The sequence below is a fragment of the Ctenopharyngodon idella genome, chromosome 8, assembly GCF_019924925.1.
Source record: "Ctenopharyngodon idella isolate HZGC_01 chromosome 8, HZGC01, whole genome shotgun sequence".
Lineage (NCBI taxonomy): Eukaryota > Metazoa > Chordata > Actinopteri > Cypriniformes > Xenocyprididae > Ctenopharyngodon > Ctenopharyngodon idella.
Window position 1 is genome coordinate 13,493,282 of NC_067227.1, and position 144,179 is coordinate 13,637,460.

Consider the following 144,179-nt stretch of genomic DNA (forward strand, 5'->3'; position numbering starts at 1 on the left):
TCAAACCTAATCAACATGGAGCTCAATGACTTCCACTGTATGGAAAAAAAAAAACAGCAACAAAACCGAAACAAAACACTGAGACATTTATCAAAATATCTACTTTTATGTTCCACAGTTGAAAGAAAAGCATATAGTTTTGGGACAGCATGAGGGTGAGTAAGTAAAGAATTTTAGGGTGGACTAGCCCTTTAAGTTTTATTACAGCATTCTCATAAAATATATTTTATCTAATACATGAAGGCAAGAGGTCTTTAGTGCCATTATTTGACTGACTAATTAGTAATGCTATTTTTCAACTTTTTTTTTTTTTAATATCTATATTTAATCATCTCATAAATCTATATTAAATATTTTCCTTGCATACATAAGAGAAATTATTAAGACAATAAGGTCCTGTACAGCAGATGAATAATAAATCCCATTTTAAATATACTCACAGGTGGGCAGACTCACACTCAGGACTACGAGAGACAGAAAGGTGTTCATGGTGAAGACCAGATGAACAGGTGTTTAAAGACAATTATTTATAGAATCTATATAACCTTGATGGGCGAGGCTCACTGATAAGCCAACTCATGTGAGATATGTTAATATACAGTATGTGCATACACACACGCACACAAAAGCACAAACATACAGTTTGTTGTTGAGATCTTTACAGCTTTGTGCAAGTTGAGTGTGTTTATGTACACTGGGTACACATATGTGTGTGTGTGCTCTTTGAGAACATGAGCATATGTTGTCAATTTGCACAGCTGGTACAAGAATTCAGTTTTCTCGAAAAAGGATGAGAATTTCATGAGATGGCCTGGAAAAGTTGCAAAACACTTGAGTACATGCAAAACAGCTGTCAGCACACAAAAGACTCCTTCACCATAATGACTACAAATAACAATAATTGTTCAGTGCATGCACATTTCACTGATTGCAGGGTATTTTGTTGCTATAAAGTACTGCGAGAGTGACCATGAATGCAACAAGAGTGGTGATAAAGCTGCTGATATCTCTGGATGTTGAACTGCAAACACTTGAGGGCAGATGATTATTGGAAGCGTTATAGGGGGATTGAGCAAAACACTCCGCTGCAGCCTTGTCACACTGGCAGACGAACATATCACAGTCATCATTACTGGCTGAAAGAGAGAAAGAGAGAGGTAACCCTTGTGAAAAAGAAGTGTGCTAAAAAAACTGTACTTGCAGATAATACAATAATGAAATAAAAGGTCACTTCAGAGAGTACACTTTCATGAATGTTTCTTACGCTTAATTACACGAAAAAAGTGCTCTTTGTAATAATGCGAAATGAAAAGTTTTAAATCATTATGTTTTAATGATCTTTTGTTGTGCTTCAAAGAAGTACACTTATTTTGATGTGTTGACTAAAATACTAAAGTAAAGTACTTGATTATAATTTAACTGTAGTGTGTTATTCAATATTACATTTAAAATTAATATATTTACTGCAATATATTATTATATTATATATTATATATGATTGTGGAGTGTGAGCAGGTGAGAGGGAGGAGGGATTCTGGGAAATGTAGATTGCTGAGGTGACTGGACAGGTGAATGGAGATCGTGTCAGTACTCCCTCTCTTCCGGAAAGTTCAACCTCTTGCAAAACAGAATCCAGCTAGGGTGGGAGGGCGAGCTTCCTGGAGCTGTGTCAGGTGACAGGCAGGTGAATAGGTATATACGGGCAGGTCAGGGAACCTTCAGGATGGCACCGGCAACCTAGGAAACCAGGGAGGTGCTGGCAGCTCAGTGGACCATAGTGGTGCAGGTAGCTCAGGGTGCCATGTAGGTGCAGGTAGCTCAGGGATCATGGTGGCCCCCATGGCCGTGTCTTGAAAACTTGGGACACAGGAGATCATGGCACCCTCAGTAGCCGCATCAAGGGAACTTTGAGCACAGGAGATTAGATCGGTCTCTGTGGCAGTGATGAAGGGATCTTAATCGGTCTCTGCAGCAATGGTAAGGTGACTTTGATCGGCCTCTGGCCATGATGAAGGTATCTTGATCAGCCAAGGGAATATAGATTGGTCTCAGTGGCTACAGTACATCAGGGCAAACTGAAAACTCAGGGACGACCTCTTTAGTCGTATCTGGGCAAACAAGAAACTTTGAAAAGACCTCTGTGGTCACATCTAAACAGACAGGAAACTCGGGAACGACCTCAATGGTCGCATCGGGGCAGACAGAAAATTTGGGGATGACCTTCTTGGTTGTATCTTGACAGACAGAAGACTTGGAAACGACCTTCATGGTCACATCTAGATAGACAGAAGACTTGGAAACGACCTTTATGGTTCCATCTGAACAGACTGAAACTTGGGAATGATGTCCGTGGTCATATCTGGGCAAACAGGGAACTCTGGAACAACCTCCGCTTCAATAAGAGTAGTAGAGCAGTGTGCGGCCTAAACGCACATTATGGCCACCACCATAACAGGAAGAGCAATCATTGGCAGAGGGGTCTCTGAATTCTCTGGGCTTGGAAATATCTGGCTGCGTTCTGGCATGATGGCCATATTGGCTGAGGATTCTGGTGGTAGAATGGGCACTGGGCTGAGCTCAGGGAGGACAGCAGGCACCGGGCTCTGGTCAGGGGCAGGAGCCCCTCACTGGACTCTGGTTAGGGGCTGGAGCCATCACTGGACTGTACTCTGAAACGGACTCTTGGTCTGGGAGGAATTCTCGTATGGACTCATGGACTGGAGGTAAATTTAGAGGTAACTCACAGGTACGAGTGGGCTCTGAGGCTGATTCAGTGGTTAGAGTGGGCTCCTATGTAGATTCAGGGGTTAGAGTGGACTCTGATGCAGATTTGATACAGAACTCTGAGACTGGAGCAGACTTATTACTGGATTCTGGGGCTGGAACGGACTAGTTACTGAATTTTGGGACTCGTGACTGAAATCTGTGATGAGGCTGAACTCAGGAACTGGAGCCATCTCTGTACTGCGCTCAGGGGCTGGAGCCAAAACCGGGCTGTGTTCAGGGGCTGGAGCAGACACTGGGTTGTGGTCAGGAACTGGAACAGACACTGGGCAGTGTGCAGGGGCTGTAGCAGACACTGGGCTGTGGTCAGGGGCTGGACTTGCAGAGGGCTGTTTCTTCTTCCTCTGCCTCCTACTTTGAGTTGAAGTTAAATGAGGCGCTGAGGCTTTAGTAGTCCTTGGACTTGGCTCCAACTCTGGAGCAGGCTCATGGTTTGGAGCAGATTCTGGGGCTGGAATGGATTTATAACTGAACATTGGGGCTGGAGCAGGCTCGGGACTGAACTCTGGGACTGGAACGGGCTTGTGACTGGACTCTGGGGCTGAAGCGGACTCAGGAGAGTATTCTGGAACTGGCTCTTGGCTGAATCCTGGAGCGGATGAGATGGTCCCGATGTTTTTGAAATATGGGTAGGATTTAGTTGCAGGTTCGGGGTGAGTTGGAGCCCAAACGCATTTGGGATGGGACTGATGAGGGTTGTAATTATCCTCTTTAACTTCTTCAACCAAGGTATCAGAACCATTTAGCCAGAGGTTGAAATTAATGGATCAATTACCTCATCATCCTGTCCCATTTGAAAGCGGGCACTGAGCGTAGTCTTGGGGGGGGGGTCTGGTCTTCTGTCAACTAGTTGCTTTTAATATAAATTTGAACTATAATAGATTTTTATTTCATATAACATGCAATTAATTGTCCAAAAACATTACATTTAGTTTATTCTGTACTTTTTTCACAAGGGAAAGATTATAATACATGCAAAACTAAAACTAAAACCATCAAAAATTATCTTCGTTAAAATAAACGTTAACTGGTATAAAATAAAAAACCTTAAACTTATTTTATTTCAGCTAGTTGGAAAGGCAGCATTTTTCATTTTCATTTAGTTTAACTTGATGTACTAAAATAACTGAAACTAAAACTGAAATAAAAATAAAAACCATATAGACATTAAAAAAAAAAAACAAAAAAAAAAACCTAAAGCATACAAAAATGACAAAAACAACCAAATGTTTAACTAAAATTAAAATGAAAACAGAAAATATAAACATAACATCTTACACAAAATTTTAATAAAAACTATATAATAGTATCTCAACAATACTAAATTAACACTGTTTCATACTTATCTATTGTCTACCATTAGTTAATGCTATCACACAACCTCAGCCTTATATTTTAGTCAGGTTGTAAATGTGAACATATACAACAGTTAGTTCTGGGATTTTCCAAAGTTTGTATCATCATTCGTTTGTCTGTGTTTGTTCCAGAGAGATTGATAGCCTGTGTATTAGTGGTGGGGATTTTCATTGAGTCTTTCTGCATTTATACGTTAGGCTAGTAGGTGTACTATTATTATGAGTGAGCCATTGAATCAACTGATTCGTTCAACAATGCTGATTCATTGAGGAACTTGTAAGTCATTGAATCATTCACTCAACCGATTTGCTCAACAACTTCATTCAGGAACTAAAATTAAAATGGACAATTCTTGTTTTTGTATGGAATATTGCAGTATTATTATAAATGATTTATCAGTGCATATCATTATTTTTAAATTTCACTTCTCCTCCCTCTTGCAGCTACATCTCTTCTCTTCTCTGATGACTTGTTCATCAGCTAAAGGGTGGGGCAACCTGTCACTCACATGTGATCACAGCAATAGCAACCCATAATGATTCAATCAGTTACTGATGGACAAAATCAAGTCCTGTCCTACATTTTTTTCTTGTTACAGAAGCCGTTTAATTTGGATACATGTCACAATAGAGAAGAAAACACTATAAATAGACCTACAAGTTTGTGCAATATAGATTATAATGATACATATTTATTGTGACCCTAAATAAGACAAGCAGGTTTGAAAATGGATGTCTCTTTTGGCCTTTTAGGAGTCATTGATATGGGATGGAATCCTGGGATTCATTTTCACTCACCCAGACATGTGATCGTTCTGGTAATCTTATCGCACTGGTAGTCATATGTGTTTGTGTAGGGACTGTCAAACAATGATGTGCAGGACTCAAGGGTCTTTGCCTTGGCATAGCAGTTATCATGGGTAAAACAACACCTACCAGGTCATTATAGAGGGAACATTATTATTACAAAAATAATTAAAAATAAGCACCTTTAAAATACTGTAACACATTCCCACAATAAAATCAACTCACTGGTCGAGCTGGTCAACTGGCGTCCCTTGACCACCCAAACCACAAAAGCAGCCATAGTCTGCAAAGTCCAGCAGTGGTGAACTGTTCGGTGTTGTGCACTCGATCATGTCCTCAAATTGCAACAAGTTTTTTATACTGTACAGATGCACTACAGAGAAGATAATACTGTTAGAGTCAAGTGCTAAACTCACAGTACAGGAAAACACATTAGATATGAAAAGAGTGACAAAAAAGGACAGTTTTATAGAACACACAAACTGTAATTATGCATAATGCTGAGCACAGTTGTATCTAATAATAGTCAAATTGTCATTTTGAAATCAAACTTTATTTTACTTTAGTTTCGGAATTCATCTGGCTTTCAAAATCCATACATTCGTTCATTTTCTGAACACAAATTAAGATCTTTTTGATGAAATCTGAGAGGTTTTTTTTTTTTTATCTCCCATAGAAAACAACGTAATTACCATCATTCAAGGTCCAGAAAAGTAGTAAAGACATGGTTAAAATAGTCAATGTGACTACAGTGGTTCAACTTTAATGTTATGAAGTGACGAGAATACTTTTTGTGTGCGAAAACAAAATAAAAATAACGACTTTAATCAACAAACGCTGTTTAGGTTCAGCACTTCCAGGTTCTACGTCAGAACGGCAGCTCATTATTGGCCGGCTCCTGCGTCACCATCACACGCATGCGTCGCGCTGCTCACATGAACAGCATCGGCCAATACTAAACCTAAACAGCGTAGGAGAATGACAGGGGAGAGACAAATTTGTTAAATAAAGTAATTATTTTTGTTTTGTTTTTGTGCACAAAAAGTATTCTCGTTGCTTCATTACATTAAGGTTGAACCACTGTAGTCACGTTGATTATTTTAACAATGTCTTTACTACTTTTCTGGACCTCGAATGACAATAATTACATTGCTTTCTATGGGAGATTAAAAAAAAACAAAACTCGGATTTCATCAAAAATATCTTAATTTGTGTTCCGAAGATGAACAAAGGTTTTACGGGTGTGGAACGACATGAGGGTGAGTAATTAATGACAGGAATTTAATTTTTGGGTGAACTAACCCTTTGGTGTCAGAGCTAATAAAATAATTAACAATACTTACATGTTGGTAGAGAGACAGTAAGGATCAGAAGTGTGAGAAGAACATCCATAACACTGCGAGACAGAAGCAAAGTGATGGAAAATTACATATGGTCAAATTCTGTCATTCTGTTGTTTCACATTGAATATTAGTTTACAGTATTATAAATTATATTGCACATAATATATTATTGTAAATCTATTGCTATTGTTTTCTCCTGAGATTTCACACCGATTATAATTTTGCAGCAGCTCTATGGAGCTCAAGATCAGGAGCTCAGTTAGCAGAAAGGTCATGGGGTAAATGTTACATGAAAGTCTCTTTTCAGAAGATTTCTTGCACTTATGAAACATTTTTCTGAACTCCACACCTCTTACAACCTTCTGTGTCATATGGCACTTTTGTGCTGTATGTTGTTTTTATTCCTCACTCTTCATTCTGTATAAATGTCCTCTGAATGAATAAAATGTTAATGAAGGCATGCAGGAGAATGGAGGCTGCTTGGGTGTGATGCCCTATGGCTTCACATGTAAACTAAAACACACCTTTCTCTTGAGGCCGTGAAAAAACACTATTACATGAACAATTCTCATGAGGCAAACTACTCAAGCTATATGATAAAAAAAAAAAAACACATTTAGACCACAGGAGCATGAATATTTAAACAAATAAATACTGCTACTCCATTTACTTTGCATTTTATCTACTTATGAACACTGTACATTCTTAAAAATAAAGGTTTTGAAAGGGTGTTTTCACATAAATGCCAAATGCCATAGAAGAAGCATTATGTAGAAGCATTTTTTTCTCAGTGTGAAGAACATTTTATTAATCTAAATATCCCTTTTCCAATTTATATATATATATACCATCAATGCCAAAAAAGGAACCTTCATTTTTAAGAGTGTAGAGTATATTTATCTGTTATATAATCAAAATGTAGCAAGGTGGTATAAATTCTGGAAAGGTTAAAATTCCTTTTTTAGTCACATAATACCAGAATTTTCTAATACCAGAACTTGTTTAATTTTAATTATTACAAATGACTGAAATGTGGGCTAATATTTATGATCCTAATCTACACAGAGTGCATGACTTTCAATAACAGCATAGATGCAAAAGACATATTTTATTTATGTGTCACACATACAATGCATGCTACCCTTCACTTTATCACTGTAATGTTAAAGTCAATATAAAACAATGATTATTTCATCTTACCTTAATAAAAACTATACAAGGGCTTCCTCTAAATGATTTAAGAAATAACCGCTGTAGTTTTCCAGTGTAGTGCAGTTTTACTAGTTAAAGCACTATGCCAAGCACAATGACTTGCACCAAATCACTGTCTCTTCTCTAATTAACAGCCTTCCTTTTGTAGACAGCCTTCCTTTTTTGTTTTTACTTTTTTACATGTGAGCAGCTTGTTATTACAACCAACCAGTCTGTCAACTAGTTTGGTGCAGTACATACTTTGCATTCTTCATTAAATCTGTCACATACTGTTATGCTTGAGAAAAATTACATTGACTGAACATCAGATCTCAAAGTAAGAAAGATTAAAAAAAGAACGGCTGCTAAATTTATCAGCAGATTTGGGGCAAGTCCTTTCAGTAACAGGTGGTATTTTTCTTTCTCTGCACATGTGTTCCACTTTTGATATAAAAAGAAGGTTACACTGAAGCACAGGGCAGCTCTTGTGTTAACTGTGTTACTATAGCAGCTGTTAAATTGAGTTTTTAAATGAATTCATAATGTACACTGTTAAAAATTATGGTAACACTTTATTTTAGGGTCTTTTAACTAGTTGCCTAGCATACATATTACTAGAATATTGGCTGTTTATTAGTACTTATTAAGCACATATTAATGCTTATTCTGCTTGACCTTATTCTACATTCTTAATCCTACCCAATACCTAAACTTAACAACTACCTTACTAACTATTAATAAGCAGTAAATTAAGAGTTTATTGAGGAAAAAGTCATAGTTAATAGTTTATGTGTTCCCTGCCCTATACTAAAGTGTTACCAAAATTATCGTAATTTTAACTGTAAAAGACTGTAAAAATGCTATGGTAAAAACCTGTTAATTGGTATATTACTATAGTAGTCAACATTTGAAGTGGATCAAAAAAGTTAATAAAAGTTGTCCAAAGAACTAAGTTGTCCTAAGAAGAAGGTTTTAGGACAACTTTGATGAAAGGTTTTGATCCACTTCAAATGTTGACTACTGTATATACGGTGAAAACTGTAATACAACCCGAATTCTGGAAATGTTAGGATGTTTTTTAAATTTAAATAAAATGAAAACTAAAAGACTTTCAAATCACATGAGCCAATATTTTATTCACAATAGAACATAGATAACATAAATGTTTAAACTGAGAAATTTTACACTTTTATCCGATAAATGAGCTCATTTCAAATTTGATGCCTGCTACAGGTCTCAAAAAAGTTGGCATGGGGGCAACAAATGGCTGAAAAAGCAAGACATTTTGAAAAGATTCAGCTGGGAGAACATCTAGCAACTCACCCAGCAAAAGGAAGCCATATGTGAACATGGTCCAGAAGCGCCATCGTGTCCTGTGGGCCAAGGCTCATTTAAAATGGACTGGAAAAGTGTTCTATGGTCAGACGAGTCCAAATTTGACATTCTTGTTGGAAATCATGGACACCGTGTCCTCCGGGCTAAAGAGGAGGGAGACCTTCCAGCGTGTTATCAGCGTTAAGTTCAAAAGCCAGCATCTCTGATGGTATGGGGGTGCATAAGTGCATACGGTATGGGCAGCTTGCATGTTTTGGAAGGCACTATGAATGCTGAAAGGTTTCCAGATGACGTCTATTTCAGGGAAGGCCTTGTGTATTTCAGCAGGACAATGCAAAACCACATACTGCAGCTATTACAACAGCATGGCTTCGTCGTAGAAGAGTCCGGGTGCTGAATTGGCCTGCCTGCAGTCCAGATCTTTCACCTATAGAGAAAAATACGTCAAAGACGACCACAAACTCTTCAGCAGCTGGAAACCTATATCAGGCAAGAATGGGACAAAATTCCAACACCAAAACTCCAGAAACTCATAACCTCGATGCCCAGACGTCTTCAAACTGTTTTGAAAAGAAGATGAGATGCTACACCATGGTAAACATTCCCCTGTCCCAAATATTTTGATACCTGTAGCAGGCATCAAATTTGAAATGAGCTCATTTTGTGCATAAAATTTTAAACATTTGTTATGTTATCTATGTTCTATTGTGAATAAAATATTGGCTCATGTGATTTGAAAGTCTTTTAGTTTTCATTTTATTTAAATTTAAAAAACGTCCCAACATTTCTGGAATTCGGGTTGTAGATCTAACAGGACATTTCATGTAATTTTACAGTAACATTTTAAAATTAAAATAAATTTTTTTGAAAGTGAAAAACAAGCCATCTTATAATTTACAGTAAAAAAAAGCAACGTAAATTGACATTCCCAGAGTTCCCTTTGTGACATTTCAATGAGGTTTTTTCATTTAAATAATCTTTTTCTTTTTGTTGTCCATTATGGTATGTACATTAGGGTTTAATGTTTCATCCTATATATTTAAATGAATGTTTATTGCATTATTTCAGTGTCATTTGAGTTACCATGATGGTGTTTTGTGTTTGTGTGTATGACACTGTTCATCTTTTAAATTTGAGTATTTAGCTCATCCTGTGGAAAAGCTACTTGTGGTGAACTTTGATTCATCATGTGGCGTTTTCATTACCACCTGTGTTTTGGTGGATACTAGTGTATTATATATTAGTTATGTATTATATATTAGTTACAGATTTTATTATTTCAGTAGGTTTGTATATTAACATTATAAGTTAATGTTTTTAACTGTAAACTTAAGTTTTATCCTTAAATCAGATTATCTGTAAATCACATATTTTCAGTGTAGCCCAAGTCTACATTTAGATTTAGAAAAAACAAAACACAATGAATAAAAATTCTATAAATTCCAAATTCTGATTATATAATAACGTGTTTTCAGCACTCTTAAATGGCTCATGCCAGGCTGCTGTATATGAGTGATACAAAAGTTGCAGATCAGTGCTTTCCTGCAAACTATCACACTTAACATACTACAAAAACATCACCAATTATTTAATTCAGTTTAGCAGGACTTTCAACATTGTCGCCTGGTAACATCACATCACACTCACAACACTCTCAGCGAGCAAACCCTAATCACGGTGTAGTGCTGACCAAAACTGTTGCCATGAAACTTGTGTTGTGATTAATCTGCAGGAGAACCTTCAATTTCCTCTAAGCAAAATGTGACAGAACAAAAACCTTACATTAAGAAAAACATGCACATAATGCATCATACTCTTACAGGCTATACGTAATTATCACATTAAAGCCCATTAAAACTGCAGTACAGTTAAAAGTATATAAAAAATATATATTTGACAAAAAAAAGCTGATCCCACACTTTCAAAGTTCAGTCTGTGATTGCTCCATGTAATTAAATGATACACAAATAATGCCTTAGTGTGCATTTTATTAGCACAATGGTCCACTCATCAACAATTATTTTATGGTTCATTTTTTTTGCAGATATATCTTAAGCAACGTGATGGGAATGTTCACATTAAATGTCAAAAACCTTTTAGTGACATCTAGATCTCAAAGAAAGATGACATCACAGATGTCCTTAAAATGGTCTAACAGTATTTAAAAAACCAAAAAGCCACACACAGAACAATTATACATATCTGCAAGTCTGATAAGAAATATCTTTACATTTGGCAAACGCATTACATTACGTGTGCAAACAGAAACACTGTAGATACGGGTTTATGGATCGGAAGCTGACATTCAGAAACACAAATATAAACTCACACAGACAAGGTTTTGTGATGTTTGATAGTTATGGTCCCTTTCTTTGATAGGTGAAATTATACAGTACAAGATTGTATCAGGCAGAAAGCAGAGAGAATAGTGTTGGTCCCACAGGTGGATTGAGATCAGATAGGCTTGTACAGCAGTGTGGTCACATACTTCTTTTTGTAGCGGTGTGTTGCACTAAGGACCATCACACCATCCTGTGTGAGGAAAGTAAACAGATTCACATGTCAAGTCACCTTTATTTATATAGCACTTTATAAAATACAGATTGTTTCAAACAGCTTTACGGTGATAAAGAGGAAAATAACGATTCAATGTTGCAAAGCAGCTCTAAAAAGACAACAAGTGAAAGATGCTGGTCATCTCTACAGTAGTAAAAATAAAAATGCTTAAAGAGTACACCCAAAAATAAAAACATATTTACTCATCATTTATTCACCCTCATGTTAAAATTCATAAATATGTAGTACACAAGTCACATCTATTAAAGTAATGATGCTTTTATGGTGCTTTTGTCAGCCTTTCATTGTATGGAAAACAGCAGCACTGTCATTCTGCTAAATATCTACTTTTCTGTTTCACTGAAGTCATACAGGTTGAGTGAAATGAGGGTGATTAAATGACAAAATGTTAATTTTTGGGTGAACTATCACTGAGGGTGTGAACATTATTAGATAATTTCCTTCTCTGAGTGTCCTAAAGTGTGTGTAGTCTGTTATCAAACCTTGATGGATAGGGCGTACAGGTGGTTGAGCATCACATGGTTTGGTTCAGGCAGCAGGGTTGGGTCACACTGTTCAAAGCAGACATGGGAATATGTTAGGGAAAGTCACTGCTTTGTAAAAGTGCACGGTCAGCAATTTCCAACCAGAGGCTCTTTATCTTTTCTTATCTCTTTAAGCCCAAAAAGAAAATGCTTTAACTGCAATAATGTATTTACAAAGAATCGGCCTCCTCTCAAGTCACTCGCTGGGTTTTCATCCACCTGTTTTTGTGTGCTTTAGAAAACCTTAATGAAAATGCTTTAATATCAATTTGTTTAAATAGTTGTGTTTAAGTAATAGTAATAGTTTAATGTTATATATGTATATATATATTTTAATTGCAAAAAAAAAATATGGTAACTCTTTCCAAAAAGGTTTCATTTGTTAACATTAGTTAACTACATAAGTTAACATGAACTAACAATGAAAATACATCTAAAGCATTTATCATAGTTAATGTGTAAGGGATTTTCTGTGATCTGTTTATGTTTGGGTGGGTTTTGTCTAGTATTTTAGTATTTAAATGACAACAATGTAAAAAAAAAAAAAAAAAAAAACAGAAAAGTTTTTTCTTTGTATAGATGACAACACTGTCAAAGCGATCCCCGTTCACACGGGTCCACGGAAACAACTAAAAACGCTGTATTATGCATGCCAGGCCAGTAGTTGGTGATGTTACTTTGTAAATAATAATAAAAAAAAAGACTACGCGCCTATGCACATACGCATTACTTTACAGAGCACTCACACCAAATGCGCATGCCTATAGACTAAACATGTACTAAGCATGTGCATGTCATCACTGTTTTTGTAGTTTACATGGAGATAATAACGGTATTGTTTTCAAAAACTTGCACTTTGAAACACGTTTTCAAAAGTTTGCATTTTCAGGCCCGTTGTCATGTGACTGTTGTGTAACCAGTCCCTTAGTTCTGTGACCTAGTTTTCAGTTGTTGCAAGGTTTTTCATTAGTTGATCATCTGTTACTGTTAACTGTTGTTAATTTCATTGATTGGTTTGTGTGTTTATTTAAACTCTGTGTTTTCTTCAGTTCTTTGTCATTTCTCATCATGTTATGTTTGGTTCTTGTTCTTTGTAAAATAAATGTAAAACTGCTACATTTAGATCCTTTACTCATCTTTATTTTCAACCCAACTGTGACAATGTTAATTTCAGCATTCAGTAATGCATTGTTGAAATCAAAAGCTCTATCTACTAATATTATTTAATGGACCTGAGCTAAGATGAACTAACATTGAACAGCTTAATTTTTATTAACTAACATTAACAAAGATTAAAAAAATACTGCAACAAATGTATTGCTCATTGTTAGTTAAAGCTACAATATGTCGATTTTTCGCCACTAGAGGTCGCCTATTCAAAACAAAGGCGTAGCTTGATGACGCCGAGTTTGAGCGCAGAATCTTGGGAGTTGTCGTCTTCACCTCACAGCCAGTGGAAAAGAATCGGAATGGGACTCGAGCAGAAATCATGTTTATTGGTGAGATTATTAACGTTACTGTAGTATGAGGCAGTGCAGGGCCGAGTGATGTGGGAGCTGAACGAAGCCGCTGGAGCGATTGCTAATGAGAGACGAACGCAACGCGCTTCGCGAGCAGCGGAACTTTTATTATGCCGCTGTCGCTGCTTCTGCTTCTTCCGGTCAAGAGTACGAGGTAACACAGTGCTGTTTATTATATTAGATACAGTGTGTTGAGTGTGTTGAAACCAGAAACCGAGGGTAACGCGGATATGACGCCACTGACAGGCGACTCCCGGACATGTCCTGTAACCTTGGTTAAAATCACAATTTTCTCACGATTTACAAATAGTTGGAAACATTTGGGATATTGTAAGTACTCAACTGAACAAAATATATAACACTGGCCTAGTGGTTTTTGGATATTTTACTGCAAAATTCTTACATATTGTGCCTTTAATGCATTAACTGACATTAAAGGCTATTGTAAAGTGTTACCTAAAAAAATATATACCATTGCCGATTTTCTATTTCTTATATGTACTATTAAAGTATTTATTTAATATTTTGAATCACTTCTATTTTTATATTTTTAGTTTTCATTTTAATTTCAGTTTAAGTTTTAGTAATTTTGTTATGTGCTTTTGTCATTTTTATTAGTTTTTGTTTCTTATAAATATTTCTGTATAGTTTTAACTAATTTTTTATTTTAATTTTAGCAAAGTTCAACTTTATTTTAGTTAGTTGCCAAGGCAACATTTATAATTTTCTTTTCCCCCTTTGTTATCTAATATTTATATTTTATTTTATTTCAGCTTTATTTAAAATTACTGAAAATGATATGTAATAGTTTAAGTTTTAGTTGCAGTTTAACAGCAACTGTTATTGAGGCTTTGTGGTACTGAGACTCAAACCCACGACCTTCGGGTTACAAGTCCAACTCTCTAACCATTAAGCCACAACAGCCCCCACAGCTGCTCTCATTAGATTGGGTGATCAAGGACGTTCAGGACGTAGAAGAGCAGCACTTACAGAGATTCCAGTGTCTTTGTTGAGGAGCACTTGCAACAGGTGTGGAGGGAGTATGGGTGGAGAGCGCAGTCGGTCTTCTGATTTGGTGGAGTAGGCATCCTGATGGTACGGGCCTGGTGGGGAGCTGGATAAGTCTGACAGAAGACGTTTAAGATCAGAACCTGTAGCATATTTTAATTGCGTAACAGTGAAGAGCTTTATATTGATCAAGAGTTACCTGAAACGTCGGCACATTTCTCAGAGTCTGTCTTCAGCGCATCGAAAACCTCAAAGTCTGTTTTCCTCACTTTAATGACATTATTCACCACGCCTGACTTATTAGTCACAACAGGCTAGAAAAAAATGATCATAATTAAACTTAATAAGAGAACAGTTTTCAAAACATGTTGCTATGTTCACACTGCCAGTCCAATTCTGAATATTTGTGTATCTGACTGGAATCTGATTGACTGTCAATCAGACTGTCATTTTCTGCTCGTCCGGCACTTTGTAACAACACAACCTTGTTTCTGCAGAGAATTTCAGCATGTTTCCTATAACAATGTCAGCGTCTGACGTTTACGTTTTACGTTTCGCATGCTTTATGGGAAAGTAGAATAAAGCATGTAAAATCCGATCAGAGCAGTCAGACTGAAATGAATTTTTAGAAATGCGATTTAAATAGGATTTCAAACCACAAGAATGTAGCTCGGAACATTTTTGTAAAAATTGCATTTCATGTGATATTTTGCCGTTCACACTTGCTAAATCTGTTCGGATTTGGACTGACAGTCTGAACGAAGCTGTTGTGGTAAATGAGAATTGTCAGATAATTGCAAACTTTAAGAGGCTCTCTCCCACCTCTTTGGGGTCTAATATCCAGTGTCCATCCACATAGAACTTATATTGGTGTTCTCCTTCAGGCAGGTCAATTATTGCCACAAAATTATTATGACTGTTAAAAGAGAAAGAGAACAAAACAATAAGCGAAAGCAAGTGGAAGGTTCTTTCCTTTTCCTGTTCATGATGATGGTAGTGAAATGAAGGCACATGCATGAAGATGCCCTTTTGTGTTCTGCATGAGGTCACATGAGTTTACTGTCGTTTTTTTGAAGTTGTTTGTTAGCACATACTGACCCCTAGTGTTGAACATGTAAAAGTACAGCAAGTGCTGTCTTTAAATTAGCAGTTTTTACTGACAAAAAATGGCCAAAATTACAAAATCAGAAAGACTAAGTATGTAAACGCTATTTAACATATGATAAGTTGTGAAGCTATCCTAACTATGTATGTTAATAAGTAATATACCTGGTTCAATGCAAGTTGAGCTCAATCAACAGCTTTTGTGGCATAATGTTGATTACCACAAAATATAATTTGGATTGGTCCCTCACTTAAAAATAAATAAATAAATAAATAAAGCTACACAAAATCAAGGTTACAGTGAGACACTTATAATGGAAGTGCTCCAATATTTGGAGTATTTAAAAGCAGAAATGTGAAACTTTTATAAAGGCACCTACAGTACTGTTCAAAAGTTTGGGATCATTAAGTTTATTTAATGTTTTTGAAAGAAGCTTCTTATACTCATCAAGGCAACATTTATTACACCAGAAATCATTCTAATATGCTGATTTGCTGCTCAAGAAACATTTCCTATTATCAATGTTGAAAACAGCTGTGCTGTTTAATACTTTTTTGGAAATACAGTGGGGAAAATAATTATTTGAACCCCTGCTGATTTTGTAAGTTTGACCACTTACAAAGAAATGAAGGGTCTATAATATTTATGGTATTTTTATTTTAACGTATAGAGACAGAATATCAACCAAAAATCCAGAAAAACACATTATATAAATGTTTTAAATTTATTTGCATTTCAGTGAGTGAAATAAGTATCTGAAATAAGTATCTGCATAAGAATCTGTATCTTCCATTCCAACCTCTCCACCACCATGGGCAAGGCCAAAGAGCTGTTAAAGGATGTCAGGGACAAGATTGTAGACCTTCACAAGGCTGGAATGGGCTACAAGACCATCAGCAAGAAGCTTGGTGAGAAAGAGACAACTGTTGGTGCGATTATTCGGAAATGGAAGAAATACAAAATAACCATCAATCTCCCTCTGTCTGGTGTTCCATGCAAGATCTCGCCTTATGAGGAAAGGATAGTCATTAGAAAGGTGAGAGATCAGCCCAGAAACGATTTCAAGGCAGTTGGGACCACAGTCACCACGCAAACCATTGGTAACACACTACGCTGCAATGGATTGAAATCCTGCAGTGCCCGCAAGGTCCCCCTGCTCAAGAAGGCACATGGACAAGCCCGTCTGAACATCTAAATGATTCAGAGAAGGCTTGGGAGAAAGTGCTGTGGTCACATGAGACCAAAATTGAGCTCTTTGACATCAACTTGACTCGCTGTGTTTGCAGGGAGAGAAATGCTGACTATTACCCCAAAAACATCATCACTACAGTCAAGCATGGAGGTGGAAACATTATGCTTTGGGGCTGTTTCTCTGCTAAGCATACAGAATGACTTCACCGCATTGAGGGGCCGATGAACGGGGCAATGTACCATAAAATTCTGGTTGAGAACCTCCTTCCCTCAGCCAGAACACTGAAGATGGGTCATGGATGGGTCTTCCAGCATAACAATGACCCAAAATATACCACTAAAGCAACAAAGGAGTGGCTCAAGAAGAAGCACATTAAGGACATGCAGTGGCCTAGCCGGTCTCCAGACCTTAATTCTATAGAAAATCTGTGGAGGGGAGCTGAAACTTCAAGTTGCCAAGTGACAGCCAAGAAATCTTAAGGATTTAGAGAGGATCTGTTGCAAAGAGGAGTGGACCAAAATCCCTCCTGAGATGTGTGCAAACCTGGTGACCAACTACAAGAAATGTCTTACCTCTGTGCTTGCCAACAAGAGTTTCTCCACCAAGTTTTGCTTGGGGATCAAATACTTATTTCACTCACTGAAATGCAAATCAATTTATAACATTTGTACAGTGTTTTTTTTTTTTTTTTATGGATTTTTTGCTTGATATTCTGTCTATCCGTTAAAATAAACCTACCATAAATATTATAGACCTTTCATTTCTTTGTAAGTGGTCAAACTTACAAAATCAACAGGGGATCAAATAATTATTTTCCCCACTGTAGCGATACGTTTTCAGGATTCCAGGAAGAACAGTTAAAAAACATGATTTGAATGTTGATGCTGAATAAAAAAATTCATTTCATGAAAAGAAAAATCTTACAGACCCCAAACTCATTAATTCTTCTTATAAAACTTGTGCTTTATTTTATCTTGTAATTTTTACAGTTGTTTTAGTGTTTTAGGCGTTACATTGTCATGGCATATAACATAAGAAAAGGTTAGTACATGATTTTTTGTTTTACAAAAAAAAAAAAAAAATTATATATATATATATATATATATATATATATATATATTTATATATATTTTACATACTTTTGAAACAGTGAGTATTTTAAAGTTTACAGTCTGGCCCGCATTTACTTCCACTGTAAATGCCTCACTGTAAATCAGCTTTTTGACATTTTTGTCAGCTTAACTTGTATTGAACATGGAATATTCCTTTAAATGTATTTTAATATTTGCATTTAGCTTTTAATTTCCCTCTGAATCTCTGAACAGACCTATTATTGAGGTCTAGCTGGCTTAGAGCACCTTGTAGAACATTCAGCTCTATGATTTCCATGATGATGTAGATACCTCCTGCTGTGTTTCTTGTGTTAGCACAGTCTACATGTCATTCTAATGATCTATTGGTCTGTCAGCACTCACCTCTTAGTCAAGGGAATTTTGCTGGCCCAGTTGTTGAAGGAGCCAGACAAGTAGATCTCTTTCCCTGGACCATTCCAGCGGAACACAGTGGGCCTTTCCTCTGGCGGGGCTTTAGTATCTGATTCCTGATCATGTCGCCAGGCGAGAAACTCCTAGGAAGACAGGGCGAAAGATTGATGAGGTGTCTACAGGAAATAGAGGTAGATATTGCAGCAATAAACAAGTTAAGGGACATGTTTTTACAATTAATAATTCACTGTAACCACACTACCTTGGCATCATCTGCTTGGAAGATGTCTCCGTCCTCCGTGCTGTCCATCAGGATTTTGGGTCGAGCTCCATCTTTACCACCTCGGCTCTCTCGTCTGTTCGCCTTCTCCGCTCCGCTTCTCTCACTGCTGGTGTTGCCCATGCTGCTCCTTATTTTTATGAATGTTAAAGTTACCATGAAATCAAAATTGACAATACTTGTTTTTATGGACTATTGCAGTATTTATAATAAATTATTTTATTTATCCGTACACATCATTGATTTAAAATTCAATACTTGCGATTAGTACCTGATGATTTACTCACCCTCAAGCCATCCTAGGTGTATATGACTTTCTTCTTTCTCATTAACACAACTGGAGATATTTTAATAAATATCCTTACACATCCGTGCTTTATAATGGCAGTGAACATCCACTGCCATGTCTCCATCCACATCCATCCATCGTAAACATGTACTCCAAATGGCCCCGGGGGGGTTAATAAAGGCCTTCTGAAGCAAAGTGATCCATATTTAACAAGTTATGAAGTAAAATATTTAGCTTCCACCAGACCGCCTTCCGTATTCAACGTACGAAGAAAATGGAAAACTCTTGCAGTTAAAAAGCTTACGCTACATCCTATGCCTTCCCTATTCAACTTATGGAAATAGTGTAACTGATGTGACGCCAGTTTACACTGAATACGGAACATTTATGATGGATGGATGTGGATGGAAGCACTTTCTTCAGCTCATACTCGTGACCCCTGTTCACTGCCATTATAAAGCACAGATGCGTCAGGATATTTATTAATACTTCTCAGATTGTGTTCATCAGAAAGAAGAAAGTCATATACACCTAGGATGGCTTGAGGGTGAGTAAAGCTTTGGCTAATTTTCATTTGAAAATGAATTAATCCTTTAAATTCATGTGCCCTCATAATCTTTAATCAAAATAACTTCCTCTCCCTCTTGCAGCATCTTCTCTGATGACATGTTTACTGGCAAGAGGGCGGGGCCACATGTCAATCACTTGATATCACAGCAATAGACTTGTTAGGCGCATGACATACAAAGTATATAGAGAACATGATTAAGTATTTATGAGAAGTCATTATTTATGAATTTAAGATAGATTTCCATGTCACATACGACAAATATATATCCAAAACTTAAGTATTTTGCTTAATTGAAGTTTAGCTAAAAGTACCTTTGCGTCTCACTAGTCAAACTGAAACGGACTCTGCAACCGAAGCTACCGTTGTATTTACATTAAATAATTCAACATGGGTTCAAAATCCATTACAACAGGTCTGCAACACTGAAAGTCGTTGTTATAAATCGCACACTGACTGTTCACAAACAGTGCAATACACGCGATTAATGAAGTAACCTAACCTTTGGTCGCTGTTTACAATTGTTTGGCGATCATCTAATATACCTAAACGACATTTTTATACTTAAACTACGTTTTTGTTTTGTTTTATCAGTCTGGAGTTACATAGCCGATTCTACAGTTGAGGGACCTATAAGTACAAAGGAAGTAAAGACTGGGATGTTGTTTCTTTGGTCGTATTTTTCGACTTTGTTGTTCCTGTTCTTGCGTGTAGGTCTCGCCTACATAAACGACCGCGGTCTATCGTCTTTTCATCTTGGACTGTGGTAATTTCCCTTATGATCAACTTACCTCTGAAAACTTTATTTGCCCGTAGCCCGCGACTATGTTTTTTTTTTCATAACGCCATTTTCACATTGCCTCACAAAAAGGTTAAATGTTAAGCACACCTCTTCCGCCTGCTGTTGCTGTCCGGGACCATCGAGCTCTGTGTAATTAAACCATTGGGAGTCGGGAAGTGTTGTAACAGTTTGCTGCAACTCCTGTTACTTGGCGTTTTTGTGCTTTGTGTATCTCAAACGTTGATATAATTTATACCTGTCTGCTACAGATTAGCGTAGAAATCTACAACTTGTTCATAAACTACATAAAAGACTACTTACATTCGGATTGTTACACCAATAGAAAGCATTTTAAATGCTATATATGACTTATGAATTATGTACTATTATTATGGAAATCAAATATAGCCTACTTCAAAAATAATTATTTAATATCCAATCAGCTTCATTTAAATTGACAAAATTAAATTAAAAATGGTTTAATTAAAAAGCATACAGGAAATATTGTAGTTCAAAACAACGTAAAATGTTGCTTATTTTAATATTTCATATATTTCATTTTTTTAAATATTTTTTAATAATTTTATATATATATATATATATATATATATATATATATATATATATATATATATATATATGACATTTTTGTTGTAATTCTATTTTAAAAATATTTATTTATTTATTTATTTTTAGGGATTGTGCCAGGTTGGGTGTGTACTGTGATGGAGTGAGCCAGCTGTAAGAGTCCACATGTGTTCATCAGAATCTTTCAACATTCTCACGGCTGTCCAGTTTCGCAGTGTCATGACATGACGGGCAATGTGAGGTACTGAGAGAAGTGGAACTGGATCCGTGAAGTACACTTCAATAAAAACAGACATGGGTGGCAACAGTAGAGAGATGGACCACCAGTACTTCTTGGAAAAACATTAGTTAGTAGCTCAAGTGAGATTGATGGTAGAGACACATGATTAGTATTACTATAATATTACTATAACTGAAAACTTATCAATGAAACACTTGCAAATACTACCACTAGTATTCTATCACATGTGTAGCTAGTAGTTGTTTGCTTTGATTGCCAAGACTGGAGACCAATTTAGCTATATTTAACCATAGCTGGCTATAATATTACATATCAAAATACAGGATACTCCAAACGCGGCAGATTACACTGGGCGTGAAGGAGGAGAGGGAGTGGCTAGTACCCGCTTTAATACATTATAAAACTGAGACAGACACTTGCACATTTAGTATATTGAGACATTGCGCATTTATTCATATTTTCCTTAAAAAATGATCATACTTTCTGTAATTTTACATTCACCTGTACAACATAACACTGGTTGTTTTTTTTCTGTAAAAGCATTGGTTAGCTATTTGGCTGCAAGCATCCTTTTAGTATGCCAAGTTTAGGACAAACACAATGTACACTTCTAAACTACACATATACAATATTTGAAGTGTCATCATACTTAGCAAATACAGACTGCCTGCAGGAATAAACATCACTCTGATATATTGAGATGATATGAATAGGTAGTGACTTTTAGTGTAAGATTTTCTGTAGTTTGGATACTTGGCCATGCTTTGAGCAAATCAGACCCACTTATACATTCCATTTGAAAATATATTGATTACTTATAAACCCGGGATGGTTCAAGCACGTGGTGCCACCACAGTGAAACCACGTTCTGGGTTTAGCTCACAGTGTCCTCTGGCGTTCACTGGAACTGGTCACCACCAATTTACAGTATAGTCTTCCTGCCATACCGGTTTCTCCACCATCAGATTGTATTCTGTTTAGTTGATATAAAAAGAGCAATAAAAGAAGGAAATATTTTCTTACTAAATGAGAACACAGTGCATAAATCATGTTACTTAATAACAGGCCATGCAAATGAGAATATAATTTAGAAAGTGATCATTTAAAGTAATAGTTCACCCAAAACTAAAAGAGCTTAATTTAATAATCCTCATGTTGTTTCAGACACTTATGATTTTATGTCAAGGAACAGAAAAGGAGAAAATCTGGTGATTAAATAGGAATGGGAGCTTTCAAGCCTAAAAAACAAATTCAAAAGCTCCATAAAAGTAGTCAATATGACTCTTGTGGTATATTATATTATCTTCTGAAGCCACATAACAGCTTTGTGTGATGAACAGACTGAAATTTAAAGTTGTAGCTGAGAAGATGCTGCACAGCAAAAACAAATCCACTTTACATGCACTTCCGAAGGATAAGGACTCAGGCTTGAATTGATACAGTGACATCAACGGCATTGCTATTGTTCATATAACTGTGCTGAGGAAGCCTCCGGAGCTGAGATTCAGATATGTTGATGGGCGTTTCGTTTCAGACGTGCGCTGTAAGCGGTAGACCAATCGCAACATACTGGGCCATCTGACCAATCAGAGCAGAGTAGGATCTTGGAAAGGAGGGGTTTAGAGAGACCGAATCCTTTATCGAGACGTTTCAGACCCTGAATTATACCATAATTAATTTTTTATACTGGATTAATTTTCAAATTGTTTGTTATAAATCAGCATCTCAGGAAAATGTAATGGGGTTTCAAATCAAAATATGACTTTCTGTTACGAAACAGGGCATTGATTTCACCACGACTTAAATCATGTTTGTCAGGCATTTTAGGAGACATCAACAAGTGAATAGGGAAAGAAATTATATATCAATATTCCTATTAATTATTAGATATTATTATGAAAATGTTGCCAATTATTACTCGCATTATTACCCTTCTTTTTTCATTGCATGTTGCTCCAAGAACACATTAATATGCAAATTAGATACAGTGTATAGATACATTGTATTGAATGGGAAAACCCATGTATGGCCATTTTACCCACATATTGCATAAAGTAAAACGGTATATCAATTAATTCCTTTATATCTTTCATAACATAGTTGAGATTCATCTTTATACAAAGTTTGGTTAAAAACAATCCTGAAACCTAAAAATTGATTGGTGATTAAAAAAAAAAAATCCCATTGTTTTTGCCTATACATATCATTTAATGCCATTTTATTTTTTAAACAACTTAGTCCTAGTGTCCACTACAGAGGACATAGCATAACATATGAATAAAATATAATTTTTCAAAAATGTTATTTTTTCATTTGTTTCTTATGCTCTAAACAATATAATGACGTGAAAAAATACTAAATTCAAAAAACTTTTTTTTTTCTGGCTCTCAGGAGGATATTATAAGAAAATGAAAGTGTCCTTTTTTATCTTTAATGCATGTAAGCATGTTGTAGGAGACCTCCAAAACAAAATTAGGAACCTTTTAAAATAGCATAAATGTGGCATTTTAAGTTCACTGGGAGACTCCAGTGGAATTTGAATTCACCAAGTGAATTTGAGAACTAGATCAATCGATTTGTGTGTCTATCTGGGATTCACATTCATTCACATTTATCTATCTGGGATTCACATTCATTCATTTTGTGAACAGAATCAGCTGATTCATATAAAAGATTCAACTTCAAAGAATAATTTGTTAACAAATTGGGTATTGATGCTTTGTTTAATTAATACTCCAAGGTGCATGTGTCAAGATTTTCAGATAAAGCTACCGTGTGACTTTAGAAGTCTTGAAATATAGTGCACAAGTCACATGAACCATTTTTATAATACTATAGGTGTTTTTTGTCATTTTGGAAGTTTTTTTTTTTTTTTTGCCAGACCTCATTCACTTTCATTATATTGAAAAGACTAACTAGAATATAGAGTTTGGAAAGACATGAGTAAATAATGACTCAGTTTTTTGAGTGAACTATTCCTTTAACAAGTCACATTTATAATGTTCTCGAAACACTGAGCTGCTTTGTGCAAATGAGTACCGTGGTGAAGTGTACAATACAGAAGATTGTTATGATCAGAAGGCCAATGACTAGAGAAGCGATTCCCATGTGAAGAGCCTTCCTCCCCAGCCGCTGAGCTCCTTCATAGTCTTCTGCATCATAACTGCTTTGAGACTGAATGAGAGAGAAATCATAATAGTGAAATTACCCAATTTGACAAAATAAATCATTTCAGGATGGAAAAACTCAAAGAGATTAATTTGATTGAGGTAATACAAAAAATAATGTAATGCTTAACATGAAATTTGTAGTATATTTCAGTAGTAGCATCAGTGGCAGTCTCCAAGTGAAAAACAGACTTCAGTATGTGGCCCATAAAGCAGCAATGAGGGGCATAGTGATAATGCTGGCTCTCTTAATAAGATCAGACAGCAAACTGAGACTTGACATACAGATTACTGGCACTAAATCACATTTACTGGGATGATCATATGATTTAACTCCACTAAGATGATTCACATATTAAAAATCTGAATTTTTTCAGGTTTGGATAACATTTGAGACAAAACAGGTGGTCTGAACTCTTTTATTAGACATAAAGATCGCTAAAGTTTAGATTTATGCCAAAAACATGAAAAAAAAAAAAAAAATTAATTATAGTATTTATTGTGGTTTCAATGTTTGTTTTAATACTACTGATGTTTTTGTCATGAATGAACACGAAGTTTAACTACATTTAAGTGAGACAAAAATAATATTTAAAAGTATTAAATCTCTGCTCTTGTAAAGATACACATCTTTGCGTTAACCACTTTTGACACTAGTACAGTGTGCATAAAACCTCCCAGTGTGTCAGAGGGCAGTTAGCTGGGTTGCGTGATTTGCGATGCTCATTTAGTTTCTCACAGGCCGTGTGGTGGCGGCTGCAGCTGCTGTAGTCACTGAGCCCTGATGTTTTACTGTGTAGCAGAGGCAGACTCAATCTGAAACTAGAGGTGTTGCTCTCCACAGCAAACCCCTGCACTTTACCCCATTCAGACCCCGCTGCCTCTAGTCTGCTAGTGACATTTGAAAAGCACAGATTGATTGCTGAATGCAGGGCAAAAGTATGACAGGAATGGGCAGGTGGTGAAAATGATTCATTTTTTTGCCCTGATGTGAATGGATCATATTTATGCTATGAATCACTGTACCTTACAAAAATATACAAATGAACATATCCTACGTTTATACCCACTCTGTCACGCACCCCATGATTAATTGTACCAAATTATGTATATTTTTTTATTATAGACTTGTTAATAAAGCATTAAGCCCATGAAGCCATGATTTACAGTGAATTTAAAACAGCTAAGGGACGTTGTTATAGACGTGGAGTGTTTAGCTATTCTAAATTCACTGTAAAACAGGGCTTCACTGGGCTTATTGCTTTTATAAAACAGTTATTTAGTAAAAATACTTTATTTTAATAAATAATAGGTGTATGTTTGTGGAGTAATTTACAACGGCTTCGAACTTGGCTCAACCCAGAGTCAGGGACCGGAACTATCCGTTTTATACTCAGACATTATTAATTAAAAATAGCAAGGACTAATCAAAAACTAAGCATGATTAATAATTAAAGTTTTTTTTCCTTTTAATTTTCTTTCTTTCACCCTCAGTAACGATTGTTATTGATTAAAAAACTCTAAATAATATTATTTAAAAAATATTTAAGTTTGTGTATAATTTCATAAAGTAATATATAACATTTAAATAAATTATTATTATTTTTTTTTATTTATTATTAACATTATATATATATATATAAATTTATACACAGATCAGGCATAACATAACGACCACCTCCATAATATTGTGTTGGTCCCACTTTTGCTGCCAAAACAGCCCTGATCCGTCGAGGCATGGACTCCACTAGACCCCTGAAGGTGTGCTGTGGTATCTGGCACCAAGATGTTAGCAGCAGATCCTTTAAGTCCTGTAAGTTGCGAGGTGGGGCGTCCATGGATCGGACTTGTTTGTTCAGCACATCCCACAGATGCTCGATTGGATTGTGATCCGGGGAATTTGGAGGCCAAGTCAACACCTCAAACTTGTTGTTGTGCTCCTCAAACCATTCCTGAACCATTTTTGCTTTGTGGCAGGGTGCATTATCCTGCTGAAAGAGGCCACAGCCACCAGGGAATACCGTTTTCATGAAAGGGTGTACATGGTCTGCAACAATGCTTAGGTAGGTGGTACGTGTCAAAGTAACATCCACATGGATGGCAGGACCCAAGGTTTCCCAGCAGAACATTGCCCAAAGCATCACACTGCCTCCGCTGGCTTGCCTTCTTCCCATAGTGTATCCTGGTGCAAGGTGTTCCCCAGGTAAGCGACGCACACGCACCCGGCCATCCACGTGATGTAAAAGAAAGCATGATTCATCAGACCAGGCCACCTTCTTTAATTGCTCCATTGCTTCTTCCATTGGCGCTTTCGGCAGAGGACAGGGGTCAGCATTGGCATCCTGACTGGTCTGCGGCTATGCAGCCCCATACAAAACAAATTGCAATGCACTGTGTATTCTGACACCTTTCTATCAGAACCAGCATTAACTTATTAAACAATTTGAGCTACAGTAGCTCGTCTGTTGGATCAGACCACACAGGCCAGCCTTTGCTCCCCACGTACGTCATCCTTTCTCAATGAGCCTTGTCTCCGGTTCACCACTGTTCCTTCCTTGGACCACTTTTGATAGATACTGACCACTGCAGACCGGGAACACCCCACAAGAGCTGCAGTTTTGGAGATGCTCTGACCCAGTCGTCTAGCCATCACAAATCACAAAGCATCAAAACTGGACCACGGAGCAATGGAAGTAGATGGCCTGGTCTGATGAATCACGTTTTCTTTTACATCATGTGGATGGCCGGGTGCGTGTGCGTCGCTTACCTGGGGAACACATGGCACCAGGATGCACTATAGAAAGAAGTTCTGCTGGGAAACCTTGGGACCTGTAAAATAAATGAACTATAGTGTCCTGCACCCACTAGTAAAAATATATCAAAAATATCTGAATCATTTTTATTTATTCAGATGGATGTTACTTTGACACGTACCACCTACCTAAGCATTGTTGCCGACCATGTACTGTACACCCTTTCATGGAAACGATATTCCCTGGTGGCTGTGGCCTCTTTCAGCAGGATAATGCACCCTGCCACAAAGCAAAAATGGTTCAGGAATGGTTTGAGGAGCACAACAACGAGTTTGAGGTGTTGACTTGGCCTCCAAATTCCCCAGATCTCAATTCACTCGAGCATCTGTGGGATTTGCTGAACAAACAAGTCCGATCCATGGAGGCCCCACCTCACAACTTACAGGACTTAAAGGATCTTCTGCTAACATCTTGGTGCCAGATACCACAGCACACCTTCAGGGGTCTGGTGGAGTCCATGCCTCGATGGGTCAGGGCTGTTTTGGCAGCAAAAGTGGGACTAAAACAATATTAGGAAGGTGGTCATAATGTTATGCCTGATCTGTTTATATATATACAGTCAAACCAAAAAATATTCAGACATGTTTGATATATTTTTATTAGTGGGTGCAGGACACTATAGTTCATTTATGTAAGTGAGGATAGCAAAATAAAGTAAACTGTGACATATTATACCCAAAAATTCTTCATACAGTGGACTACCAGTAAAATTGATAAAAATTTGGAACAAAAAATTCACTTTGACCTGATTATGTTTTGCTTAAGTGTTATCTGACATAATTAAGATTAATTTTTTTCTGACAGTTTAACTCTGAGATCTTGTCATATTTTATTACCATTTTTAAAACTGTATTAATGAATGAAATGTTCAAGGTGTCTGAATAAATTTTGGTTTGACTATATATATATATATATATATATATATATATATATATATAGTACTATTACATAATAAGTACTTTAATGAGAATGAAAAACAATGTTCTATATAATCAGTAAATTCATTGCAAAAATAACATGTATTGACATTAAAAAGAAAGTAAATTGTTGGGTGTACGTTAGTGGCCAGACTGTATAACCGTATCTCTCATTTTGAGGTCAAGGTGTGAAAAGTCAGGTAGAAAACCACTGAAAAAACTTTCCTGTTCATCTACAGTATAAGCATTGGCTGAGAACAATAGTCTGAGAAAGTTCATCATAATAATATCCCCTTCACGTGCCTTGTGCAAGTGAGCACATCTGCAGGCTGCCGTGTGAATGTTCGAGTAGGGGAAAGGGTGTGTGTGAGACGTGTGTGTGTGAGTCTATGCAGTCTTGCTTGCATGTGTGGGAGTGCTACAAAGTTAACTGCACAGATACTTGAGGCCTGTCTATTTATAACACTTATATGTCTATCTGGACCATAAGAACATTAGGTTTAGTCAGATTTCAAAGCCACACGTATAACACACTGCCAAGTAAACCCACAATAAATATACCTCTTAAGAAAAACACGCTGCAGCGTGTGACCAAAAATCTGTGAGGATCACTGTAGATACACTGTATGTTTTGATATATAACCTCAATTAAGAATTTGATTTAAAAAAGCAGCATATGAAGACACAACTCTCCAGTTAGATACTCAGAATACCAAAAATAATAATGTTTTCTACTCACCATCAGAGAAAAAACCAACGCCACAATGTTAATAGGCCATGCCGGACAGAAACAAGTGCAAATAGTCAAAAAAATGTAATTTTTAAGTGGCGGCGCCTCTTGAGCCTCAGCACTCCTTCCCAAACTGTGGTCAGAACTTCCATCGATAGAGCGGTTTGTCTTTCCATCTGACCGTTGAAGACCAGGACTCATGATGAAGTGGTTAAGAAGAAGCAGAAGATGGTGAGAACATTTACAAGAGCCGTGCTGAGAATATCAGGAAACTGAATGGAAGACTGGAGAAGAAACAAGAAGGCAAAAGCTCATGAAGACACTCATGGGGGATGTCAGATGATTGGGTAAGTGTGAAAGGCGATGGATGAGAAGTTGAGTGAGTCAGAGATGGCTTATGACCTAATTACCACCCGGGCTGAACACTATCCCACTTCAGAGAGGGAGAGAGAGAGAACGTGTGCAGGACATTGAAGCAATGTAAGATGTAAGAGGAGAGGCAAGAGGAAGAAAAAAAAAAGTCTGTCTACTTGCCCATATTACCATTATCTGTCAAAGCGAGAAGCGAGCGTTAAAGTTACAACTGATACAGCCATATGGATAATGGCCCCAAAATCACATTACTAGGCTGCCAAGAAATGCGCACTGGCAATTTTCCCACGGTTTCGCATAGTACTGTAAGCGAGGAGAGCGAAAACAGCGCAGCATAGAGGACAGAAACTGTATTACGCATTACAGATGCTCAATAGTGTACTGGATGATACAGTATAAATAAATGGGAAACTTTTATGTCCTTGTTACTCATCACATGTTACTAGTAATAACAGTAAATTATGCATAATTACATGCGACTATACACCATACACCAAACCATAATTCTTACCTGTTAGGTATATTACTCAGTACCTATAACAAGGATACATTAAAATAAATAAATGTACTCAACCATCTTTTTTTTTTTTTTTTTTTTAATAATTATTATGACTTAATATATGATTATGGAAAACTATAGGCTTTTTCTTGTTTTGTTTTTTTTTCTTTTTCTTTTTTCTTGATTATATTGTCAATTGTTTCACCCTGACATTTTTTTTTCTCTTTTTACTTTATCTTTTACCCCCCTAGGCCAAAACAACAACAACAAAAAACAAATCTTAAAAAAATTTTTAACAGATAAATTAAAATCCTGCTTATTATAGAAGAGGTGCATTGACGCATGCATTTAGAAATAAATTCATAGATTTGCTAATCATGTAATGTAGAGCTGACAAAAGTGAGCGTCACGTCATCGACTCCCCAGTTAAAAAGCTATAGCGCTTCAGCTCAAGTGGCTCGTCTGTGGGTGTCACCGGAGTGTGTGAGTTTACGCAGATAAGGTGATGCTTTCAGATGGCAGGATACACCACACAGGAAAAATGAAAAACACCTGCCTCTGCTTAACGTGAGAAACCCGCTGTCGCTGCAGTTTAGATAAAATGACTTGCACCAGTCTTACTGCTCTTTTCGCAACCATCTGGTTCACAGGTAATATCCTTTTTCCTCCTCGATAACTACTTATTATCAACATGATGTCAATAGCTTGATAAAATTATATTAATTACATACTTTGCTTTTTTGCTACTTTCTCACAGGTCTCGTCTCTGGAGGTTTAACTTTGCCAAATTCAGGCATATCTGTGTGGCAAAAACCTGAGATGATAAAATGGAAAGGCACAAGTGAGAGCATCACCTGTCACATTAAAGCTCAATCACAAGTTAAAAGAATCATGGTTAAGTGGTTGCAAGATAATAAAACTGAAATAAAGAGTGAAAAGATTGAAATGTCTGACAGTCGATCGTCTGTTTCTGGAGCTGTGTTTAACGCGTCGCTGGACCTGCTGTCAATACGTCTAAATCATAGTGGCATGTATTACTGTACAGCACATGTGAATTTACCTATACTTGGATTTGTTGAATATGGAAAAGGGACGCATGTATATGTGGGTGAGCTTTATTTTTTATTCTTTTAAAAATGTTCATTCTATTTAGTTTAAAGACTGATAATATCATGCACATATTTCATTTAACAGACTAAACACTCAACACAATTTTTAGTGCTTAAAAAGTCATAGCAATCCAAAAGTTAAACATGTATACTTGTCACTTATAGAATTTGCAGTGTCTAATTCAACAACTGTGACAGCACCTACTCCCACTCCTGTGACTGTGACAGCAAACTTCTACGATGACAAATTTATGGTGTCATTGACTTTAGGATTGGGCTGTGTCTTGCTAATCATCTGCATTGTCTGTGTTATTCACATACATTATAAAGGTAAGAAAAATCGTGAAATGTCTTTAAAAATTGGATGTGTATGGTTTATCGCAAATTGCTTCAGATTATTAACAATGGCATACTATCTACTATCAATTACTGATAGCATACAATCAGTTTTAAAATAAAATTCAAGTGACTGTAAAGTTTAACAGGCTATTTTTTTTTTTATAACTAGGACACTCCAGGATAGAACCTAAAGCAAAAGAAGCCGTAGTGAGTAATTATTTATTTTTCATTTGATTGTGAATATTGGCAGAACTGATGATTTTTAAATCTGATGATCTTTTAAAAGTAATACAGTACTTTTTTTAAAACAAGTTGTTATTTTCACTCTCAGGTTGATGTTACCCATGGATCACCCTGCCCTGAAACTCAAGAATCTGTTGTTTATGCAGCATTAAACATTCCTCGAGACAGTGTGAAATCAAGAAATGAGGTAAATAGTGCCCATCAAAAGCATTTGGTAGTCTGTAGTATTCAAGTTAATTGCTACAAATGGACAGTTTTAGAGTTTTAAGTTGCAAGTATCCAGATGCAATTATTATGTCATGTTATATCTTGTCTTTCAGAACAGTGCAGCTCTGGCACTCACTTCAGTGACCTGCACTGAGGACTCAGTGACATACTCTGAGGTCCACATAAAGAATGGACCAAAGGATGAAGGTTGAGCATCATTTTATTCGCACTATAATGCATATGGGACAGGGTGTTACTGACAGTCTTTTAATGGGACTTTAAGCTTCTAGTCCTGTTAGATTTTGTCAAGGTATTGCTGTAAATACTGTAAATGTTGATATAGTTCAATGGTTTGTGTTTCTTCACGAAGACTGAATTGTTAAGTGCCGTCGGCTCACATTTGAGTCTGTTTTAAGCAGTATTGCGCTCAAGGCAAATGTATATATTTAAGATATGATTATAAAAAAATTCTCTGATAAAAACTTCAGACTTTTTCTTGTCTTTTGAGTGATCAGCTTAGAGTTTAGGTAGTGATGCTTGGACATACAGTCAAACCAAAAATTATTCAGACATTTTTGATATATTTTTACTAGTGGATGCAGGACACTATAGTTCATTTATGTAAGTGAGGATAGCAAAATAAATTGTGACATATTATACCCAAAAATTCTTAATACATTGGACTACCGGTAAAATTTATAAAAATTTGGAACCAAAAATGATTGACACTTTGACCTGACCGTGTTTTGCTTAAGTGTTATCTGACATAATTAAGATTCATTTTTTCTGACACAGTTTAACTCTGAGATCTTGTCATATTTTATTACCATTTTTTTTAAACTATAGTGAATAAACTGAATTAATTAATGAAATGTTCAAGGTGTCCTGAATAAATTCAGGTTTGACTGTATTTTTATTGGATTCTATAAAAGGTGCCTGTCAAATTGATATGCAACCTCATGGAACGGCGAAATGATGTTTTGCAAGCGGTTTATTTGTCAGGGCTTTCGTTTTTAGACTAGCTTTAGGTGCACTGAAAAGAAACTGTTTCAAAATGATTTTATATAGGAATTAGCCTGCAAGCAAACAAAAGAGAAAGAGAGAAAATGTAGTGTGACAGCACAGTGGTATTCTAATATTTTGGTTTTCATATCAGTTAATAATATGCAAATTTTTTATAGCAATAAGCGTCATACAAGAAAATAAACTGTTAATTGACAGAACAGAGATGTTTATCAAAGAAGAAGTGATGTGTTACCGCCTACACAACCCCATTTAGAAGCTTAACGGTAAAAGCCCAAATTATATGACGTACTTCCACAATAAGATAATGCTGTTTCATCCTGACAGAAATCTTTAGTTTCGTTATATTTTCACAAGTGTCCCGTGAATATAAATTTCTATGAGGGGGTGTTCAGTGAGCGCTTTCAGAAGAGAGATTCAATAACAGACCGTGGGCGATTTGACATGCCCTGAAGCCACAGGTGAATAATAAAAGACTAACAACATTAACAGGCAACATGTGGCCTAAAGTGAGTCATGCGTGCCATTTTTCAATCCTGTAGGAGTTCTGAAATTTGAAATAATTTAATTGCCATTTCCAAATTTACTTTTTAATTTTTTTATTTCAGTTTTCAGAGAGGGTCAAGCTTCAAACGAGAAACATTAAAACTTTCAAATATTAACAGCCATCCTGTTTACTTCATAAAAAGTGTTATATTAGTGTTTTTTTTGTTTTTTTACCAGTACCAGAATCTTCAATTAATTGAAGTATATTCATATTCCAATTATTACAAGACTTTAAACCTCTAAAAGAGATTAATGGAATTGTGTTACGAATATAAACTTGGTAAAAGCAATGTAACAGCATGGAAATAGGGGTTACAATTCACATTTTAAATCATTTTACTGAAGATAATACATTAGATCATGACAGCATCAGACATGCATTCAATCTCTAACACACACAGACACACGCTCACTCACTCACTCAATAGTAGCATCATTCACATTGCCTTCTGTCAACAAAAAACACTGAACAAAAAAAAAAAAAAAAAAGTTCAAGTTCATCAAATCATGAAAAAAAACAAAACATTTTTGGACACAAAGAATTCATGCGTTTGCGTTCTTGAGTGTAAAAAACTCTCTTAATCACGCTGACAGATCTCACCAGATCAAAAAGACAGTATATACAATATTTTACACAAAGAAGGTCGAATCTAAGTCTGAGAAATATGTTCTCCTTATAATTACTGCTATTTTCATGATCAGTGTAATAAATCCAGTTGCAAAACTAACAAAATATACATTTTGATGTCCCATCACACTATATTCTTCAGTAGAAAATGTACCAAATGCATCTGAAAGTGATTTAGTCTTTTAAATACACTACAAAGATCCACATAGATTTGACACAGATTATTGCTCTTATACGACTGTTAAACTGAAGTCTTTTCTACAATTACAAGCCTACATGTACATAATGTCATCACAAAAAAAGACAACTGAGAGAGGAAAAAATGAAACGAAGACAAAAATACACGCAAGTTGTTAGCATTTTAAACCTAGAAATAAACTAATTATTTACAGGTTTAGCTCTATATAAGAGGAGCAGGAGGTTAGTTAGACTGATATGACAGTAATTCATAAAACAGGAAATATGTCACATCACGTTATTAGTGTTGCAGCCGTCATTCCATCAGATTAGGGCTGATTCATCTCATCCAAAACCATTCAAAGACAGAGAGCTCGATAAAATAACTATAAAACCCTGCTGCACGTAGAGTGCATCCATTATATTCGATTGAGATCATCACATACTTTAAAAATCCTTCCTTAAGATGTAGGGAAGACGTCAGAGTGATTAATACTATTGTACCTTTCACTCATTTCAATGGTAGCCGTTAGTAAATGCCGTAGCAATCAGAGGGCCCTGTGAAGGTGAAAATAAGGCATTAATTATAATGCAGCAAAACGGACACAGGAAAAACATTCAATCGTGCGCATCATGTTCTCGATCAATGATGTGACACTCATTTTTTAAATTCAAACACACACACACACACACACACACACACACAAAAATGCATTTCATACATACCACTTGAACACATATTCTATGATTATCATGTTTTTAATTCATTTGTAGTGAATTATTATTATTAAAAAATTTAATAGATAACAATGATTATTTCTTAGAAAAATATGACTGCTTACTGCTTATTAATATTTAGAAATATGCCCTGCAGACACTCCTGACTATGTGCCAGGGTCAATAATTTGACCTTTTTCACATGGCAAGGTTAGTTCAGTTTGTAATATTTGAGAATATCATGTATTTGACAACTTTTAACCTTGAAAAATATATTTTAAAACCTTGTTACTTTTTTTATGTTACTTGATAGATGTTGTAAGAGTCATTCAATTCTTCTTTTTTTTTTTTTAACTATATTAAACCATATGAAACCAATATGAATACAAAAAGAACATTTCTTCATTTTCCTTTTAACTTTGCCATCAGTGTTATTTTAATATTATTTGTTTATTTTTATTTGTTAATATTTTGAATTCATTTTTATTTTTATATTTTCTACATTTTAATTGTAGTTTAAGTTTTAGTAATTTTATGTGCTTTTGTCATTTTTATTATTTTTTAGATTTCTGTTTAGCTTTATTTTGATTTCAGTTTTAGTAAATTTAATACTTCAACTTATTTTATTTCAGTTAGTTACCAAAGCAACATTTCTAATTTTCACTTACATTTTTTTAGTTATTTAATTTTTTCATTTAATATTTGCATTTTATTTTATTTTAGCTTTATATCAATGACTTTTCTGGAAAAAAAATATCTTTTTAATAGTTTTAGTTAACATTAACAACACTGCATTTCCTTAACCCACTCAATCTGACTCACCCCAAGGCTGTGGCTGAATCCAGTGCTTGGAGCGGGACTTGCAGCGCTGATATAGCTACTGACAGTTGAGTCCTGATTGGCTGTTCCATACAGGTCTGCCATCGGCCCAGGGCTGCTGGTACCTAGAAACCCAGCTGAGCGAGAAGCATTTGAGCCTACAAAAGAATGAAATTCCACAATATCTCAATCACTTTTCATGAACAGGAAATCTTATAGATATATAGGTCAGACGGATAGTGAAAATGCACATTTGGGTGTGAGTGCTCGTTTCCTGAGAATAGGTCATGTGTAGGATGTAGAAAAAATGAAATTCTCGCACCTCTGACCACAGCTGCTGCTGCTGCGGCTGCTGCCATGGGGTTGTACGCCGTTAGAGGAATGGCTACAACAACATCCGCATACACGCAGAACAAGCAAACAAACAGGAAAGAGAACTCAATCAGTATCAACAAACAGTACGGCTTGTCTAAAACCAATGGGAAAAGTGCTTGCATCATAGAGAGTACAAAATGATGGTCTGATAATGTGTGGTAACGCTTGAGTAAGCTGTTAAGCAGGATTTCCTGGGTGGTGGAGTCACAGCGTAAACTTACAGTACTCAAATCACACTTTGTTGTGTGTTGGAATACGGTGAGCGGGCACCATGAACAGTAGCTGCTTGTAAAGCTCATAGAGGGACTAACCTGTGAGCTCAGGGGGGTGGGGTGATGTCAGAAGGGGGGTCCTCTCTAAGTGGAATTCTAGAATAGAGATAAACACAGAAAGCGTTTAAACATACACACAAGTGAGGTTCAGACTACACACATGGACAAGCGCTACAGGGCCTATAGCAGCAAAAATGAGTGACAAGACATGCAAGCATACAGGCCTCAAGTGCACACAGATAGAAAGACAGTCTTAGACCGCCTCCCTGAGATTTACAAGCAGCCATGATTCTCTATGAGTTTATTTAAATGACTGATTTAAATGCACTTGCAAAACTGTGATACATGACAATATACACTACTGTTTGGAGTCCGTATGATTTTTATTAATACTTTTATTCAGCAAAGATGCATCAAATTGATCAAAAGTGACAGTAAATACATTTATAATGTTTTAAATATTTAATAAAATATGGTTGAAATATTTCTGTCAATGAATCATGTTCTTTTGAACTTTCTATTCATCAAAGAAGCTTGAAAAAAATATTGTTTTCACAAAAATATTAAGCGGCACAACCATTTTTAACATTGATAATAATAAGAAATGTGTCTTGAGCATCAAATCAGCATATTAGAATGAAGGATCATGTGACAATGAAGACTGGAGTAATGATGCTGAAAACTCTGCTTTGCCATTACAGGAACAAACTACATTTTAAAATACATTCAAATTGAAAACAGTTATTTTAAATTGCAAAAATATTTCACAATATTACTATTTTTTTTTTTTTACTGTATTTTTGATCAAAGACTTGGTGAGTATAAGAGACTTCTTTTAAAAACAAAAAATCTGACCAACCACACTACCCTATTGAACGGTAGTGTATATATAATCTAATATATGTGGTGTTTTTACACATAAAATCTGATCACAAAATAGGAAATTTACATTTTTGATTACAATTAGTATATTATTTTGTGCATATGCAAATTGGGTGACATCAGATGCTTTACAAAGACTGCCAGATAATGTTCACCAGCATGTTGCTTAATGTTGGCGATTTGGATTTGACAACCTACCATTATATAACACTTACTGAATTGTGTATATGCAATTATAAACTGATAATCAATCATTTCCTGGTTCAAAACCCTAATATTTGATTATAGTGTCCAAAGATTAATTCCAGGAAACAGTTAATGCCCACAAACCAATGTGTGAAAAGCTGTACGGAGACACTGATACAGTATTACAGTATGAGCCAGACACTGAGTCTTACCAGGGAACTGATATGTGTATCCTGGTGTGAGACTAGTATAGCTGCGACCGGCATATGTTGCTGCCTGGAACCCTGGATAGCCTGTGGGAAAAAAATGTCACTCATTAAATCATATTAAATTAACATTAATCAATGTAGTAGAATGAAAGTATAGAATTTGTATATTCAGTATGAATTCTGTGGCCTGTACAGATTGCACTTTTCACTCTTAACAGCAGAGGGCAGAAGAGTCCACACTATGCTTTTCATTACTAATCATCCACAAAATCAGTACTACACTCTCACCCAGCATTCCTATGCCAAGCATAAAGGCGTCCATCCCATAGGGCATGACACGAGCACGACCTCTTGAAGATCCTGTGGGTGACATCACTTCCTTGGGTTGGGCTTTCTTACACTCCACCTGTGATTGGAAAATGAAGACATCAGTCAGTCAAACACAAGTTGTAGGCAGTGCGTCTGAAACAAAACAGTGTATCAGAATAAGAACTCTCACCATTTTGTTGTTGATCTCGTGGAAGTGAATTTCACAGACTTTCTCCACTACATCTTCATTCTCAAAGGTCACAAATCCAAACCCTGAGGAAAGAAAGAGTCCAGACACTCAGACCGCAGTTTACATTTGGATTTCCACTTCAGCCATCATTATAAACAATGTCTACAGTCCATATACTTCAGTTCAACTTCAGGTGAGAAGTTCAGATGAAACTGCCAATGAAATCTACTTCCTTTCTCATAGACCTTGTTCAATAAATATAATTATGACTTCACTAAAAAGTACCATGATACTACCATGTTTTTTGGACATGTACCAAGGGAGTACCATAGTATACATCAAAGTACCATCCGATACTTTTTAATTAGGGATAAAGTGGGGTCCAAAAATGTTTTGCTTTTTTAAAAATTTGATATAAAATGTGTCATTACAATTAAATTATCAGCATTACAATTTGAGGGACTACATAATTTCTGTAGTACACTGCGGTTCAAAAGTTTGGGGTAACATTATAAATGACTTTACTGTCACTTTCAATTTAATGCACCCTTACTGAATAAATGTATTAATTTCTTTAAAATCTTACAAACCCTTAACTGACTTTTGAAGTGTACATCAATTACAGAATTTCTAATTATTTGATATGTGACTAAAAAAGTTAAGTATCACGCAATCAGTGTCACTTTGTGTACCGCAGAATCTTAAATATTTTAATATATTAAAATGTCAAAAAGGAATTCCTCTTTATATTCACATTTAAATGATCCTAGGTTGTGTGTTCCAGATGTTTGGACTCAACCAAGTATTTGTAATAAGGAATTTCATGTGCTCTTTCCATATGCCTGTAACTTCTCCATTTCGAGTTTGAATGTTTGTGAATGTGAGTGTCCTTAAGGTTCACCCTTAATACTGTAATTATACAGATTTCCTGTGACCTGTATTCTATTTTAAACCTTTGTGGTCATACACAAGTCCACTTTGTCTCCGTAAACAGTGCGATTTTCTCAACAAAAAGATGTGCTGCAGGATTTTTTTCAGCAAAAACTTGCTTCTCTCTTCTTAAGTGCTGCTCTTGTCCCCTGTCTGTCTCTCCATGTGTCTCATCTCCTCCACCTCTCCGCTGGGTTGAAAGGCTGCGGTAAAGCCATGCAAGCTGTCATAATCGATGTGCTGTAGAACCGGCAGGGGGAGGGAAGGGCGCTTAACAAGGTTTTAGCCTAAACCCCGATTAACGAACACACTAATTACTCAATCTCTCTCCTCACCTACCGCTTATCCTACAGAGTACAGGATGGAGGGCCATGGAGAGGAGACGGAGACAGATTGGACTAGGTTTTGGAAAGGAAGGAGCAAACAGGAGAACGGCTGCCATTGACGTGCTTAGTTATTTAATGAAAGATAAAGGGAAATTTACCTCTGTGCCTGTTGGTGGTTTTGTCAAACATAAGCATGGCGTCATCCACCTGTAGGACAGGAAGAGAGAGAGATTTATACATTCATTTATTATTTGTTAATATGTACCAATAGTCAGTTTTCGATTCTGTGATGATGTATTTCCTGTTGTAACAGGAAGTTTGGGGGATTTTTTTGTAAATGTGCTTTAGTTACGTCATTGCCATGATAGTCAGTTTCAGCTGATATTAGGGGCATTTGATTGGACAAAAATAATATGCATACATCTAACTCCAATATCATAGGGTTTCTGTTAGAAGAGGTGCGAAAGTGTATTTTTCTTGTGTTTTAGTGTCTGTATGTGTGTGTGTGCAAATGTGCGTCACTGTGAGCCTACTGACAGACATCTCTCCAAACAGCTTAAGCCTAAATGTCAGAGGTGAAGGTCACTTAGAGGGCATAGTGTGAGAAAGAGAGAGAGAGAGAGGAAGAAAAAACTGTTTCATATTCAATCCAAATATGAAACACAAGTCGACAGCCTGACCAATCAACACTAAATGTGCACAAACGCTCACAGTCTCTTGGTGAAAACAAACTAAAAGACCAATAACACTCTCTGCGCTCTCTCCATTTCCTTTTACTCATCTTTTACTGTGTGTGCCTGGAAAAAGAAATCCACTTGCCTAGTAGTGTAATATGGCTTTCATTTAACTGAAAACTGGAACCAAAAATAAAGTTTCAAAGTTAATAATCAGCAATGAGCCGCCTCTCGAATTTTCAGCCAAATAAATTTTACATTTTGCTACTGTAGCATAATTTTTGGCCATGGTGAAGTGCGTTCACACTGCTGACATGTTTGCCTGTTGTAGCTTATCCATGTTTTCTGCACAAAGTAGATACTGACACAGTCAAAATGTGACCTGTTTCTGTCAATGATTTCGGTTCTCCAAAACTATTCTAGCCAAAGCTGGTTTTTTTTTGTTTGTTTTTTGCTGCTTCTGCTGAAAATTTTGAGTGAATATTATTTAAAATAAGAGTTCATTTAATATAATACATTTTATGCATATTTAATTTTCTGTCATTTGTGCTTGACAATATATGGACATAACAGCAAAAATTTTTTTTAACATTTTCCAATCTGTCAATATTTTCAAATAATAGACTTCATGAGCAAAATTCCTGAATGCACCTTTAAAGGCTCTGAAATCGAAGAGCGAACTGATATAACATCATTTCGAACAAAATCAGGCCAAAATGAAGTTTGATTGGAGTTTATTTCTGGAGTTAAAAACAGCTTGCCAAAGCGAACTTTACGGAAAAGTTAGCAGTGGTCGGTAAACACCTTCGAACTACCATTGCTTCGTGGCGATTACGCAGGCTTGGGAGGGTTACTTTAAAAATGTATTCCATTACAGTTACAAATTACTTCATAAAAAAAGTATTCAGTAACGTAATCCAAGTACCACAATATGAAAGTAATGTAATCTGATTACTTTTGGATTACTTCAAGGTCATATATATATATATATATATAGAAAGAAAGAAAGAAATTGGGGGGGGGAGAATCAACTTTACTATAAATAAATTGCATTTTTAAACTTAATTTTAATTATTTCTTCTCAATTTCTGCAAGTTTTTAAATGTTACACGTTCCATACTTTTGAATGGGTCTCAACAATAAAAATATTTTACAAATCTGATAAATTATCTATTGCAATATTATTATCGTTGTTGTACAGCACCACAGTAGAAAATGAAACCATAACGGTTAAAACAAACCACTTGGTCCGATGGAAAAGCGTCTCCACCAGTCTTGTAAGTTCTGTATCATTCTGTATCGTCTCGAGAAAGGCTCATACATTTTCGAACTGAAACCGAGTGCCATTTTCTGAAGTCCAAAATACAGCGCAAAACAACGTTGAGAATGAGTAATCTGTTAAACGTGCTCGCGCCTGATTTCTGTTGATATGCGCACTTCGTTGCTGTTCATACTGTTTAAATGTTACAGGACACTAATATAAGAAACTAGGTATGATAACTTGTGTAATGGTGTAGTAGTGGTGTCCCATTTCTTAGGGGAATATTTTCACCCCTACACCAAGGGGTAGGTGAAAGGGTATAAAATAGAATTGGGATTGGGCCATAGACACATTGCTATGATCAGATGCTTTCTTAACTGCTGTTTTCTCACTGCTGTCATTTCTGTTGTGTTTATTTTGTTATTGAGAGAAAAGCGCGCAGCACATATTTACATATTCATCTAAACTCTCAGCAACGTGAATGGCGTCGCAATGTTCGCTAACAGTATACCAGAAAAGGTATTGGCTGCAATTTTTGTTTTACCCCATAAGCAAAGAACAAGAAAGAATTTTGCTGTGAGTATATCAGAGCCTTAAAGGTCAGAAATCTGAGACCTGTTCTCACTTTTCGCCCTTTTGTATTTAATATCTTGAAATCCTTTCTATTTTCTAGTATCTTTTGTAATTGAGTTCCAAATTGAGTCCCTTCTTGTTCTGTGTGCTTCTTCTCATGGTGTCTGTTTTTCTCTCTCCATCGCTCCCTCTCTCCATCCCTTGTTCAAACCAGGCCAGAACACAAAGTGACCAGTGAGGCAAACTAATCTGCAACTTCCCCGGGTGGCTGCGACTATCATCTCTCTCTTTTTTCTCTCTCTGTCTGCATTCCACACTCAAGTATGGCTCAAGAATGATGAATTATTTTCTGTCAAAGGTTTGCACCCAAATCACTGACAATGTGTAACTGAAGTGTGATGCAAAGAAACATTAGAAGATCTATTACAGAAGCACATCAGTTTTGGGGGTGTATTGTTATGTTACTTCAGTTATGAACATTTGTCCTCCCCCTAAACACACAGTCTCTCCCTCATTTTCTCTCCTACACACACACACACCAAACACAAAACCTTTTGCCCGCTAAATTACTTGGGGACAATGGATGGGCAGGGTCACCGTGGTAACCGGGTAGGAGGGGGGGCTGAGGGCAGGAGCAGCTGTTCCATCAAATTAATTCAGATTCAAGTAATCTCCCCCACCTTCCCCTGCAAACAAAACTCACCCCTTCAAACTCTCAAACTCTACCCCAACTCTTTCTCTCAGTCTCTCTGCGCCTTTCTTGTTCGCTCTTTCACGCTTCCCCAACAAACTGGCTCAAATTTCACAAAGTACACCTCAGAAGAACCTCTAAATGGTTAGTTTCTGTTATTTTATTTAGCCTTTTTTAAAAGTTTTATTTAAAATGAATCATTCTGACTGTAAATTCTGACTGAATGATTCATGTTTGATACTATTTTCAATTGACAAGAAACAAACATGTGACTGTACATTCTACACTACTGTTCAAATGCTTGGGGTCAGTAAGATTTTTGGTTTTTTGAAAGAAAATAATACTTTTATAATACTTTTTGAGCTGCTTACATCAAAGAATCCTGAAAAAAGTGTATCACGGCTTTCACAAAGCATTTTTAACATTGGTAATAATAAGAAATGTTTTTTGAGCATCAAATCGGCATATTAGAATGATTTCTGAAGGATCATGTGACACTGAAGACTGGAGTAATGATGCTGAAAACTCAGCTTTGCCATTACAGGAATAAACTACATTTTAACATATATTAAAAAAAAAGAAAAGTTATTTTTAATAATATTTCACAATGATATTTTTGATCAAATAAATGCAGCCTAGATGAGCATAAGAGACTTTTTTCAAAAGATTTAAAAAATCTTAATGACCCCAAATGTACATTAATGAATTTGCGTTATTTGGCAACTATAAACTGCTTAATATTAGACCAATTAACTTTATCACTTATCGAAAGAATTGTTTATTCTGATTATTATCGTAAGTATTTTATCTTATTCCTTTTGCCAAGACTAAGTACATCACTTAACCATAGTAAAATCCCTGTAACATGCTGCCTCTCAAGGCTTATCTCTTATATTTTATCACCATGATATCCCATAAAGCCTTCAATTGTTTCACACAAAGGCGACTTACCTTTCCGAACTGGTCAAAGTACTGCTTTACATCTTCAATAGTAGTGTTCACCGACAGGCCTCCAACAAAGATTTTCTTTGTCCGAGTCACCAACTGAAAGAGAGCGTGAAGAGATGAAGATCTTCAGAAATCACAAAAATCTGGATATTATATAGCACAAGAGTCTGCGTTTTGACCATGTTGACCAGTCAGGCACATACCTTAGGCTGGGCTCGTCGCGGGAAGGCAACTTTCGGGTCAATCTAGAGGAGAGTTTGAGAGGAGAAGATCTAGTTTAGAAATTCTGGAGAAAGAGGAACACTGACACCAACACACCCGGGACTGTAAATGAGAACATCAGTGAGAAGCTCACATCCTCTGAGCTCTGGTTTCAGTTGGTGTCTCTTGGCCCTTGCAGGGACATCTGCCTGTGTGTTTTAAAGGCTATGCCTGCACCCTGCATTAACTTTACTCTCTGAGAATGATGGTACATTCATACATGCAAAGTTCAGGGAAGGATAAAAGTGATGAGAAATGTGAAAAATAAATGTAGATTCATCTAAAGAGAGAACAACAGTGACAGTGAGAAACTATTTAGAAGAGAGTAAAGCTCTGTTCACACTGACAGTGATTTTATTGCTGGATGTTGGCAGGTCGCTGTACTGTTGGTTACTTGTAGGCGTTTCTAATATTATTGTTGGGCTGCACAATTGGCCGTAAGTTTTGGACATCCAATCATAGATGAGATGTACTGCCGGTAAAATAAGTGTCACTTTATTTTTACAATGAATCATTCTGGAAGGAAATTGCTTGTCTATAAATCGTCCCCTTGGAATTATAAGGTTCTATCTGACATTTTTGTCAAAATTTAGTTATTCACATATTCTTATTCTGTGACAACTTATTTACATTATGTAATTTTTTTTTAATGTTGTGTACATTTTTGGGACTATTTAGAAAACAAAAAGGTCGAATGGAATCCAGAAACTTTGAAGCTAAATATCTCAAAACTGCTCAGAATGATAAAACCTTATAATTCCAAGGGGACGAAATGGCATCAGTGCATAATACATTATAATAACTGTTCCATATTCATAAAAATCATAATTTTGAAAATTATATACCTATATACACTACCGTTCAAAAGTTTGGGGTTAGTAAGATTTTCAATGTTTTTAAAATAAGTCTCTTATGCTCATCTAGGCTTGATTTACTTGATCAAATACAGTAAAAACAGTGATATCATTACAATTAAAAATAGCTGTTTTCTGTCTAAGTGTAATTTATTCCTGTGATGGTAAAGCATCATTACTCCAGTGTTCAGTGTCACATGATCCTCCAGAAATCATTCTAATATGCTGATTTGCTGCTCAAGAAACATTTCTTATTATTATCAGTGTTAATTAACAATATTATCAATGTTTATGTGGAAACTTAATATTTTTGTGGAATCCTTGATGCATTTTTTCAGGGTTCTTTGGTAAATAGAAAGTTCAAAAGAACAGCATTTATTTGAAACAGACGTCTTTTGTTACCTTATGAATGTCTTTACTGTCTCTTTTCGTCGATTTAATGTTTCCTTGCTCAAATAAAGTTTCTTTCAAAAAAAGATAACATGCTCCACTGTCTTCCCTCCAAATATCAGTCACCGCAATGTGACTTTTCTCAACGCCAGCGGTCACCTGCCGCTCATGGCAAACTGGGGGTCGGCTTGTCGCTGTCAGTGTGAAGTAACAAGAGTGTAGTAACGACACAAATGACAGAGAAACAGGGTGAAAAGTTTACAGGTTTCTATGAGAGGCGAGTGGAAATGGAGGAGTATGACTAGACAGAAGAGGCTGTCATGGCCACCTGTGACTGAGAGCACCGGACAAGAGAAGGGTCAGCTTTCCTGTAAACATCACTGGACGACATGAAAAACACTCAGGGAAACACCAAAACCATGTTTCTTTGGAAGAAGAGTGGTCAGAAAACAAAAGAAGGCACAGAAACTCAAGCAGAAAAGCATCCTTGACCCACACACTCTCCTGACAGCCAAACAAAAGTATTTTGTTTGTTTGTGTTTGTTTGTTTTTGCATGTCTTTCTTTCTATTTCTTTTCTTTCTTTCTACAGATTTGAATATTGTTTAAAGGTGTCTAAATCTGGAAAATAAGCTGTAAAATAGTGTCCAGCTCCTTGAAAACTGCTGTATATTTGTAATTAAATACATTAAAACAATGTTAAAGTAGCTAAAAAAGCTAGTAAATCTGTGTAGATGTAGCAACAACATTTGATGATGTTTTCTTTGTGAACCATGTGTAGAAAATTGATGTCGATCAGCACCCGTTGAAACAATAGACAAACTAGATTACAGATACTCAAGATACTCTATATTAGTCTATAGTCTAGTCCATCTATTTACCAAATGCTAGTCTACATCATGCTGTACTGAGGTTAAACTCTAGAAGACAGTGAAGGCAGTACAGCGCTAGCAGCAATAATGATTAGTCTGTCCGAGAGAGGGTTTGAATAGAGCTACGCTAAAGAGCTAGCACCTCTGAGGTAAACTACAGCAGTTTACCAGAGTTGCTCGTTTATTTTCATACACCAGACTACAAGTAACAGAGTTTCTTTGTGAATCTAGAGAGTAAAATGAAGAGGCTAAGCTAATCTGAACAGAAATCTGATGCAGAAGCTACGGTTTATGTCTATAGTTTCTAGACTACTCTGATAGTCACCTCCGGTCCACAACATTGCTGAGGCCACACCACTCCTGTGCACAATCAAAAACAAACAAACAGACACACACACAAACAAACAAAATCAACATACAGCCACCGACGCACATGAGAGGAAAGCTGAGGATAAAATGTATGGTCACATAAAACAGATTATTGTCATTAGTGTTGATTTTGACTATGTGGAGAGTGAAGAGACATTGAAAAGTAATGGAATCAGTAGAGGCTTATATGTTTAACCAACGTAGACATTCAATAAAATCAGATTATTAGTGGTCGATCTGTATAAGATCTTTGACACTTTTTCAGTCTATAATATTTGTTAATATCCTTCGCATTTTATCCAAATAGCTCTATTAATTATTAATCAAAATACATTAAAATGCAATTAATTTAATGAATACACATCTTCTATTCTGAGTATGTTTTTACAGTACATTTAATCACTACAGACATTCACAAAAAATCAGATTAGCGGTCGATCGATGAGTTTTTCAACTCTTCTACTTTTTCAGTCTCTAATATTTGATTTTCTTTGCATTTTATCAAAGTAAATGGTTAAAGGAAATGACATGAAATTTTAATTCTAATACAAAAATGCATTAAAATGCAATTCAAACTCACTATGAATGAATGAATTAGATTTCTATTGTAAACATGTTTTTTGTTTTTTTTTAAATTCTGAATTAAAATTTATTTTGATATTTTTGGGGGGCCATTAAATCAAAATTATTAAAAATATCAAGGTGGTACACCTGTCCTAAAAAAAAAAAAAAAAAAAAAAAACATAATTTAACTAATGCAATTCTTGAAATAGTCTTTTAATATTATTATTATTTAAATTATATTTTATAAAATTTGCTTCACTGCTTATAAAAACGTATATAAACGCATATATATGACCAAAATTCATTAAAAACAAACTAAAACAGGTAATGATATCATTAAGAAGAAATCCCTTGCAAACTGTCAAAAAGTCTCTTAAAATGTAAGATCATTTTATGAAAAAGCAAGGTTCGTTCAAGATGTAAAATGTCATGTGCTGCAACCCCCAAAGCCTTAAATGGCATTTATAAATCAATAATTCATTTGTAAGTAAGTAATAAATAAATAAATAAATAAAAATACTTTTTAACTTTTTTTTTGAAATATTAAAACGTTAAGATTTTAACTAGATGGTTACACCACAGGACATTTTTATTTTTATTTTTATAGTTTTTTAAAACCACGTGAAACCAACATGAATACAAAAATCTAATTTCTAAGAACTTGACATGTTTTATGGTAAGTTCACATAACAACGATGTTCTAAAAACGTTTTTCTTTGTGTTTTTCGCGATCAGGCGACAACTTTCTCAAAATTATCCTGTTCACACAGATCCATAAAAATGACTAAAAACGCTGTATTTTGCTGCCAGACCAGTAGTTGGCGATGTCACTTTGTAAAGAAACATGCACCTATAGACTGATACACATGCGCGTGACGTCACCGTTTTCACAAATTCACGTTTTTGTACTTAACACTAATAATAAACGATAACGGTATTGTTGTCAAAAACCCATTTTCAAAGCGCACTTTCAGTCCCCCAAAATGCTGTTGTCGTGTAAATGAACGGCCAAAATACATTCAAAGTTTTCAGTTTTTAGCTGAAAACAGTGCCATGTAAATGCCCCTTTAAACACATAAGTTTTTCCCTTTTCTTTATGTGGATACTCTTTATTTCCCATTGACTAAGAGGTCGATATTACAGTGAGAACATCTTTCCGAGTTTGACTACCAGAACTAGTATTGAAGTGTGCACTACAGCACTTTGTATGGAGATTGTGATTTGTGTGTTTACTTTGAGGGTGTTTCAATACTTCTGTGTGGCTCAGGGAATAACATTCCCCTTTGATTCATAACTTTTCCATTTTGAGGAAATATAAACACATATAGCTATATAGCTTTCTTTCTTTAACATAAAAAATATTCTAAACATGCATATATGATTTCTGAAATACAATAAAAATAATGTATTTTAACAGTATTTGACCACCATGTGTCCTTAAACGGTCAAAATTGCCATCCCTGTCAAAACTATTTCAAGTCAATAGACTTAACTAACCAGGTCAATCCTTTAGGGTCAGTCGCTGGAACCCTGTTAGCAGTGTGTATCAATCACATGCAGACAAACACACAAGCACACAACTTAACAGAATAATTGCATCGTCTACAAGAAAGTTCAACAGTGCGTCCCAAGACCGCTGACCAAAAAATGTGATTTTTATGAGTTGCGCCGTACACATTTCTCTCTTTCTTTCCTGGCCTCCCCTCCTCCACCGGCCCATCGCTGAGCTCGTTAAGCTAATCTCCAGTTTAAAGTCGGCCCAGGCGAGCAGCCATAAGGCACCTTCACAGGGGCACAGTCATAGAGGTAAAGCAGGACAAAGGCCTCCATGTTCCCCTGGCTCTGCCTGCCTCTCTCTCAGGGGGGAGGCACTTAGAAAACAGCACAAGCGACCACGCTGTGGAAGACTGGAGCTGAGAGACACTTTCTAAATGTTCTCTTTAGTTATTATGTTGGTTTTATTGAAGAGTCCGATGTGCTATTCCAGTCTTTGTCAGCTTCAGAAAACGTTTTGAATAGTATGGAAGCTTATTTCCGGCACAGAACAAAAATATAAAACTTTTATGCTTTCATATATAAAAGTATACATATGTACTTTTTTCACTTTATTTTACAGTGTCATTGTTACATATGTTACATGTAGTTACTATTGTAATAACTATAAATTATGCATAATTACATGTAACTAACCCTAAACCAAACCAAACCAGACCCTAATCCTAAACCTATAGTAAGTTCATGTAGTTACTTAATATTACTCAGTACTTAAATGTATAATTACACTGTAACAAAGAAACCTTAAAATAAAGTGTAACCCTTTTTTCTAGCAATTATGAGTTTATATCTCACCATTGTGACGTTTTTCAATGTGAGATTTAAATTCAGAATTCTGAGAAAAAAAATCAGAATTACGAGATATAAACTCAGAATTCTGAAAAAAAAAAAAAATCAGAATTGTGACATGTAAACTCAGAATTCTGAAAAAAGTCAGAATTGCGAGATGTTAACTCAGAATTCTGAGAAAAAAGTCGGAATTGCGAGATGTTGACTCAATTCTGAGAAAAAAGTCAGAATTGCGAGATGTAAACTCAGAATTCTGAGAAAAAGAAGTCAGAATTATGAGATATAAACACAGAATTCTAAAAAAAGTCAGAACTGCGAGATGTTAACTCAGAATTCTAAGAAAAAGAAGTCAGAATTACGAGATATAAACAGAATTCTGAAAAAAGTCAGAATTGCGAGATGTAAACTCATAATTCTGAGAAAAAGAAGTCAGAATTATGAGATGTAAACTCAATTTTGAGGAAAAAAAACACAATTTTGAGATGTAAACTAAGAATTTTGAGGGAAAAAGTCAGAATGGCAGATAAATAAACTGTGAGAAAAAAAGTCCTGAATTGTGAGATACAAAGTCGCAATTACCTATTTAATATTTTTATTCTGTGGTGTAAATAAGCTTCCACAAAACAACTCCGTAAAATCTACGATGACTCAATTTTGGGGTAATTCCAAACAAATCACCTGAAGCGTTCTGTAGTTTTGAAGTACAGAAACACACAGTTTCATTGTGGTTTGCCGTGTACTACCTGTTGCCATAGTGCAAGGCTGTTTTTCACTCAAATGAGGAACTAGTTCAGACTTTCAGAAGAGGGAGAGAAAGAGATGAGAAAGTTTTTTTCCTTCTCCTTCAAGCCTCACCCTCCCTCCCCAGTGACCCCCTGGGGGGTGACTCCACTGTCACCATGGCAACCAACGGGCACCATTGTCCCAGGACCCGCCTGCTCTGCACAGTGACAAAGACTCTCACAAATAGATGCACCACAACCTCTCATCAAAGTTTCCTATTTTTTAACACTCTTACACTTACTAGTAATCATTTTGCAAATTTAAACGCAAAATCACGTTCATTTTATTAATTACAATTGTTGTCATTCATAAACTAGGCCTTATATTAAATATATATATATCCTTTCTAATTAGAAAAACAGCATTGAAACATCACAAGACTCAAGGACTTGCCACAAGGGAAAAATCGGAATTCCGCATGAGTCTAATGTGTTTGGTGAGCACTCTTGAGACAAGGCACCACAAAGGCTTCCCAGCAACTCCCAGCATACCCTGTTCGGGTCCTCTAGTTACCATAGCGATTGACACAGAATAGGAATGCTTCCCTGACAACCTCATTGAGGAAAGGCTGAGATGGGAACTTTTTCTCGCTCTCTCTCCAAAATCTTCCCGAATTGTTTGACCAAAACCCAAAGTGAAAAGGCATGAAACCTCACATGCATACACAGCATCTGCGACTCTGAACGATTACGAATCGCCATTTCATGGCGTTACAGTCAGTCACAGATACTGCACTAATACTCATTAAAGAAAACGTGTACCTAAAGTATTTAGTTAATTGGCTAATTGACAAAATAATCCCAAGAATGGCAATGATGCACAGGAAACGGTTAGTTAAATGAGGTTAAAACTCACAGTTTTGGAGTCCAGCTCATGTCTGGTCTGGGCCAGAACTTTGTCCACGCCAGCTTGGTCAACAAATGTGACAAATCCAAAACCCCTAGGCGAAAGAGAGATCAAAATTACAACACCGTCCTCCACCCATTCTGTGTAAAACGGACAATACAGTCAATAATAAAAGCCTTTGTATGTTTGCTGTCGCTTCTCAGTCAGGTTGGTCGTTCCCTTACCTCGAGCGCTTTGTAACTGGATCTCTCATCACCATACTCTCTTTCACTTCACCAAACTTGCAGAAGTAGTCCTTCAAACCCTCTGAGAAAGCAGGAAAAGAAGACTCATTTGATCACATTATGGATGAGAAACTTAAACACTTTGGAAAAAACCAAGATTATTCGTGGATGACATCATGAATAGAGATGATCTAAGAAGCCTGATGTGAAATACAAGGTGAGGTCATCATCATCATGTAGTGAAATATACAAAACTTTTACATTATATTACATTACATTATCCACTCTTTAATCGTCTATTTTTGATGTCTACATCTAGAAAAAAAAAAAAATTCACGCCCATACTTTAGGCTAACATTTGATAGGAATAGTTATTAGGCCAAAATATGCTCCTTAGTTACCGACTTTGCTGTTAGGTAGGTGTCTGCCAAGTTTGATGAAAATGTTAATCTATTAAATGATCATAATAGCTGGCAGAATCAGATGACGGAGGCTATTAAGAGTTCTGTGGAGTGAACAATACCTCAGCGTAATTCAAAACAACAATGTGTCCTACATACTGAGGACAGCCTACAGCATGACAGCAGTTGGTGAAACTTTCTCCATTCACTCAGCTAAACCTGTTGTATAGCCTTTGTACAAAGGATCAAGCTAAATTACAGAGCAAACCAATGGACGTTTTTCGCCATCCAGGACTACTTGCTTATTAGTTGCATGAATGACATAACTGGATATGCATTATAAAAATGCTTTTATCACCATACCATCTTTGATTTACTGAAATTGTCACAGTAATTTCTTACATTTCTACTTGATTTCCTTGAAAAGTGGTTGAAAAGTGCATTGAACTTGCAGGTTTTAACTGATTTTACTGTATACTTTTTAGAAGGTTGAAAGGGTTACTAAATCTTTTCTAGATTTTATTCAGACCACAATTATGCAGTTATTCAGTGTATTATTTATCAGATCCGTCTCTTTGGCTGACATGTGCAGATAGCCTAGTACTTAGTAAAGTGTTACTCACCTTGCGTAGTCTGCCAGCTCAGACCACCGATGAACATTTTGCTGTGAAAACAACACAAACATGTGATCAACAAGTGTGGCGCGTTTGCGTGTAAATCAGAAAAGACAGAAGAGCCGCATCAAGATCTTCAAGAGATTCAAATAACAGCAGTGATTCTCAGTGAATCTCATCCGAGTGGATGTGAGGTGCGCTGGACACCGCCAAAACACGTTTCCCTCTTTGTTGAGTTACTTTTTAATTGATTTTGCCCTGACGCTCTTATATGTAGCTATGTAAGTAAGAGGAAGATTTGTTTTGTTTTTTTACCAGGGGTCGTGCGGAGAGTCCGAGGAGGACAGGTTACTTTGGCTGCCTTCCGACTCCATTGCGCGGCTGTGTATCCCGTCCGAGTATGGTGCGAGAAAGGAGGCAGAAAGTGTGGAGAGGGGGATTGGCATGGGGTGAGTTAGAGCTCAAAGCCCAAAGACTCCACCTCTCTCTTGGTCCAGTCCCGACGTGAAACACGGGGGCTCTCGGGAACTGACCGGGAGTCAGTGGATTACCTTCCTCCGTGACACGATGATGACATCAGAACTGAAACGATTTAGTATCACGTTAACTGTTAAAGCGGGCAATTTCTGTCTGTTTTACCAAGTAAAAGAGAATTCGTTTATTTAACAACATTATAAACATTTATGTATATTATTTATTTCAAATTACATTTCAGTTTTTTGCTTACCAAAGCATCAATACAAAAAATGTCAGAGAAAATTTACAATAATAAAATACAAATAGGGTTAATGTTAATAATAACGCGAATGAATGAATGAACGAACGTACAATAAGACGTTTGACCTATACATGACCTATACAAAAGACTACAGACAATAAAAAACGAATAACAATGAAACGTTACACTCCCTTAGAGTAGGCTACCTGCGTTTTATCAATTTCTGACAGTTTAGGAGTGACATTTTAGAGTTTTTCAAAGTATTTCTCTCTTATATCTCTAGCTTTATAGGTGGAAATGAATCTCAACATCACCAGTGACTCTTTCTTTTGGAAGCCATGTTTGTCTGAGTTTGGCTTTTCTTATGGGAATCTGTTTCTGACGTGTATTCAGAGCAGACTTTCTGTATAGGGTCGGGTAACTTTCCAGGTTACTCTGATTTTCACTTTCATTTTCCCAATGTTATGAGTAGGGTTTTTTGTGTGATTTAATTTTGTTCAGCAGTCCTGCTATGAGACTGATTCCACTCACTCTGCCATCTTTTTTTCCCTGACACTTGTTGATAAAACAGCTCTGGTGGAAGCCCAGTCCACTCTGACCTCTCTAGAGGCAATCCATATCAGGACAGCATATCAGCATCACTATAACAACAATTTCAGAAATAGAGATGCTGCTAAGCTGGAGTTTTCAACCTTTACAGACCTTGTGACCCCCTAAAAAGTTACTGACTTGAAACGCATTATTTCTACTTCCTGTTATTTGTAACCAGAACATGGTTTAAAAATACATTTGATTATAGTTCAGTCAGATTTCAGTTCTCCATGCAAGACACAGTAGTATAATCTTTTCAAATTATCCTTTGTGAAAAAGACATAAACGCTGACTGTGTGCAGTGTGAGCAGGTGGTACTGGAGGCCATCTTAAGATCAATACAGATTTATCTGCCCGTATGGCCTAATTTGACACATATGAGAGGTGGAAAAAGGCCACTGCACATTGCCAAGTGGCTCTCTACAACTAGCCAGATCTTCTGGAGATTTATATGTCATAATAGGATTGTGAGTAAGCGGTGCTTGGCCGTGTGAATTTATGTGCCTGATTTGTCTGTCCCACTCATAGCACTCATTCTATCTAATTCACACACTTAAGGGCTCGCAATGGAGAAATGTAATTAGAGCGGAACGTAAACATATGGTAGCAACAGTGAGTTTAAGACATTAATCCTTGCTGGTTACATACGGTTGGATCAGTTCTGTGCACAGTGAGTGTCCATGTTGTCTCCATTTGTGTTTTATCATAAAGAGACACCCCATAATGAATATTCTTCATCATTTCTCGCCTTCATGTCAGTCCAAAACCATTAAACTTGCATTCCACCTGGAAAAACAAAAGAGACGTTTAGCAGAGTGTTTGTGCTGCTCTTTTACAGGGCTGTCAAGCACCAAAAAGGACTAAAGCATCATAAAAAAATCATAAAAATGGCCTATTATCAACTATAAAACTACATTGCAGGTCATCCCAAAGTCAAACAATAGCTTTGTGTGAGGAACAGACTAAATTAAAGTTGTTATTCACTGAAAATTTTCCTTTGAAAAACTTAATAATGATGGTCCCCATTCACTTTCATTGTGGAGAAGAGCAGCTTGGACATTACGCTAAAAATCATTAAAAGGTTAGTTCACCCAAAAATGAAAATAATGTTATTTATTACTCACCCTCATGCCGTTCCACACCCGTAAGACCTTTGTTCATCTTCAGAACGCAAATTAAGATATTTTTGTTGAAATCCGATGGCTCAGTGAGGCCTGCATAACCAGCAATGACATTTCCTCTCTCAAGATCAATTAATTAATGTACTAAAAACATATTTAAATCAGTTCATGTGAATACAGTGGTTCAATATTAATATTATAAAGCGACGAGAATATTTTTGATACACCATAAAAACAAAATAACAGCTTATATAGTGATGGCCGATTTCAAAACACTGCTTCAGGAAGCTTCGGAGCATCAGCGGTTCAGAGCGCCAAAGTCACGTGATTTCAGCAGTTTGGTGGTTTGACACGCGATCTGAATCATGATTCGACACAAAAGATTCATAACGCTCAGAAGCTTCATGAAGCAGTGTTTTGAAATCGGCCATCACTATATAAGTCGTTATTTTGTTTTTTGGCGCACCAAAAATATTCTCGTCGCTTTATAATATTAATATTGAACAATTGTACTCACATGAACTGATTTAAATATGTTTTTAGTACATTAATGGATCTTGAGAGAGGAAATGTCATTGCTGGCTATGCAGGCCTCACTGAGCCATCGGATTTCAACAAAAATATTTTAATTTGTGTTCCGAAGATGAATGAAGGTCTTAAGGGTGTGGAACGGCATGAGGGTGAGTAATAAATGACATTATTTTCATTTTTGGGTGAACTAACCCTTTAATAATATTTATCCATGTGGTGAATTTTTAAGAGTAAGGTTTAATTTGTTTAAGGAATGTTTATACATTTTTGTCAAAAAGATACTGAATTTCAAGAACATCTTTTCTACAACTGAATTATTAAGCGCTTTGGTTATGCAGTGTTTGGTTATGAAGAATGTAATACCTGCTTTTGAATATCAGATTGTTTACTTTTGTGTTTTTATGCAAAACTTATGTTAAAACTTATATAAAATTTGTGTAATTATATTTTGATTATGTAAAGTTTTGTGACATTTAAAAATTTTATTTCAATCTTTGCAGCAGAAAAAAAAGGAATGCCTTAAAACTCTCTAAATATACATAATGCCTAAATATGTGATAATGCCTGTTTGTCACTGGAAGAGGTTTAATAAATTTAAACTATTTCTTTAAATGTAAAGATATACAGACATAACTTTATGTAAATTATTGTGCTCAATTTATGGAAATGCTTTGTTTGGAATTCTGTAATTCTCACACCAACAAAAATCTGCACAATATACAAATAATACAATGTTCATATTTGTATGGGATATGATTTTCAGCTATTGTGTTGCTGTTTTCTTCATGGAGTCTCAGAGTGTTGCTGAGGTTTTAGTCAGCATGTTCACTGATTATGGCTGAGTCTTAAGTATTTAATTAGTGCCAGCCATGGCTAATCTCTCTCTTCAGCACACACACATAAACACATACGCGCACACACACCTCAACATGTGACCCCATCACCGATCACTACAGGATTACCCAACCTCTCTAGCATGCTTAAACACATGGTGGCCTAGTGTACAGAGGAGGACTTGTATGAGTGGCAGCACTGACTTTAAATATTTCTCTGAACAGTGTTGTGCTCTGTGTGTCAAACATGTAAAAGATTTACCTGCAAACCACATAGCCTATTTATAATCCAGCTGTATATTTTTATGCATATAAATAAAATGTAACCTATGCAAATAAGGTCTTATGTATATATATATATATATATATATATATATATATATATATATATATATATATATATATATATATATTAGTCAATAAGAATGTTTGTTGAACTTGTTTTAAATCAGGGTTCTACACCAGAAGGTCTGTGGTTCCCATGGGGTCCTAATACTTAAAGCATGATTCTAAACTAAGTTTGAAGGGGGAAATAAAAAAATAAACTCAGTTCAATTTTTTTATTATTATTATTATTTACACGTCATTGGGGGTCCCTGCTCCGTCTCTATCATCTCTTCCACTAGAGGGCAGCCTTTACCCTAAGTAAACCTGCAACGAGATGCTGTTGTTGAAATTCAGAGTTCACATTTATACAATCATGAATTGCTTGTATATTCGTCAAAAGCCACACGTATACGACTATTTATGACATGCTTCTATAAAGGTTTGTTCTGCCAGTTGTATAGAGAGAGAGATAGAGAGTAGAGAGTAACTTGACTCACAGAGTTGTTCACAGTTAGAGATGGTGAATGGATTATTAAAAGTGCTCCCTCTAGAGGACAAACCGAAAATATTTTTCACCTCTGATACAAAAACACTTGTTTTAACATTGATAAATAGACAGTGCAGTGCAGACAGTATGGAACTAAGACACCAAACCTATAAATTTAAATAAATAAGACCTGTAATAATAATAATAATAATAATAATAATAATAATAATATGCGTTTCTTTTGAGCATTTTTCATTAATTTCTAATATTAGACGTAATGTGTTTTTTTCTTTTTTTTCAGTCGGTTTTCATAAAAGTCATAATATTACTCTTATTTTGATATTTTACAAAAACGGAAGCAATATTTGCATTAAAACTTCCTGTCTTTGATTTGGCGGGAGGTTTAGATTTCGCTTGACAGCTGAAGAGTGGGCAGTAAACATGACATCCACGTGGATCCAAATCAACGGTAAGCAAACATTTCAAAGAAGCCAATCATTTTTATTCAATTAATATGGTTTAATTGTGTAATAAGATAAATATTTTTGGCTTGGCTGGGCATTTTTTTCATCTTTGGTTGGCATGTGCTTGCTTCATCATATCTGACATCAGATTGGAATCAGATGGGATTGGAATCAGTCACACAAAGGACAATGCTTAGCAGCACTTTGGAGGAGATGGAGGTAAAAACAAACAAACAAAAAATATATTATACAATAAGATTGTCAGACTGGACCTGTGTAATAACAGAAGCTTGCCACAAGAGGGCGACTTTACAATATCAATGATTTATTTAAACATTCATAGTTGAGTCTGTCAGACTCAGTACTAGAGCACTGAGCAATATAACATTTTGCAATTCCTACATGAAGTATTTTCAGTGGTTTGATAAAGTTTGAAACCTTGTAGCATTAGCCTATAGGCATAAAATATCACCATCTTCATTTTACTGATACAATAAAATTGCTTATGTGTCAGTTAGGGTTGTTTTGCATTTATGTTGGTTTAAATCATTTCCTGTCATTAGTTCAGCTTTAAGTTTCAGTGGTCTTTTGTAATGCTATAGCAAAGGTTCTGGGCGTATGAAAACTCATTTACCTTACACTACTAAGAAAAGCACAATATATGTAGTGCTGTGTAGATTACTTACAATTTGTAGTCAGTTACTGATTCCAATTTACATGATAAAAATTGTAGTTAGTAATGTAATCATTACATTACACATTTAGTTTAATATTATCTGACTACATTTTGATTACTTTTAACTCGTTTATCACATTGATTTAAATAGGATAGGATGATCTTGTACCATACTGATATACATTAAAGGTGCAATATGTTTTCTGTCCGCTAGTGGTCGTTAGAGGCCTATTCAAAACAAAGGCATAGCTTGATGACGGCAAGTTTGAGCGTGGAATCTTGGGACATGTGGTCTTCACCTCACAGCCGGTGGAAACAATCGGGATAGGACTCAGGAAGAAATCAAGTTCATGGATGTTGTTATTATTAATGTTACTGTAGTATGAAGCAGAGCAGGACCGAGTGTTGTGGGAGCTGAACGAGGCCGCTGGAGCGTTTGCGCAACACACGCCTCACGAGCAGCGGAACTTTTATTATGCGTGCAATATAGTAAAGCGTCTTTGGTGTTTCCATGGTTTTTACAAAATAAAACCGGAAACCGAGGGTAACACGGGTATGACGCAATTGACAGGCGTCTCCTCACACGTCCCTGAGCCTTGGTTAAAATTGCACTTTTCTCACAATTTACAAATAGTTGGAAACATCTGGGATATTGTAAGTACTCAACTGAACAAAATATATAACACTGGCCTAGTGGTTTTTGGATATTTTACTGCAAAAATCTTACATATTGCACCTTTAAGAATACAAGAGAAAGAAATTATATTTCCATTCTTTGTTGTCAACAACATGAAGTGTATTAATGAAAATCTAGCAAGTAATTAAATCATAAAGATTTGAAATTAAAGTTACACTTACTAAAAAAGATAAAAAAAAATTGTTCACCTACATGTCATGTGACCATTAACTGACATCAGAGAACTGTGTGTGAACCTAGTTTTATTATAATTATTATTCACTTAATCAGATTAAAAAAATTAAGTATTTTTATTAGATTATATTACATTTTAAAATATTTGTAATCACACTGCAGTTACTTTTTTTATTGATTACATGTAATCATTAAAACCCCAGTCTGGGAAACCCTGCTGTAATGTAATATTTAGATAATATGCTACAAGATTATTCTATTCAAATAAATGTGATAAATGAGTTGGGCCAAAAATAATCTAAAAGTAATCAAAAAATTATATTACCTTAAATGTGTAATGTAATTGATTGTTACTAACTACATTTTTTGTCAAGTAAATTGGAATCAGTAATCAACGACTACAATTTGTCTAGGAAACTACTTTTCTCTTTATATTCTCTGGTAGCATGAGAATGCTATAATAAAGGATCAAATGCTGAAAATGACTACAAAGAAGATTATTTGTCTGGTCTGGCTTACTCACCTGTGTTGCAGATTGATGTCATCACCTGCTCTGGCAGTTGCGTTATCTTTTATCAGCTTTGGTTTTGATTATTGTTAAGGTACTGTCTCATATATTTGTCTCCTGATGATGAACTATAAAATAACTGATTGAAAACCAATTGAAACAGTATTCAGAAAACATCTTAATTTATTTAATCAAAATAAATAAGATATATACAACACATACATGCATTCAAATGCATCTAAAGACAGCCTTACACCCCACCACCACCCTGCACCATCAATAATATGATTATCAGTTTGTTCTTATCAAATAAAGACTGCTGGAAGCTCTAAATATGATAATTCGCAAGGCAGCTTTTGGGAAATTTTACATGATGAAACGCTGGGTAACAAATTTGTGCAATGAAAAATCGAAACCATCTTAGTGCTGGCCACCTCACTCTTTCTGTTTGCCATTTAAGGAACATTGCTAGGAAATGTTGTCCTGTGAACCGTTAAATATAGTATTGTATTACATCTGTTTTTTTTTTTTCTTTTCAGTTTAAGTGCTGCAAAGGAGGACACACTACTCTGTTATCACCATCTTGTTTCGTCACCTGTTTTTCTGCAGTAGTAAAAAACCTTGTTTCATCTCTGTATAGTGTACTCCACTATCAGGCTTCTTGTAGCTAGATGTTTTGTAGAAAACTCCCACCGAGTAAAATAGATCACTGTTGTCCATTCACTTTAAGACCCATTTTTACCTGGTCCAAAAATGAACATTTTGTTATCATGTACTTACTCTTATTGTTATAACCAAGTGTTATTTTCCTTCTTCCATTAAACATAAAATGAGAATTACTTTAGACAGAAGGTTAGACAGTGGATAGTGATAAAAAAACAAACAAAAACAAAAGTAGTCCACATGACTCATGAGCATATTATTGGTCTTCTGAAGTCATTGTTTGAGGAATAGACCAAAATTTAAGTCTTTATTCACTGATTATCTTCTCTTCCAAATCTTTTAAATCTCGTTCATGCTTGTTTTCAATTAGAAGAAAATGTCATCCTTTAGATGCATTGTGCTAGGTTTGACGTCATGAACAAACATGAGAGGGCAAGTTTGAGAAAAGCAACTTTGAGATTTGAGAGCTTTTACAGAAGGAATATTATCAGTGAGCAACTTTTGTTTAATATAGTAGTAAAATAGTATAGTCTACTTACATATTTTTGTTTCTTGAAAGAAAAGATAAAATGGGGATAACGTAATATTATGGTTCATAAGAGTGAGTAAATCATAACATTTTCATTTCAAAATCTATTCCTGCAGTACAAATATTTTGTTTTAATTAACCCCTGTTGTCTTGTACAAATCTGTTGTGTCTCCAAGTGAAAGTGGCAATACTTTGATCCTCAGACTTACAACTTCTTACAAAAACTGTCTAGGTTTTAAAGTTGCGAGTATAGTACTGGTAGCACAAGTTTTATATGTGCTATATATGATAAACTGTACAATAACAATGGAATATTTACCTGGACATTTGTTTACAGTGCATTTGCAGACAACATGACATCATCTCACGGTATGATACAGATTGTGTCTGTGAACCTGTCTGGCAAGACAGTGGTGATAAGGATTCTTGTCATATAAAACAGAAAGTGCAAAACTAGCAATTACAGCAATTAAAACATTCACACCACTTTGTCTCCTTGTTGTGAGACAATACAATTGCTTAAGGTTTAGGCAAGAAGCACTGGATTGATTGGGTAAGTAGGAGGTAAAGCATTTGGTTGAATGTGCACAGATTAAAGGTGCTGTAAGCAATGTTAGCCATTCTGGAACTTCTGCAGATTTAATGACTAAATTAGACATGCCCCCTCTTTCCATAACCCCACCCTAATGTTGTCCCATAGAGACCATTGTAATCTGAGATCAGAAAGGAGGACAGTAGCATATCTTATTGTTGCCAGAGTTGTTAAAAACTAAACAATAGCAAAATAATAGTTCTTATATGACAAACTAACAACTGTTAATTGCTTATGAAACCGAATATGGTGCTTAACTTGAATTAATCACTTCAACTACCACACTTCTAAACACCTGCTTCCCATTTATGGGCTGTCCTATGAATGCAGAAAATGAACGACATGAATGAAATGGCTAAACAAAGAATCTGTGGTCAGTTATTTGGATTTTACAGAATTTATGGCTGCCACAGAGACAGATGTGATAGTTTAGGAAACATGAATTCAGTGAGATCTGTCAAGTCAGAGGGATATTTTCTGAGTGCCATTCTAATAAACAAAATCGCTTACTGCATCTTTAATAGGAATACACATGGCTGACATCCTAATACTTTCAATTAAGTGATAGATCTAAAAGAAGAAAAGCTTTTGGTGATCTGTACAAGTGATGTTATACTCTTGAGTTTCGAGTATCTCCTGCCATCTTAGAATCTCCTGTGTTGTTTCTCTCTTTAAATTTTGCTTTGTGAATTCCGCCCACTAGTACATTCATCCTTTTAAGACCATTCGGTTAATTGTGAAAACATTCATCCTCTATGACCTCATATCTCTGTGGCTACAATTTTATCAAAGTTCAGGTCAGAGCTATGGCTGTCCATGTCCATCTCTGTCCGACTGTCCATCTCAGCCGTTAGCTCCCTCAGAATCTTCTCCAGATCCTTGTTCTTTCTGTACATCTGCAGATAATTGTACTGCAACTGCTTTTGGTATCTGATTACTTTGTCTTTCTCTTTATTCCATGTTTGTCTCTCTTGCTGGAAGCTATTCATCATCTTATGTTTCTTTTGCTTCTCTTCCTTCAGTTCCCCTCTCAGTCTTTCTACCTCCTTCTGTAGGGTATCCAAGTCAGCGGACCCTCCATTATGATGCAGTGTTTTACTGGCACCTGTTCCCTCCTGGGCTTTCGATTTGGCTTGACTAGCCCCAAAGGCCTCCATCCGAGCTTGGCTTATCTTCAGTTGCAGCTGTTGCTCCTCAACCTTGGCTCTCATGGTCATAAGCTGCTGTTGCTCCTCTTTGGCCATTGCTAGGTCCTGCTTCATGCCCTTGATGTCCGTTTCCAGCATGTTCACCTTCTCCCTGAGGAGGTCAGCCTCATTCTTCTTTCTTTGAAACTCATTCTTAGATACCTTTATAAAAACAGATATCGAAGTAAGTCATATGTAACAGTACAGGATGCAGTAGCAACTGCAAGTTAATCTAATATCAAAGAACACATACCTCGACTTCAGCGCACCGCTGGTGAAGAGCTTCCTCATACTCCTTGATCTTCTGTTCCAGTTCTTCCATCTTGCATCTGGACTCCTTTAGAGAAGCTTTGAGACTGACAATCTCACTGAGTTTGTTTCCAACATCGGCTTGGGAGTCCCTAAGTTGCTGCTTTAGCAGGGAAATTTCACCTGACTTCTGGCACACCTACAAATATAACATCGGGTGAAAAAAGTAATTTACAATTTAGCTCTTTGATTATCCCAATACTTGGGATAGTGCTCAATATTTACATTTATCAAACATAGAGTACATTCAGTGTATCCACATTTGTCATTAAACCACAATAAGATCTTATAGACTGACCTCCCACTGAGTCTCTTCTAGTGTAGGTACAAGATTTCTCTGGCTCTCATAGATTCGAAGTCTGCTTTCTGCAGTGTCCCTGTCACGATTAAGCTGGTCCACTTCCTCCTGCAGACGTTCCTTGTCCTGTTGAAGTTGTATCACTTGAAGTTGCAATAACTGTTGGGCTTTCAAAGCCCTCTGGGACACCTGCAGGTTACACAAATCATCATTAGGATCTATCTGGATAAAGGTGAATAGCGTTCTTGGTTGTCTATCAAGGTAAGATAAGGTACTCTCATACCCCTTTTCCACCAGCATGAACCAGGTGCAGAGTTCAGAGCTAGTGCTTTTGCCGGTTTGGAGTTGGTTTGGCTGGCGAGCTTTCTAAGAACTGGTTTGCCTTTCCACGGGCTAGAGAGCCACCGCAGAGCCAGGTCTTGCGTCACTGTATATGTCTCATCTTTCCCAGCAATGCTAGCATGGCAGTGCCAGACACAAAAATACCAGGCTTGTTCGAGATGCTTCGGCTTCTCGCAGACCAGTTGCCGTATGACATCAAAATACCGCGAGAGTGATTCAAAAGCATAAGGAGTTGTATGCTCTCCAAATGCTCTCGGGGTACTTTGATGTCATATGTCAGTGCATCTCGAACAAGCCATGAGCATCAACAATGGAAGACGTTGCGTTACTATTGATGCTCATGGCTTTGCCAACCTACATCGGCATCCAAACATGGTGAATCCAATGCGTTCGTGCGGCTTGCCTTAATTTGTATAGATGGACATTACAGTCGAGCAGCTATTAGCTTGATTAGCTGCTATTTCAAAAATGGTGGTCACAAGTTTCTGTTCGTCTTGTTGGTCACGTTAACCCAGCCCCTGATGCAAGCGGTTCTTACTTCTTGACCAGCAATGTTTTGGTGCTACTTACAAACCACATTTCCTGGTTCAGAGCTGGTGCTTTGGGTGTCGAAAGACAAAGAACTGATTTGAAACTAGGCTCAGGCTCTGAACCAGCACTCAAACTGCCTACTTGGTGGGGTATTATTGGTTTTGGATTAACGCCAGACTTTATACATATTCACATTCCCTTCAAATCTATGAAATATTGTAAACAACTTACTTGACGAAGTTTTGTAGAACAGCGTTGTTTCAACCCCTCCATCTCCTCAGCACAGTAGCGTTGCTTCTCCTCAAATAGCTGACATGTGTCTGACTCCTTCTCCTCAAGACTCGTCTGTAACTCTGCCAGCTCAGTTTCACGTTCCAGAAGTTTGTGCTCCAGCTGCTGTATCAATGATTCATTCATTGAAATTGGTGATCGGACACAGCCACCAGAAGCTGATGGTTTTGCTGGGCTTTGCTCTGAAATTGTAAATCTGTGTTCCAGAAACTGCTCTTGGTTTCCAGAGAAATCAGTCTTTGGCTCAGTGGACGAGACTGTCAGTGCTGCAGCAGTTATTTCTCTGTTCATACTTATAGCAGCTGCCACACTTTCACTGAGGACACCAACGGATCTTGTGTTGCCGTTTGTGGACTCGCTACTTCTGTTTGTTTCGCAAAATCCATCGGCCCAACTGTGTCCATTAGTCCCACTACACATCCAACTGGATGCAGAGTTTCCATTCGTTCCTGCTACACCCCCCTGTGGGATCTGAGATGTATCCATGTTTTGGCCTCCTTGGCGCACCATGTGGTTAGTTGAAGTGCTTAGGTTGTCCATCTGGCTGCTACCACTGGTGCTGTGGGTGGGCAGGCTGGACATAGAGTTCCTTCCAGAGTCAGAGAAGGTACCAGAATTTGTCTCCAGCTTGGGGTCCTGAAGATCTTTGAGCCTGTCTATAGGACTAATCGTCTTGCCCAGGATAGTGCTCAAGTTGTTATGAGTCTCCACCAAGGAACTGCTGCTTCGAGGAAGAACAGGTTTAAAGGCGGTCGGTCGAATCAAGGCGTTCTCTACACTCTAAATGAGAGAGGACAAAAAAAGACAGATGAGTGTTTTTTGAGATTTAAAGTGCACTACAACCAACTGATCATTCATGAAGCTCATGTTTAAGGCAGGACACTATCCATCTTAAAACCTATTGATCAGATGCTCTCAAGGTAATTACACTCATAACTCCCAGGAATTACAACAAAACATTTTGCGTAAATGATTGATCAACAAGGCAATCTCAAGAATCGCTTCCTCCTTTTTATTCTTCTCCTATTTTCCGCAGTCATTTTCTTTTCCCCTTGGCAGTATGTTTGCCCTGCTGGTTCAGCATTAACTTCCTGACCTAGTAATACTGGGTTCATTTTCCTAGCTAGATCCTTCATAAATGAGGCTATTCAGAGAAAGAGGAGCTTGCCTGCTTGCAAGTGCCACACTGCCATTGGACCGAATCTCTGGAGAGATCAAGGCATTCTTACCTCGTCAATCTGGGGGTTTAATTAAATGGAGCAGACACTGCTAAGCTCTTAGTGAAAGTGTCAGGGGCTGGTGGGGATTACTTAACATCAACTATATTTGACTGTTGTTTGATTTTGTGTGATAACAATGGCTGGGGGATGGGCCATCTTTTGGGTTTGGCTGCTTTAATGTGAACTGAACATGCTTCCTAAGCAGACATTTTGCTTTTTACTGCTTTATAAACGGAATTGCACTGAGTTTTTATATGATGGAAATACAATCTTAATACCCTACAATAAAGGCACTGAAGAAATAAGACTCTTGAGGATGTTGTTATTTTGGCAATATAAAATGAGCTTTGTAGCCCAAGCCTTGCTTAGTTTATTCTCTGGCTAACTCCAGTTCTGTTACCTTTTCTAGTTTTCCAGACTGCGGAACTAATTCTGGTGGCCCTCCTCTCCTGTCCACCACATTGTCCATTTCAGCTGTTCTTCCTTGACTGTCTTCAGCTGTATTAATGTTATGTTGAGCAGCTCTGGGCTTGTTGCTGACCTTGATGTAAAAGAAGTCGTCGTTTTTGCCTGAATGATAGCTGACTTTTGAGTTGTTGTTGGTGCTGCAATGGTCCTGAGAGAAGCCATACTTCAGAAGGCCATCCAAGCTACGGCCTGTTTTCTTAGACTGTGGCCCCTTTTTGAGTTTGTTTTCAGATGCTTTGCAGTGTTTGCTGTGGAGGCTATGGCCTGATATCAAACTGCTGACACTACCCATGTTTGCTGGGACATCTGGAGAAAGCAGGTGGTGGTCTTGGTGGTGGCAGGTGTGTAATTACAGAATTTTAATGATGGAGGAAGGTCTGATGGGCTCATTGCCTTGTGTGGAGATCCTTCTTATTCCCATTTGGGAAACCTGGTAAAACATGGATTTTAAGAATTTTTAGTGAGATGTCTCTTGTTGTCATTAGAGCAATATAGCACCAGGGTCTATGCAGAATTTGCCTTAATGTTTACTTTACTTAACGTTCACTTGGTGAGCAAACAGGTCCTATGAAAACAGGAATTACAGCATGTCTTGTTGGCTATTTGCCTGCATGGTATACAATAGTGGTAGACTATTGGCAGTTACCCTGAATATCCTGATTTACAAAATTTCGACAATACTGAATTCATGCTGTTAACAAGTACCCAGAACACCCTCCTCTTTGACAAACAAAGCTTGACAATGCTGCAGGCTTGAAATTAGTGTGACTAGGTCAAACATCTTTTAATTTTACTTGGTCAGTAGGTCAAAAGACCTGCCAATTACTTTTTTTTTTTTTTTTTTTTCCTGTCAGGCTACAAAAAGTTGAGTATGTTTACATGCACATTGAGTTTGACTTGGTTCGACTAAATCAATATCTTTTTAAAATATAATGTAAATGCTTTAGTCCAGTTCTATGTACCAGTCAGATTTTTGTAAAGTCAGGCTAACAAACCTAGATAATGAGATTGTAGCTTGGCTTCATCCAGAATGTACAGATTAATTGGACTACATTTGGCCTTGGTGTTGTGTAATGTGCATTTAATCCTTCAAATATTCGATTATGTATTTGTGTCATGTATAGTTAGACAGACTTTAACGTATGACTTTAAGTAGAGATGCACAGGTCAACCAGCCGTTATTTAGATTTATTTTGCCCGATCTCCATTCCGGACTTGAACACAAACTACATTGCAATCATTTAAATGTCATTTGTGTGGAAATATTATGAAGTCTGTAAACAGGATGTTAACACAGGCCAGATACGGAGCACGCTGAAGCGGAGAACAAAGATGTGCCAGCAGAGCTGTACCAGGCACAGCAAGCTCACTGTTCACAATGCTCGAAATATAGGAAGAAAAATATAGATATTGAATTGGTGTTGGGGTTTATATGAATGTATCTCTGAAGGGAACTGTGATCAGAAAAGTTTCGATGGCATTTTCTTTTCCTATTACCTCTGCATAAAGTAGTGTACCCAAAGAAACCACTGATGTTCCATAAGCGCCACCTACTGTCAGAGAGTAAATTTGCATTTTTATTCAGTCCGTCTGCTGTTTTTGTTTTGTGAAGGTCTCTTATGTAGCATAATTTCACAAATCTAAAGTCAGACCATTCTGTTTTTGCTTTAAATCTTAAAATTATACTAAAAAAAAATCTGAATCAGCCATGAAAAATCATGATCGGTGCATCGCTAGCTTAATGTTTTTGCATCTTTAATTACTTCAAACAAGCATTATTTAGGAAAAATCCAAATCATAAGTGCATTCTCACTTGCTTATGAGCTACCTTACTTATAAAAGGCTTCATATGTTGGAAATAATATTCCAATAATGGGAGCCCACTTGGGAGACTGGACCTGTCAATCACCTGACAACAGTTCAAGAGTACCAGAGGTCTGTCACCAGCTAATCAACCTTCTTTTATGATTCATATGTGCCTAAAGCATATATTACACATCCATAATCAACACATCATGCCTTCCATCTGTCTTTCAGAGCAGATAGCAAGGGGCTTTATGAACAAAAGACCTGCCATTATCGTCACACGTGGCTTTGTATAACTGGCCTAATTGTGATGGCTGATATGTTAAAGACTTATTAGCTAGAAAGAACAGAGCAAATATGCCAGCTGTTTCTTAATTATTAATATCACATTATGAATTCATGCATTACAAAGAAATTGTATCTTTTTATGTTATTTTACTTTGTGCTGCCTCGTAGCTGCTTTTAGACAAGAAAACCATATATGCAACCACATATTTGTGTTTGTTGTTTCTATATTCCATAAGTTTTCTTGTTGCATGCCGTTTCAAAATCGAATATAAAACAGTATAGGGGCATATATATTAATGACATCTTAAACACTGATTCAACTGTTTGTACTCCATTATCATTGCCAGAAGGATGATGTTCCAAACAACTCAATTATCATTCATGTGGCTTTATTCTGCATATGCAGTGATTTTAAAGAAGGTTATTTGATACTACTTTTGCATTAAACATCTGTTTCAGCAGAAGGACTTAATGGCTTCAGGCAGCCCTTTGGCAGTCCCCTCCAATGAAAAGCGACCTCATCAGAGTCTTTGTTTAAGAGAGTTACACATATTTTGTCCTTGAGTCATGCCAACCAATGATGTAATGCTAATAGTCTTTATACAGCACTGCAAATTAATCACAGTGAATGACATTATCATCAGTTCACACATTCTGTCACAACACATAATACATACTTTCCATAAGTTAAAAATGCAATGAAATCCATTTAAAACAACTCCCATAAATCAATGGACACAGAGGGGAGTATTTTTGTGTGTGTGTGTGTGTGAGTGATGAGTTTGCACTTTTCATTTATGAAGAGCAACATATTTAGCAATCTATACACACTGCATGTTGTTATTGTATTAATGATTTTTTTTTTTTTTCATTTAAAAGGTACAAAACAATCAGGAAAAGTCAAAGTCGGACATTGCATTGTGCTTTGACACATGCACATACATCACTTCCCACCATGTGCTACAGGTAAACAATCTCAGTTGGACCGTCTCAATGTCCGTCTGGCTTCTCTAACCCCAAATCACCTCTTTTTACTCTGCGATTATGTTCAAGTTCAAAGGCTTACCGGAATAGATGACAGAATGACACTTACTCTTCGAACAAATAAATCCACAGACACCGCGTTTGTCAAATCTGAATCAAATCTCCTTCGCATGCTCTCCGTGGCGAGTCAGAATGTGTTTGTCCTTGAGTGAACCGCTGAATACTATATAGACTGCCTGTAGACAAGAGTCTACCATGCAAAGGGGGCGGATCTTATCATCACTGGGAGTTTTTTTTTTTTTTTTTTTTTTTTTTTCTTTCCCCGTATCTTTTTTTGGAATAACCGACATGCAAATGTTGCTGGGAGACGGGACCCCAGTGTCCCCTGGGGTCCCCTGGGGCAAGGAGGGGGCAGAGACCATTACACCTCTTTACATAAGACGTGTGCCACTAAAGAGATTAACTCACTGCTGCTCACAATGAGCTCCAAGCCCCCCTCTGTCACATTCACTTTCACTCCCGCTCTTTCTCTGTCATACATATACACCAACACTAACATAAGCACAGTACACAAACAAATACACAAGTTTGAGTTGCTTTTATGACTCACAGTTTCAGTATTGGTTATCTTTCACAGTTTTTTTGTACAAACACACACACTTCTCCCAGTTGGCTCTCTTTGCCGCCCTCCCCTCCTCTCCACACTGCCCTGCACCCACTCTGAACAAACACCCCTCCAGGAAAAGAAAGAGGAGCTTGATGTTCCCTCCCTCCGTCTGTCTTTGTCCACTGAAGTGTGCCTGTTTTGTGTAAGGTTCAGTGAGCCCGAACATTTATTTAGGCTTGAGTGCTACATTTACACCATAAAATAAATGACTCTCTAACTACCTCTCAAAAAGAAGCGTGTTGCCGTAATGTGCAGAAGGTATGCGGATGTTTATGTGTACAAAATTAACTTCTGTTACCAAAGTAACTGAATATTTTAATAACCTACAAAAGCAGTTGAACATATGTTTAAATGACCCTCTTGATACTTTCATATTGGAGTAGTAAAACACAAGTGGCCCTTTTACTGGCAAGCAGTCATAATTAGTATTTTGTTTTGTTTTCCAGAAAGAAATATAATATAAATTACTTTAAAACAAGATACTTTTATTATTTACTTCAGCAAATGTTTATAAGTTAATACAAAAGTTAATTTTTGTTTTTGTTTTGAGTAAAAAAGAACTGTTGGATTTACTAAAAAAAGTTACCTGGTTGCTTTAATTTTGAGTTCATTGAAATTAAAAATTTGAGTTAATACAATGAAGGCGATTGGTTTAATCAACAGAAACTCAAAATATTATGTTATCTGAACCACATTAATTATCTAAGTTGATTTGACAAAAGAAAAAATGTTATAAATCATGCAGTGTATAGTATCTAATCTACCTAAAAAAAATTCTTATTACAAGAAAAGTAAACAATTTAAGAATATTCTCTGAAGAAAGGTCTTAATATTTTTGCAGTCATGCTTCTCATTTAAATCAATCATGTTTTAAGGATGTTTCACTTGAAAACTAACAAAAGACTTTTAACTAAACAAAAGACTTTTATAGGAAAATTCACTTCTACATGTTATTTATAGATTTCTTGTACAAAAATAAATTCAATTCAGCACATTTGTTTTTAAGTCCTTTTGCTAGGTCTGCATCTGGATTTTATTTTTGTGACTTTTTAAGAAATTATCATAAGCATTTTCCCCAACAATTGTTCTGAAGTCGTCACATAACTGTTTTTGAAAATGATAAAAATATCTAAGAGTAAACTCAAAATGTCATAAAAACCACTACACAGCTTTTGCTCTTCAAGTTTTTGCATCTGTGTACATTCATCTGAAGCGCAAATTCAGCACCACGGGGACCAGAACAAAGAAGGCAGACTTTCAGATAATCAATCTGGCTGTGAAACTCTATCCCAACTCTGCGGATGCATCCCTTTGTCCAAAACACCAAGGTTGGAGGAGTTGTGTTGTTTGGAGGGAATGTTAGATTCAGAGTTTTAACAGTGCTAAACTTGAGGAAAATAAGACGTTTTTGAAAGCATTAGCACGGATTTGTCGCCCCAAGTCCCTTCCAAGTATTAATTACATTGCACCCGACAAGATATTGTTTTGGGGGTGAAGTTTGATTTGGCAAGATGACAGCAGAAGGCATGATATTGATTCTTCAGATGCTCTTTGCTAGTGCTTAGTGGAGGGATCAATGTAATCAATATGTAAAAACAGGCCATAGTCATGGACAATGGGACTGGCACATTTGCAAGTGTGCGAGGAATCAAAGGTCGGCCAGTCTACGGCTGTGGCCCCTTGGGACAGGGGGCACAGACAGCACATTGAATACGTTTCTTTAAATTATGAATGTGGATTTAAGTGTCTAGGAGTTCCCAGAGGAGTTGTTGTTTAATTCAGTACCTTGCTATGAAAGTGAGAGGGCAGCAGTTTAATAATGAGATATGCTTATATGCATAATGTCACAGGCCCTCATTGGTCAGTTCAAAGTAGGGCCAATTTTGATTTATGACATCTTCAGTTGGGTGCAGTTCTGAGTCTCATTCGGGAGACAACTGATGTCATATGTGGCCATGTGCCAGATGACTGTTTTGGACAAAAAAGGAAAGCTCTAACTGACTAAAATAGTATGTTTTAAACTATTTTTTATCTATCATCTAATTATATCTAAAATATCTAGCGATGGCTGATTTCAAAACACTGCTTCAGAGCTTTACAAACCTTTTGTGTCGAATCAGTGATTCGGATCGCGTATCAAACCGCCAAACTGCTGAAATCACGTGACTTTGGTGCTCTGAACCACTGATTTTATTCGTAAAGCTCCGAAGCTTCATGAAGCAGTGTTTTGAAATCTGCCATCTCTAGAAACTGTTAAAAAGTCGTTATTTTGTTTTTTGACGCACAAAAAATATTCTCGTCGCTTTATAATATTAAGGTAGAACCACCATACTCGCATGAACTGATTTAAATATGTTTTTAGTACCTTTATGGATCTTGAGAAAGAAAGTACCATTGCTGTCAATGCAGGCCTCGCTGAGCCATTTCATCAAAAATATCTTAATTTGTGTTCCGAAGATGAACGAAGGTCTTGCGGGTGTAGAACGACATGAGGGTTTCATTTTTGGGTGAACTAACCCTTTAACTACACTCAAATAAAGATTCCAAAAGGTGCTTTTCACAGCAATGCCATAGAAGAACCTTTTTTTTTTTCTTAGTGTGAAGAACATTTTAATAATGAGAAGAACCATTTTCCACCTTTTGTGCATTTAAAAGGTTCCATTGTTGTTCAGAGTTCTTCTTCATGGGACCATAAATGCCAGTAAGGAACCTTTATTTTTAAGAGTGTAGCTGGAATTTTATGAGTTATGAATTACATTTAATGTCTATATAATAACTGACACTTTGCCCTCCCAGAGAAGATCTTTTTTTCAGCTTAATTGTCAGATTTTGGCCTTTGTAACCCTGGGGCTCGTTCAGACACCATTGTAATCACCCAGCAGTAGGACACATGATTTACAGTTTGTTGGAGAGTAGGTAATGCAGTCTTCAGACGGCCAGCTTTGGCTCTTTATGCTCTTGGCTGTTGTTTCATTGTTCTCAAAGACAGACGAGAACGATATGACCTAATCATACAGTCAATGAGCTGAGCTCAGCGGGAGCTGTGACAGAGCGGCCGCGCGTGTCTGCGGGAGGGGCTTGCCGCTAATAGATGCTTAGATGTTATTGAGGTGGAAAGTCGAGCTGCTTTAATTGGCCATGAAAGACCTTTATTACAGACAGTGGGCCTCTTTTGGGTGCGTATGTGTGTGTGGTTTTGTTCCCCTCACACGTTCCACTTGTTTGTCAACCTATGCGGGACAAAGGAGTGTGGCCAGCAGACGTTATCCAACGCATGGCCAATCCATTACTGCATGCATGCATAGAGACCCAGTTCGGGCTGTTGTACTGTAGAAGATTTACTGCAGTCTGAACAAAGCGTACACTGCTGCACTTTACCACACCTGGGACTGCCAGATGGCACCCATAGACTTGCATCTGTATTGTTAAGAATCAATTTTTTTTTTCTTTATTAAAATAAGTGTCCCTTCCTATTATGGTATGAATGACCCTTTTGCTCTGGGCTGTGATATCTGCTTTGCGTGTGGTACTAAATTTCTTGAAGAAATTAAATACATTAAGAATTTGTGCACTTTTTTTCAGAATGTAATAATAATAACAGAAAACTACACTGTAAAAAAATATTTTCATGACTTATCACAACATTTTTTCTTTTGTCAAATCAACTTAGATAATTAATGTTGTTCAGATAACATAATATTTCAAGTTTCTGTTGATTAAACCAATCACCTTCATTGTATTAACTCAAATTTTTAATTTCAATGAACTCAAAATTTTAGGGCAACCAGGTAACTTACTTTTTTAAGTTAAGTTTAAGTTAAACCAACAAATCTTTTTTTACAGTGTAGTTTTGGGGAAATAGACTTCTTGGTGCATTTACTGTGGCTATAAACAATCTAATATGTCATGTGTTTTTGGTCACACTTTAAATATGGTGTCTTTAACTGTATATACGTCAAAATATTCATGAAATGTATTCACTGTAAACCCGAATAAGTTGGCAAAACTCAAAAAATTTGAGGCAATCAGTTGCCTCAATAATTTTAAATTAAGAAATTCAAAGCTTAAGTAAGCAGAACTGGCAGATTTTTATTTTGTATTCATACATTTTAATTGTTCTTAACTTGAAATGATTGAGTACACTAATTCATACATTTAACTTAACATTTTCATGTAACCTCAATGTGAACATTTTTATTAGTGTAAACTTAGCTAGCTATAACAAGCTAATTTAGATAAAGCTAACTTGCTAATTTTCTAACATGTTAACAATAGCATGGTATTGCACTTGCTGAATGAGTCTAGCAATATAAAGCATTTAACATACTTGCTCTCAAACCAAGCCGCATGCACCACTTGTCTCCATGATGGTAACTCTCCAAAAACTCACATTAACAGAAACTCTTCTAAATTAGCATAATAAAACATTAATCACAACTAAATCTTCCACTTAACATTAATCTTGCACACAAAAAACATTGTATAACACTTAATTTTAGCATTTACTCTCCCTTTCGAGTGCCATGGGCAAAGCATATGCTGGGAAATAGAAATCCCAGCCCAGTTTCAGTTAAACTTAAGTTCGTCTAAATTAAAAGAAATAAGTTCATAAAGCTCAAAACAATGAAACAGTTCATTTTACTTAAAATATATCAGTTCTGTGAACTTGAAAGAAAAAGAAAGTGCTAAATTCTCATTAAAGTTAATTTGACTGAATTAATTTGTTTAATTTAAGTTTTTCCTACTCAAACCAATTAATTATTTTGAGCGTTAGGATTTACAGTGTTGCAAAACAATTTTGCTGCTATCGAGGTACAGGTAAGGTTAGTGGCAGGTAATTACAGATTCAATTACAGAAATTAATTTCAGGTATTTTTTAAAATATAAGTACCAGTACAATGTAAAATATGTATGTACACAACAAGTACACAATCAAATTATTAATTTAAATCTTAGTACATAGTAGTTAAAGACACTTAATGTGAAGTAGAGTAATTTTTTATTATGAATTCATGAAAAGCTCTGGAACATGTGTGCCATTAATATACTCAGTAAAATAACGCTGACACTATTGTGACATGTGATTTCCAGAAAATAGTGAAACACTTAAGGACTGATCAGACCTGTCTATAGAGTTGTGCGTGTATAGCTGCTGTGAATATACTGGAGGGCAGCCAGACCGGAGTGTCCCCTGGGAATAATGTTTCTCAATCACAACAATGCTGCTTTGTATGAGCACATGTGCTAATTAGCTGAACTGATAGTAACTTAATATTACTATGAATTCATTCGGTTCATTACACAATTTAAACCGCAGTTTTATCTGTTACATGTAGAATGAGGCTTGGGTATATATTTGCAGATGGTTAATAAGCAGGTTTTGAGCTGAAATACATACTCTCATCTATGCATGTAAAAAAAAAAAAAAAAAAAAAACGAATGTCATCGTGCATGTTTAAAGATGTTGGATGTATAATGCTGTCTTATGGATCCATTCGTCATCTAGTCAGGGAGACTTAATTGGTGGTATATTGTGTGCAGCTGCCTAGGGTCTGTGGGGGAAAGTCTTGTTAGTGATCTCTTTCTCTCTCTCTGTCCACCAGCAGATGTGATCTTATCATTCCTAATCAAGAAAAAAAAAAAAAAAAAACTGAGCACAATGACCATCTGGAGCTAAGCTCATCAGTGTGTCCCAAGCTTTTACACATCGAGCAGTGTGCCCCTGTTAATTTTCTCTCATTAGCTAGCAATTTGTGCGTAATCAGTAACTGGTATGAAAGGCAATAGGATGTTGTTTTTAGTCTGTTTTACTTACTATTGATGTTTTTTTGCCCCATGATGGAACAGTTACTTTTTTTTTAGTTTTTTTTTTTTTTTTTTTACTGTGCTATCCACCAGTCTGATTGTCTCTGTATTTTGTTGTTTTGGAAATGTTTATGGGGTTCTATTAGATGGTCGTCATAGGAACAGTTATACTGCAGGACTGCGACCCAAAATGTCTGATACATTCAGTCTTAAAATGATAATTCACCCAAAAATGAAAATTGTCATCATTTACCTTATATCGTTCCAAACCTGTATGACTGACTTTCTTCAGCAGAATATAAAAGAAGATTTGATGATACATTTATCAGTTGTTACCAAAACTGTTTGGTTATCAAGATTCTTCAAAATATCTTCTTTTGTGAAAGTCATGCAGGTTTGAAATGACATGAGGGTAATTATGACATTTCATTTTTGGGTAAACTATCCCTTTAATGGTCAAAATCTTACTGTGTTTACTTGATTAAAGGGTTAGTTCATCCAAAAATGAAAATTCTGTCATTAATTACTCACCCTCATGTCATTCCAAACACGTTATGCTGGGTACACACTAAAAGATTTTTGAAAACGTATAAGATTTACAAAATGTGAGAGACCGCAAACATGAGGGCAAAAAAATCCTAGATTTAACCGTTTTGGCTTCCATAGTGTGTGGCGTGCCGTGATGTGACAAAGACAGCACACCACACACAAACAGATTTTCAACCAGAGTCCCGACTGTGAACACAGGAAATCTCGAAAAATCTCTCAAGATCTCAAAATCTCTCAGAATAAACATGATGGACGATAGGCAGGAAGAAATTGCGCTGATAATGTTTGGAATGATTTTGGTATGTTTTACAGGACACACTGTATAAACACTCATGCTGTTGCCACAAATCGACAAGCTGATCCTCCATCTTTGCTGTCCAAATCCATTTAACTTTGTGCTGCGACTGCGTTTGTTATGCTTCTGTCTTCTGTCAGCTTGCTTTCTGATTGGATATTGTTTCGTTTCACGTGATAATCTCCAGAGCGTGCGTGCGTTTGTCCTCGGGGTTCACCCCACACATCAGGATTTCTAATCGTAAATATTCAACATTGATTCGCAATCGGTGCGCCTCTGACGTTCTTCCAAGCAGATTCAGTCACTCTTATCAGATTTTCCTGTGGTGTGAGGTGTGTTAAGATAATCTGTAGAACCATCAAGATAATCGGGACATTACCTAGGATTGTCGGAAGGGGAGAAATCGGCCCAAAATCAGCCTGATTATCTTGTGGTGTGTACCCAGCATTAGACTTACGTTCATCTTCGGAGCACAAATAATTTATTTATTTTTGATCTGAGAGCTTTCTGTCCCTCCGTAGACAGCTACGCAACTACCACTTTGATGCTTCAAAAAGTACATAAAGAGATCGTAAAACTAATCCATGTGTATTGAGCGGTTTATTCCAAATTTTCTGAAGAGCCTCAATGGCTTTATATGATGAACAGATTTGATTTAGGCTTTTTTTTCACATATAAACATTGATCAGGGAACATAAACAGAAGCTTGATGCGCGAACCTCTCAAACCTCTTGCGGAAGTTCAAACATGGCGTGTAACACATGAGAATGAACCTCATTGGTTCTCGCACATCAAGCAAACATGAGCTTCCGTTTACCACAACTGATGTGTAATTTGATGAATGTTTATATCTGATTAAAAGCCTAAATTCAATCTGTTCATCATATAAAGCAATCGAGTGTCTTCAGAAAATTTGGATTAAACCGCTCGATTCATATGGATTAGTTTTACGATCTCTTTATGAACTTTTTGAAGCGTCAAATTGTCAGTTGCATAGCTGTCTATGGAGGGACAAAAAGCTTTCAGATTTTATCAGAAAGATCTTCATTTGTGTTCCAAAGATGAATGAAAGTTGTACGTGTTTGGAATGACATGAGGGTGAGTAATTAATGACAGAATTTTTATGTTTGGGTGAACTATCCCTTTAAGTTATCTATTGTATTCACTATCAAATGTGTCCTTTCTATTTTCACTTCACTTGTGTTTTGTGAAGTCACAGTCTTGCACTTTTTCTGTAACACTTTACAACAAGCAATTAATTCCAGCCCATGTAACAATATCCGACGAATTTTGACCACACTATGAGCACATTTCACTGAAAATCATGCTGTTCTCGGAAATCTCCATTCCCTTTCTATAGGAAACTCTCATACTTGTCTAACCAGGGATGTGGAACTTAGTGGAGAGTCAAACAAATAATCTACACCAATCCTATAATTTTGCAATGCAAAACTGACCTTATTTACGGTACAGAAAGTCTGTTGGAACTTGAAAGTGGACACTTTCATACTAAAATGCATTTTGTATTCAACATGCATTCAACATTGCAAGTCTCCATGGCAACTCTAAATAAAGGATTTTTGGTAGCCATTATTTATAGTTTTAAATTCTGGGCATTACCTAATATACACCCCGGCAGTGCACTTATCTCATGCTGGATGATCTGAGATCTGAGTCCTGAGTAATTGAGTTGTGCATAAAATAGGTTACAGAGGGAGAAAAATTTTAGCAGGATATTTATTTTAATTCTTAAATTTGGCTGAGACATACATACACACACACACACACACACACACACACACACACACACACACACACACACACACACACACACGCAGGCAGGCAGGCATCCCATTGGTCACAATTTCAGACTTAAGCCCTCAGACACATCTGGAGCAGTTAAGAGTAAATGCACTCTTGAAATAAGAACTCTTGACATGAAGGCAGATGCATTACAGTGATGGAGTGAATAATTCAAAAGGAAGGACATCTCCTCCTCCAGCATCACTCAGAGTCCTCTCCAACACCCTCACAGCACTTTCTAACCACTCTCTTATGCACGCCGACCACTTAGAGTGCTTAAGTGATGCGCCTTCCTTTGAAAGTTAGATTTCATGTATAATTGTGCAGAGGACAAATAAATCACTGTCATTGTCTATGAGAAACAGCTCTTACTCTTTCTCCTAATTCTAATAACTTTTTACACCAAACTTGAAGTCTGATATTAGTCTGATATTATTGTTTCCACTACATAACTTAAGATAAAAAAAAAATCATGCTTTGCTAAATCATAATTATGAAATATATGTACTAACTTAAACCATAATTGTGAGATAAAAAGTTGAAATTATGATGTATTAAGTCGTATTTATGAGATGAAAAGTCAAAATTATGACACAGTGTCATAATTATGACATTATGTCATACTAAGTCATAATAATAAAAAGTTGAAATTATGGCATAAAAATAATCAGTTTGACAGAAAGTCATAATTTCAACTTTGTATCTTATAATTAAATTTTTTTTTAATCTCATAATTATGACTTAGTATGTCAGTTATGACTTAGTATGTCATAATTAGACAGAGTATGGCATAAAATTTCAACTTTTTAATTGCATTATGAGTTTAGTATGTCATAATTATAACACTAATCATTTTCGACTTAATCTCATAATTTCGACTTTTTATCTCATAATTAAGATTTACCAAAGCATGATTTATTTTTCTTATGTGGTGGAAATGGGCTGCATTAATTACAGCTATCAAATGATAAAATAATTGCATACATCAATATTTGCTAAGCCCCCCCAAAATGAAGAAAAATTTCAAAGAAATCATTGAATAACTCACATAATACAACCCTCTTAGAAGGAAAATCACTTGCATATGTGACTAAATTCTTTACCAGGCTACTAAATAATGTGTATTATTATTATAATTATCATTATCATTATTTTAGTTTTAAATTGTAATGTTTATTCAGTTTTTGGAAATGGTAATTAGACTCATGTCTTGATTTATTAATGTCTTTCTTTTAACCATATTTTTTTCTTAGAGCTGTGACGCTTATAATACCCACCACTGCACTGATAATGCTACACAATAAGTAAAGAACAGGTGCCAGCTTAATTTGACCCTCAGTCTCACCACATGTGGTGTGAAATAAAGGAAAAGAATGATGGTGGGCTAGAGTGGCCTTGATTATGTCCACCTCTTCCAATGCCCTTTAACCTTGCTGTTTTGGATAAAGGTGTGTAGGAGACTGAATGAAATGCAAGAATAGAGAGCGAGGAGAGAGTGATGGAGGGGGAGTTGAATTTGGAGTTAAATGAAGGGTGTGTAGGTTGGATAGAGTAAAAGCAAGCTCAGTTAACTAAACAACCGAAAATTGTTGCCAACAGCAGCACTGAAAATGAAACAGTTGTAATACTGAATCATAAGGCTACCATTAACTAAAATTATTAAAAAAGATAGAAACTATCAATGAATAATATTAAAATTATAAAAAAAGCAACAACAACAGCAACAAAAAAACTAAATGGGAACTGTAAATGTGCAGTACAATATGAATGGAAACTAAATGTAATTCTGCTCATTACAACCAGGGGTGCGTTTAAGGGTGTACTCACACTAGGCTCTCTGAACCGTGCCCGAGCGCGTTTGACCTCCAAAGCCCAGTTTGTTTAGCCGTCCCTGGCCCACTTGGAAAAGGTGGGCCAGAGCGCGGTTCAGTTGGTCTCGAGCGCGGTTCGCATGAAGTGTGAGCGCTTACCGTGCCAGAGCACGGAACAGTTACTACTTTTGTGTGCGCTACTGTTATGATTATGACGGCAAACATCTTTATTACTACTTTGATAGTAGACTTATGAATTCATGTAATTAATTCGAGTGTATTTGGGTTTGTAACGGGACTGATTCTCACCTTATTGATGAACAGGAAATGTAGTTTGCAAGTAAAGCTGCAAATTCCTTCTTTAACATCTGCTGCCTTCGTAATAATCCTCTGATATGCTACTGAAAATCGCTGTGCTGCATAAATTATAAATAGCCTATATTAGGCAGTATCTTAGCGAAAGTGCATTTTTTCCTGTTTTCTTCCATTCAAAAAGTTGCATCGTATATGATGTAAGCATGCTCCGGCCTGGAACGTTAAGGGCAATGTGAGTGCGGGCCAGCAGGGGGAGTGGGGAGTGGGGACAATCGCGCTCGGTCTCGGTTCAAGGCACCCGTGCCTAGTGTGAGTACAACCTAAAATACAATGATGTGACTCGCTGATTAACTACTATAGTACAATGCGTTGTTGGAGAAACTAACCAACTAGTCAACGCTGTTTCCCAAAACTGTAGTAACATGGTCACACCTCTGTTGTTTGAACCACATTGTTTCAACAATATAGGATGTCGTTAATGACATCACATGCAAGTGGAGGAGTAAAAACTTGTGTGAATCAATCTATTCGAGGTTTCCGAGATGGTACTGCAACAAACATGGCACCTAATGATTACTTTACTGTTTTTGTTCCTTGTCATTTTGCTTTATTTTATGATTGATTCATCGCGGGTTCCCTCATACGTCATACTCTAAAGTTTCCTTTGCGCATTTTACACATATGTGCACTCTTCTTCAAAAACACCACTGATTTAAATAGAATGAAAGATATAGAATGAACTGAATGTTAGCTTGCTTATTGTACCCTAGAGCATGATCTATTTAAGTCCACTTGTCATTTAACAAGAAATTATGCTTCTAACCACAGCTCGAGATCTGTAGAGCTCCACGTAAGTTGGCGACACTGTTTGTGAATGTTTGTTGGAACTATGGTTTCAGGAAACTCCAAATCATTGAACTATGTTAGTAATGACGGAACTTGCAACCATAATTGGCTGACAATGCTTTCAGGAAACACATCCCAGATGGTGTAGTTATGATATCTACCAAAAGGAGCTAACATGGTAACCAGTCAAACCTTGACCCCGTGATTTTTTTTCTGTCAAAAAGAGCCATCCAGTTAGACAGGATGGGAGCATCGTCTAATTAGCATCATTAAAGTATTTAAACAACAAACTTGCAAAGGGTGATGAATAATTAAAGCATTTCGTAGCAGATTCAAATAGGCCTGTTCATAACTGATGAATTTTCTTAAGTAAAATAGTTCCTTTTTCTACTACTAATAAGAATAAGAAAAGATGAAGAAAAAAAAAAGTCTTTATTTGATTTAAAGAATGCAAAGATGGTTATTATCATATTTCTGCTTTCCTAGGCTTTAATTCTCTTTGGAAAAGTGATCGGATGTCATCAAGCATCTAGACTCTTGTCTCTGATTGATCTCTGTTGTCTGGCTCCTGGTACCATCAAAGATTCCCTGAAAGCTTAGAAGCCTCTGGAATCTGTCCAAAAGTAGTTTTAGAGCCCAGTGTATCTGGGATATATATGCTCCATGTCATTTCCATGAAATATTTACAGATATGCTCTCTTCTCTGAACGAGCCCTGACAGATAGAGACAGCACAATACCATATTTCCATTTCTTTTTTTAAGATTCTAGTAGTGACTCATGAACCCATGGTAGCACAGCAAAATAAGCAGCTGATCTTAGATCTGATCATTGATGTATCTGAGACCAACAGAGCACTCATGTTGGAAGATGTAATTAGATGTGCAAAACTATATTGTCCAAATCAGTTAGTCAGTGGGCTGTAATTAAGTAATTAAGCTGGTTTAAAGGGTTAGTTCACCCAAAAATGAAATTTGTCATTAATTGCTCACCTTCATGTTGTTTCAAACCCGTAAGACCTTTGTTCATCTTTGGAACACAAATTAAGATATTTTTGATGAAATCATTGAGCTTTCTAACCTCCAATAGCCTGCAACGTTATTACCACTTTCAAGGCCCAGAAAGGTAGTAAAGACATTGGTTCATCCTTAATGTTATGAAGTGACGAAAATACTTGTTTTGTGCAAAAAAACAAACGAAAATAATGACTTTATTCAACAATTTCTTCTCTTCCATGTCAGTATCCTACGCTGTTCACATAGTAAACACAGTGCAGCGCTTCCTGGTTCTACGTCAGAACGCCAGCTCATTATTGGCCAACACTGTACACGTGAGCACCACGAAGCATGCGTGTGATGCTGACACAGGAGCCGGCCAATACTGAGTCGGCATTCTGACGTAGAACCCAGAAGCGCTGCACTGTGTCTACAATGTCAACAGCATATGAGACTTACAAGGGAAGAAATTGTTGAATAAAGTTGTTATTTTTGTTTGTTTTTCACTTGATATCTTAAGTTAACATGTTAACTTTGACAGCCCTAAAATACATTTTGTGAATTTTATTGTTTTATTTTTTTTCCCTTTTACAGGACCTAAGGCCCTGTTTACACCTGGTATTAAGATGCGTTTTGGTCAATCAGATCACAAGTAGACGAGAGAGACACATGCCTGTTTATGCCTGATATTTTAATCCGTCTCTTTTGTCCACTTTCAACCTTTTGTCCTGATTTCTTCGAGGGGAGGGTCTATGGGCTGGTAAATGTATGTTTTTTTTTTTTTTTTTTTTTTTTTCAGATCTTTCGATCTAATGGACAAAATAAGCTCGCATAATTTACATATAAATAAGCCCGGAGACGATGGAAAAACATACAGAGAGCATCAGTTTTCGTTTCTGCTCTGATAGCCGAAAGAAGTGTTAGAAATCAGGAATGGTAGGAGAACATTGTGTTTGGTACATTTTTTTTTTTTTTTTTTTTTTCGTCTTCAACCCAAACATGGGTCTCCAGTCAACAAAGTTTAAATCCTGTCTGGCTAGCGCGCTTCCCATAATGTTTACGCATTATGTCAGTAGGCAGAGAGTCGGCGTCTTTTGTGGCTGTTCGAACACTTTTGACCACATGAGTGTCTACACTACAAAAGTAGTCCGGTCAAATGCGTTTTCGACTACCTCTGGAAGTACTCGAAAGTGGACAAGCTCAAAATATTTTAGACCCCATTTACACCTGTATTTAGCGTCATCCACTTGTGATCCGATTGACCAAAATGCATCTTAATACCAGGTGTAAAAAGGGCCTAGGGTACATTTTCCTCTGTACATTTAACCTAAAATCTTGAAAATCAATCATGCGGGTAGTTAACACATAACATGTACAAGTACAATGCTTGATTTTTAGAGTTTCCTGTTTTTTTTTATTTTTTTTTTATCAGATACATCTCTAAATGTAGTTCCAAAGGCAGGTTCGGGAGGAGCCTAAACATTCAGTCCTATCAATCATCATTACAAACGTATATAAGCACTAGTCACTGCGTCATCCCAGCGACAATTCTTCCAGCATCCCTCCTCCTCCACATCTCCTCCTCTATTTCTCTTAATCTCCCTCTGTGCAGTACTGTTATATGGGGGTTTAGCTCGGAGCTCGAGCCGAGCCTTGGGGTTCGAGCCTCCTTCAAGAACAGCAAGCCAAGTTTGTTTACCATTAACGGGCAGGCAAACTCGTGAAAAGTTTTTAAAATTATGTGTTCAGTGAATAATCAAGAGGGTAGACGCTGCAATCTATGTATTATTGCCAGACGAATGTTTAAAATGCTTGTTTTAAGCAAAAATATATCAAGGTATAGTAGATTGTTTTCCTAAAGAAATCCATTTGTGAAGCTGCTGGTGCCAAAACAAGTGTCAGTGTTGCAACATGAGTGTTTAGATCCCAAAACACCTTTAATTCTTCTTTTGAAAGAATGTCACTGCATGACACCTTGTTTAGTGCCAGTGCTCCACACCCCGACTGTATCTCTCACCCACACAAGATTTCATAAGCGCGCATGAGTAATTTCTGGAGGCAGGAAAGAACATGTCTCTGTCTTCAAAGAATTAACTGTATACATATAAAAGGCCAGCTCTGATACTTCTGAACCATCTGTTTAGTAGACAGATTGTCAAAAAAAAAAGTTTGACTGGGAAGAGCTTCGTACCATCTTGAGTTATTGATAATTTTTGGAGGGAAGCAGGTGTTTAAAAGATCTTTTGCTGAATATGTCTGGCATGTGGATAGGGGAGTAAAACATCTTGGACTTCCAGTGAACTGGAAAATAACTGACTCTCTGTTAAAACCTGATGATAAACTTGTCTATTCAGGGTGAAGTCGTACACCAACTGTTCTCCCACATACTGTTCAGAGACAGTAAGAGTAAAAAACAAGGAAACAGGAAGCGTCATTTATATGGTTAGAATACAGTCTCAAGTTTCACACAGCTTTGGTGCTTGTGTATGTGTTTGTGTGTGTGTGTGGTTCAGCTGTACCCTACGTTATGGGGACAAAATGTCCCCACAAAGATGGCAATATCTGAAATCCTTGTCCTTGTGGGGACATTTTTTTTTTGGTCCCCATGAGGAAAACAGCTTAAAAAAAATCACACTAAGTGATGTTTTTTAAAATTGTAAAGATGCAGAAGGTTTTCTGTGATGGGTAGGGTTAGGGGATAGAATATACAGTTTGTATAAAGTAGTACAGAAAGTCATATACAGTAGTATAAAAATCATTATATCTATGGAATGTCCCCTATATAACATGAAAAGCTAAAGGGAAGGCTAAATAAGGTCAGTTTAGCACTGCCTGATCGGTCATAATTATCATGAATTATTAATTTATAAATATCACGTTTTTGTGGAGTAGCACCACATGATATTTTAAAACCTGAACTAACCTTGCCTTGTCATAACAAGTTATCTGATATTTGAAGAGACTTATTGACCTTGACACAAAGTAATGATCGGAGCCGAATCTCTGTCTTGCCCACCCAATCAGACTTTAGGCAAAGTGATCTGGGGCAGGCTGTGTGTTGAAAAGTTTGGGGAAGGGCTGAAGACTGCCCCAACCTACAATATCATAACACCAGATAATTGCTGTATTTTTCTGAAAGCAATGGCGCGTTATGCACAAGGCGGCTTAAGTCTGTTGGGGAAATACAGAGACTGACAATCACATTAGCGATAACAGGCAGAAATATTTGCATGCTAATGCTATCAAGGTGCGCATTAAGGGGAGTTTAAAATGTATCTTCATGAATATGCATCTTTATACTGTATTTACTTGTAAATATGAAGCCACCCCTAAAATGGGTATAGCTTAAAGGCTTGTTCACACTAAGAACGATAACGGTTGCACTTTATTTTACAGTACGTGCACTTTTAATGTACTTAAAGTGTACTTAACAAGAAAGCAAAGAAAGAGTAATATAAGGTAACTACATAGGTTAAGAATAGGTTTAGGGGTAGGTTCAGGACTAGTGCGTAGTTATTACCCAGTTATTGTAATAACTACAATAAGTATATTATATGTACATGCGAAACAGGACTGTAATAGCCTACTATACACCTTACCTGAGCAGTTGAGTTAAAGGGATAGTTCACCCAAAAATGAAAATTTGATATTTATCTGCTTACCCCCAGGGCATCCAAGATGTAGGTGACTTTGTTTCTTGAGTAGAACACAGATGATGATTTTTAACTCCAACCGTTGCGGCCTGTCAGTCGTATAATGCATGGCAATGGGAACTTCGTCTATAAGAGTAAAAAAAAACATGCACAGACAAATCCAAATTAAACCCTGCGGCTCTTGACGATATATTGATATTCTAAGACACGAAACAATTGGATTGTGCGTGAAACCAAACAGTATTTATATCATTTTTTACCTCTAATACACCACTATGTCCAACTGCCTTGAGCATCCGGTGTGTGAGGTCTGAAAACACGCTCTGATGACAGAAGTGATCTCTCGCGCTTATACTTCAATGAGTATGAGAGATCACTACATAGTGGTGTATTAGAGTTAAAAAATTATATAAATACTGTTCAGTTTCTCGCACAAACCGATCGTTTCGTTTCTTAGGACATCAATGTATCGTCACGAGCCGCAGGGTTTAATTTGGATTTACCTGTGCATGTTTTTTTTACTCTTATAGACGAAGTTCCCATTGCCATGCATTATACGACTGACAGACCGCAACGGTTGGAGTTAAAAATCATCATTTGTGTTCTACTGAAGAAACAAAGTCACCTACATCTTGGATGCCCTGGGGGTAAGCAGATAAACATCACATTTTCATTTTGGGTGAACTATCCCTTTAAATACGCAAGAACATAATGTAAGTGTTTAAAATGGTTTAAAATGCACTGTTTAGTTGAAAGCTTGCCATCTTTGATTTGCTGTTAATGCTGCTATAGCTGAATGTATGAAGCAAACTGTCTGCTTAAACAAAGAGTTTGTGGTTTATCAATCAGATGCACGTTAATGTTGCATTTGTTACTATAACAACAGTAAGCTACCGTCAAGCTACGTTTTCTTTCAGAATTGTCATTCAATGTCGGAAAAGTAAAAACTGTAGCATTTTATTTAAAAAGGGAAAATAAGATGTCTATCTAAATAACGTCATGTCACTGACCCAAATAACTGAATAAATGGTGCTCAGTAAAGCGTTCGTTTATAATTTATTCATGCTGCAGAGAGAACTGAAGTCCTGCAGAGATCCATATTACTGAATGGTAAATTTGCAGTTTAACTTGTTATACAGTTAGTGAATTGTTAATTACTTAATTGTGCAGCCGATGTAAAAATGAGCTAATATAGTCATCTATATAGGGTACTGGAGGTCCACCCTACATGGTCCACCTACTTTGACATTTCTGTCCTTTTTACTTGTTTGTATGAACATAAGCCATGTCTTTGCACTGTGCATTCACACACCCACTCTCTGAAAACTTGCCTGTGCAGATGTCCTGTTAAACTCTTCCTCTGACAGTGAATCTATGTGCTTTCCTGTCTTTCCTGAACTCAGGGACTGGTTTAAAGTGAAAAGATCCTGCGCTCCCACATGTCTTCAAGTACTTGTGTATTATCTGAACTTGCCTTGGCATGTAACAGGCTCTTGTGTTCAGTGTTATTCTGTTTAGATGGTATTACCTTCCCCCAGTCTGCAGTTTCTTTGAGACCCAGAAAACAGGATGAGGCATGCTTTTTTACCTTTTTTATGTCATGTTATCCTCCTCCTCATCATCATCATCATCATCATCATCATCATCATCACAGAGTTTTAACCTTATAATTAACATTTGCCGAAGGTAAACGATATTGCCAATAGGCTCATGACGTTTTAACGGACAAGTTTGCGTTGTAAAACCAGAATTTATGCAAAATGTTACCTAACAAGAACTGTCAACAGTGTAAGGAGATAAAAATGGCATAACATGGTTAACTGAGACAAAAATAAATCTGTTATGTAAGAATGCTTTTCTGACATAATTCATTGCAGTCTCTGTGGTCACTGATCACATTTGGTTCAAGCAGTGGCATGATTGTTTGTGTCTTCTAGAGGTTTTGCTCATGAGCATGTTCCTTGCAAAGAACATTTCATATTTTATCATATTATGATTGGTATCCTATTTGCCCTATTACTGTATTGTACTCATAAAAACACTCATATGATCATACTGTCTCATGCATGAGGAAGTTTCATTTAATTTGATCAGCAATAATATTTTGTTATTATATATTACACACTTATGGCTGCTGTAAAATCGATTAATCACGATTAATCGCATCTAACATAAAAGTTTGTTTCATATATATATATATATATATATATATATATATATAATGTCTGTCACACACACACACACATATATAATATGTATAAACATAATAATATATATTTACACACACATATATTATGTAAACAGACTTTTATGTTAGATACGATTAATCGCGATTAATCGATTTTACAGCTCTATCTACACTGCAAAAAAACTTCTAATCAGTATTTTTGTCTTGTTTTGCATTAGAAATATTTCAGCAGTAATAATTCTATAATAAGGTCTCCTTTGTTAACATTAATTAATGCATTAACTAACATTAACTAACTAACTACCAATGAGTAAATATATTTTAAAGCATTTATTAACCTTTAATATTGTTACTTAATAAAAATGTTCATATTCATGTTAGTTCACAGTGCAATAACTAATTAGTAAATTAGTAGTGTTGCAAAATTAGAAGATTAGTAAAAGTATAAGTGTTGTTCATTGTTTGTTTATGTTAACTCATGTATTTAACGAATGTTAACTAATAATGTGGTAACACTTTAGTATGGGGAACACATTCACAGTTATCTATGACTTTTCCCCTCAATAAACTTTTAATTTACTGCTTATTAATAGTTAGTAAGATTGTTGTTGTAGTGGTTAAATTCAGGTATTGGGTAGGATTAAGGGGTGTAGAATATGTTCATGGAGAATAAAGCATTAATATGTGCTTTATAAGTACTAATAAACAGCCAATATGCAGGTTAATAAGAAACTAGTTAAAAGTGAGAATATTCCCCATACTGAAGTGTTACCATTACTAATAGGGTAAGAAAAGTAAACTTATATTCTCTGAAAACAAGTTTTCTTATGCAGTTTTACTTAGCATTTAGCTTGTTTTTCAAGGATGTTTAGATACTTTTACTGTAAAACGAGATATAATAATAATGATGTTTTTTTTTACAGTGAAACCAAAGAATGAAAACAACATTTCAAATCGTTCGATACTCACAATAAATGTAAAATAAATAGTGACTCACCATGTTTCATGGTCCCTCAAGTGTGCTTTTGTTTTTGCTGTGTATGTTCTGTATAAATGCGCTGCTTATATTTAAACGGAGAACAGGAGGTTACAAGCATTATCTCTCTGGTCTCTCCTCTCTCGATCTTTCCTTCTTCTGTACTGTGGGTTGAGTCTCTACAGACTGCCATGATGTGGGTGTTTTGTGTAATACCCACCAGTTCACAAACCCTCCCTCTCTTTCGGTTTATCCCTCCCTTTTCAGTTGATCTCTTTCCACAAGTCTATGTTTGCAAGAGCTGCCGCACTGTTTCTGCTTTGATATCTGCAATGCATCATTCATACTTTTGCAGAATGCATATATCACTCCATGCATGTATTTAGTCTTCTTCTGTCCTGGCATACCATTAATGTGGGCATTGATCCATCATAAGACTCATGTGCACTCACCTAAAGCGATAATTCTACCGCATGTGCATTTTTCCAGGTCTGCCAGATGGTGATCGAACATAAAACAAGCTGCGATAACATGAACCTCAGGAATCCCAGAATAACCACTCGTTAGATGGGATCACATCCGTCCTACATGAGGGCAGTGACAGTTAAGGGGGATATGATACTTCACATGTCCCAAGGGCCGGCTTTTAATGGGGCCATTCCGGCCCTTGAATCCAGTGCCATCTATTACAGCTGTGACCTCCAAAGGGCATAAATGGTGTAGTAGAGGATACTCTTTCTAAAACATCTGTGTCCTTGTGCAAGAATGCATCCTTCATTTATGTGTTTTTCACCTACTGTATTACTTAACAAGTCTTTCTCATGTTATATCATACTGTGGTGTGGATTGCAGAAAAGAATGACATATAATAATCTAAAGATCTATCACTGATCTTATATGTCAGTTTCGTTATTCTCCCAGGCAGAAATTTCCAGCTATGCAAATACTACTTTTCCTATCTACTTGAATGATGACTGACATTGGTTTGTAAATATTTAAATAAAGTTTGACATAAGAAATAAAATCTGACAACAATGGTAACATTTTAGGATGCGCAATATATTGATACCTTATTGGTTATCATTGATATTAGATTTTCTATTATATCAGTAAATATTGCATATTTAATCATTCATTCATTTCCCAAGTTTTTACATTTAGGTTACGTTTGTATCATCTAACACTCACTTAACATAAAATATATATAATAATAATTTAGTATTACTTACTTACTGAACATGATAATTTTTTATAACTTTTAAAACAAATCATTTTAGCTTTTAGTGTTTTATTTATAATTTATTTGTACAAACTAGTATAGAATTGTAACATTGGGCTTTTGTTGGTTATTGGCCATAACAGGAAAATTATTATTGTCAGTATTACTGTTTTTACTGTATTTTTGATCAAATAAATGCAGCCTTAGTAAGCTTGACTTCAAAACTTTAAATAATCTTATCGACCCCAAACTTTTTAATGATACTGTCAGGATCATGCTTTGTGTTCCTGTGACCTAGTGCACGTTTACACGACAACAATGTAAAAAAGTTTGTATAGATGACAATGCTGTCAAAACGATCCTCATTCACATGGATCCTCAAAAATTACTAAAAACGCTGTATTATGCATTCCAGGTCAGTATTTAGCAATGTCACTTTGTAAAGAAAGACTATGCGCCTGTGCACATACGCAATCTTTTCAAACGTGCATGCCTATAGACTGAACATGTAATGCGCATGTGCATGCTGTCACCGTTTTCACAGATCTGCTTTTTTGTTGTTTTCGTGGAGGTGATAATGGTATCATTTTCAAAAACTTGCACTTTGAAACCTGTTTTCAAAAGTTTTTTGCATTTTCAGGCCCCCAAAACGCCATTGTTGTGTAAATGAACGGCCAAAACGCATAAAAAGTTTTCTGTTAAAAAATTTAGTCAAGAACAGTGTTGCGTACACAGCCCCTTAGTGTTCATGTCTGTTTTTTTTTCTCATTCAGTTCACCTGTTGTTAATTAATTAACTAATTAGCTCCCTCATTTGTTCTAGTATTTATACTCACTGTTTCTTATAGTTGGTTGTTGGATCTCGTCTATGTTTTACGTCTGTGTAAACTGCTGAGTATTCTCTGTTTATCTCCTACATTTCCCTGTGGATTTCCAAATAAAGACTGTTTTGTTGGACTTTCTATTGTTGTGCACTCCTTGAAATCATGTTATGTGACAGAAGATCGGACCTAACAGAAGTTATTTTTGCGGTACTTTCCTTTTTTTTTTTTTTGGACCGTGGACCTTCCCGCTGGCCAGTTGTTGTGCCTAGAGCAGAAGGACCACTTCCTGGAGTCAAACACTAGGGATTTTTTGGAGTTGGCATGCCAAATGCACTATCCCGACCGGGCACGCCTCTCAGGGAGTGGTCCTCGTGAGGATATCTTCGCATGTGTGGAGTGGGCACTGGTGAATAACAACTCGGCATTCTCCATCGGCCTAGTGGAGGACACCCATCCCACTCCAGACCCAGAACCCAGTCAGCATTCACCCCATCTGCGGAACGGCAACAGATCTCCACCGCAGACACGGAGAACAAGCCAGTAAACCATGCCGAGCCTTATACTGCCCTGGAGCCTGTGTCCATTTTGATGTCTGACCAGGTGCGCAAGACTGCGACATCGCCCGTCCCCGAGGGAGTATTAGTGGAGCTTGAGGACTTGGATGGAAGCCTCGCCCACACTCCCACCACTGTGAATGTGCTAGACCTGGCCTCTCGGAATATAATAAACTTATCTGAGGAGGTAATACCCGTGTTTCTCCCATCCCTGCTGGTCCTGCCCAGCATGAACTCTGCAGTACCCCCACTTGTTCCGCCCAGCCCTGAGTCTCCTGTTTCCCTGCTGAACCTCCTGTTTCTCCACTGGTCCACCCAGCCCCATGTCATCTGTGCTCCTTGTGATCCCTGCCAGCCTCCCTCTCCCACCTCCTCTACCAAGTCCAGTCAGTTCCTCAACCCTGCCACCTCTGGTTCCTGTCAGTCTCTTGGTGCATCCTCAGTAGATTCAGTCTGGTGGTGTGGATTCGCGTCACACCTTCCAGTCCCCAGCTCTGCCTCGGCATAAGAATCCCCCTCTACATTTACATTGAACAGAAATGTTCTGGAGAGCGATTTTGTGCCTCTCTGTGATGGTACCACGAGCCTTCATTTATTTAGTGATCGCAGTCTTCTGGTAGGGATGTAGACTCATAAGAGTGAGTGGAAGTAGGAGGGTGCTGAGCCTGTGGTAGATCTCTAAGCAAGTGTCAATGCCTTGAATTTGATGCAAGCAGCAAGTGGTAGCCAGTGCAGAGAGATGAAGAGAGGTGTGACTTGGGCCCTTTTGGGCTCATTAAAGACAAGACGTTCTGCAGCGTTCTGAATCATTTGTAGAGAGCCCCAGACTCTCATTGGCTCCGACTTGGCCCAATGCTCCCTCAGCTCCACCGTAGCCCGTCATCCCGCCTGCTCCACCAGGCTCCCTCATCCACCCGTTTTTTCGCCTTTGTCAGGTGACACCCTGGCTCCACCATGGGATTCGTGGCTGCCGGTTGCACCTCTTCCCGTCCATCCCTTTGGCTTCACCGGGCTCCACCTTCCCTCCAGCTCCACCGTTGTCCTAGGTTGCACCGGTTCCACTGCAGTCTTCCGGATCCCTGTCTCCGCCTTGGTCTCATGAGCTGTCAGCTCCACCTTGGCCTTCCGGACCTGCAGTGTCACCCTGGCTTCGTGTCTCCTCGGCTGTGTCTGGGTCTCTCTAGCTTTGTCGCAGGAGATAGCATCCCTGGTTCCATTGACTAAGCCTCCTCCCTGGCTCCTCCCTCCCTCCACTCCCCTATGGGCTGTTTTGTTTGCCCTGGACTGCGTTTGTTTCTGTCCTCTTCCACGCCCCACTCCAAAGCCCCCACCCTTCCTCCTCAGTTAGACCTTATACGGTGCAAGGATGCGCCTTTCCAGAGGGGGGCATACTGTAAGGATTATGCTTTGTGTTCCGGTGACCTAGGCTGAATCCAAAATTGCCCCCTATGCCCTCATTCACTATTCCCTACATTTCTCCACTAATATAGTTCACTTGAAGGAGTGAATGAAAACAAGTGATTGAATTCGGACATTGAGTGGATGGATAGATGATAGATGATTTAGCTGCAGGCGCAATCTTCTGCAAGACGCGGGAATTAATTCAGCGCGTGACTCACAATGCATTATGGGTATTCTCTAGCCATTGAGCGTACATCAGTTGTACACTTGTTATTGTGGTGCATTGTGGGATTGAATGAGTGCCCTCGATAATGTCCACTAAGGTTTTGGACACCACTAGTAATGGCTGTTCGATCCTTCAAATAGTGCCCTATTTAAGGGTATAGGGGGCGATTTTGGACACAGGGCTTGTTTTCATGTCTGTTTCTTTCTCATTTAGTTCACCTGTTGTTAATTGATTAACTCATTAGCTCCCTTGTTTCTTTCAGTTGGTTGTTCGAAACTGCTGAGTATTCTTTGTTTATCACATACGTTTCCTGTGGATTTGTAAATAAAGACTGTTTCGTTGGACTATCATTGTGTGCTCCTTGCACTCACGTTATGTGACAGGTACATTCTAGAGTAAACAAATATGTGATTTGCTATTTGTACTATAAGGCAGGACTTTCAATTCTAGAGCTGGCATATTATGTGTTGTGGTGTCTCTACCAAAACTGGAAAGCAGGACTACAGATACCATTATGATATAACGATTTTGTCCCATTCATAAATGTATGAGGGGACAGTCTCTGCCTTGTACTGTACAGTCTGTTTCGATTGCTGTTGAACAAGCTGAGTGAATCAGTCACGTAGTGTAATCAGATGTATGAAACTGTGATGTTTAATGTTGAATTAAGAGAGTTAATGGTCCGTCCTGCTGAAAGTAGAAAGGGTTGACACACATTAAACTGTATTGCACCTGACAGGCAAACACTTGTCAAATGTCCCTCTTGTGCTACTGATAGAGGCTCCATGCTGTTATTTATTAATTTTCTTGTGTCTGTGTGCTTTATAAGCCTGTAAAGAGCTTGATGTTTACCCTAGTACTCCTGTTTCTTTTCCTTTCTTCCATCTTACACTTGTTTCTTGCTCCCTCAGCCCATGGTTATGCAACAGAGTGACTGAATTAATGATCAGTTGATACAGCCAAAACAACAGTGTCATTTCTGATGCACAAATCAGAAATGACACAGATAAGCACTTTTTTTCTTTTACAAAAGACTGCATAAAAATTAACATGAAACTTTCCACATCAGTTCAGTGTGGCATTTGCATTACTTTTAGTGAATATTGATGTATAATCAACTTATGACTGAGTGTTTTTGTACTTAAATGTGTCAGTTTGGTGTACTTCACTTCAAGTACATCATTTAATCCGTAACATAAACATAACACTAAAAAAAAAAAAAAACTGTCAGTTGTCTTACAACTGCCTCAGGGGCAGTGAATGTCTCAGTGAATGTGAATTATGGGAAATATGTTTGTTGTAAAGGGTTACCAACCTGTAATCTCCGTTCAAAGGCAAAGACTGCATGTGTAAATATGTGGTGAGTTTATGAAAATCCTTTCCGGTTCTAGTCATGTTGGAACTTGTAACGGCAGCAGGTAAGGTAAAGTTTGTTATTTACATTTTTAGCATTTGTCCAAGTTGCAAAGAATTTATGACAAGCCTGAACATAAGGGCAACAAATGTTCTTCATTCACCATCTCTTTCTGCACATTTAAACAACGTCTTCCTCATTTTTTTACATTTAAGTGTGTCTTCCCTTCTGCACCACTGATTGACTCCTTACTTGACAAAACTGGAGTAGAAGACCTGCAGTCAGTTGCAACAAACACTTGAAGTTAATAAAATCCTTAATGATTATTCCTTAACAACTGTAAGGGTTTTCTTAACTTAAGGAATGTTGTAACAGATTCCATGAAGAACCTTTAACATGGATCCTATCCATTGCACAAAAGGTTCTTTATAGAGGAAAAAGGTTCTTTAGTCTATTAAAATGTTCTTCACACTAAGAAAAAAATAAAATAAATGGTGCTGTTCACTAAAAGCTTCTTTGGGGAGCCAGTAATAGTTCTTCTATGAAACATTTTGGAACATTTATTTTTAAGAAAAGACTTGGGATGCATCAATATTAAAATACTGGCTGCATGGTATGATAAAAACGATTAAAACTCACCTCAGTTTTGTCTGAAAAAAAAAGACTAAAATCAATCATTTTAATAAGTTTACATGCCTGAGTTCCTAGTTAGTTTCCTTGATTGTTAATTAGTCTCTCTCACCAGTTTCTGTGTAGTTTGATTACCTTCTCCATGTATTTATGCTGCCTTCACATGCTTTCGGAAATTTGACAATTCCCACCTCTAAAGTCGTGATTACAAGCTCATCGCATTCAACTTTCGAAATGGGAGGGCGTTCATGTGTAATTTTTACCTAGGAAACTTGTATTTACGATAATTCCGAGAGCACGTGAAGGCAGCATTAAGCCCCGAGTTTTGTTTTGTTCCTTTGTCCAGTATTATCTAAGTTAAATGTGGTAGTGTTCGTTATTCTTCTGCGATCTCCTGAGTTTTAGTTGTGGATTAAATAAACATCTCCGTTATGCACTTCGCTATAGCCACATATATGGATAGCCATGTGGATTAGTTTTACGATCTCTTTATTAAAAAAGTGGTCAAAGTAGTTGCGTATGTCAATGGAGGGACAGAAATTGCTCCGATTTCATTAAAAATATCTTCATTTGTGTTCCAAAGATGAATGAAAGTCTTACGGGTTTGGAAAGACATGAAGGTGAGTAGACCTAATTAATGACAGAATTTCCATTTTTGAATGAACTAACCCTTTAAGTGATTTAATGTTAATATATAAAACTACTTTAACTACCAAAATCTGTTTTAAAATGTACTGATAATACAGGTGTTAAAATAATAAAGCCACATGTTAAGCAGGTTCATCGTAAGAGACTGTCCATAAAACATGGCCAATACTTGTATGGTGCACAGGGACAAACAAAGACAAGGTAACACATATAAACATTTACTAAATAACTGAAAATGTAGCACAGAACTCACTAATGTACATTACTGGTAAAAAAAAAAATCTGAGAATTTATATAAAATATAATCATATGTGATTCCTGTGAATGTCCTTTTAATTGTTTTTACCTTTTAATTCTAAAAAAAAACTTTATTTAATAAAGTTAACATTATTTTACAATAAAATTACTTTTAATGCGATGTTAAACCATTTACAGTTACCGTATAAGGTATCTTACAGTTAACAGTTTTTTACTGTAGCATTTTAAGTAAAAATGACAAACATGTTTAGTGTAGAGGAGACAACAGGGGAGAAAAGGGAACTGGACATTTTTACAGATACCATTTTATGTTTGTTTATGTTCATAGCTTTTTTATGACTATATAATGTAATGATAATAAATATATAAACACTATTATGTTTAAAGACCAACTCAAAGGTAATATAAATAGGGGAAATTAGCATGCACAATTAAATGTACACTATGTAAGTTTTGGCCCTCTAGTGGTTAAAAACAAAACTGCATGAATTTTGCAGAAGAACATTGTTTTTGTTGTGCTTCGGCTCTGCGTGACTGCTGATGAATATGGTTATTCTACTGCTCATAAAACATTCACTACTAGTCTTAAGAGATATAACCAGTTTAGATGGAAAGGATCTCAAGCTGAAGCTATACCCATTAAAGGTGCAATATGTAAGATTTCTGTCTGCTAGAAGTCGCTAGAGGCCTATTCAAAACAAAGGCATAGCTTGATGACGGCAAGTTTGAGCGTGGAATCTTGGGACATGTGGTCTTCACATCATCACAGCCGGTGGAAACAATCGGGATAGGACTCAGGAAGAAATCATGTTCATGGATGTGATTATTAACTTAACTGTAGTATGAAGCAGAGCAGGACCGAGTGTTGTGGGAGCTGAACGAGGCCGCTGGAGCGATTGCGCAACACACTCCTCACGAGCAGCAGAACTTTTATTATGCCACAGTCGCCGGCGCCGCTACCGCTTTTCCGGTCATGAGTATGAGGTAACACAGCTCTATTTATCACATTAGATACATTTGAGAGTGTTGAAAATGATGTTATAATGTTACTCTGTGCGTTCGCTCGGCGGCTGCTGTGAGACACTTGTTTAAGACACACTGCAGTAAGATCGATCGATCGATTTTAGAATATCATATTAAATGATGGGTGGCTTGTGTTGACAAATGGCATGCAATTAATTTTAAAACGTATTGTATGATGGAGAAAATTCTGTATTACTGTTACTAAAAATAAAGCTGCATCTGATTATGCTATGTTAGCTACTTGACAAAATAGTGTTTTTCTCTGAGGCATGGTAAAGCATGGTACTCGCAAACAATCAAGAAAATTAGATTTAAACAATAAGACTAAACGTGTTGAGCTATATAACAACAATTAGTTTTCTGTCTATAAACATAACCAAACAGTTGTTCCCTTGTCTATTAAAACATGTAATATATTAAAGCGTCTTTGGTGTTTCCATGGTTTTTACAAAATAAAACCGGAAACCGAGGGTAATGTGGGTATGACGCAATTGACAGGCAACTCCTCACACGTCCCAGAGCCTTGGTTAAAATTGCAATTTTCTCACGATTTACAAATAGTTGGAAACATTTGGGATATTATAAGTACTCAACTGAACAAAATATATAACACTGACCTAGTGGTTTTTGGATATTTTACTGAAAAAATCTTACGTATTGCACCTTTAATAGACACAGTACTTCCTTGAAAATAAATTCCAGCACAGCGCTACAACAACCATAATGAAATGACCCTTCACAATAGATAATGCTTTACAATGAACTCTGTTAGAGAGCTACATATGGCAATTTATCTGTTAAATAAAATGCCTAACTCAACGGTTGAATAAAACACCATCTCCAAAAAGCCAAGCCATTGTTGATTCTTGTTTTATTACGAGCTCTGCTGCATTCTCTTTTTGCTAGCCGACTCTCCTCTGTTCGGCTTTATTTATTTTTTTAACGGGTGATTCCCCAGAGGTTTGAGATTTGGTGTGCTCCATGTCAACCTTTCTCACTCCTTGCAATGAGTGACCCAACATTACCTGTGGCTCCTTGTCCTTGTGTGTTCATGTTTGTTTTTGTGTGCATGTACAAGGTTATACCTCAAATCTGATCATTTTAAACCTTTAGACAAGATGACCTAAATCAAGACATATGTTCACTGCCAAGAAGTGCATGTAACTTTCTCCCTTCTACTTCTGTCTCGCTCTTATTGGTCCTCACATGGTCCTTTATTAGCTATTTGGCAGTGACACACACTGGCTCACCTCATTCCCATCTGTTCTTTCCCTAATGCACTTCACAGTGTTGGGGGAGAGAGGGAAGTGACCCCTGCTCACCTCTACTCAATACTCTACAAACACATCCATGCTCCTGACCACATCCTCCTGCTGAGCAACCCCAGGGGACGCGCTCTGAGCTGAAGGCCACATCAGGTCAAATAACTGCTGATGTAGAGCCAGTGTGATGCTCCCTGCCACACATTCAAAGACCTTTTGCCTTGCTAAATTCAATTCATGTCCTCTGCTGAGGTTCATACACAGATGATTCACTGTTAGCTGAGAGAATCAGCTGTGATCATGGTTCAAAGATACAGACAGAAATTCGAGCTGATGTTGAAAAGATTGTCTTAAAGTTATGAGAATAAATGCAGTCGGTTTACCCCAAGACTTTCTTCTCTCTGAGGTACACAATCGGAGTTATATTAATAAATATCCTGACGCGTCTAAGCTTTATAATGGCAGTGAATGGGGCCAATGAGTTTGAAGCTCAGGAAAGTGCATCTATCCATCATAAACATACTCCACACGGCTCCAGGGGGTTAAAAAAGGCCTTCTGACGCGAAGTGATGTGTTTGTGTAAGAAAAATATTAATATTTAACAAGTTATGAAGTAAAATATCTAGCTTCCGCCAGACCGCCTTCCGCATTCAACTTTTTTTCGTAAGTTGAATATGGAGGCGTGGTTTGTAGAGTAAGCGTTTTGAACTGCGAGAGGCGTTACGCTTTCTTCATAAGTTGAATACGGAAGTTGGTCTGGTGGAAGCTAGATATTTTACTTTATAACTTGTTAAATATGGATATTTTTCTTACACAAATGCAACACTTTGCTTCAGAAGGCCTTTATTTACCCCCAGAGCTGTGTGGAGTATGTTTATGATGGATGGATGCACTTTCTTGAGCTTCAAACTTGTTGCCCCCATTCACTGCCATTATAAAACTTGGACACATCAGGATATTTATTAATATAACTCTGATTGTGTTCATCGGAAAGAAGCAAATCAAATACACAGGATGGCTTGAGGGTGAGTAAATCTTGGGGTAATTTTCATTTTAAAGTGAACCAATCCTTTATGCCATAAAAGGGTTGATCCTTTTGGAATTAGTATGTATTACAGTGAATCGCACAATATCAAAACAACTTGCATGTTCTTGTTCCAAACATTTGAGGATAAAAGGAGAACTCACCCCCCTCTGAGATGTTGATTTTTTTTTTTTTTTTCACAAGAATTTCACTGTTGTCTTGCCAAGATCGAGCGTCTCTTTCTGTCATTGTGTCAGCTAGAGATGTGTGTGAGCTGACACTGCGTGTCCTCGCCTGTACAGATGCAGATAAACCATCAGCATGGGGAAAGGTTCACACTGAGCTCTGACTGTAGTTTTGGCTGGCGGCAGGCATTAGGACATGATCTAGATCTATATTGATTCTCTCTCTCGTTCTCTGCCCTCAGGACACGTGTGGTATTGAGCTCCTCTGTGAAGGGATCAGGCAGCGGGCAGAGAGTCAGCTCAGGAAACTGTCCCTGTGAGCATATGGGTGAGTTTCTGATTACTGTACTCAATATTCACATTGTGTTTGCCTAAAAACTCCCAGACCTCTAATGTTTCAGCTCTGCCCTTTACTCCGTTTTCTTTTCTAGATTTCTAGAAAGTATCTAGAGAATCAAAAACTAAATCATGGTTAACAGCTATTGGCTACTTTAGAGAAACAGATGTGACTATATTATATTAAAATAAATTACAGTCATTAAAGTATGGCCTATTAACCAAGAAATGGTGAATTATGGTGAAACACTGCCCCCTTGGGGTAACACTGTGTCAACAGAGCTGGCTAACAGCTGCAGTAACATTCATATTATTTTAAATTGATCTTACTGTATCTGTCAAATTGACATCATAATATGATTTTGTTTTTATTATGTGAGCATAAAGAAAATAGATATAATCCATATTATTGTTAAAGGGATAGTTCACCCCAAAATAAAAATTCTGTCATCAATTTTCAAGTTTTTCCAAACTTGTATGAATTTCTTTCATCTGCTGAACACAAAAGAAGATATTTTGATGATTATGGGTGACCAAACAGTTGACAGGGAAAAAAATGGAAGTCAATGGGGCCTATCAACTATTTGGTTACTGACATTCTTTAAAAATATCTTCTTTTGTGTTCAGCAGAAGAAATAAATTCATACAGGTTTGGAACAACTTGATGGTGAGAAGATGGTGAGTAAATGATGACGGAATTTTCATTTTTGGGTGAACTATCCCTTTAAGTGTATAAAAAAAAATCACTCTTAACCAATCACATTTAATATAAATGTAAAATATAATACATTTTCTTTTAATTGTAAATATGCAAATAAGTGTTCAAAAACATTACTTTCAGTTCACACTAAAGTATATTCTTTTAAAGTATATTATTTCTGAAATAAATACTTTTTAAAAAGGTACACTATTTCTTTTTTTTTTTTTACAAGGGACTTTTATCCAAATCGGCTGTGTATTCTTTGTATAAATCTTGCTAGATTGGTGTGTGTGTGTGTGTGTGTGTGTGTGTGTGTGTTTTTTTTAAATTTTTTATCAGTTGATTATTGTACATACTGCTGAACCGATAATATATAGTACAGTAATAAACAATAATTTGTTTTACAGTTTTTCACTTTCTTTTTTTAAGATTGATATTAGACCTTTTTTAGATTACAGATCTAAATTCATGCCTTTTGAAAAACTGTCATCTTATACATTCCCTCTTGGCATCAGAGACAAAGCAGAGCAATCTTGAAGCCAATAGCTAAAGAGTAATTTTCAGTCAACTGCATGAATTTACTGTGATACCACTAGTCAACCGTTTTTCTCAGCAGTTGTCTTCAACACATCATTCTGCAGTGGTATTGAAACCTTCGATCAGCCATTCCTGAGAGATGCATTTCCTGTTTAGTGCTATAATTCCTACTTCTGTCACAGCATAATGACAAACTAACTCTCGGGAAGTAACACAGCACAGCAAGTTGTCCTAAGAAGAAGGTTTTTTTGGACAATTTTAATGAAAGGTTTTGATCCACTTCAAATGTTGACTACTGTATTTCTTTCTACATCATCAACTCTGTTGTCTGATCTAGGGGTTTTCAAGCTTTCAGAATCAGAATTAGAAAGAGCTTTATTGCCAAGTGTGCTTGCACACACAAGGAATTTTCTGTGGTAGTAGAGCTTTCAATTTACTCAATTTATAAATATCACATATAAAATTAAAAAATAAAAATAAATGAAAGTATGAAGATAGGTTATTTCAGAAACACCCTATAAAGGACAACACAAATGACTCTTCATCAGTCATCATACATTATGGACACTGCAAAGAAGAATAAATGAACATTTAGAAATAAATACAGTATGTTTTTCACAGAACTATATAATTTTGTCTATTTTTCACACCCTAGCACCCCCTTGTGGCTTTTTTGAAAATCCCTGGTCTGAAAAAATACACTGCCGTTCAAAAGATTTTTTTATGTTTTTGAAAGAAGTCTCTTATGTTCACCAAGGCTGTATTTATTTGACCAAAAAATACAGGTAAAACAGTAATATTGTGAAATATTATTACAATTTAAAAGAACTGTTCTCTATTTTAATATATTTTAAAATACATTTTATTCCTGTGATGGTTAAAGCTGAATTTTCAGCATCATTACTCCAGTCTTCAGTGTCACATGATCCTTCAGAAATCATTCTAATATGCTGATTTGCTGCTCAAGAAACATTTAATATTATTAATGTTGAAAACATTTGTTCTGCTTCTGAGCATAAGGTGACTTCTTTCAAAAACATCCCAATCTTTTAGTTTTAACAGTGTAATACATTTTGTTTGTGATACAGTAAAATCTGCTGGGTCAAACTGCTGGGAGAATATAATCAAGTTAATTTGAACAATATATCAACCATTATCAATCCTATCAACACTTGTCAACCATGTAGAGCACATTCTTTCAGATTTACTCTATATTATATCAGCAATCATGATTCAGAACACCAGGGAGGCATCTCACTCTTATTAACAGCTATTATGAATAATAAACGAGTAGTTTGGGATGAGGTGAAGTGCTTGGGAATGTCCATTGCCCTTCAAAAATGCAGTACTGTGATGAGTGGTGAAAAAGTAAACTCTAGTATAAGGCATTCTCTAATGATGAAGATGATTCAGAATCCTCACAGACATTGAGAGAAGAACCAGTTCTTTTCTGTTCTGAGGATTTTAAGGTGGGGTTTTAATCTAGCTTTAAACTGTAGATGTTTTTTTTTTTTCTTATTATTGTATGTATTTATTTATTTTAGTCATATACATTAGTTACTTTATTATTATTAAGAGTTTGGAAACATTAATTTGCTAGAATTTCTCTGTTTGGGCCTTGTCTCCTTGTCAGACTTTCGAGATTCCTTCCCCTTTAACCTTTTGTAATACTTTTTGTTCAAGTCAGGGAAATTATAATTTCAAATATACACCGATCAGGCAGCAAGTGAACATTTTGTCCTCAAAGTTGATGTGTTAGAAGCAGGAAAAATGGGCGACCGTAAGGATTTGAGCAAGTTTGACAAGGGCCAAATTGTGATGGCTAGATGACTGTGGTCAGTATCTATAAAAGTGGTCCAAGGAAGGAACAGTGGTGAACCGATGACAGGGTCATGGGCGGCCAAGGCTCATTGATGCATGTGGGGAGCGAAGGCTGGCTCGTGTGGTCCTATCCAACAGACGAGCTACTGTAGCTCAAATTTCTCAAGAAGTTAAAGTGATAGTTCACCCTAAAATAAAAATTATCCCATGATTTACTCACCCTCAAGCCATCCTAGGTGTATATGACTATCTTCTTTCAGACAAACACAATCGGAGATATCTTTAAAAATATCCTTAGTCCTCCATGGTTGATAATGGTTGTGAATGTGAAATAATGCATCCATCCATAAAAAAAAAAAAGTAATCAATATGACTCCAGTGGGTTAATAAAGGCCTTCTGAAGCAAAGCGATGCATTTTTGTAAGAAAAATATCCATATTTAAAACTTTATAAATTCAAATAACTAGCTTTCGGTGGACAATCGTACGCAAAATGCCCTTTCATGGAAACGGTATTCCCTGGTGGCTTACTTTTAATAAAGAATTTTTCTGTAATTTAGAAATGATATATACTTTTCATGAATTTATAGTTAATTGACTGTTAAAGAAGAAGTGAAGACTCCTACTATGATGTCAACAGAGTGGATAGGTTTTCGGAGTTATTGTCATTACATACTAGGAAGGTCTCACTGCCAGTGCGTTTCAAAAATAGTATTTTGAGAAAATGATTGATGCGGAAAACTGTTTCAGGTATATTGTTTCACAGCACTTTCATGAAATATGAGTTAGCCAGTGGCCTACTGAAATATTCTCAATGTCCACTAAGAGGCAATGTTGATCTTTTTTAAATTTGGAAAGAAGGATCAAATCTGAATAATATGGAGAAAAAAATAAAGAAAGAAAAACATCCATGCACTTCAGCAGAGTCAACAATATGTGGTGACTTTTATTTTTATTTTATTTTTTTTAATGGAGAGGCCATTAAAAGGTAACCTGCCGTTTACTTGGGTTGTGTTAAAATGCAGGATGAAGACTGGCGATTGAACTTCAGATGCAGCTAGCAATTAGATGACAGCATCTAAAGCCCTTTTCTTCCCACGAAAAGAAGTCATTTACAGCAATGCTATTATTAAGGAATCTGCTGCAACATGTACCATTAAAGTCCTATATGCTCATAGATGCAGAACTTTACTTTGCACATAAACCTGTATGGCCACATTTTGGATTTATGTTTAAACTGTATCCATGTTGGCATAAAAATCTCAAACCTGGTAAAAAGTGCGTGCTGTGCTGTGCTGGAAACCAGATTTCCCGACAGACAGATTCTTATTCAGACACCCACATCAGACATCACAGCAATCAGTAATAATAATAAAAGCACACACAGTTTGAAGATTAGACAAGCCACAGACACACAATCAGCACCTCAGAACCCGAATGTCAGCAAGGGAAACTGAATGCTTTCTGGCTGAATAGAAAAGCGCTTACAGAGACAAAAAGAGGCTCACATAGCAGTGCTGATGATGTAACGTTGGAAATGGCTGCTTCAGATTCCTTGGTCTACTGATCTCAAGACCACACTCAAAAAAGGTGTTGTGACAGCTCCACTTTAGGCGCTGTTTGAGAATGTGTGTGATTTTGACAAACAATTGTGAAGCACTATCATAGAGAACACTCTTACCGCCGTTGTTTACTGTTATCTACCAACATGAGCGAGGAAGAACACTCATGGGTAACTGGTACAAAACACAGTTCAGAATGTACTGTCCAGTTGATCGTGTATTTTTAAATTGGCATAACTATTGCAATTTATCAGTTGAAATCTGTTCCCTACATCTAGATCCAAGGGAATATTCTGATGTAAGAAAGGCACCTTTATCGGTAACACTTTATAATAACTCACACTATGAATCATTAGTTAAAGGAACACTCCACTTTTTTTGAAAATAGGCTCATTTTCCAACTCCCCTAGAGTTAAACAGTTGAGTTTTACCGTTTTCGAATCCATTCAGCCGATCTCCGGGTCTGGCGGTACCACTTTTAGCATAGCTTAGCATAGTTCATTGAATCTGATTAGACCGTTAGCATCTCGCTCAAAAATGACCAAAGTGTTTCGATATTTTTCCTATTTAAAACTTGACTTTTCAGTAGTTACATTGTGTACTAAGACCGACGGAAAATGAAAAGTTGCGATTTTCTAGGCCGATATGGCTAGGAACTATACTCTCATTTCGGCGTAATAATCAAGGAACTTTGCTGCCGTACCATGGGTGCAGCAGGCGCAATGATATTACGCAGCGTCTCTCACAAATGTCTCCATGGTTGCAAGGCACGCTCCCTGTGCAAGCAGGGGGTCACAGGCGCTGCATAATATCATTGCGGTCTAACGGTCTAATCAGATTCAATGAACTATGCTAAGCTATGCTGAAAGTGGTTCCGCCAGACCCGGAGATCAGCTGAATGGATTCGAAAACGGTAAAACTCAACTGTTTAACTCTAGGGGAGTTGGAAAATGAGCCTATTTTCAAAAAAAGTGGAGTGTTCCTTTAAGCATTAGTAAATAGTTAATTCATAATTTATAAACATTGTCCCTACATTAATAGACATTAGTAAGCAGTTTATAAATATAGATGTAAATGCTTTATTCTTGATTAATAAGCATATCTATAATGCGTTTAATAATTTTATTTTTATTAATGATCAATTTATCATTTCTAAATGATTTACAAACCAGTTATTTAGGAGTTGTCAGTGGTTCATAAGATCATTTAGAATCTGTAAGTAAATGATTAATAAACTATTTAAATGTATATTTATACATCTTATTAATAAGACATATAGTAATAGTTACTGTGTTAATAAATGCTTTATTAACACATATTCCTACTGTATTTCATGATTAATTCAGGTAGTTTAGTAAACATTTAGTAGTTGTCAGTTAACTATTTTTGTGAGCTCATCTCATGAAATCATCATAATGAAATTCAGTAGGAATATGTGTTAATAAAGCATTTATTACATATATGTTTCACTAGTCTGTCTGTATAAGAGTACAGTGTGTGGATGGATGTGAATCTTTTGCACTCTGGATGTTTTATAGTCTCACCATTTGTACGTGTTTGTTTAATATATATCAATATATATCTGATATATAGATTTTATTCAACTTATTAAAAAAATTCTCTGCATTAGGGTGTTTCCCATTAATTTCCTATATGGTCAGTCAATAGGTTTTATGCTGAAAGTCACATGAACAAATAGGAAAACGGGTCTCATTGCATCTGCTTGTTGGAGAAAGTGTTAACGGCAGTACGAACTGACACCAATATCTATAGTTTTATTTATAGTTATAGGTAATCAGCCAACCTAGCTAGTTCTTTTTATTGTTGGTGTTTTATTTGATTGAAATATCTAAGTGTTAGTGAGAAGAAGAAAAAAAAACTTATAGATATCAATCTCCATATGCTCATCTTTGCTCACTCCTTTGAATGTATCTTGAGTAAAATGGCTCTATATTTAACAAAGCACATACCGGAAGTCATGCGACTTTACAGAATACAGAAGTTTGTTGCGCATAACTCCTGTTTTGACCATGAACAGCCAAGATGTGACTTTTTTTATGACCATTTGAGATATGAGATTGCATATCTTAACACTAGAACCGCCAGGGGTCGTTGTAAACCGCCAGCAGGTAAAATTTACCCACGCACACAATTACTGTTTTGATATGGGTAAAAAAAACATATGATGTAACTGTATTGTGCCACTGTCTTCACAAAGTAATGTCTAGAGTCATCAAATGTTTAGTCATCAACTGTTTTTGTCCTGTTGTTTTATGTTCAAGGCTATTTTAAGCAGGCCACACTAATCACTTTTCTTAACAGTGAATATAGGCTAAACAGACAATCTAAATGACAACAAGAATTAGAAGGAAATAAATACATATTTGGGTGGTTTAATATTATAATAAAATGTCATTAATCACATATTAAGATAACCCGTGTTATCTAAAATACCCTAAGTAGACAATAATGAGCAATAATAATTCACTGCGCTGCATAATATGTTTCACCTAATTAATTATTAATTTGTTTAGTTATGTATAATTTGAATAAGAGAACAACACCAATTAACATCATAGATTGGAAATATTTTTTTGGGAAACGGGCAGACTAGAATAAATGGCACTCATAACTCATGACATTTAGTGCCTCTAATATCTGTTTGGCATCCATAAAATCGCTTTCCTTTATCCATTGTGAATAAAACTGATTAACGCGATCTCAGTTGGTGAAAGGCATGGCCAGAACGTTAAAGCATAAGTGGCACAAAAATGACAGTGCAAACATAAAGGCATATATAAATATGCATTTATAAAATAATATAAATGCCCTGTTTTTTAATCTGGTTTTATCTAAACAATTTTAACAACAGGGGATTGTAAATAACACAATTTTAGTAAAAGTCAATGACTGGGAGACTTGGATATTTTATTGAAAATCTGTTATGTACATTTGAAAAACACCCCATGGCGGTTCACACTATGTCACCTTTGCCAATCTAGCGGTTAAAAAAACAAAACTGCATGCATTTTGCGGAAGAACATTTCTTTTGGTTGTGCTTCGGCTCTGCGTGACTGTGCGGATGAATATGACCCTTTACAATCATTAATGCTTTACAATGAACAGTTAGAGAGCTACATATGGCAATTTATTTGTTCAATGAAATGCCTTACTTACCTGAACCATCCTGACAGGTCTAAAATATAAACACTTTTAATAGATTATATAAAATAGCTAACATAGTGAATCAGGGTAAGACAAAAACATGTTTTGGAAGAAGGATTGATGATGTATTGACTCATTATTTAAATTTTGTTCATTTTGAACAAGAAAAGTTACATAGTTTACCTTTAAAAAAGGTAAAGTTTTGAACCACTCAAAAAAGCTTATTAATGTTAAGGATGCACATTAGTTTTCTTAAGGGTACATATTAGTACCTTCAGGCTGTCAATTGTTAGGCATTAATATGCAACTTTAAGGGGTAAATAAGAGGGTACTACCCCAATGACAAACTAAATGTACAAATTTTGCACATTTCATCAGACATTGAAAGTGGGTGTTACCAGAATGAATCAAGACCTGAATGCAAGTCTACTAAAACAATGCTAAATTGCTGAAATAGCTGTTTGGCTAAAGGTTTACATTATCCAATAGCCACACAGCCTAAGTGATGTCAAAACTCATTCCATAGAGAAAGTTATTACATTAAAGATTAAGAAGCATATATGCACCCAATGAATCATTTGCGATAAGACCAGGAATGTGCATTCAGAAAGCAAATAGGGTCAATTTTGATTTCATGGGTGAAAACATTATGAAAAAAACAATCAGCTACTCTAATTTTGATAAACTTACAGTCGCTCAGTGTCTATTATTGTTTACACCACCATGGGGTGGTATTGCATATAATGTACTTAGTATCTTATATGCATATTACATTTTTATGCTATTTTGATTGTACCCTTTTCTGCATAATGTGTTATTCCTCATAACTCTAACTGTAATTGTAACTCTCTCGCACTATTACAGGCCCCCTGAGCACTCTACAAAGGTTTTATTCATTATTGGCAAACCCATGTCCTTCCCCGCAAGCATGCCATTGTGGTTTGCACTTAATAGAAGCAAACTTATCTGGCTGAATGAAATGAGCTTGTGGTAAGAGAGGAAACAGTGAATGTTTATCTGTGAAAGAGACTCCCACCAGGGACATTATGCAGAGGGGGAACTCGATGAGCTAAACTGAGCCAAGTTGCACAAATTATACTATTTATCTGTGTTTTTGTCTCCGTGCTCTGAACTCTTGTCTCAATAAGCACCTTATAAACTATTAAACGCTTTCTTTTCAACATGCTAAAATGTACCCGAAATGTTGGGACGTTTTTTAAATTTGAATAAAATGAAAACTAAAAGACTTTCAAATCACATGAGCCAACATTTTATTCACAACAGAACATAGATAACATAACACATGTTTAAACTTTACACTTTTATCCACTAAATGAGCTCATTTCAAATTTGATGCCTGCTACAGGTCTCAAAAAAGTTGGCACGGGGGCAACAAATGGCTTTTGGGTAAAAAGATTGTGGAATACTTTAAAAACAATGTTCCTCAATGTCAAATTGCAAAGGCTTTGCAAATCTCACCAACTACAGTGCATAACATCATCAAAAGATTAAAAAAAAACTGGAGAAATCTCTGTGCGTAAAGGACAAGGCCGAAGACCTTTATTGGATGCCTGTGGTCTTCGGGCCCTCAGACGACACTGCATCACTCATCGGCATGATTGTGTCAATGACATTACTAAATGGGCCCTGGAATACTTCCAGAAACCAGTGTCAGTAAACACAATCTGCCGTGCCATCTGCAGATGCCAACTAAAGCTCTATCATGCAAAAAGGAAGCCAGGAAGCCGTTGTGTCCTGTGGGCCAAGGCTCATTTAAAATGTACTGTTTCAAAGTGGAAAAGTGTTCTATGGTCAGACGAGTCCAAATTTGACATTCTTGTTGAAAATCATGGACGCTGTGTCCTCCGGGCTAAAGAGGAGGGAGACCTTCCAGCATGTTATCAGTGTTCAGTTCAAAAGCCAGCATCTCTGATGTATGGGTGTGCATAAGTGCATATGGTGTGGGCCGCTTGCATGTTTTTGGAAGGCACTATGAATGCTGAAAGGTATATAAAGGTTTTAGAGCAACATATGCTCCCCTCCAGATGACGTCTATTTTAGGGAAGGCCTTGTGTGTTTCAGCAGGACAATGCAAAACCACATACTGCAGCTATTACAACAGCATGGCTTCATCGTAGAAGAGTCCAGGTGCTGAATTGGCCTGCCTGCAGTCCAGGTCTTTCACCTATAGAGAAAAATACGTCAAAGAAGACCACAGACTCTTCAGCCGTTGGAAACCTATATCAGGCAAGAATGGGACCAAATTTCAAAATGTTACAAAATTGTAAAATTTCAGTTTAAACATTTGTAATGTTATCTACTGTATGTTCTATTGTGAATAAAATATTGGCTCACATGATTTGAAAGTCTTTTAGTTTTCATTTTATTCAAATTTAAAAAACATCCCAACATTTCCGAAATTTGGGTTGTAAAAATGGAGTTCTCCATCATCATTTCATCAGCCTGAAATGCATGATTGTTTTTCATGATTAAGTATATTTAGCATAACAACAGCAAAACCGAATGTATCATATTTTTGTGGTTATTTCTAGTGCTTGTTTCCTGTCATTTACTTCAAACATACAAACGCATATCTATGTTAAGCATAACTCCTCAACGTTTCACAAAAATGTCCATTTCACTTGAGAAATCTGCATCAAACAGCCTTTTTTTGAATCACATCGACTGCACACTCTTGTTCTGGTGAAATGCTGTTGATTTCACCCTCAGGCTGCGCTGCAGAGCACTGCAGTTTCACAATCGAGGTGGCTCCGACTGAGTTTGATTGAATTACAGTCAGCAATACAGTGGACAAGTCCCTGAGGACTACAGTAAATCTAATCACCTGCTTGTGGAAATGAAAAGGCATGGCACTACCTGCCAGTGTCTATGTGTGTGTGAGTGGGTGGGGGGTGAAAGAGAGAGAATAGGCCACAACAGGTAGTGTCTGCAGCGCAGGAACATAATAAATACAGAAGAATTGGAGCAGCGGGAAAGACAGGTGTTAAATGGACATCGAGGGATTTTGAAAAAGGAAGAAATGAGAGTGACAGAAGTATAATAGAATAAGAAAACTCAAGGAAGGAAGCCTAGAATAGTGCAGAATGAGGGAACAAAGCTTGAGTGAATGAATGGGGATAAAGCGAGCAGCATGAAAACGTTTTGAGCTTGTCCACTTTTGACCACTTCTAAAGGTGGTCAAAAACGCATTCGACCGGATTGCTTCTGTAGTGTAGACACTCATGTGGTCGAATGTGTTCAAACAGCCACAATAGACCGCCTACTCTCTGCCTACTGACCTAATGTGTAAACATTATGGGAAGCGCACTATAGCCAGATGGGATTTGAACTTTTTTTCTTCCTCTTGGTTTGAAGATCAAAACCGAACCATGCACAATGTTCTCTTAGACTCTTACCATTCCTGATTTCTAACACACACACACACACACACACACACACACCCACCCACCGCGTTCAGTGTGATCTTGCAGCTATCAGAGCAGAAACGAAAGCTGATGCTCTCCATATGTTTTTCCATTATCTCTGGTCGCATTTATACAATATGTAAATTGCGCGAGTTTTTTTCGTCCATTAGATTGAAAGATCTGAAAAAGCCGAAAAAGCCCATACATTTACCCACCCACAGACCCTCTCCTCGAAGACATCAGGACAGAAGTGGATGAAAGTGAACAAAATAGACAGATTAAAACACCAGATTTAAACAGGAATGTGTCTCCCTTGTCTACTTGTGATCCGATCGAGCAAAACGCATCTTAATACCAGGTGTAAACAGGGCCCAAGTCAAGCTCTTGCCGAGATGTAATGATTTAAGTAAGTCTTGCTTGATGGTTCGTTTGAAACAGTGAGAGGTGCATCATGGGAAAAATTGACTTTAAGTGTCCTTGTTTGTGACATCAAAGAGGTCAATCACAATGACGGTCAATGGTAGCACAAAACAACAAGATAACAAACAAATCCTATCATAATACATCTTTAAACACAAATAAGTGTTGCTTGCTGAAAAACATTATCACACTTCATGTCATCAGTTACTTTTCCCATCAAGTTCCATGCAATACATTCTGGGAAATGGAAATCCCATGCCCAGTTTCAGACAAAAAATATTTATAAAGTATTTGCAGAGAATGGTAAACTTTTTTTTATTTTTTTATTTTTTTTTATTTTACAAATTTAACACAGTTAAATTCCATTTCTACACTACCGTTCAAAAGTTTGGGGTCGGTAAGGTTTTTTTAATGTTTTTTTTTAAATGTTAATGTCTCTCAACAAGGCTGCAATTATTTGATCAAAAATACAGTAAAAACAGTATTATTGTGAAATATTATTACAATTTAAAAGGTGCAATAGGTTATTCTCTTGTGACGCTTTTCAGAGAGCAGCTGTGTGTGTGCGTTCATGTGTTTTGGAGGAGGCGTGGCTTTGGACGGCGATTTGCAGGGAGGGTGGGATCGTATGCTTTCAATGCTAGCAGGCTAATGTTAGCATGCAATGTCCAAATAAGCAATGTTCCCCGATCACCTACTGCACCTTTAATGTAAGTGTTTTCTATTTTTATATATTTATGACGGCAAAGATGAATTTTCAGCATCATTACTCCGGTCTTCAGTGTCACATGATCCTTCAGACATCATTCTAATATGCTGATTTGGTGCTCAAGAAACATTTCTTATTATCAATGTTGAAAACAATTGTTTTCCTTAATAATTTTATGGAAACTGTGTACATTTTTCAGGATTCCTGGAGGAATAGAAAGTTCAAAAGAACAAAAACAACAACAAAAAAATTGTAACAATGTAAATGACTTTACTGTCACTTTTGATCAATTTAATGCATCCTTGCTGAATAAAAGTTCTAATTACTGCCAGAGCAATAGCCTTGTTGGCAGCCTTCTGACATACAGCGCAGCTGTGCCTCCAGTGACACTAATTCGAGTCCCAGCTCAAGGTACTTTGTTTATCCTGTTTCCCCTCTCTGTATTTATATATATATATATATTGATAATGTATTGTACTATATACTAAATTTATATACCACTTACGAAGAGCTCTGCTCTAGTGATTCTTCGAATCTTTTCGTTTTGCTGTGCCAGATTCAAAGATCCAAGTCAGAAAAATGATCTGATCTTCCCATCACTAGCATACTAGCTCTTCAAAAAGCGTAAGTTGTTCTTTTGCTTCAAGTCATTTTGTTCATTTGAGCAGAATTAAATTAAAGGCTACATTTTCAATAGCCAGATTCCCCCAACATACACAAAATTGAATCATATTCCGAAAAATTAAAAAAATGATAATGTAGACAATGGCAAATTATGAGAAACAGATATGATTAATTCAGGGTCTTCTGGTCTGAGTCTTTCCTTCTCACTTGACAGCTGTATACATTTGAGTTTGAAGAAACAGAAATGATTAGTTCACCTCCAGAGTCTTCTGGTCCAAGTTGTTCACTCTTTTGTCATGTGACATCTTAAATTGGCTCTGTCTGTACAGGAAACAGACATGATTTGTTCACCTCCCAAGTCTCTCCTCTGGTCTGTGTCGTTCATTTGTCACTTGACCGCTACTCATCTCTGTATATAACATTCCACATCTTTAGGAATTATCATGTAATTATCAAAAGATTTGTGTAATAAACAGTTTTTGTAAAGACGTTTAGGAATTATGAACTAAATTCTGTGTCCAATACAGAAAATATGCGGCTGTCACGTCTCTTGAAAAAATTAACTAAAGACTCAGACCGGAGAAGAGACTCAAAAGGTGAACTAATCATTTTTGTTTCCTGTACAGAGTCAGACTCAGATCCTATGCAGCTGTCATGCGAAAGAAGGAACGACTCGTACCAGAAGACTTGGGAGGTGAACTAATCAATTCTGTTTCCTGTACAGAGCCTATGCGCTTTTCATGTTAAGGCCCTGGTATACTTCATTTTCCGCATTCCGCTCCATCTTGTGCACAGTCTTGTCTGCACAGCTTTCAAAGTATACTCAACCATGGATATGTGAATGGACTAGTTCAACACATGCTCAGTACAATTGCTTTTCTATACTCTACAGGACCACAGAGGGCAGCACTGAGTTTTGTATTCCTCTTTCCGCATTCTTCTTGGACTTCTGCACACTACATCACAACTGCGTATTGCCACCTAGTGGACTCTTCTGTCTCAACATTCACCTTACGAATGTGCTGTTGTACGTGCACGGACATCCGCGGATCCTCCTGATGACGAAAATTACATCATGCGGACCGTCGTGGAACGTAGGCTGTTGAAGTATGGTCTTTGGTTATGGCTGATTCAGACGGGGAGCTTGACGGAGGGCATGTCTGAAACTTGCCACTGACAAGACCGTCATAGTGACAACAGCCAATCACAATACTTCCAGCTTACTTACATGCTATGCTAGCTGACATTCAATGATAACCAGAGTACACGGACACAATACAAGCACAATACACACCAGATTCACCAACCACCTCTGCCACCTTCTTCCAGGCTTGGTCCTTCCGGTAGAGTTGGAGTCTCGGTACGTTTATAAAAACCGCAATAATAAGCTTTTCCTCCATTTTGATGTTCTTCTATTTTCTGGTGTTGCATGAATGCAATTGGCTAGCGTCTGAGGTAGGGTATTTGCATAAGGCGATCTAATTGGCTTATGCCTGCGTTGGCACTTAAAGTTGAAAAATGTACAATTTCTGCCGCAAGCAACACCAGTGACGCAACGCAACGGAACCCACAATTCACTTCGGCAATGCTTGACGTCACCCATTCAAAGTAAATAAGAAGCATTAAAGGTATAGTTCACCCAAAAATGAAAATTCTGTCTTCATTTACTGACCCTCAAGTTGTTCCAAACCTGTATAAATTTCTTTGTTCTGCTGTACACAAAGGAAGATATTTGGAAGAATGTTTGTAACCAAGCAGCTTGAGGGGGGAGTAAATGACAGAATTTTAATTTTTGGGTGAATTATCCCTTTAACGCCAACGTTGGGCACATGCGCATGTGCGGCCAACACAAAATGAACAAATTTCTCTCTGAGTCAACTCCCAAGTCATATAAAAGATTTGTTCAAAATGAAAGAATCGTTCATGATCAACCCATCACTACTTTGTGCATCAAAACACACCAAAAGTGCCCCCCACCCCCTTTCCACTTTCCCTTTTTGTCGGGACGTGCTGATCCAAACAATCACTCTACACTATGCTTTTGACTCCTGTGTTGGTGTCTGTCATATGAATATTGTTTGTGTTGTAATATTGTTTGATTTGCTTGTTTGTTTTGTTTAAATAGTTTTATTCTTTTAAGTGCCATAAATTATATTTTGGCCCTCACAACAAAATAATGATAATAATAAAATCCCCAAATTCATGAAACTTTAATGTACAATGATCTAAAGTAGAGTGAAATTGACATTCAGAGACTGAAGAAGTGTGTATACTCAACGGACAGTTTCAGTTTGAGATAAAACAGCTTATTATTTTGGCTTCAGTGGTTTGATTTAAATCTTGTCAATAGCGTTCTCTACTCTCCCCCCTTGTATTATTTATGCTCGGAGGCTGCATTGGCCCAGCACTGCCGTATTTTCTGCCTGTAAGTGTTTGTAGTAACCTACTCATTGAACCAGTAAATTGATCTGACAGATGCTGATGCTCTTATATTGTACGCCTTTAAGCAAAGTTTTGGCAGATAGCATCAGATTAGGCTCAGGCACTAGACTGCCAATAAGCAGAATCTGCAGTCTAACCATCTCTCAAGAGTCTGTCTGAGTGGTACCTTTGGAGGCGTCATAAATCATGTGATTGATTTGTTCTTTTTGACTAGCATAGCACCTTTAATATAATGTCCAATAGCATATACTCAATGATCAGTGCAACATAAGCCTACATCTTGTTACATCTTATGCATCAAGTGCATTTAAAGCAAGTGCTAGATCTAAATCTGATTAACATACAAGTGCTCAGTGAGATAGGGACTGGGGTACTGGGGTTATTCCTGATGTACCCATGCAGTACTTTTACTGTGAACCTACGTATTAAGTTGTGTGCACCAAATTTTGGGTTTTGCCTCTATGTACTGACATTGAGGGACATTTAATAATAACAACTTCAGAACATCCTGCTTAGAAACCAATGTTTTCGTTAAAATGAAGAGTGAAATTATCCTAGTGGGCATACATACATATGTACGTATTAATATCATATTATGACTGCTGAGTATTATAGCTGCATAATGATATTTTAAATTGCAATCAGGTTAAATTGATAACTTTTTTATTATTATTATTATTATTCAAAATAAAACATGGGAAATCACAATTTGAATAAAACAACACTTAAAATATAATTATTATTGTTGTTATGGTGTACACTGCAATTTAAAAGTTTGCGCTCAGTTAATTTTTTTTTTTTTTTAAACAAATTAATACTTTAATTCAGCAAGGTCGCATAACATTGATCAAAAGTGACAGTAAATACATTTACAATATTACAAAAGATCTCTATATATTCTCTTGTCTAGTGGTTCTCAAACTTTTCAGACCAAGATTTTTATTAATATCATATTATGACTGCTGATGTACGAGTATTATAGATGCATAATGAGATTTTTTAAATTGCAATCAGATTACATTTTTTTTATATTTTATTATTCAAAAATTATGAAAAATGACGATTTGAGTAAAACAACACCTATTATTATTATTATTATTATTATTATTATTAATTTAAAAAAAAAAAAAACTTTAATTCAGCAAGGTCACATAAAATTGATCGAAAGTGACAGTAAATACATTTACAATTTTACAAAAGATACGTATATGATTTCTTAAAGGGATACACAAAATGATCGGTTTTTGCGAGAAACTCAACAGTATTTATATAATTTTTTACCTCTAATACACCACTATGTCCAACTGCCTTGCGCATCCGGTTGGTGAGGTCTGACAACGGAAGTGATGTCTCATGCTATACTTCAATGAATGCGAGACATCACTTCCGTTGTCAGAGCGCGTTGGACATAGTGGTGTATTAGAGGTAAAAAAAAATGATATAAATACTGTTCGGTTTCTCGCACAAACCGATCGTTTCGTGTCTTAGGACATCAATGTGTTGTCACGAGCCGCAGGGTTTAATTTGGATTTGTTTGTGCATGTTTTTTTTATTCTCATAGATGGTGTTACCGTTTAAATGCATTATATGACTGACAGACCGCAACGGTTGGAGTTAAAAATCATCATTTGTGTTCTACTGAAGAAACAAAGTCACCTACATCTTGGATGCCTTGGGGGTAAGCAGATAAACATCAAATTTTCATTTTTGGGTGAACTATCCCTTTAAGGACCATGTGACAATTCAGCTGGCATCACAGAAATATTTCAAAATATATTAAAATTAAAATTTTAATATATTTAATAAAAATAATCATTAAAATATATGAAATCAGAAAAAATATATTGTAATAATGTTTCACATTATTACTGTTTTTGATCAGATAAATGCGTTGGTGAGCATAAGCATCAAACACACACACACACACACACACACACACACACACACACACACACACACACACACACACACACACACACATACATATAATCCTTTGGGAACCACTGCTGTTTACCTAGGTTCTAAAAATGTGATTCGGCAGACCTGGTTTATATGGTGCTGGCGAGTACTATTTGCCATGCATAAATATGTGCAGTGGATCACCGTTGGCAAATCACAACGGTAGTGTGCATTTGCTGGCTTAGTCATTCAATGCAAGACAGTCATTTTACTTTGGCTGTCTCTCTTTATTTGACAATTTTCAGGCATGGAGTATAAAGAATAGAAACAGATCAGAGCTGCTTTCCATTTAAAAATCAGGACCTTGGCTGAACTGTGCGGTTTCAGCAGCGCCTGGGTGTTATTATGGACTAGATAATGTCTTGCACGATAGTAACATCACCAATTGTATCTGTTTAAAGTTAATACATCCCGTGCGGCACATATCGATTTCCAGGCTGCAATTTAAACCAGAAAATGACAAACACTAATAGGTATTTCATCGTCTTGTTTAACCATCCTGAAGTCTCACAAGCTTCCATTTTGTTTTGTTCCCAATTTCAGTCTGGCCCTAATGCAAATGCAGCCCTTCTGTCTGAACAGTTTGTGTGTGGAACCATCAGTTAACTGCTGTAGGCAGTTGAGTTGATGACAACACGGTGCACTAGAATTGAAGAAATAACTGGAGGATAAACGCTGAGAATGACAGCTGCTTTCACTGAAGTAACTGACGTTGATTCTGCTTTCATATGTGTTTACACTGAGCTAAAAGCTGTAATATATTTTTGAAAAAAACATCCTTAAAGGAATTGTTCACCAAAAAATGAAAATTGTGCCATCATTTACTCATCATTTATCTTCTTTTAGGAAAGCAAAAAGAAGACATTTTGAAGAATGTTTCAATTGTTTTTGTTCATGCAATAAAAGTGGTGCCCAAAACAACACTGGACTCCATTCACTTATTATTTGGAAAGTTGAAACATTCTTTAAAATGTCATCTTCTGTGTTCTGCCGAGAAAAGAAAGTAATACATGTTTGTAACAGACACAAGGTTGAGTAAATGAAAAAATTAGTAAAATTTGTCAGTTTTCAGTGAATTATTTTTTTTTTAAAGAAATAAATATGAAATAAATTTTTCCCTAGGGTTAAAATAGATAACTTTATTTGAATGAATGAATGACTCAATCAATGAATTAATCAGTCAACAAATGAACGAACGAATCAATCAATCAATCAATCAATCAATCAATCAATCAATCGGATTGATCCATCCATCCATCCATCCATCCAATCTTTTTTTCTGCTTTAAGCATAAATCAAAAGTTAGTTGTTAGGGGTAAAAAATACAACAGATGTAATTCAAGATATGTTATATGATATGTTCTATGTTCTATGTTACTGATTTCTTTCCCCTGACTATATAAAAACTTTAAAAATCTAGATCTCTACATTCCTCAAAAAATGCCAAATACCATGTACAGTTAAATGTTAACTATTTTTCTTATCCCAAAAAACATTTTATTTCATTTGCGTTTAACAATTGGTAGATCATATATAAATATCCCTATGATCATTTATCTATAATTTATTGTAAAATAATAAACTATAATTCACTTTTTGGACTGATAACAAATAATAAAAAGACACATTCATCGGCTGATCACCAATATAGTGCAGTGTAATATGAGTAACCAAATTTTCTGATAGATTTTGTAAATGCAATGCATGTACAATCAGATTACAAGTGATCACGTAGCAAACTTGGGTCCGTTGATCAATTTTTAAATGTTAAGTGTACCCATGGCAGTAGATATTGGGAAAAAATAGCATAAATTCTGAATTAACAGGCTTGCAGAGACCGTATAATATAGCATGGCTGTTGCAGGAGAGTCTGATGAGATGTTTTTGCTATGCTCACACACAGTGTATTCCCCACAGCCTTTGTTGGTTTTTCTCTGTGGCTCCAGCTTCATTTGTTCTGCTGGGCCTGGCTGCCTCTCACACCTCCACCCGGCTCTCTTTCTGTTGGGATCGCAATGAATGGCTGTGAATTTTAAACGCTGGATTAGAATCCCTAAGAGAGAGAAAAGAAGTGGGGAGCTTTACAGGCAGCAGCGTGCTAATTTGTAATTTTCGAACACAAGCCCAAACATATTCTTGCTATAGGTTGGTCCTTCAACCACGGAATGCCAATCTGCTGAGCAAAACCAAAAAATATTTGTCGGACAAACTATGAGTGAAAGCATGAACAGATAAGTTTGCAGATATTTGGAGGAAATCGCTTATATTACACTGCCCATGGCGTAAATTCACAGTCCTTAGATTAGTGTCAATCCTTGCTAATATGAGGCCAGAGTGTTTGGTATTGAGGTTAAGCTTATGCATTCTAAATCCTCTCTAAATCCCCCTTACAACACTGTAGCTCTGTTAATGACTGTAACCAGGGTTGTCTGGGTTGGGATGTCAAGAATTGTACCATAATTAGTGCAAACATTATCTAGAGACAGACATATAACTGTTTGCAAATGATGTTTTACTTAAAGGCCTACTTAAGTGCACTGGAACGTGCAACTTTATTTACTGTGTTGATGGAATTTCCAATGAAACAGGAAGACAGGTCGGAATATATATCTAGAAGCTCCTCCCCTTTTTTCAAAATAGCCAATAGTGTTTCGCCTAGATCACAGCTCCAGAGCCGTTGAGCTTGTAAAACCCAGTTTTTCTCATAAGCCCTATCCTTTTTTGTAGAATTCAAATGTTTTTAAATTTAAGTAAAATTTAAACAAAAATATCTGAATAACAGACAGACATCAAAGATGAATTAACAACTCTTTATTTTTTATTGCCAACATTGAAGACACCTGATGATGATAAGCAGAATCACTGAAGGAAAGAGAAACACAAGAATTAACAGAGGTTTAGATGTTGATGTTGATTTTATTGAAAATGTTTGGTCACCATTATGGTGATCAGTGTTTCATTTAGTTGGGCAGTTTGACTCTTTGCTTTTTATGTCAGTTTGTGGTTTTTGTAATGGTGTTTGCTAATTTTACACAATTTAAATGGTTGATTTTTAAGGAATTAATTTGGTTAATTCTAACTCAATTCTTATATGTTGAATTTAATTAATGATATTGCTTGTAATCTGTTGCCACAATTTTACTGAGTAGATAAAGCGTATTACTTTTTACAGTGTAGGTGAAAACAGCGATAGATTCTATTTACGCCATGTAAGGTATCAGTTCTTTGCAATAAGAGTAAACAGTAATTAGATGCTATCTATACTTTATATTGGCAGATACTATTTGCACCTCACTGAAGACGTTGAATTCTGCACGTCTTTTTTTAAAACTTGAGTGTCCCAACCACACATTGGTGGGCGAAGCTAGTGTAAATAGCATTTGCCAACAAGGGACGCTATTTGCATGCTATTTGCAAAATTAAGATCCACAAGTTACAGATAAGATGCAAACTATGCTATTTGCTCAAATTTATGCTATTGTGCAAAAGTGGGGTTAGAAATGTTTTTAAAATATATTATTATTTTTATTTTATTATTTTATTATATATATTTTATTTAGTGTATTATGTATGTGTAGTGTTTAGTCTTTTGTGTTTACCAAGGCTGTATTTTTTTTAATCTAAAAATACAGTAGGAACAGTAATATTGTTAAATATTATTACAATTTAACAACTGTTTGCTATTTGAATATATTTGTGTAATTTATTCCTGTGATGGCAAAGCTGAATTTTCAGCAGCCATTACTCCAGTCTTCATTTTCACATGATCCTTCAGAAAATATTCTAATATGCTAAACATTTAATATTATTATCAATATTCAAAAACAGTTGTGCTGCATAATATTTTTTTATTTTTTATTTTTTTTTTTTTTTTATTTTTATTTTTTTTTTGTGGAAACCGCAATGCATTTTTTCAGGATTCTTTGATAGATATAACATTTCAAAAGGACAGCATTTATTTCAAATATATATATATTGTTTTAACATTATAAATGTCTTTACTGTCACATTAGATCAATTTAATGCATCCTTCATGAATTAAAGTATTAATTTCTTTTAAGAAACTCTTACTGAGGCCAAACTTTAGAACGGTAGTGTATGTTGACTGTAATTGCTTAATAATAACTGTAGTTGTAGTCTTTTTTTTTTTTTTTTTTAGAATAATGAAAATGGTTTAATTCTTTATTCAATTTATGCATAGTACATTTATTAAAATAAACATTTATTGGTAATGTTGTCATGCTGTTAGACTTCTCCAAAAGATGCATTCCAATTTAAGTATATATTAGGTCTTATTAGGGCTTATTTTTACATCATTTCTAGACTTTCTGGAACCACTGCAAGCTTTCATTTTGCAGCACTTCAGACAGTCGGTGGTACTTCTCTGTAATTGAGTAACATTTGTAAGCAGGGCCATTGTCTTAGCTTACAGAGAATGAAGAATCCTCAGTTTACTCGCCAGTACATGTTTAAACAAAATATAGATTCATTATTTGCATTAAAAACAGAAAACCTCATTATTTTAAGATTATTGACGTTCCAAGTGTGTATTATGACCCTACAGTGGCGTCTCACTGGAAACGCTTGACACACTAATTAGGTGAACCAAAGCCTGACTTAATGATGGGATATGCCAGGATAAGTAGGGATCATTTCTGTTGTTTCTTTTAGTTTACACAAGGATGAGCAGGTAAAGTCATTAAAGATGTCTCATGAGGCAACAATAGTGCAACGTAAATAATGTCAGAAACAAAACATACATCTATTTTCATTTGAAAATTCTATCTAGGTTACATCTACATGTAAAGGGGAAAAAAATCACACAGTATCAGCAATAGAGTGAAAGGCAAATCTTCTGGAAAATCTGCACAATTTATACTCCTCACACATTTATACACATCAAGGACAAGCAATTCAATCTTCTAAGAAGAGATGATTCTTATACCTTGTTTGTGGCACACACAATGACATTGCTTCACAATATGGATACCGGGAGGTCCCATGTGTAGTCCATGAATATATTTCCAAAGGATTGACGTTTTGTGTCTTGGTTTGCTTAACATAAGCAGGCCTTTCCAAGGTCCTTAACAAATGGCACTATGTGTGGAGAATAATAAAAAAGAATATTACTTGACTCCTACCTCACTCAGCATACACCTGTAAGATGAAATGATTTAACCAACGTCTGCTCTGAATACAAACAGCTATATGAATATGTTATAAGAAAGTCCATTGAAGAGCAGATGCACAATGGAAAATAGAGATACTAATAAAAGTCAGTAGTTTCAGCAATCATTGTTTGGCTTCTTACATGAAAAAATATTAATCAAACTGGCCACAATAGGCAAAGAGAGGAGGCAGAAAGTCTAATTACCATTAAAAAGATACGAATTTTCATTCCTCCATTTCTGCATTAAATGCACAGTAATTAACAGCATTGGCTTTTTGGACCTTATCTAGGTAAAGAAAATGTCAGTGGCTGTATAGATATGACAAGTCCACTTTATGGTGGTGATAGAGAAAATGTCTAAAGTGTTATACTTTAATATTTGCTATCAAAAATGCCTATACTGTATTTCTCATTCACATGTATTGATAATAATTTGAGCAGAAATAATGCAAAAACTAAATAAATATACTTTTTCAGACAGCATTTATATATGCATGTTTTATTTGATATATATGAGGGTTTTCAGAGGAACTCTGCAGGACTAGCTTACAGCAAACACTGAACCAGTCTATTTAAATGCTGAGCAAGTGTAGCGAAATTAGCTAAAGGGGAAATATTAATAATTGTTCATAACTTATTATGATTATTAATTATGATTAATTATGAATATTTGAATCAGATTAACTTGATGTAGCTACATTAAAATTACAATCAATCAATAAGTTCATTCTGTGAAAACTCAGTATTGATTATTAATTAATTCTAAGAGAAGGGTATTTTTCATGGCCACAGAAAAATAATTATTTCTTAGCATTTAGAGTGCTTAGAGCTGGTAACAAGATCTAGATCATTTAAGTGACAACTTATTAGCAGACAAGGAGTCAGAACCAAATACGTATTGTGCACAAGTTTTATTAACTAAATCAACGAACAAACTAACGAACACATACATACACACAAGTTACATACACACATAGGTAAAATGAGAAATGATAGAGTGGAACCGGAAGTGGAAACAGGACATGGAGCTATGGAGAAGAGTCAAAAACCCGGAAAAAATCATCAGTATTCATTACAAAGCTCCTTTGTTAACAAAGGGGGTTTCAAAACTTTAACTAGCTAGCAGCAATTTAGTATATCGTATGATACTTGCATTTTGCCTCAGCTGTTGAAGAGTGTCTGAATATACTGTTGCTGTAGAAAGACCTGAGAGTTCGGTCCAATGGTGCTGAAGTTGCAATCAATGTCTTCTGCATTGAATGGAGGAACGATGACAAACTTGCGTATTTAGTTTGACTCTCTTAGTAGGAAAGAGTTCTTTCTCTCTTCCAGATGAGCACATGGCTGGGGTGCAGGCTTAGGCCTATAGGTCCCCCAGCAGGAGATTTCTTTAGTCCATCGAAGAAGCAAGAGAGAAAGGGAGGCCTCTCCTCCTCTGGGTCAGTGGGGCAATCAGAGGGTTGAATTTTCGAGCGGCAAAATTCCTCTGTGGGGGCTTTTACGAGCTTTTGTTTTTGAGCATGGTTAAACTGGGCCTTGTGGGATTGTGTCCATTTATACTCCAATTAATACAACAAACACCCACTGCATCCGATGAGGAAGTTACATACATGAAAATGTAAGTCGTGAAATGAGCATTAATTTGATAGGAGACACGATATATGTGAGGTAGTTCGTTTGTAGTTCTTATCATAAACAAAATACCATACAAAAGACACTACACACAACAGACATAATCATAAACACAATGTCCTGGGATGCATGTTCATTTATAGATCAGTTAATCTATAAATTAATACAGGAAAGTCTGTTTTACAGGCTTTGTGTCTCCCCTGTAGCCTGACTCACAATGACGTTGATGCAGAGGCCTGCATAGTTTCGGGTTGTAAAACCATGGCAACCAGTTCTATTACCTTGGGGGGTTGGGCAGACCTTGGTTTGCATTCGGTGAGGGGTTTTAAGAATATTTGTTAAATATAACAAATATTTGTGTATGATTTATTTCAGTCATTACACAAGTAATCTCATTGGCTGCCAGATCAGCAGAGGCCAATCAGCTTGCGCCATGCAATAATGATGTGATTGCTTGCAGACTGCATGTAAAGGACCAGCCTGTGCCATCTAGTTTTTCATGACTGAACTAGATGTTTCATCATTCATTTCAAATTTTTCAGAGATCTGTGGGAATTTATTCCATGTCTTGCTGATGTATGTAGCACAGTTAATGATGAAGCTAAGCCGCTCTTACCAGGCACAAGTCTGGCTTTAAGCTTAACCTCTGAGCTCTAGGAAACCTTCTCTGGTCCCCTGCATCCAGATTTGCACTTCCGTTCTTCCCAGAGAAACACATCCTGTGCAAAGTTTCTGAACTATCCACAGACCCGTATGAAACTGCCAAAACTCAGCACTGGAGCAGGACTAGGGGAGTGATATTCTTTTCCTCAGCTGAACCTAAAAGCATGGCCCTCTTTTATGCAGTGACCTAACTGTCTAATGGGTAACAATGGACATGACAGGCAAGATAGTGAGAGTATAACGATGTGTAAGTTGTCATTCAAGGTGTCCAGCTGGCAGTTTTCACTGCTGAAATGCTGTGAATGTGCATTTGTGTCCATGTTATGCTATAGTGCAGTGTTTATAGGATCCAAGTTAGAAAACAAGTAAAACATGAACCATGTAGAATCTGAATACACATCCACACTATCATAAAAAGACAAAAAAGTACAAAGAATGAGTAACTAACATGTTTTTTTTGTTGTTTTTTTTGACTAAGAACTTATATTTGTTTGGTTAGTAACTTTGCTAAAATTTTTATTAATTTTAACTCCATTCTGTGTATATCTGAATTTTATTACCAAAGCGTAATATTTACTTGTGTGCCACATTTTGTGCACGCTCCTATTACAAATAATGTAGCTTTCTTTAAAACTGTGGCACCCATGAAGTAACATTATTTGGACTCTTTCTAAAGCATAATGGGATTTAATGTGGATTTTTTTTTTTTAAATGTGTCTTTTTCTTAAAAAAAAAAAAAAAAAAAAAAAAGAATAAGAATAACTGTAAAATGTGCAAACCTTATATAAAATGAATAGAAAATGAAATTTGCTCATTTAGTTTGACCTCCTGAGGTTGATAATTACATTTTCTGAAGGTTAAGTCTTTTCACTGACCATTTGTTGAAAGTTTTAGACACTTTTTTTGTGGAATGGTCCAGTAGTTAACTACCCATTTTCTCTGTTCTTTAACCCTAACAGTCATTTTTGACATTATTTAAGGTTAAATGCAATAGAACTGTATTTCTGTACTCCTTATGTGCTCTTGTTAGCATGTAGACCTCACTCCAACTAACAATTTTGTATCTATCATCAACCTCTGCGCTGTTGGTAAGGGTTGAAATTACCTCTGGGGTTCATGGTGAAGATGTTGTCAGGCAGTCAGCTTATTTCTACCTCTTCAATTTCGACATCATCTGAAGAACTTTTTATTCTTGAAATTTCAACCCTCTGGCAATATCCTCAAAGATTCTCTGTTTGTGGCTTTGTTTAGAGAGCAATGTGTGTGTGTTTTTTTTTCTTTCTATACTGTAGATTTTCACAATAAAAAAATGAATATAACATTTTCTCCTGGAGACAGTTCACCACCTCTTGTATCAGTGTGTTTGATATTCTGTTGAATCAACGGGTGGCACAGTGATATTTTAATTAAGCATGCACATCAATAATACATCTTTGGCCAGCTACGAGGCAGATTTTTGCTGGAATTTCAAACCACTCCTTTGAACCAAATACTGACAATATTAGGATGGACTGACAACAAACCAGGTTACAGGATTGCAGGTTGCTTGTTATTCAGCAGAACTGAAGCACATTGTTACAGGAACTGTGCAAAACTGAAACCAATCATAACCTAACAGACTCTATTTATATTGCCAGTTTTCCTGCAAATTTGATACTGATATAACCATAAACCCCTAAATTGAGTGTTTGCTTTAAAATTAGAAGGTATTATCATACTAATGAAGTATGAATATCATTTAACAGTGAAAACTAACATATTTTGTGTTGTTTTGGAGAGATTAAGGCGGAAGTGGGTTTTGCTAGTGGAACAAATTACCTACAGATCAAGCCAAATTTGACTCCAGGCCTTTCTGGAGATAGTCAAAATGAATAATTTATGTGGAAGGACAGAAACCTACTCATTGCTGTGCTCAGTCAAAATGAGAAGGGAAAAAACACAACCACTAGATGATTCAAGGTGGCACAAAATTGGGTTTTTAATTAAACGCTTGATTACCTCCTATTAATTGGACTTCAGTTAAAATAAATGCCTGGGACTAATGTTTTAACCTCCCTGAAAATGAGGTTCCCTGGCAAATGATCTAGAATAAAACCACTTCATTCATATGTATGCATTATCTCTACTTAACCTTTATGTCACAGTGGAAAACGATTTGTTTATAAAAAGAGAAGCAGTTGATCAGTAAGCTGATATGAACATAACATATTCCTTTATAAAACATCAAATAATGTTCAAATATACAAGTAATTCCAGTTAGATCACTAGATATATCTGAAAATAGGTCGAGTCCTTTTCTGATCTACATGAGATGTCACTGGTATACTATGTTAATCCTCTGTCTTAAGTCATACTGTTTGTTTGCTAAAGAGCAATGGAATTGTTTTTTTTTTTTTTTTTTTTTTTTTTTTCCGGAACATACTGTAGGACACCCACTAACTATTTTTAACCATAAAGATTTCTAAATAATCTTTTTTAAAAGAGTTTAAAGCATGATCCAAATAAATTAGCTCTGATGTGAATCACAACATAACAAACAAAAAAAGTACTTGAAAATCACGCAAAAATATAGCACAACGTGTGGGAAAAACAACATGATGGCCTTTAATTAAAATGAACTAAAACAAGGGTACAATTAATAAAACATGGCTACAAATTAATAAAATGTGGCCATGTATTAAGTCATGGGAACAAATCCTTAATTTGTGGCCACAATCTATTTTTTTATTATGTTAGGGCTGTCAATAGATTAATTTCTTTTTTGATTAATCGCACACTTATTGTGAAATTATGCATACACCATTTATCTTCTTTAACGTGTCCATTTTGCCATCATTGCCTATATCCAGCAACTAAACCAAGTGTGATTTTCACAAAACTGTATTTTTCAGCTTTTTTCAAGGTAAATCTAGATGTCTTTCCAAAAAAGGAAACCAAATAACCAAATGATATGATTTCATATAATTCATACATTTATGTACACCAAAGCACCCATTAAAAAAAAAAAAAAAAACACAGCAAAAAAAAAAAAACGTTTCAGAATTCACAGTGTATAGTATGTGCAACAGCAAAGAGCTTGTTTACATTTTAGACAAGTCAAGTTGCGATACTGAACAGGACCACATGGAGATGCCAAAAAAACCTAAACCAGCCTCTTTGACCTGCATATACACTAAAGTACACAGCAACATACACAATACAAATCCAAACATTATCCTGAATGTGTGTGAAAACAATGTGTCTGTGCATAAATGTACTGAAATGTGTCTGTGCATAAATACAATTGCGATCAGTGCATCGAGAGCGCTCATACATGATTTGTTTGCGCATCAATATAACGGACTCACACGAGCTTAATGGACGACTCCTGCATGTCACTGCAATCGTTCTTACATTGATTGCAATCCTCATCCATCAAAACTTTCATAGCAAGAAGCTGGTTTGCTTTATCCAGCCGAGAAACATACAGGTGCTGGTCATATAATTAGAATATCATCAAAAAGTTGATTTATTTCACTAATTCCATTCAAAAAGTGAAACTTGTATATTATATTCATTCATTACACACAGACTGATATATTTCAAATGTTTATTTCTTTTAATTTTGATGATTATAACTGACAACTAAGGAAAATCCCAAATTCAGTATCTCAGAAAATTAGAATATTACTAATGACCAATACAAAGAAAGCATTTTTAGAAATCTTGGCCAACTAAAAAAGTATGAACATGAAAAGTATGAGCATGTACAGCACTCATTACTTAGTTGGGGCTCCTTTTGCCTGAATTACTGCAGCAATGCGGCATGGCATGGAGTCGATCAGTCTGTGGCACTGCTCAGGTGTTATTAGAGCCCAGGTTGCTCTGATAGTGGCCTTCAGCTCTTCTGCATTGTTGGGTCTGGCATATCGCATCTTCCTCTTCACAATACCCCATAGATTTTCTATGGGGTTAAGGTCAGGTGAGTTTGCTGGCCAATTAAGAACAGGGATACCATGGTCCTTAAACCAGGTACTGGTAGCTTTGGCACTGTGTGCAGGTGCCAAGTCCTGTTGGAAAATGAAATCTGCATCTCCATAAAGTTGGTCAGCAGCAGGAAGCATGAAGTGCTCTAAAACTTCCTGGTATATGGCTACGTTGACCTTGGACCTCAGAAAACACAGTGGACCAACACCAGCAGATGACATGGCACCCCAAACCATCACTGACCGTGGAAACTTTACACTGGACCTCAAGCAACGTGGATTGTGTGCCTCTCCTCTCTTCCTGCAGACTCTGGGACCTTGATTTCCAAAGGAAATGCAAAATTTACTTTCATCAGAGAACATAACTTTGGACCACTCAGCAGCAGTCCAGTCCTTTTTGTCTTTATCCCAGGCGAGACGCTTCTGACGCTGTCTGTTGTTCAAGAGTGGCTTGACACAACAGCTGAAACCCATGTCTTGCATACGTCTGTGCGTAGTGGTTCTTGAAGCACTGACTCCAGCTGCAGTCCACTCTTTGTGAATCTCCCCCACATTTTTGAATGGGTTTTGTTTCACAATCCTCTCCAGGGTGCGGTTATCCCTATTGCTTGTATACTTTTTTCTACCACATCTTTTCCTTCCCTTCGCCTCTCTATTAATGTTCTTGGACACAGAGCTCTGTGAACAGCCAGCCTCTTTTGCAATGACCTTTTGTGTCTTGCCCTCCTTGTGCAAGGTGTCAATGGTCGTCTTTTGGACAACTGTCAAGTCAGCAGTCTTCCCCATGATTGTGTAGCCTACAGAACTAGACTGAGAGACCATTTAAAGGCCTTTGCAGGTGTTTTGAGTTAATTAGCTGATTAGAGTGTGGCACCAGGTGTCTTCAAAGTTGAACCTTTTCACAATATTCTAATTTTCTGAGATACTGAATTTGGGATTTTCCTTAGTTGTCAGTTATAATCATCAAAATTAAAATAAATAAACATTTGAAATATATCAATCTGTGTGTAATGAATGAATATAATATACAAGTTTCACTTTTTGAATGGAATTAGTGAAATAAATCAACTTTTTGATGATATTCTAATTATATGACCAGCACCTGTAGTTTAGAGGGGGGCTCTGTGGTTTCAGGCTTTCGAGGAGTGCACATGTGTATGCAAAGCCTACAAAATTTTATCAATTGACAAACTGTAAAATCAGACGACAGAGCCCTCTGCTATGAACACTAAAATGCAGATCAAAATCATTCTAGATGCTGGCAGTGTGCAAAGCTACATCTGATGACAGTAAAATCTTTCTGTAGGCCTAAAGGAGGGCATATAAATACAAAACACAGGGTTCGACTTTAAGCCTTGTCATGTGCTTGTCCTTTGGACAAGTAAATTGGTCTCTTGTCCGAGCAAAAAAGTTGCTTGTCTGAGAAAAAATAGGATTTTTTGTGGTGTAAATATAATTTATTCTGAAGCAATGTTCTCAACAGTGTTCCATCAGCTTTTACATATTTATATCTGCATATTTATGATATTTACCCCAAGGGCATTTTTTCCCCTAATCTTATTACATGCTTCATCTTTTCACATTTCACATTTTTACACTTATTCAATAAGAAAAAAAAGCCAGGACTGTAACGAATCAAATTACATAATTTACACAAAAAAAATAATTTACACTAAAAAAATTACAACTGCATTAAATAATGTTATGATATTCTTTATATGTTTTTGAATATACAAATAAGAAATGTTGGGAAAATTATACATTTAAACATGAAACTGAACCGCCACTAGGTGGCGGCAAGTGACTGTCCTAGTCATTCATTCAAACGATTCGTTCAAACGGCTGATTTATTCAAGAATGAGGCAGGAGTTTTGGAATGGGCCATTGAATCTTTGATTCAACCGATTCGTTCAAAACGCTGAATCATTCACTAATAAAACGTGGCTGAGTGTCGCTGTGGGGATATGCACAATGGTTATGCTGTGACCTTTGTTTGAACTATTTTCGCTGCTGAAATAGAACAAAAACAGTCAGTACTGTGTCTAAAATGTAAGTGACTTTATTAACTTGTATTGAATTTACTTACCTAATAATTATTAACTTATTATTGAATGAAGGCTATAAAAGTAGTGTCACATTTCCAATTGTGATTCCAATAACGCGGAAAACAGCCCTCTTGGTCGTGTGATTTTACGTTACTGTATCATGTTATAAATATAAAAAACCTCCACATTTTGAATTTTTACAGCAGCATGTTTTCTTTGTGTGTGCTGCACTCATTTGTTTCGATTTCTCCTCGAGAGGTTGCGTGAGCCTCTACAGCGCAACCTTGTTGTCGTCAGTACATTTTACATTATATATTATTATCCATTATCAATCGCCACTTACACTAAATGTAATAAATCATGCTTGCGTTTTGGTGATTCCCTAGCTATTTTTGTTATTGATGTTTTAATCAGGACAAGTAAAACTCTCTTTCTCGCCCCTTCAAAAAATTAAGCGTTAAAGGATTAGTTCACTTTCATATACAATTTTCCTGATAATTTACTCACCCTCATGTCATCCAAGATGTTCATGTCTTTCTTTCTTCAATCGGAAAGAAATTAAGGTTTTTGATGAAAACATTCCAGGATTATTCTTCTTATAATGGACTTCAGTGGCCTCCAAACGGTTGAAGGTCAAAATTATAGTTTCAGTGCAGCTTCAAAGGGCTTTAAACGATACCAGACGAGGAATAAGGGTCTTATCTAGCGAAACGATCGGTCATTTTCGAAAAAAATGTAAATGTATATGCTTTACATAAACAAATGATCGCCTTCCAAGTGCCTCCGCCAAAACCGTACTTTCATATTCTTCAAAAAGCTTACGCTGTATGTCCTATGCCTTCCCTATTCAACTTACAGAAAAAATTTAACTGGCGCTGCATTCGTTCCGTAAGTTATAAGCATAGTATAAAGCATATACATATACATTTTTTTCAAAAATGACCAATTGTTTCGCTAGATAAGACCCTTATTCCTCGTCTGGTATCGTTTAAAGCCCTTTGAAGCTGCACTGAAACTGTAATTTTGTTTGGGGGCCATTGAAGTCCATTATAAGGAGAATACTCCTGGAATGTTTTCATCAAAAACCTTAATTTCTTTTTGACTGAAGAAAGAGAGACATGAACATCTTGGATGACATGGGGGTGAGTAAATTATCAGGAAAATTTTATATGAAAGTGAACTAATCCTTTAATGTCGAGCCCTGGTAAGCCTATGTACCGGGGCTCAGGTATTGCATTTGTAGCCTAACCACTTTTAACCAGCATTAACCACCAATAATCCAACAAGCTCTATGTTTTGTTACTTTCGATAAGAAACAAAGTGTCATTTTTTCAAATTCTTTCGATTTTATCACAAAATTTAAGCAATAAATGCGGTTTTGACGCTTTTTGATGTGGCGTAACAGGCGCTTTATAGATGCCTCCTCAGTTCAACCGGCAGAACAGAGCACGAGTGAACGTGATCATCTCTTCCTTTTCACTACTAATTACAGAATGAACATGAATAAACATCTATACACAGGTATGTTGAAAGATACAGTACAACTTACTGATATGTATCTTGTGTAATCACTCAATCAGTGTTTCAACCGCAGAAAGACGTCATTAAAGCAGCTTGTAAACAATGTCACACATTTACCTCAGAAAAGCCAAGTGTTCACAGCTTGTTAGTTCGCTAGAGAAATGAACTGTTTCGCTAAATATATGCACTATATAAGCCTATATATTAATTTTATTTTACTTAACCTGTTAGTGATGTCTTAATTATTTAGTATATGTTTAAATAAATCCATCATGAAAACAAGTTATGACAGCCACTGTGTAAATGATTATATTTCAACAACGAATTGGAGAAACATAATTTTATAATTAGATAATGATAGAAGTTAATGCAAAAACCGCCTTATGTGCAATTTACATGTTTAAATATTTTTATTATTATTATTATTATTATTATTATTTGAGTGTTGATGATTATATCTAAAAATAAACAACTGCAATTTATACTGAATTTAATAGTATGAACTCTGCTGTTAATTGTAACCTTTAATATTATAGTAATATGCAAGTAAGGGCTCCCTATATAGTTTGCATTAGTATAATTGGATGAATTTTGTTTGAGACACAGTTTGTTCAGTAAACCACTGTTTAATAATAAAAAAAAAGTTTAGTTTTCTCACCCTGCTGTACCGAACCCGTACCGAACCGTGACTTCAAAACCGAGGTATGTACCGAACTGTCACTTTTGCGTACTGTTACACCCCTATATATATATATATATATATATATATATATATATATATATATTACCCTGTTTTTTTTTTTTTTTTTTTTTACATTCACAGCAACATACTGTGATTTGCTATGGTACTTGTTATAAAAAGGTATTAGGTGTAAGGGATATCTTTGTTTTTGAGAGCATATATTATCTAAAAGTTGAATAAATAAATGTAATCAACTTTTAAGAGTACACTATAGCATTTACAGTAGATGTCGTCTAGGCTAACAAACATGGACTAAAATCCAGAAATCTCCAGTTTTAATTTCATTGGATCTTTACAGTATAATAACAGGCACCTCATAGTAGAATTCTTCTATGTAATGTTATATACTTTAAAGTTGAATATCCAGTAGCACAAACACACCACCAATCACCATTCACATCAACTGCTGCCTATAAGATCAGTCTGAGAAGCTTCTATATGTGAGTATATCTGATACAACAACCAAACATTTCCACTGAGACAGAGCTGACTTTGTATGTGTTTGTGTGTGAATGTTTGTGTTTGTGCGATACAAAAAAAAAAAAAATGACTGGTTCCACTGAGACAATGCTGGCGGTTTATTGAGTTGATGATTTATGTGTTTGCTGCTGCCCTTTCCACATCCTGCACTCAGAATGCAAAGCACAGGTAGGCTGCAGCTTTTTAGGGAGCATTCGCAATGTGTTTGTGTGTGTTTCTCTATGTGTGTGTGTGTGTACATATCCTCGGCTGAATTTCTGATGCAACATTGTGCCTCGGGCAGTCAGGACTATGTTCTCAAATCCAGGCAGTTCATCACCAGCACCTTGGTAGACATCTTACCAGAGAACTGCTTTGACACTGCATGTGCAGGGGCGAATGTGGCCTCATATGTCCATCAGCATTAGTGTATTTATACGGCATGCATACCATAATATGAAGGGTTTTCTCTGTGTGTCTCAGTGCTCAAGTACAGTAGATGCATGTCCTGGCTATGTACAGATTATTCTTGTGTACTTCTGTCTAGTTTGTCTAAAAAAAAAAAAAAAAAAAAAAAAAAAAAAAAAAAGGTTCCCTTATTACATTTCTTTAAAAATCTGTATTTGGGTCAATGACGTGACGGGTCATTTTTTTGTCCAAAGGCCTTAATAATAATAAAACACCAAGATATGACATCCAAAGTATGTAAGGTTGTACAACAAGATCTCTTTTATTGAATCCAAAAGGTTTTAATTATATTTTGCTACATATAAAGGTATTTTAAAGATTTTGAAGTGTCAAAAGGTCATTTGGTTTAACCGTCAAAAGGCCAATACAGCGACTTCATTTGTGATTAAAATATCTTAAAATGTAATAAATGTATATATATATATTTTTTTTTTCTGGCATGACTTTATTACATCATATATCAACACAGTGCAACATGGTATTGTGTAGAAGTCGTTGCTTTGTAATGAGAAAGAATGTCCAGAAAAATGGATTTCACTGATGTCATTCGGAGTAACCAATATAAATGGGACCATTTTGGTTCAAGTCATGCGGTCAATATCATGTGACAGGATGTGACATCATTTAGACACCTGCAAAGGACCACATGGTCGTAAAGCAAAGTAACCAACTCTCTCTTAACTATTTGAAAAATTCATGTTTTCACTTGCTCATATGTATATCCCGAAACATCAGGTCATTCGGTACAACCGCTATAAAACATGGAAAATGTTGTAATATTTTAAAAACTTGTACTAAATATAAAATGTTTGATTGTCCTTTTGCCAGCGAACTAGATATCAGCCTGTTAGCATTGTTTGAAAATATCGTCATTCAGTATAACCAAAAGTGTCATTTGGTAAAACCGAAATTTTGGTTAAATCGAATGAATTTTTTTGGTGACAAATTTTGTCCATCTCGTAAAAAATGACAAAAGCAATGTTAATTGATTATAAAAACCACATAATCTCATTGTTAACACTTAATAAAACTTATATCTACATTGTTTTTTTTTACACTTTTAAAAACCTTATTCATCAGTGACCCATTCACATCTGTTGTTCTCTACAGTAGAATTAAAAAGCAAACAAAGCCTTACCCTTCTAATATTACGCCTTACAGTTTTTTTTTTTAATGTGGGTATTGTTGACTGTAACAAGGTTTAAATGCTCAGGGAAGAAGGAGGCAGGAACCGGCAAACATTCAACGTAAACTTTAATCCAAAAATAAACAAACAACAAAACAAAAGTAAAGCGGCAGCCCCTCATGGACGACTGCTGCATATAAACATAATAAAACATGTAAGTTGACATGTCCTGCGGTGTCACATGCTATGCATCTAAAACTGTTCTTGTGTTCTAATTAGTTCAGGATATCTTAAATATATCTTTAACATTTTATCTTATTTAACAATATTTGTTTTATATCTTTTCTAGGTTGTAATATAGTTTAGTTCCTAGTTAAATTACAACCCAAATTTGGAAAAATGAAAAGATCTGTGAATTTGATAATCATGATTCAGTGGCAGAACATTCCATAGAGAGGGAAAGTTAAGTAGGAAAAATAAAACTGATGCAACAACTATAAGTTAGTTGATCCCTTTCAGAGAAATTATACTTAACACATAGCTTTAAGAAATAAACCTTCTTAATCAGCACTTATGATACTTTTTAATACTTTTGTTACCAAAGCAGAATATAAACTTTTTACTTTGTGCCTTAAACTATACATTTCTTTTTGTCAGGTTGTTTTTCTATTTATGCAGACTGTGCTTATTGGGAGCCAGGTCCTTGATATGCCTCCACATTGAGCTGTGCAGTAAAAAAAAAAAAAAAAAAAATCATCTAATGAATACTTTGCATTTATTCTGATGGAAAACCTCTACCAAGGGATTTATGAAGCCTATTGAAATTTGCATGATTTGCAAGGGGCCACAAAATGTGAAACAATTCACAGTATCAGTGCTTCAACCTTTGACTCTCTGTTAAAATATAAGTTTATTGAGTTATGGCTAAAAAGATCAAAACATATCTTTCAAATATTTAAGAAATGTATGCCTCCATTACATTAATGAGTCTGTGTGAAATGGCTGACTGAAGTAGAAAATGCTGCCTGAAATGACAGGGAAAGCAAAAAGTTTGAGTTCTGTGCTGTTACAGCATAAAAGAACATGTCAGAATGTGAAAGTATTATGGCACTGCAGAAAGTGTCTGTACTTTAGTGCCGTAAATTAAAACCAGGCTCATCAATTTTAATTTTTACATCAATCACAGCCATGTTGATACAGTATTCAGGACAACAGAATTATAATTTAAAGTACCCCTATTATGCTATTTTAAAGGTTCAGAATCTATTATTTCTTTTAGGAGACAACTTTATTTGTCATGCACTTTGATCTTTAAACCTTTGCAGACCTTTTACATTCACAAACCGCTATATTAAAGGTAATATTTGAAAAAAGCGAAATGGGGCACTTTAATACGAGTGAATCCAACAATCTATAGGTTACAGCACCAAAAGATTTAAGGGTTAAATCACGTAGAAATATATCTTTCTTTGGTAACAATTGCAAATTACAAATTTTACAGTTCATGGCACAAAATAAATAGTTTAAAGTGCCCCTATTATAGCATTTAAAAGCATGCAAGGTCAAAAAACACTTTAATTGTCTTATAATATGCATTTATTTTGACCTTATTTGCTCAACGACTCCCAAACGATTCGCTCAACGATTCATTTTGCCGAACCCCTCGTTTGCGTGACGCTAATCTGCGGTGATTGGTCAGATGACTTCTGCTGGTTAACACTGAGTACAGTATGCTCTGCTCTGTTCTAAAAATAAAGACTCAGAGAGGAATTAAGTTGTTTTATGTTTACGTTAGCGAACCTAGCCCACAGCTCGGTGGTAAACACCCAAACAGTCATGGTATATGCGTTAGCCCAACACAGAAACGTATTGATAAAGCACTGCAGTTGTACACCAATGTATTGCTCTATTCTTTATCATAACTCCAAGTAATAACAACGAAAAACATTTGATACATTTCTAGACAATTGCGAGCGAACACATATTGCTGTTAGCTGGTTAGCCAGAGACTTACAAGCTGTGTGGAGCGAACAGAACACACACAAATACGTATTGTTCATGCTACAGAGAATGAGGTGACTCTGTGCTCGGAATTGGGACGCGGAGATGTCACTGACATATTCGGACTAAACCGTAAAGGGTTTCAGTCCAGTAATGTTACTCTACTTAGGCCATTGAACTGAAACTCAGAACCGTGTGAATGTTAGACACTGGATTTTAGTCCTTGCTAATCGCATATTTGTCTTTTTTTTTAGATTTTTATTTATTTTTTTTACTTAGAGGACATATAATGTTAAACTTGTTTTGTTTCAGTTGGATTGCACATCAGAACAGGTCAGTCTTTCCCATCCTTCAATAAAAACCGGCCTGCGAGTCCCTCGTTGAACACATTTAGGTTGAAGAAGGAGTCGTCAGTAAAATGACGGGAACACACAGCACAAGGTTTGGGTTTCAAGTTTTCCCTGGCGTCTGCGCGCGCACAACGAAACGGCTTGGGATTCGTTTTACAAACGACTCGTTTAATTGACTCAGAGTCGACTCTTACTTTTGAGAGACAATAACTTAATATACAGTGCACTTTCAGATTTAAAACTTTGCAGGATGTTTTCATTAATTTAGAGCTATGTTACACACAACATGAAAGATCATTTTCAAAAATCCATAATAGGGGCACTTTAAATTAAGGTTTGGTTCGCAGTTCATTGTTTAATTTAACAGGTGCATTCACACCAATTTACACCATTAACGTAACATGTTACAAGATTTAATTATGCTGTCATCTCAAAATTGACCTGTCTACCAAATGATGTAATTAAAGTCTGATGAAAACAAGCCTACTTTACTATGAGCTGTTTATCCGCATAGACCCTGTGCATCAACAGCCTTAAGCCCAAAATCCCATTCGTTTTCTCTACAGAGATTATTTTTGATAACGTTTAGAACTTTTGAGACAGAGTTCTGACTTTGCTAAACAATGGCCCATGCTTCTTGGAATTTTCATTGCCAAATTCTTGGAGAAGTGCTACACTACAGTGATTCATCCCACAAAATGAGGTCAGCAAATCATTCTTTCTATATACTGTGATTCTTTTTTTTTTTTTTTTTTTTTTTCATGCAGTTTTCCCTGCAAGGTGAAACACTAATGAAAGGTGTTAAACTGTAACCTTTGTCTTTTTTAAATTTTCAAATTACATTCTTGTTTCAAATCAAATGTTGTGTTTAAGAATTCTCTGTATTTCTCAGATCTGGTTAGCTTCGTTCAAAGCTTAGAACTCTTTTGAAATGCATGTAGAGAAAATGAATGGAAAAAATACTTGAATGGGAAAAAATTACATGAAGCCAAGGCCGCTGAAAAAGTAGGCAGTCACTTATGCACTTAACAACCCTGTCAGGTATGTCTCAGTAGCTGTTCTAACACTGGGTCCTAACCATGTGTGACATGATAAAATGGCAAGCAATATAGATCCTATGTTCTCCATATTATTCTGAGTCGTGACCCTAACCAACCTTGACAAGCAATGAGCGACAAGTCACTGTTAGTGACTTGGTTTCTATTTTTGTTGTGTTTTGCTGCATGTTTTGTTGTGTTGTGCCTCGCCCACAAAGAAATGTCACTGGTCTACATATTAAATGTCATATTTTCTGATTGGCTGTGATTTTGTTGCTGTGCAGCAGTGTTTTGCTTTGTTAGCATAGAAATATTTGTTAGAAACTTGTATGGTTAGAACACAGTAGGGTTCGAGTTAGGTTAAAAATGGTCATGGAAACTTAATATACCAAGTTCTGTTAGGAAACTCTAGATGGCACAGGCTGATGAGTCCTTAAAGGATTAGTTCTCTTTCAAATGAAAATTAGCCCAAGCTTTACTCACCCTCAAGCCATCCTAGGTGTATTTGACTTTCTTCTTTCTGATGAACACATTCAGAGATATTTTAATAAATATTCTGATGCATCCGAGCTTTATAATGGCAGTGAACAGGGGTCACAAGAATGAGCTGAAGAAGATGCTTCCATCCACATCCATCCATCATAAATGTGTACTCCACACGGCTCCGGGGGGTTAATAAAGGCCTGAAGCGAAGTGATGCATTTGTGTAAAAAAAAAAATAAAAAAATAAAAAAATAAAAAAATAAATAAATAAATATATATATATATATATATATATATATATATATATATATAAATCCATATTTAACAAGTTATGAAATAAAATATCTAGCTTCCGCCAGACCACCTCAACGTACGAAGAAAGTGTAAAACTCCTGTAATTCAAAAAGCTTACGCTACGTCCTACGCCTTCCCTATTCAACTTACGGAAAAAGTGTAACTGACGCGATGCTAGTTTACACTTTCTTCATAACTTGAATAGGCGGTCTGGAAGAAGCTCCAGTTGTGGAGTACATGTTTATGATGGATGGATGTGGATGGAAGCACTTTCTTCAGCTCATACTTGCTAATTTTTTTATTTGAAAGTGAACTAATCCTTTAACGCAACCTGATGAAGTTAAGTCACTGCAGTGTCTTGCTTAAGATCATCTTAGTACGAGTCACACATTGATCATGCAACGTGAACATTATCATTTTTAATATGCAATATAAATTTATTAAACTTATTTGAAATACAGAAATGAGGAAGCAGCTGCATTTTCTGTCAAAATTAGTTATGGACATATATACTGTACTATCTCACAACTACAGGATGAACAGCAGTTTATGCTAATGCTGGATACTTTTTTCGTTAGCTTATTAGTAGGTTAAAGGTAAATAGATCTTTCACTGAGGTTATGTTGAAGAGTGATAATTAATCGCTTCTATTACTGAGAGCATGACGAGGCAGTATTTCAAACTTATCGTATAGCAGCAGTATGTTTTCATGCTCACAGCAGCATGTACACATTTTGGCTTGTATTGTTCATCATCTCGTTTCCAGCTGTGTTGGGGGGTAATTTTATATATGCTATTTGTGCAGCAGCAGTAGGCTATGACTTACATGCTCACAGCAGCGTATCGGTGTATGAATTGGCAGTAACAAATCCCTGTGCTTGCTCTATGGCAGCAATAATCTACAACAACAGCACTAATCAGCAGCATTATCAGCAGCAGCAGCGTAGCAGATCTATTCCGCCAAGACCAAATACGTTAACATTGTCATATTCATTACCATGACAATATCTTACGAGAGTTGTCATGATATAAATACCAAGTTCTGTCATGAAACTGTAGTTCTGTCATGACAACTCTCGGAGTGTTTGGCATGGTAATGGGTATGACAATGTTGTATGTTTGGCCTTGGCAGAACAGATCTGCTACGCTGCTGCTGCTGCTGTAGGTTATTGCTGCTGCTGCAGAGCAAGTACGGGACTTACTACAGCCAATACATACATGACACGCTGCTGTGAGCAAGTAAGACATAGTGCTGCTGTACAATATAGCGTACATGAATTACCCATAGCAGGTGGAGCTGGGGAAGGTGGAGGGTTTCTGAAGTGTACTGCACTGCTAAGGCAATGCTACCAAAGTATTTTCAAGGTTGAGCACGCAAGCTCATTGGCTACTGATACACCAGGAACCAATCCGCTATGCCCTATAGATAACAATGTGATTATGACCAGGTTGAGGTAAAGGACCTATTAGCCTGCGCCATCTAGAGTTTCATGGCATAACTTTGTATATGTCGCAGGCTGATGGCCATCGAGCGCAGGCCAAGTTCTTAATGCAACTTGATGACATTTACATCGTTAACTACATGGCACAAGCTGATTGGTTCCTGTCGTATCTGCAAACAATGAGCTGCTGCTCAAAATTGAAATAGCTGGTTAGCATTTGCTATAGCAGTTTGCAGTGTGCTTTCAGAGTTCCTCTGAAACCCTCCACTTCCCCAGCTCCACCTTTATAGATCTGCTATCGGTGTATTGGCAGTAGAAAGTCCCTGTACTTGCTTTGCAGTAGCAGCATAGCAGATCTACTTCACCAAGGCCAAATACATTAACATTGTCATATCCATTAGCCTGCAAAACATTTTCCAGGAGTTGTCATGATAGAATTACAGTTATTTTAGTGCAAAATACCAGGAGAAAATTTCAGGAGAAGAATTTTTTTTTTTCTTCACTAATTTAGCAATGAGCTTATGTTGAGGGTGTCAACATAACGTTACTAAGCAAAATGAATTGGCTTTTTCCTGTCAGTGGTGTCCTTGAATATCTGTTGCACATATCCAGAGTGACAGTAAAATGAACAACATCCTATTTGACCACAATTCAGTTTCGTTTTTTTCTGAGGGTTCTTCAGTAAAATTACAACAAATGATGAGTGACTGAGGAAAATAAAAAATAAAAAATTGACAGTTTTGGAACTAATTGAAAATACTGTCTATTTAACAGTTTAGCTGGCGAGAGTTGAGAGGAGACTGTAATGGCATCTTACACATTGCAAAGTGGCGTATATACCACAAAAAGGTTAAATGCAATTACACAGAAATCCGAATGGCAAAAATAATGATACGAAATTCACTCAAGCACCTTATTCAAATGTTTGTTTTGGCTACTAAGCCTTATTTTCCATCTTGCAAATAAGCTGTCATCCAAACAAGATCCAATTATTCAATACCAAGCCTCACACAATTTATTTTAAAAATGTAAAAATAAATAAGATGAATACAAACTAGCAAGGATTTCACTACCTTTTCCTACTTATAACATGCTATGCTAATTTTACACTCATCTGTTCCACAACTGAATTACACATAATTCAATATGCTTTCCACCTAGGTAATTTGTTACCTTACGCAACTGTTTTAACATGATAAGGGCCATGTAACAATATTCATACTTTTTGGTTTGTCAATTGGCTTATTTAATTCAGTGGAAATGAATGAGCTTGTGCTAACAAGCATTGTTGTTGCTAGCACTCAAATGCAACACCACTAGCCCAAGTTTGTATAGAGGTAATCATTCATGCTGAAGTTCTGTCAGTAGACAAACAAATAATTGGATCCCTTCTAGAACTCAGTGTCATAGGGCGAAACATGATTTAGAATGGACACTGTTTAGTTTTGCTTCCTGCTATGTGAAAATTCACATACTACAACCCCACAGCTACAGGTTTCACTCCCACACGCGCACACACACACACACACACACACACACACACACACACACACACTTGTTTTTGTGGATTTAAAAAGTATGAAAAATCTAACTTAGAAAACTGTGAAGCACAGAATCTTGAAAAGTTGGTTTATCATTGTATTGAACCAATGAAAAATTACACATTATAAATTCATTGTGGGAATTTAGTCTATTTAGAGTGAGGTAATGAGCTCCATTTTATAATAATGATGAACAAAAAATCATCTTTGACTCATTTTCTCTCAAAACAAGTTTTATTTATCTTGCAATAATACTACTGCATGCAAATATTATCCAAATCCTTCATATTGAGGGATAAGGATAAAATGATATTATACTTTATTCTAGTGTATGCTCATGAGTTGTATGTTGTGGAAACCAAAGTTACAATGGACTGAACTCTAATCTATAGTAGTTGGTTCAGCACCATCAATTTCCCTGCTGTGGTTTTTCAATGCAATCTATTGTTAATTCACACAGAAGGAGACTTCTGATTAGCAAAGTCCTTGTGGACCACCAAGCTCCTCACCACACTCATGCAGCTCTTTTTAATTAGGACACAACACTCAATGATACATTTCTCAGAAATTCATTAGAATTCAAGTGGCCTTGAGCCTGTGTCCCTATTCATTTTCAATAGGTGGCTTTACACGAGGGCAATCAATCGATTTAGAAGTAGCCCATACTGCTATATGTGGGCAAATTCTAGGTAAGTAAGTGTATGTGAAATGACAAATTTAACGGGTGCTTTTTGTGGACACTTTTTGTATAATTTACAACATTTTATTTTAGAGTTTTCCATTGTTGGTGTATCTTAAAAATATAACCTGTACTACAGTGTTATTCACTCAGGATGGGATGTTTATTCGTAGTGTTTATACTTACACTACTTTTTAGTTGGGAATCATAATAGTGGTTCCTTGTTAGAATGATTTTCTTAGGTTTTATGTCTTGTTTTCAAATATCTAAACATTTTAAAATCGAGATACATTTACTTGAGGAGAAAAGATATACACTGCCCGGCCAAAAAAAAAAGTACAAATACTTAAGAGTCTATGGATGGATCATTATTACAGTGATTATTATTTTTCTAGCATGTATATGTTTGGCAATGGTTCTTTTAACCCTAAAAGATGGAGTGTGTAGCTTTTCATTTCTTAAACAACCATGTATTAAGATGTATCATGGCCATATTCCAGGATGATAATGTCGAGATTCATCTGGTTCAAATTGTGAAAGAATTGTTGGGAGGGAGCATGAAGAATCATTTTCACACATGAATTTGCATTGATCTTAACCTCAGTGTAAGTTTTTGGGATGTGCTGGAGGAGACTTTACAGAGTGCTCACCTCTTGCATTGTCAATACAAATGATGAACCTCTCGATGGAAATAAATGGTGTGATGTAATTTCCACCAAGAGGTGCATCGATTTTTGGTCAAGATCTTGTATTGACAATGCAAGAGGTGAGCACTCTGTAAAGTCTACTCCAGCACATCCCAAAGACTTTCAATGAATTTAAGGTCTGGACCTCAGAGGTGCCAATTCATGTGTGAAAATGATTCTTCATGCTCTCTGAACAATTCTTTCACAATTTTAACCCTAGTGAATCTTGACATTGTCATCCTGGAATATGGCCATGATGTGTCTTCCTACATGGTTGTTTAAGAAATGAAAAGCTACACACTCCATCTTTAAGGGTTAAAAGAACCGTTGCCAAACATAATAATCACTGTAATAATGATCCATTCATAGATTCTTAAGTATTTGCCTATTAAAATCCAAACAGCAACTTTTTTTTTTTTTTTTTTTTTTTGGCCAGGCAGTGTATCTTGCTTCCCGAAAAATGTATTATTTTATGCTTAAAACTAGAATAAATATCTGCCAATGGTCTAAGAAAAATATATTTATTTTCTCTTTAAATTAAGTTATTTTTCTTACTCCACTGGTGGACAGTTTTTTGTTTTAAGCTTAAACTCACTTTGTAACAGAACTTTCTTTTGTGGAACACAAACAAAGTGTGATTTTGGACCCCATTGACTTTCATTGTTTGACCAAAAACATTCAAAACATTCTTCAAAATATCTTTTGTGTTCTACAGAAGAAAGTCACAAGTTTGGAATGACATGAGAGTGAGTAAATGATGACAAAACGTACGTTTTTAGATGAACTTTGACTACCTCTTTAAGGAATTAGCTTCAGTAAGAAAATGTGTCCTTGATATTCTGGAAATGTTCTCTTGTACCTGATGTTGTCTCCTGCAGTAGGACTGCTCCTTAAGGATAGTCCTTGGATGTCTGTCTTCTGTGAACAGTTTTGGCTAAAAGGGATTAAATTCAGGTGTATTACGTGGAAAAAGCTGTTGGGAAGTGATATGCAGGTTTTGTAGGCTACATGCTGCTATCCAACATCAAAGACATCCTTCAATCCTTACCTTTTGGACAAGAATGTCTACATATTTACCTGATATGCAAGAGTAATGTGAGGAAGCTTTGATATTATTCCAAGACAAATTATTGCTGTTGGTTTGTTGACATCAGTGATTGGTATCTTTAGTATCAGGTCCAAAAATCATTATCGCTAATAAAAAATTCTTCTATTTAGCATTTCTTTTAATTTAATTGACCTCAATTTATTAGCATGGAAAAAATTGAGTGAAAATGTGACTGAAAAATTAACATGAATTTCATAATTTCTTAGTATTTGGTTTGTCAGCAGTCAAGCAGTCTTGCACTGTACAAGTGTGTGTCAAACCTGTGCTCAGATTGGTGAAACATTTTTAACTCCTTTCCCT

General features: G+C 36.3%; 4 protein-coding genes and 1 long non-coding RNA gene across 11 annotated transcripts in view; 1 reads left to right on the forward strand and 4 right to left on the reverse strand.

Annotated features, from left to right (window-relative positions):
• The window catches only part of LOC127517530 (phospholipase A2-like), a 19,002-nt gene extending 18,363 nt beyond the window's left edge, over nt 1-639 (reverse strand). Inside the window, exon 1 of one of the 2 annotated variants that reach the window (XM_051903304.1) lies at nt 441-517. In XM_051903304.1, coding sequence (XP_051759264.1) covers nt 441-489 — 49 coding nt within the window. In that variant the 5' untranslated portion in view covers nt 490-517. Of the gene's footprint in view, nt 1-440 lie in introns of both variants that reach the window. The other variant, XM_051903301.1, reaches the window with a different exon arrangement.
• Nucleotides 640-10,786: 10,147 nt separating this feature from the next.
• prkab1b (protein kinase, AMP-activated, beta 1 non-catalytic subunit, b) lies at nt 10,787-20,330 on the reverse strand. The gene is made up of 8 exons (XM_051904021.1): nt 20,154-20,330; nt 18,488-18,635; nt 18,217-18,368; nt 15,267-15,360; nt 14,644-14,758; nt 14,427-14,560; nt 11,875-11,943; nt 10,787-11,347 (listed from the first exon to the last, which is right to left on the reverse strand). The coding sequence occupies exons 2-8, from the start codon at nt 18,626-18,628 to the stop codon at nt 11,270-11,272; spliced, it is 783 nt and encodes a 260-aa protein (XP_051759981.1). The 5' UTR covers nt 18,629-18,635; nt 20,154-20,330; the 3' UTR covers nt 10,787-11,269.
• A 12,643-nt stretch (nt 20,331-32,973) lies between these two features.
• Nucleotides 32,974-52,203, reverse strand: msi1b (musashi RNA binding protein 1b). Its single transcript, XM_051903607.1, has 14 exons — nt 51,940-52,203; nt 51,634-51,674; nt 50,610-50,691; nt 50,395-50,479; nt 43,308-43,349; nt 43,108-43,200; nt 39,116-39,164; nt 37,702-37,784; nt 37,491-37,608; nt 37,206-37,286; nt 35,965-36,021; nt 35,601-35,663; nt 35,282-35,436; nt 32,974-34,300 (listed from the first exon to the last, which is right to left on the reverse strand). The coding sequence occupies exons 1-14, from the start codon at nt 52,068-52,070 to the stop codon at nt 34,259-34,261; spliced, it is 1,122 nt and encodes a 373-aa protein (XP_051759567.1). The 5' UTR covers nt 52,071-52,203; the 3' UTR covers nt 32,974-34,258.
• On the forward strand, nt 51,941-90,088 carry LOC127517653 (uncharacterized). 2 transcript variants are annotated; one of them, XR_007931339.1, is made up of 5 exons: nt 51,941-52,073; nt 56,640-56,701; nt 56,845-56,915; nt 68,155-68,241; nt 88,651-90,088. It is a non-coding gene; the product is annotated as an uncharacterized LOC127517653 (long non-coding RNA). The 2 variants fall into 2 exon arrangements; XR_007931340.1 differs by lacking the exons at nt 68,155-68,241; nt 88,651-90,088 and adding an exon at nt 59,291-59,463.
• lzts1 (leucine zipper, putative tumor suppressor 1) lies at nt 58,917-88,339 on the reverse strand. 5 transcript variants are annotated; one of them, XM_051903602.1, is made up of 6 exons: nt 88,183-88,339; nt 65,114-65,611; nt 63,434-64,273; nt 62,330-62,518; nt 61,976-62,170; nt 58,917-61,884 (listed from the first exon to the last, which is right to left on the reverse strand). In XM_051903602.1, the coding sequence occupies exons 2-6, from the start codon at nt 65,471-65,473 to the stop codon at nt 61,297-61,299; spliced, it is 2,172 nt and encodes a 723-aa protein (XP_051759562.1). In that variant the 5' UTR covers nt 65,474-65,611; nt 88,183-88,339; the 3' UTR covers nt 58,917-61,296. The 5 variants fall into 5 exon arrangements, with proteins under 5 accessions (XP_051759562.1, XP_051759563.1, XP_051759564.1 ...); XM_051903603.1 differs by lacking the exon at nt 88,183-88,339 and adding an exon at nt 68,342-69,004; XM_051903604.1 differs by lacking the exon at nt 88,183-88,339 and adding an exon at nt 68,369-69,003.
• Nucleotides 90,089-144,179: the final 54,091 nt, after the last annotated feature.

Bases quoted from the DNA above. Each gene is read 5' to 3' on its own strand.
- prkab1b (XM_051904021.1), bottom strand. From the start codon at position 18,628: ATGGGCAACACCAGCAGTGAGAGAAGCGGAGCGGAGAAGGCGAACAGA. The intron at 14,561-14,643 runs GTAACTCTTGAT...GTCTTCTGTCAG, and splicing joins GAAATGTGCCGACGTTTCAG to ACTTATCCAGCTCCCCACCA. The intron at 11,944-14,426 runs GTAAGTGCTGCT...TGCTTTGAACAG, and splicing joins ACAAAGACACTGGAATCTCT to TGTGACCCAACCCTGCTGCC.
- msi1b (XM_051903607.1), bottom strand. From the start codon at position 52,070: ATGCCAATCCCCCTCTCCACACTTTCTGCCTCCTTTCTCGCACCATAC. The intron at 43,350-50,394 runs GTGAGTTTTAAC...ACTCTCCTCTAG, and splicing joins ATGAGCTGGACTCCAAAACT to ATTGACCCGAAAGTTGCCTT. The intron at 37,287-37,490 runs GTGAGAGTGTAG...TTTTTCCCACAG, and splicing joins GCTTGGCATAGGAATGCTGG to GCTATCCAGGGTTCCAGGCA.
- lzts1 (XM_051903602.1), bottom strand. From the start codon at position 65,473: ATGGGTAGTGTCAGCAGTTTGATATCAGGCCATAGCCTCCACAGCAAA. The intron at 64,274-65,113 runs GTAACAGAACTG...TCTCTCATTTAG, and splicing joins AGTCTGGAAAACTAGAAAAG to AGTGTAGAGAACGCCTTGAT. The intron at 62,519-63,433 runs GTAAGTTGTTTA...TGTAACCTGCAG, and splicing joins GTTCTACAAAACTTCGTCAA to GTGTCCCAGAGGGCTTTGAA.